General features: G+C 33.1%; 3 protein-coding genes across 3 annotated transcripts; 1 reads left to right on the top strand and 2 right to left on the bottom strand.

Moving 5' to 3' along the window:
* Positions 1 to 60,277: 60,277 nt before the first annotated feature.
* LOC117343624 (probable proline iminopeptidase) lies at positions 60,278 to 68,915 on the bottom strand. Its single transcript, XM_033906063.1, has 7 exons — positions 68,744 to 68,915; positions 67,598 to 67,721; positions 66,458 to 66,633; positions 65,804 to 65,888; positions 65,195 to 65,382; positions 62,403 to 62,547; positions 60,278 to 61,408 (listed from the first exon to the last, which is right to left on the bottom strand). Exons 1-7 carry the CDS (start codon positions 68,869 to 68,871, stop codon positions 61,298 to 61,300), a joined length of 957 nt encoding a protein of 318 aa, XP_033761954.1. The 5' UTR covers positions 68,872 to 68,915; the 3' UTR covers positions 60,278 to 61,297.
* Positions 68,916 to 75,041: 6,126 nt separating this feature from the next.
* Positions 75,042 to 78,819, bottom strand: LOC117343627 (D-galactoside-specific lectin-like). The gene is made up of 3 exons (XM_033906067.1): positions 78,675 to 78,819; positions 75,668 to 75,964; positions 75,042 to 75,205 (listed from the first exon to the last, which is right to left on the bottom strand). Exons 1-3 carry the CDS (start codon positions 78,727 to 78,729, stop codon positions 75,075 to 75,077), a joined length of 483 nt encoding a protein of 160 aa, XP_033761958.1. The 5' UTR covers positions 78,730 to 78,819; the 3' UTR covers positions 75,042 to 75,074.
* A 49-nt stretch (positions 78,820 to 78,868) lies between these two features.
* On the top strand, positions 78,869 to 124,268 carry LOC117343626 (probable proline iminopeptidase). Its single transcript, XM_033906066.1, has 8 exons — positions 78,869 to 81,540; positions 112,251 to 112,455; positions 116,967 to 117,090; positions 118,669 to 118,844; positions 119,698 to 119,782; positions 121,022 to 121,209; positions 121,798 to 121,942; positions 123,799 to 124,268. The coding sequence occupies exons 2-7, from the start codon at positions 112,328 to 112,330 to the stop codon at positions 121,928 to 121,930; spliced, it is 834 nt and encodes a 277-aa protein (XP_033761957.1). The 5' UTR covers positions 78,869 to 81,540; positions 112,251 to 112,327; the 3' UTR covers positions 121,931 to 121,942; positions 123,799 to 124,268.
* Positions 124,269 to 124,960: the final 692 nt, after the last annotated feature.

Here is a 124,960-nt window from a genome sequence, read left to right as displayed (position 1 = left end):
AAACTTTGTCCCGGAGGACAAGTTGTATATCACACCTACGAACTATGGCAGCATTATGATTTAATTGTGTACAAATCAAAACGGTCAAGATGGAACCAAACAGCCATGCTTCATCGAAGAAAATAAGAAGTGCTAGAAAGGCGGAGGTTTGCATCAAATTTGCATAAGGCCCCGTAAGGGTTATTTTTGCAGTGCATAAATTCGCATTCGTTAATTTAGACTAGACTTCATTTAAAAATGCAATATCGATGTCGATAAGGTTAATGTTTAAAATTAGTTGTGTTGCTTTTTATTTGTAAGACTTAAAATAGTTCTAGTTTGCAATGAAATGAGTATCCCCTTAATGGGACCCATAACCACAGAGGTACAATGTACAGCGACAGGCCGGGTGCAGGTCCGTGCTGATAACAGCATTGTGAAAGTATATGGCATTTGTTTGAAACCAGTTCTAAACCTATTTAATGAGTTTGTTTTATTCTGTATTCTTTGTATTCTCCCATTAATATTACCAATGCTTCAAAGATTATCGTATCAGTGATATTCCTGGATCCTGACCAGTCAAAACGGATCACTTCTCCAAACCGAACTCTCTCTAAACCGGCCAAATAGCCATGCACCTGCACCATGCATCATCGGTTAAGAGAAGTTCAAATGTAATTATATAATATTGGATTTCAAATTTCAGTGAAGAGAAGATTCGTTTAAATTAAATATGATACAGAAAAGTAGAATTTGGTTATTTGGAATATACTTTGTTCAATTTATATGGAAGTATTTTGCGATACTGAATATAATAATTTTAATTCAACAATTAAATGCCTATCTTCAATGTTCAATTTATTGCATAATTGATATGTTATAGCAAGAACATGTTGTACTATTCATAATTGAAGATGAATATCATGTGACGATATTTCTGCAAAATTTGAAATGAAAATTATCTCACTGTTCAAAAATGGTCACTTTTATTATGTTAGATTGTCCTCCGGGGTTCAGGTACATCAGACGTATTGCTGATGAAAATCAATTAGTGAGGACAGATATGACATATGATGGAGAAAGTCATTAGACGAATAATGTGTTCCTAAACTTAGACAGTTACTAGGTAACTATGTTAGGGCCCTTACTTAGAAAGTTACTAGGTAACTATGTCAGGGCCCTTACTTAGAAAGTTACTAGGTAACTATGTTAGGGCCCTTACTTAGAAAGTTACTAGGTAACTATGTTAGGGCCCTTACTTAGAAAGTTACAAGGTAACTATGTTAGGGCCCTTACTTAGAAAGTTACTAGGTAACTATGATAGGGCCCTTACTTAGAAAGTTACTAGGTGACTATGTCAGGGCCCTTACTTAGAAAGTTACAAGGTAACTATGTCAGGGCCCTTACTTAGAAAGTTACAAGGTAACTATGTTAGGGCCCTTACTTAGAAAGTTACAAGGTAACTATGTTAGGGCCCTAACTTAGAAAGTTACAAGGTAACTATGTCAGGGCCCTTACTTAGAAAGTAACTAGGTAACTATGTCAGGGCTCTTACTTAGAAAGTTACAAGGTAACTATGTTAGGGCCCTTACTTAGAAAGTTACTAGGTAACTATGTCAGGGCCCTTACTAAGAAAGTTTCAAGGTAACTATGTCAGGGCCCTTACTTAGAAAGTTACTGGGTAACTATGTTAGGGCCCTTACTTAGAAAGTTACTAGGTAACTATGTCAGGGCCCTTACTTAGAAAGTTACAAGGTAACTATGTCAGGGCCCTAACTTAGAAAGTTACTAGGTAACTATGTTAGGGCCCTTACTTAGAAAGTTACTGGTAAACAATGTCAGGGCCCTAACTTAGAAAGTTACAAGGTAACTATGTCAGGGCCCTTACTTAGAAAGTTACCAGGTAACTATGTCAGGGCCCTTACTTAGAAAGTTACTATATGTAACTATGTTCGGGCCCTTACTTAGAAAGTTACAAGGTAACTATGTTAGGGCCCTTACTTAGAAAGTTACTAGGTAACTATGTCAGGGCCCTTACTTAGAAAGTTACAAGGTAACTATGTTAGGGCCCTTACTTAGAACGTTAGGTAACTATGTTAGGGCCCTTACTTAGAAAGTTACTAGGTAACTATATCAGGGCCCTTACTAAGAAAGTTACTAGGTAACTATGTCAGGGCCCTTACTTAGAAAGTTACTAGGTACAGTACGAGGAGGGTGATTTGGTACTCAAACGCTCACAGCGCGTTTGCGCCCGTCGAGCGATGGGGATTAAAACCCCGCTGCAATCCCGCCGTAATCCCGCGCAAGCGATGTCGCTGCGATCCCGCTCACGCAGCGATTCCGCTCTGACAAGGCAGCAGCCCCGCTCAGCCAGCGATTCAGCTCCGGAAGGCCTACAAACCCGGCGGGCCAGCAAACCCGCTCAGCCAGCGATCCCGCTCCGGCGGGCCAGCAAACCCGCTCAGCCAGCGATCCCGCTCCCGTAACATGGACACAAGAAATCCTGCAATCTTTTTTTTTTTTTAAATATAACGATGAATAAGAAGGAACTCATATTTATTTCATCAGAAACGTTCGCAGAATGTAATGTAACGGTTACAAAATATGTTTCGTATTCACTTGCTTGAGTTGTTCTCTGCTTGTGTAAGTATCAAATCAAGAGTAATTTGGTAGCGTAAGTAATGAAGTTTAGTTTAACAAAAATACATTGTATGGATCTTAAAGTATAATCATAGAAAAGGGTTAAACACAAAGTTATTTTTTATACAACATCTTGTATCTAAAAATGTTCATACGGAGAGGGGGGCCGCGGTGGCCGAGTGGTTAAGGTGTCCCGACACTTTAACACTAGCCCTCCATCTCTGGGTTGCGAGTTCGAAACCTACGTGGGGCAGTTGCCAGGTACTGACCGTAGGCCGGTGGTTTTTCTCCGGGTACTCCGGCTTTCCTCCACCTCCAAAACCTGGCACGTCCTTAAATGACCCTGGCTGTTAATAGGACGTTAAACAAAAACAAACCAAATCATACGGAGAGTAGCGTAGTGCAAAATGCAAATGTACATATGATTTTAATTAGATTGAGTATTCTGATATATTTCTAAGTTGTTTTGTCTTTTTGGTGTACATACAGTACATGTACATGTTAGCTGGATCGTATGAAAGAGGAACATGACGCAATTTGGCCTGTTTCGACCTAAAGGTGACCATTTTCAAATAAAAAGTAGTTCTCAGATTTGATATTCGCTGGTGTCAATAACATGGGGGAAGACGTAGTTGATGAAATATTTAAGTTTGGATGTCAATTATACTAACTACATGAATAATAGAAAACAAAACCATCAGTTTATGCAGCATACGGAAGATTAAGAGATCAAACCACCAACATTTATCTATTTTGCATACATATGTACATATCTACAAGTTTCGAAGCTCACAGCGATGACAACTGAGCAAAATATGAGTGCAATATATATGTTTATATCTATTTTGGTATACGGTGATGTAGATTCGCAATAAGTCACGTGATATTTCACATGTACTCTAGTTAAGCTCTCGCTAGCGCTGTGCGCGAACAATCATTTATCTTATATATACATTTGTGCGTGGTATATCCACTTAAAGTATCGTAGTTATGTATGATATATCAAAATAAAGAAGGCAATTCGTTCTGTCAGTGGAACATTTTCTTTGATATAGGCGGGATTTGAAATGTGGTCTAATTGTACGATCGCCAGCCGTTATGTAGCCATGCCCGTCTGAGTTACCTACAAATGTATTCAATGCTCGGTAAACGTCGTAGTATGCACAATGCACGCGCAATGTACAGGGTACCGAGACAGTTTTTCGACGGCTGGCGATGGGGAGTGTAGGACAAAAGCCCCCCCGGACATTAGCCCCCCCGGACATTAGCCCCCCCCCCCCCCCGGACATTAGCCCCTAGGACAAAAGCCCCTCCGGACGAAAGCCCCCCCGGACAAAAGCCCCTTCATTATAAATTTAGCTGGTATACTTTATATAAATCTGTACTTTTGAAAAACAAAAACTGTATATACTGCTGTTTTTATCTCTGAAATTTGTAATATACTGCAAATATTGATAATCAAAGAAATGCCTACAAAACATGTTGCTCTGTGTTGTAATTTTTTAATTTTAGGAATGATTAAGATCAAAGAAACAATATAAAAACAATTTATACCTGTGCAAACATAGAAATTTCACTGTTGATACACATGAAGCCATTAATGATATATTTCCTTCGAGGAGAATACAACATCAATGAAAAACATACCAAACACCTGTGTAACAGCTTATTGTTTATGTAACAGTAAAATCAATGAAAAACCTACCAAACACCTGTGTAACAGCTTATTGTTTATGTAACAGTTCAAGTAGTTGTTTACATTGCAGAAGCCACTGGTGACTGAAGTCACTTACATATATATGTAGCACTTAATATAACCACTGCTAAAACATATATTGTAATTTAAAAAAAAATGAATAAATAAAAACATAAAAAATAAAAAAAATAAATATAATTTTTTTTATGAAGGGGCTTTTGTCCACTTTTTGATTAGTGTGAAGGGGCTAATGTCCGGGGGGGCTTTTGTCCTAGGGGCTAATGTCCGGGGGGGGGGGCTAATGTCCGGGGGGGGGGGGGGGCTTTTGTCCGTACCTCGGCGATGGGCAGTATACACTGATACATGTAGGCTTAGTTTGTTGTTCAATCCATTCATATATATATATATATATATAATATTTATGTAATTCTCTGAATGAAATATTTGAAATGAACTGTGGTCATCCTTATCATTTACATAAGCTGAGACGGTAAAATGTACTGTATTGTAAACTTATTAATCTGTATATCACCCGTTTGATAGGTAACCAGTCTTGACATTTTTCATAAAATGAAAACACATTTGTTTTGAACAACCGGACCCATAACGTATGTCTCATATATACATTATACATGTACATGTACATTTGTATGTGCTTGTTGAAACAAATACATGTACATGATTTATTACGGATAATGTTGTTATTATGATTAGTATTATGTGTATATATATGTAAATTGTATATGCATGTTTGGGTAAAATATCCAAGTTCGTCCTTATTAAAGTAATATGAAGATCAATAAATAAGTGTATCACGATATCGATCTATATAGGCTATGTCTGATGTCCAATCCTATTGACTTAACATCTCGTCAATAAGATGTGTTGAAATTAAAAATATGGATACTGAGTGTTCTATTTTCTTACGAAACCTGACATAAATAGTTACCCTGATTTTTATTTAAACATATTTTTATTGTAACTTATATGTATATAAGAGATTGGGCAAAAACCACCTTTCCCGACACAAGTATACATGAAAAAAATACAGCAAGATGGCATAATATAATATTTTTTAATATAATATTATTTTTTAACATGTTTACAAATTGGTTGAGCGGGAGAGAGAGAGGAGGGGGGGGGGGGGGTATATATAAAGATATAGTGAAAGTAATTGCTCTTATTTCAATGCACGTGTATATCTTGATATGTTGCAACCATTAAACCAATACGTACAATGTACATATCATAAATGTATAACTTTCAACAATACAAATTACGTACCTAATTTAAATCTAAAATATATAAATGATTTAAGAATGATTAATACAATTATCATCGCATACGGATTTAACGGGTTTTACTTCCGCTATTACGGCCTCAAAAGGAAAACGGCAGGTGCCTTATTCTAAAAGACCTAAATGTAAGAGGTGAGATACAGGTAGACTAGTAAACATGGAGCATAGGCTAAATCCTTATGTAACAACATTCCGCCCGCAGGTAAAAAAAAGCTGTAGGGGTCCGATGGGGTCACTGCGATACAGGTATACTCGCTATTGTAATCAAAATCTGTGATTGGCAGATGTTAACAGCAGGTGAAAACATTTCTATAACGGTAACTACACTGTACACGACCGGTATTTGTCCTGTGTATAGAGGATTTATCTATATCACATTGATTAACTCCAATCATGATTTGTAAATGACGCGATTTTAACCACGTGGTCTCCATACACACAGTTTTATTTGGATACTATAACACATGGAAATGTGTTACACGAGGAACATTAACATTGTATCACACGTACATGTACATATATATGAATAAATAATCCAGGTACAAAAACATAATATTCATAGGATTATATTACATACACGTAATCAAAGAAGAGATTTTTTTAGAAAAAAAGACAAACCATTTAGAACTTCCGTTTATAATTATGACCTTAAACAGACCTTTAGTTTAGTTTTATTTGGATTTGAGCGGTAATAATTTAGAATATGTAATTTCTTTGCCAATTTTCAATGATTGCGTTTTTACAGGAAAACATATAATGATACTCATCTCCTACATTCTCTGAAGACAAGGTTCATATCTTCTCCTGAAACTCTTTGTTACCTACCAGTTTCAATGGAAAATTTCAATTACATGTACGTACACTATCTAATACAATTAGAGTTAATCTAATCTCAGGCTTCATCGGACATAAAATGGACTGGTCAATAGCTCGGTGAAGGAGGAAATACTTCACATTGTTTGGGTGTTAGGTCTTGATAATAATGGTGACTTTCGCATAGTCAGTACGTATTTTTTTTTTTTTTTTTTTACTTCCGAAATTAAAAGGACAGGAAATATTCCCATGTTGTCGTTATAATTTATTAAAATTTGTTTAAAATGTGTTTTTGTTGACGTTTTTATCACATACACATGACAGATGACACAAATGTATTGTTTTTCTCACAAAAAAGAAAGAATATTGGACTACACACACAATCAGTTTGTGGTCTATATAGTTTAAACTGTATTTTATTTGACAATTTCCATTTAATAGCATATATACAACATAAGATATACATACATACGTATATACTATTATGCTCGGTCTTGTAATCAAAGACCGTACTACATGTATTTCTTTGCTGGCAAAAAGAGATCGGGAAGGCAATCGATTATCCTTTACAAAAGTGTTCGATATCTCACAAAATAATTTTGTACCAGGCTGCTAAAATGGTAACAATTTTTTTAATTCTTTATTAGTTTTGCGAGTATACATCTCATCAACATCATACGATTACAAAAAATATAATTCAAGTCAGCTCGAGTAGAGCAATGCACTTGTGACGATTTTTTTTTCTGATAAGAAAGTAATTAAATGATTAGCTACTATAGTTGGGAAACTATTAGCACTGATTTCGATATCTACCGGTAATAAACATGTAAGTGTATGTCCGTGATATTAGCCATGCAAGAGATGACCCCGATGGACACATAAATAATGATAGTAATAAAAACACAATATCTTTAGGCCGTGGATTTAAAACTACGAAATGTTCAAATAATTGTGAAGTTTATGAAACTTACTACAGAAATTCAAAGATAATTTTCTCAAACGGACATGTTGCTAGCTAAATACTTCAAATGTCTACGTAAAAATAAGTCGAGATCAAAATAACGAGCCCCTTATGTGGCCTCTCCGAGGTCATGCACAAAACGACATCTATACAAAGGTCAGCTAAATCAGAATTGTAATAATGCTGCCGTGGACACGTGGCTCATTGTCCACTATTAAAATGGTTACCGGATTGAGCACATTTCCGTGTTCCCCATATCCCACTCGAGGTGCACAAAAATTCTGACCAAGATCCGACCGTCCTAAGTACTCTAGAAATGATGACAAAACCGTCTTTTGACCCGTCCCCATTCCGTAAGAATGAAATAATGCTACTGCGGACACTTGGTTCATTGTCCACCATTAACCGGAATAATTACCTTTTGTTTTCCCAAAGAAGGCGGTCACCAGTTAGCAGTCACAGGATACATTTACAATGTATTGACTCAGCTCCTAACACTAAATGACGACTATATCCAATATTACTGGATTTATGACTCGTGAGTGATCTTGCACATGCATGAAAATAGTCTATTTAAACTTTAATAACTACAATATTTCCTTACAAATAGTTTTTATCAAAATGGTCGACATCAAGTACACTGTCATATTGTACAACATTGCAGATATTATTCAACTTATAACATAGATTTCATGAGCAATACATTACACGTATGAATTTGTATCTCATAGTTGAGGTACATCATCCAATAAATACTTACGATGGACGATACAACTGAAAACATATACATGGTCATTAAAGTATAATTAATCGACACCAGGCTGTTGAAAGTCTACCGTCATTACTGATTGAGCGGGTCCTATTCAATTCCGCTCGAGCGGGTCCGCTACAAGTCCGCTCGAGCGGGCCCGCTAAAAACCCGCCCGGCGAGCGGATCCGATACAAGTCCGCTCGAGCGGGCCCGCTACAAGCCCGCCCGGCGAGCGGGTCCGATACAAGTCCGCTCAAGCCCGCTACAAAACCGCTCAAGCCCGCTGCGAACCCGCTCAAGCACGCTCGAAGCCCGCTCAAATCCCGCGGCAATCCCGCTGCAAACCCGCGCAAATTCTGAGCGGAGGGCTGCGCGGGTCAACGCTCTGTGAGCGTTTGAGTACCAAATCACCCTCCTCGTACTGTAACTATGTCAGGGCCCTTACTTAGAAAGTTACTAGGTAACTATGTCAGGGCCCTTACTTAGACAGTTACTATAGGTAACTATGTTAGGGCCCTTACTTAGAAAGTTACTAGGTAACTATGTCAGGGCCCTTACTTAGAAAGTTACTATGTAACTATGTCAGGGCCCTCACTTAGAAAGTTACAAGGTAACTATGTCAGGGCCCTTACTTAGAAAGTTACTAGGTAACTATGTCAGGGCCCTTACTTAGAGAGTTACTAGGTAACTATGTTAGGGCCCTTACTTAGAAAGTTACAAGGTAACTATGTTAGGGCCTTTACTTAGAAAGTTACAAGGTAACTATGTCAGGGCCCTTACTTAGAAAGTTACTAGGTAACTATGTCAGGGCCCTTAATTAGACAGTTACAAGGTAACTATGTCAGGGCCCTTACTTAGAAAGTTACCAGGTAACTATGTCAGGGCCCTAACTTAGAAAGTTACTAGGTAACTATGTCAGGGCCCTTACTTAGACAGTTACAAGGTAACTATGTCAGGGCCCTTACTTAGAAAGTTACTAGGTAACTATGTTAGGGCCCTAACTTAGAAAGTTACAAGGTAACTATGTTAGGGCCCTTACTTAGAAAGTTACAAGGTAACTATGTCAGGGCCCTTACTTAGACAGTTACTAGGTAACTATGTCAGGGCCCTTACTTAGAAAGTTACTAGGTAACTATGTGAGGGCCCTAACTTAGAAAGTTACTAGGTAACTATGTCAGGGCCCTTACTTAGAAAGTTAGGTAACTATGTTAGGGCCCTTACTTAGAAAGTTACAAGGTAACTATGTCAGGGCCCTTACTTAGAAAGTTACTAGGTAACTATGTCAGGGCCCTTACTTAGAAAGTTACAAGGTAACTATGTTAGGGCCCTTACTTAGAAAGTTACAAGGTAACTATGTCAGGGCCCTTACTTAGAGAGTTACAAGGTAACTATGTCAGGGCCCTAACTTAGAAAGTTATAAGGTAACAATGTTAGGGCCCTTACTTAGAAAGTTACAAGGTAACTATGTCAGGGCCCTTACTTAGAAAGTTACTAGGTAACTATGTTAGGGCCCTTACTTAGAAAGTTACAAGGTAATTATGTTAGGGTCCTTACTTAGAAAGTTAGGTAACTATGTTAGGGCCCTTACTTTGAAAGTTATAAGGTAACAATGTTAGGGCCCTTACTTAGAAAGTTACTGGGTAACAATGTTAGGGCCCTTACTTAGAAAGTTACAAGGTAACTATGTTAGGGCCCTTACTTAGAAAGTTAGGTAACTATGTTAGGGCCCTTACTTAGAAAGTTACTAGGTAACTATGTCAGGGCCCTTACTTAGAAAGTTACTAGGTAACTATGTCAGGGCCCTTACTTAGAAAGTTACAAGTTAACTATGTTAGGGCCCTTACTTAGAAAGTTACTAGGTAACTATGTCAGGGCCCTTACTTAGAAAGTTACTAGGTAACTATGTCAGGGCCCTTACTTAGAAAGTTACTAGGTAACTATGTCAGGGCCCTTACTTAGAAAGTTACTAGGTAACTATGTCAGGGCCCTTACTTAGAAAGTTACCAGGTAACTATGTCAGGGCCCTTACTTAGAAAGTTACAAGGTAACTATGTTAGGGCCCTTACTTAGAAAGTTACAAGGTAACTATGTTAGGGCCCTTACTTAGAAAGTTACCAGGTAACTATGTTAGGGCCCTTACTTAGAAAGTTACTAGGTAACTATGTCAGGGCCCTTACTTAGAAAGTTACCAGGTAACTATGTCAGGGCCCTTACTTAGAAAGTTAGGTAACTATGTTAGGGCCTTTACTTAGAAAGTTACTAGGTAACTATGTCAGGGCCCTTACTTAGAAAGTTACAAGGTAACTATGTCAGGGCCCTTACTTATAAAGTTACTAGGTAACTATGTCAGGGCCCTTACTTAGAAAGTTACAAGGTAACTATGTCAGGGCCCTTACTTAGAAAGTTACAAGGTAACTATGTCAGGGCCCTTACTTATAAAGTTACAAGGTAACTATGTCAGGGCCCTTACTTAGAAAGTTACAAGGTAACTATGTCAGGGCCCTTACTTAGAAAGTTAGAAGGTAACTATGTCAGGGCCCTTACTTAGAAAGTTACTAGGTAACTATGTCAGGGCCCTAACTTAGAAAGTTACAAGGTAACTATGTTAGGGCCCTTACTTAGAAAGTTACCAGGTAACTATGTTAGGGCCCTTACTTAGAAAGTTACTAGGTAACTATGTTAGGGCCCTTACTTAGAAAGTTAGGTAACTATGTTAGGGCCCTTACTTAGAAAGTTAGGTAACTATGTCAGGGCCCTTACTTAGAAAGTTAGGTAACTATGTCAGGGCCCTTACTTAGAAAGTTACAAGGTAACTATGTCAGGTCCCTTACTTAGAAAGTTACAAGGTAACTATGTTAGGTCCCTTACTTAGACAGTTACAAGGTAACTATGTCAGGGCCCTTACTTAGAAAGTTACCAGGTAACTATGTCAGGGCCCTAACTTAGAAAGTTAGGTAACTATGTTAGGGCCCTTACTTAGAAAGTTAGGTAACTATGTCAGGGCCCTAACTTAGAAAGTTACTAGGTAACTATGTCAGGGCCCTTACTTAGAAAGTTTTTATGCAAATACTTAGCACTTTATGCCTTTGCGGCTTTCGGTATTTGCTATGTTACATTTTTGACCTCAAAATAATAACACCAATAATAATATGGTTACATACGTTCAACAGTGCCTTGATAATAGGTATTGCGTCTATGACTATATTATCGTTTCCTCTCTATTGTAACGCATCATTTTGATGACAGCGGTCTGTAAACACGTAATAGATGCTGTCATATTTCATCATTTTGATGACAGCGGTCTGTAAACACGTAATAGATGCTGTCATATTTCATCATTTTGATGACAGCGATCTGTAAACACGTAATAGATGCTGTCATATTTCATCATTTTGATGACAGCGATCTGTAAACACGTAATAGATGATGTCATATTTTATCATTTTGATGACAGCGATCTGTAATCACGTAATAGATGCTGTCATATTTCATCATTTTGATGACAGCGGTCTGTAAACACGTAATAGATGCTGTCATATTTCATCATTTTGATGACAGCGATCTGTAATCACGTAATAGATGCTGTCATATTTCATCATTTTGATGACAGCGATCTGTAAACACGTAATAGATGCTGTCATATTTCATCATTTTGATGACAGCGATCTGTAAACACGTAATAGATGCTGTCATATTTCATCATTTTGATGACAGCGATCTGTAAACACGTAATAGATGCTGTCATATTTCATCATTTTGATGACAGCGATCTGTAAACACGTAATAGATGCTGTCATATTTCATGTTAATATCTAAAAAAAATTGAATTTCGATTAATCGAGGACACATTTTGTACGCCTTTGAACGCCCTGTCAGCATACTACGGTCATCAAAGGTCGGCGCCTATCTGAATGCGGCCAAACTTAAGAGATATGTTGACAGTGGCGACATATCGGAATGGTATTTTTGAAAATCAATGATGCACTTAAAAGGGTCCCTCACAAGCTTAATATATCAATTGAATGTGTAATCCAGAGATTTAACAACAACCAAATCTTACTACTTAGATCGATGAGGTACATACAAGTGCCTGTTATAAGTATATTATATATAGAGACTATGTAATTCAACAACCAAATCTTACTACTTAGATCGATGAGGTACATAAAAGTGCCTGTTATAAGTATATTATATATAGAGACTATGTAATTCAACAACCGAATAATACTACTTAGATCGATGAGGTACATACAAGTGCCTGTTATAAGTATATTATATATAGAGACTATGTAATTCAACAACCGAATAATACTACTTAGATCGATGAGGTACATAAAAGTGCCTGCTATAAGTATATTATATATAGAGACTATGTAATTCAACAACCGAATAATACTACTTAGATCGATGAGGTACATACAAGTGCCTGTTATAAGTATATTATATATAGAGACTATGTAATTCAACAACCGAATAATACTACTTAGATCGATGAGGTACATAAAAGTGCCTGTTATAAGTATATTATATATAGAGACTATGTAATTCAACAACCAAATCTTACTACTTAGATCGATGAGGTACATAAAAGTGCCTGTTATAAGTATATTATATATAGAGACTATGTAATTCAACAACCGAATAATACTACTTAGATCGATGAGGTACATAAAAGTGCCTGTTATAAGTATATTATATATAGAGACTATGTAATTCAACAACCAAATCTTACTACTTAGATCGATGAGGTACATAAAAGTGCCTGTTATAAGTATATTATATATAGAGACTATGTAATTCAACAACCGAATAATACTACTTAGATCGATGAGGTATATAAAAGTGCCTGTTATAAGTATATTATATATAGAGACTATGTAATTCAACAACCGAATAATACTACTTAGATCGATGAGGTACATAAAAGTGCCTGTTATAAGTATATTATATATAGAGACTATGTAATTCAACAACCAAATCTTACTACTTAGATCGATGAGGTACATAAAAGTGCCTGTTATAAGTATATTATATATAGAGACTATGTAATTCAACAACCGAATAATACTACTTAGATCGATGAGGTATATAAAAGTGCCTGTTATAAGTATATTATATATAGAGACTATGTAATTCAACAACCGAATAATACTACATAGATCAATGATGCACCAAAAGGGCCAGTGACAAGTTAAATAGTATTATAGATATAACTCAAAGCGTTTACCACTACATAGAGGTATCTGCACGTTAAAACATGACCACATTGTTATACAGCCTGCCAACCTGTTCACCGCTTATTTATCTTACCAAAGTGTCATCGATTTCTGGGATTTATGGGATTTCATATTTCATTCAAATTGACGTTTGTTTAGGTACTATTTACAGGCCATCCTCCCATGAATTTTATTTCGGAAAATGATATCGTCATATCCTTGCACAGTGAATGGAGCTTTATGGAATATTTTATGATTTGAATGAAGTGTTCCACACATGGTCTGACAATGTGTGACTACGCAGCCTCTAGATAGTCTATCAGGGATTAACTTTATATATATATAGAACATATAATGGTCCCTTTATATCATCGATTTAGCCACTTATCGCTTTTTTGTTATAAAATAAACTCCGATATATATTCGTCACGCTTTCTGACACTAACGCGTTTTATGATCTAGCGGCATTTGGGTTGATGTATAAGATGATAAATGATTTAACCATATGGTTAGTTTAATCGACTTTTTTATAAACCTTTTCATGGCGCGAGATGGTGCGAGGGATTTTCGATTTAAAAGATCAATGGCAAAGTCAGCCTAGAGCTGTAGAGCAGAAATTTGATACTGACCAGTGACGGCGATAAACAAACTAAAAGGTTGTTTCTCTAAAGTCCTCCATGTCAGAGGTTAGATGTGTCTGTGTTAAACACAACGACAGGCAAACGACGCCTTCGATTGTCTTTTTTCACAAGGTGATGGTTACATGTATGTGACGTCATTATTAACACCATACCGATATTGGTACGATGTTGTTGAAATTCGATACCCAGTTTAATTCCGAATATTAATTGTAAGTTAAAGTGAACATCGAATTTTGATTAGTCTTGATAACGAGATGCATGTGTGTGTGTGTGTGTGTGTGTGTGTGTGTGTGTGTGTGTGTGTGTGAGACGACTTAATCAGGATATTTATATTTTTTTAATCTTTCTCAACCCTTTCCATCCTAAAGTCTCCTTTGGCCTTTAGTTGAACGTTCGCCCTTGTGTTAGGAGGGATAATGGTTCTGTCCCTGCCATACGAGATATCCATACAGAAACTGTTGTTACTGTTCTCGGATAATCTGTATAGCAATACTAGTGGACTGACGTCACGCTGCCGTGTCCCGAGGTGACATTTCAGTATGATATCACTTTATCTAATGTCTCTCAGCAGTCCTTTCATTCGTGTACAGTCATTTAGTGTCCCGTTTTTATAGGGTGTGATCCTATTCAAAACCAAAAGTTTCCATTACAGAATATTTGGAGATTAAATAATAACTTAATCTGCTATTCAATCCATGGCGCTCTCATAGATGTACATTCTTGCTGATGATATAAATAAAGTTCGGCATGGACAAATGGAGGAAATAAAGATTGTCTGTTATGACAAATCACAGCTTTAACGGAAATTGGATTCTATCCGTTTTGTACAATTATGTGTAATTCTATTAACAAAAATAATCTGTCTTGTTATTTCACCTATACTCATCTACAGAATATCAAATCTCACAAAAATGGGAGAACTTATATTCGCAACCCCACCTCACCACCGTTTACAGGGTTAGTAAAGATTATTTTATCTACTTTTTATGGTAATTTTTCATCGTTTATGTATGGTATATATTTACAGTTAGAGACAAAATACACACGTGTTGTATGTATTGTATGACGTATTATTGATGCAATTATCAAGGAATATATGTATCAAGCATATGATTGATGTAGTGTCATTTTTATGCAAATTATGTGTAAGTATGTACGATACAGCATTCAACAATTAACAAATATTATACACCAGTAGATAATAAAGTAGAAAGTATCGCCACACTAGTCACTTGACTCACCTTTTAGAGGTATTTTAAAGCCTCTCATCATGTCGTTACTTCCCTTGGACAGACCGATAAAGGGGGTGAGGGCCTTAAAAACAAGGCGTGATACACTTTTCTACACGCTGCACAAGCTGAACCTTCTGATGGGGCCACACCTCCAATACCGATGTGACAGGTGTGTGAACATCTAATCTCTCCTTATCGACGTATTTGCATCAGACCTTTGTAAAATTCTGACTACTTAAACAGTTAACAGGCAAAAACGTGTCCAAGTGGTTTTTCCTAGTATGTTAATCTTAAATAATATTCCTCTTCACTGCAGCTCATAACTCGATCACGTCAATTAGTCCGATCCAGACTGCTTCTCTTAGGTCTGTTATACGTGTACATATTGTTAATAATTTTACTGCTTTACAGTATATATAATGTATCGCTGTTATTTATTATTAGCATCTACAGGTACCTGTCCGTGGTCAATGATAAATGTACCTCGACAGTATTGTTAGTGAGCCCACTATTGACTTAGGAGACGGGTCGTGTGGGCCTTATCTCTACAACGCCTTCCATAAACCTATAAAAGCCATATTTGTGGGAAATCGAACTGGTGATATATGTATATATATTGAAAAGAGACAACCTGTTTATAAGCAGTATATAATATATCTCTTTACAATACCTCTTTACATTGTTGTACACAAACAGGGGTTCTAAACTATTTTACGACTAACAGACGTTCTTTTTAAATGTTGATGCACTGTATTACATGTATGATGATGTGTGTAACCAGATTATTTTACTTTAATAGATACTGTACCTCACGGCGTTACGTTGAGTATATATATATACATATATATATATATATATATATTTTTTAAATACATTTTTTTATTATCATTAAATCTTTAAATCTCCACTTCATTGTTATGTCCCTTAGAATGTATAGTGACGTCATACATTTATGACGTCACGTCGACAATTTAAAAAAAAAAAATAAAACATTCTGAAGAGTCACCTAGACGTGACGAAAGCGCTAGCTGCTGTGTCGTGTTTTTTATTCTTTTTAAATACATGTATATATATAGGGGGAACCTTTTACAACATTACGATATTTTTTGTTGTTTATACCTACTATATTTGTGTAACTGTTCCATGTTCTATGTCTATATATGTGATCGTATGTAATTTACCTGTGTCTTGATAAAGAGGCAGATTGCCTCGAAAATTCGACAATTTACTTGTCTGTACTGTCGTTATTACTACTTGACATATATATATATATATACTAATATACCCTTGACCCAATTATCACGAATCAAGTAAAATGTAACATAATGTAGTCTATCTGATCTTGGTTTTTTTTTGTTTTTATGTTTTGATATACCCTAGACCCAATTATAACACTAAGTAAAATGTAACATAATTTAGTTTATCACATACCTATGTAATCTTACAATAGTGATACATAAGCAAAACCACCCATATGTGTTGATCTGTCGAGTCGGATCGCCCTCGTTTCTTGCGCGTAGGAAAAATATCACTCGTGTGCGGAGCACACGAGTGATATTTTTCCTCCGCGCAAGAAACGAGGGCGATCCGACTCGACAGATCAACACATATGGGTGGTTTAGCTTTTATCACATACCTTTATTAATTACAACTTTCCTTAATTATGGAATACATTTGCGGTTTCAAGTGGCGTCACATCACTATGTATTATTTTCGTTTTCAATGAAGAAAAAAAACGTCATCTCGTCATCATGAGTTCGTCAACTGATTAAAAGTGTAGGCCTAGTTGACAGATCTAGGCAGTTTACACTTGATCAATATTTTTGTACTGATTAACTCCCTTCTGTTTTCAAACTGAAAATGTAAAGGAAAATCACAGCACTAATTGATGCGAAATCTTTTATTTTCAATCAGATATATGTTAATAAATTCTCCCAACTGTCAGTGAAAGTGTTTGGCATTTAATTATGATTTAAAATACAACATCATTTACTTCAAGCAGCAAACTTTACAAATACTGTTTAATTTAATTTGATTTAGCATTAGTTAAGCATTGATATAGTAAAAAAAATCAAATTAAACCTATATATCGATGGCATCAAACACATTCTCCATACCTAGACATATAGCTGATGGGCTGTCGTTGAGCGACTACGTCACAGCGCGTGCAATTCATTCACAAAAACAAGTGGCATGTCACACCGAGTCATCGTCATCGTCAGTGATTCGTAGGATTCTACGATATTTCCTAGGAGGAGATATAACTTGAGAGGAAGATTGGGAAGATATTTGAAAGGAAATGTTAAATGTGCCGCCAGTAATATTTGCCCCAGAAAACATTCCCGTGGCAAGATTTTGACAATCTTCAGATGACCTTGGCATTGGATTTTTAACTGGTTCGACCGCGTTTTCATTTCTGGATATTTCTCTTTGCCACTTCACTACGAGAAATTGTCGATCGGACAGACTTTGTTGACAAAGGTGTTTCGGGGACATTTTGTAGAAGTTCGCACATTTCTCGTTGCTGCTGCATGGATGCCACTGCATAATATTATTCACACTGTTGACATTTTTATGACCACTCAACTGCATGATTGTTGTCGGTGCTACGCCAGAATGTAAAAGTTTTGTGCACAGAGTTTTACGGAGGGATTGGTTGGTCTTTTTTCCAACAAGGCCGGCATTGTTTGCCATGGTTTTCATCATATCAGAAAGCTTATTTTTCCCCACTGGCTGATTTTTAAACCAACGTTTACCGTTCTCGTTGTGATTGACAGCAAGATAAAAGGGAGATTCTGCAGTGTTCATTTCGTGTGGCCTGTGTTTCGCTTAAAGTTTAAATGATTTGATTGGACATCTGGATGAATTCTCGGGATTTACAAAAAGTTTTGGATTAAATGACCTCTGGTGAGTTGAATTGCCTCCACGAGTTTTTGTTGATCTTTCATTCAATTCCAAATATTCTTGGCCGTTTTCGTCAGTTTTCAGTTCAAGATCCCCCCATTTTGATTGCCTGTTTTCGTCGCACCCCCTGAACCCCAACAATTTTGTATTATGATACCACACAGTGTTGAGTAGAGACTGCGGATTTTCTTTTACTCATTACAAATGTATGTAATCACGCAAGTCTGTTATCCCTGATGTGAATGATCAGACGGTGTTGTCATTGTTTGGGGGACGGGCGTTGGTGGTAGGGGGGGGGGGGGGGGGGGGGGGGGGGGCAGGCATAACTTGGAGAGGAGACGCAGGTAATGAGGGGTTAGATGTTTGTACGGGCTGCTGTGAAGGAACAATGTGATTTTCTTCGTCATTTACAAACCCTTCCTCGTTATCCCCTCATCAAATATAATATCATGAAGAATTTCAATGTTAACGTCCGAAAGTTCCATGTTATGATGATAGACTATGAGCTCTCAAACAGACTCTAGATCTAGTACCTAGCAGACGACAGAAATGTCGGGAGGACAATATTTATTTAAGAGAAATAAACGTACATTTAAAATATTCAAGTAATTGATTTTGATTTGTAATTAAATGCATTTATTTAAAAAAAAATGTTTTTATAATTTTTAATCAATGTTGTAAGATCTATACAGCTTCACTTTATTTCTTCCAATGAACTTTCTATTTTTAGTTTCATGGAAAAGGGAATTCCCCTTAAAAGTAGTTCCGGCTAGTATGGTGATACAACATCTTGTATCACACATGTGTGATACAAACCGACAGAAAACATCCACCGAAATTTGTTGTATCACATACCTATGTAATCTTACAATAGTGATACAACAAATTTCGGTGGATGTTTTCTGTCGGTTTGTATCACACATGTGTGATACAAGATGTTGTATCACCATACTAGCCGGAACTACTTTTAAGGGGAGTTCAGGGGGTGCGACGAAAACAGGCAATCAAAATGGGGGGATCTTGAACTGAAAACTGACGAAAACGGCCAAGAATATTTGGAATTGAATGAAAGATCAACAAAAACTCGTGGAGGCAATTCAACTCACCAGAGGTCATTTAATCCAAAACTTTTTGTAAATCCCGAGAATTCATCCAGATGTCCAATCAAATCATTTAAACTTTACGCGAAACACAGGCCACACGAAATGAACACTGCAGAATCTCCCTTTTATCTTGCTGTCAATCACAACGAGAACGGTAAACGTTGGTTTAAAAATCAGCCAGTGGGGAAAAATAAGCTTTCTGATATGATGAAAACCATGGCAAACAATGCCGGCCTTGTTGGAAAAAAGACCAACCAATCCCTCCGTAAAACTCTGTGCACAAAACTTTTACATTCTGGCGTAGCACCGACAACAATCATGCAGTTGAGTGGTCATAAAAATGTCAACAGTGTGAATAATATTATGCAGTGGCATCCATGCAGCAGCAACGAGAAATGTGCGAACTTCTACAAAATGTCCCCGAAACACCTTTGTCAACAAAGTCTGTCCGATCGACAATTTCTCGTAGTGGAGTGGCAAAGAGAAATATCCAGAAATGAAAACGCGGTCGAACCAGTTAAAAATCCAATGCCAAGGTCATCTGAAGATTGTCAAAATCTTGCCACGGGAATGTTTTCTGGGGCAAATATTACTGGCGGCACATTTAACATTTCATTTCAAATATCTTCCCAATCTTCCTCTCAAGTTATATCTCCTCCTAGGAAATATCGTAGAATCCTACGAATCACTGACGATGACGATGACTCGGTGTGACATGTCACTTGTTTTTGTGAATGAATTGCACGCGCTGTGACGTAGTCGCTCAACGACAGCCCATCAGCTATATGTCTAGGTATGGAGAATGTGTTTGATGCCATCGATATATAGGTTTAATTTGATTTTTTTACTATATCAATGCTTAACTAATGCTAAATCAAATTAAATTAAACAGTATTTGTAAAGTTTGCTGCTTGAAGTAAATGATGTTGTATTTTAAATCATAATTAAATGCCAAACACTTTCACTGACAGTTGGGAGAATTTATTAACATATATCTGATTGAAAATAAAAGATTTCGCATCAATTAGTGCTGTGATTTTCCTTTACATTTTCAGTTTGAAAACAGAAGGGAGTTAATCAGTACAAAAATATTGATCAAGTGTAAACTGCCTAGATCTGTCAACTAGGCCTACACTTTTAATCAGTTGACGAACTCATGATGACGAGATGACGATTTTTTTTCTTCATTGAAAACGAAAATAATACATAGTGATGTGACGCCACTTGAAACCGCAAATGTATTCCATAATTAAGGAAAGTTGTAATTAATAAAGGTATGTGATAAAAGCAAAACCACCCATATGTGTTGATCTGTCGAGTCGGATCGCCCTCGTTTCTTGCGCGGAGGAAAAATATCACTCGTGTGCTCCGCGCAAGAAACTCGGGCGATCCGACTCGACAGATCAACACATATGGGTGGTTTTGCTTATCTATCTGATCTTGGTTGGGTTTTGTTTTGGGTTTTTTTTTTGTATTGATATATTTTGATATACCCTTGACCCAATTATCACACTAAGTAAAATGTAACATAATTTAGCCTATCTTATCTGTTGTTTTTGTTTGGATTATTTTGTTTCATTGTCCCTGTATCCGTATTGCTCCAACATGACTTTGGTACATACGTGATCGTTTAGAATTTACTTGTGTCTTCATTAATCGGTGAATTACCTAAAAACATCGACAATGTATTCGCCTGATTTGTCGCTATCACTATACTGTGGGTTATTTGTCGCTATCACTACACTGTGGGTTATTTGTCGCTATCACTATACTGTGAGTTATTTGTCGCTATCACTATACTGTGGGTTATTTGTCGCTATCACTACACTGTGGGTTATTTGTCGCTATCACTATACTGTGGGTTATTTGTCGCTATCACTATACTGTGAGTTATTTGTCGCTATCACTATACTGTGAGTTATTTGTCGCTATCACTATACTGTGGGTTATTTGTCGCTATCACTACACTGTGGGTTATTTGTCGCTATCACTATACTGTGAGTTATTTGTCGCTATCACTATACTGTAGGTTATTTGTCGCTATCACCATACTGTGGGTTATTTGTCTCTATCACTATACTGTGGGTTATTTGTCGCTATCACCATACTGTAGGTTATTTGTCGCTATCACCATACTGTGGGTTATTTGTCTCTATCACTATACTGTGGGTTATTTGTCGCTATCACCATACTGTGGGTTATTTGTCGCTATCACCACACTGTGGGTTATTTGTCTCTATCACTATACTGTGGGTTATTTGTCGCTATCACTATACTGTGGGTTATTTGTCTCTATCACTATACTATGGGTTATTTGTCGCTATCACTATACTGTGGGTTATTTGTCGCTATCACTATACTGTGGGTTATTTGTCTCTATCACTATACTATGGGTTATTTGTCGCTATCACTATACTGTGGGTTATTTGTCGCTATCACTATACTGTGGGTTATTTGTCACTATCACTATACCGTGGGTTATTTGTCGCTATCACTATACTGTGGGTTATTTGTCGCTATCACTATACTGTGGGTTATTTGTCGCTATCACTATACTGTTGGTTATTTGTCGCTATCACTATACTGTGGGTTATTTGTCGCTATCACTATACTGTGGGTGATTTGTCGCTATCACTATACTGTGGGTTATTTGTCGCTATCACTATACTGTGGGTTATTTGTCGCTATCACTATACTGTGGGTTATTTGTCGCTATCACTATACTGTGAGTTATTTGTCGATATCATTATACTCTGGGTTATTTGTCGCTATCACTATACTGTAGGTTATGTGTCGCTATTACTACACTGTGGGTTATTTGTCGCTATCACTATACTGTGGGTTATTAGTCGCTATCACTATACTGTGGGTTGTTTGTCGCTATCACTATACTGTTGGTGATTTGTCGATATCACTATACTGTGGGTTATTTGTCGCTATCACTATACTGTGGGTTATTTGTCGCTATCACTATATTGTGGGTTATTAGTCGCTATCACTATACTGTGGGTTATTAGTCGCTATCACTATACTGTGGGTTGTTTGTCGCTATCACTATACTGTGGGTTATTTGTGGCTATCACTATACTGTGGGTTATGTGTCGCTATCACTATACTGTGGGTTATTTGTCGCTATCACTATACTGTGGGTTATTAGTCGCTATCACTATACTGTGGGTTGTTTGTCGCTATCACTATACTGTGGGTTATTTGTCGCTATCACTATACGGTGGGTTATTTGTCGCTATCACTACACTGTGGGTTATTTGTCGCTATCACTATACTGTGGGTTATTTGTCGCTATCACTATACTGTGAGTTATTTGTCGCTATCACTATACTGTTGGTGATTTGTTGCTATCACTATACTGTGGGTTTTTAGTCGTTATCACTATATTGTGGGTTATTTGTCGCTATCACTATACTGTGGGTTATTTGTCGCTATCACTATACTGTGGGTTATTTGTCGCTATCACTACACTGTGGGTTATTAGTCGCTATCACTATACTGTGGGTTATTTGTCGCTATCACTATACTGTGGGTTATGTGGGTTATTTGTCGCTATCACCATACTGTGGGTTATTAGTCGCTATCACCATACTGTGGGTTATTTGTCGCTATCACCATACTGTAGGTTATTTGTCGCTATCACCATACTGTGGGTTATTTGTCTCTATCACTATACTGTGGGTTATTTGTCGCTATCACCATACTGTGGGTTATTTGTCGCTATCACCATACTGTGGGTTATTTGTCTCTATCACTATACTGTGGGTTATTTGTCGCTATCACTATACTGTGGGTTATTTGTCTCTATCACTATACTATGGGTTATTTGTCGCTATCACTATACTGTGGGTTATTTGTCGCTATCACTATACTGTGGGTTATTTGTCGCTATCACTATACTGTGGGTTATTTGTCACTATCACTATACCGTGGGTTATTTGTCGCTATCACTATACTGTGGGTTATTTGTCGCTATCACTATACTGTGGGTTATTTGTCGCTATCACTATACTGTGGGTTATTTGTCGCTATCACTATACTGTTGGTTATTTGTCGCTATCACTATACTGTGGGTTATTTGTCGCTATCACTATACTGTGGGTTATTTGTCGCTATCACTATACTGTGGGTTATTTGTCGCTATCACTATACTGTGGGTTATTTGTCGCTATCACTATACTGTGAGTTATTTGTCGATATCATTATACTCTGGGTTATTTGTCGCTATCACTATACTGTAGGTTATGTGTCGCTATTACTACACTGTGGGTTATTTGTCGCTATCACTATACTGTGGGTTATTAGTCGCTATCACTATACTGTGGGTTGTTTGTCGCTATCACTATACTGTTGGTGATTTGTCGATATCACTATACTGTGGGTTATTTGTCGCTATCACTATACTGTGGGTTATTTGTCGCTATCACTATACTGTGGGTTATTAGTCGCTATCACTATACTGTGGGTTATTAGTCGCTATCACTATACTGTGGGTTGTTTGTCGCTATCACTATACTGTGGGTTATTTGTGGCTATCACTATACTGTGGGTTATGTGTCGCTATCACTATACTGTGGGTTATTTGTCGCTATCACTATACTGTGGGTTATTAGTCGCTATCACTATACTGTGGGTTGTTTGTCGCTATCACTATACTGTGGGTTATTTGTCGCTATCACTATACGGTGGGTTATTTGTCGCTATCACTACACTGTGGGTTATTTGTCGCTATCACTATACTGTGGGTTATTTGTCGCTATCACCATACTGTGGGTTATTTGTCGCTATCACTATACTGTTGGTGATTTGTTGCTATCACTATACTGTGGGTTTTTAGTCGTTATCACTATATTGTGGGTTATTTGTCGCTATCACTATACTGTGGGTTATTTGTCGCTATCACTATACTGTGGGTTATTTGTCGCTATCACTACACTGTGGGTTATTAGTCGCTATCACTATACTGTGGGTTATTTGTCGCTATCACTATACTGTGGGTTATGTGGGTTATTTGTCGCTATCACCATACTGTGGGTTATTAGTCGCTATCACCATACTGTGGGTTATTTGTCGCTATCACCATACTGTGGGTTATTTGTCGCTATCACCATACTGTGGGTTATTTGTCGCTATCACTATACTGTGGGTGATTTGTCGCTATCACTATACTGTGGGTGATTTGTCGCTATCACTATACTGTGGGTTATTTGTCGATATCACTATACTGTTGGTTATTTGTCGCTATCACTATACTGTGGGTTGTTTGTCGCTATCACTATACTGTAGGTTATGTGTCGCTATCACTATACTGTGGGTGATTTGTCGCTATCACTATACTGTGGGTGATTTGTCGCTATCACTATACTGTGGGTGATTTGTCGCTATCACTATACTGTGGGTTATTTGTCGCTATCACTATACTGTGGGTTATTTGTCGCTATCACTATACTGTGGGTTATTTGTCACTCTCACTATACTGTGGGTTATTTGTCGCTATCACTACATTGTGGGTTATGTGTATGTACGTGTTAAGTGTCCTGCCACAGTCTTATCGCAGTGTTCAGAAATCAGACATATTTATGGAGTGTAGACAATTCCTTTAACCGTATTATCTTAAGTGAGATTTAGACAGATATAAATCAAAACAGTACGTAAAGTAATACTCTTTCTCTTAAGTATGAGCAGTCACTATAAACTTTGCTTTGTGAATATCATTTAAAACAGTTTACAAATTGTTTATTAAAGTATTCTGAAACCTAGATAAACTTTAAAAAATCGTCTACAGCGTAGTTTATCCCTTCAAATAAAGAATGTTTCCACACCAAAACAAATCTCTGTATTAAAGGGAAATTATATCATCGTAGTTAATAAAATGCTTATAAAATATTAAACAATACAAATAGCTGCTCTGTCTGTCCATGTTTTTCTGTCGCTGTTTCGTCTTTTTTTTATGGTTGTATTTGCTTGTTTGTTTTGTTGTTGTTTTTTTGTTTTTTGTTTTTGTTGTTTTTTGCTTTTTATGCTTGTATTTTTTTAAATTGTGTTTTTTTTATGGTTGTATTGTTTTTTTAGGTTGTTCTGCTTTTTTATGGTTGTATTGTTTTTATATTGTAAAATTTGGACTAAGGATACGTAATGACTACAAACGAGAATATCACGCAGAATTATATTATTTTAATTACACCCTTTAACCGTAACATCGGCCCTTATCATTATAAATAATGCCATGGTTGTGTTTCTACGAGATCTAACGCCCTCGCTGAGGTCATATGATGAATGGTAGAAAGTAATACTGAACACGTGTAATGACCATACAATGTAAGTAGATATTCCCTTATAAAGGTAAATTGCCCCCCCCCCCCCCCCCCCCCCCCCCCCCCCCCGGTAAAACATCACGATATTACTATTTTTATAGAAAGATAAAGATTAACTGAATATTTACATAACAGCTTCAAGTTGTACCGAAAACCTGGGGGTCTGGGGTCGGGGGTGGGGGGTGGGGGGTGGGGGCAGGTTAGCCTTTTATACAAAATTGGTTCCCTTCACAAAGGTACTTTTTACATAAGAATAAGGATTTCAAAAACTTGGCTGTCTTCCCCTATCAATTGCGCCCTACTGTTCAGGCTCTTGAGTGGCAAGGCACACATTTTTAAAAGGTTTTCCTTTATTCAAGGTTGCTTCAGATCAAACATCGATCAAATCCTTTCATTCTGACAGAGGAAACAGTATATAAAATTATTTGCTATATTTCCCCTCTTGGGTCCACCCTTTCTGCCCCAGATGGTCGCCATTTAAACATAGCTGGTTCCTCGTTTCACAAAGGATGCTTATATACTTTCAGGACGAATAATAATAACTGTATTTCCCCCATAGGGCCCCACCCGTTGAGAGGCTAGATAAACATTTCAACATTTATGCAAAATTTGTTCCCGTTTCCTTAAGACTACTGCAGCCTAAATTCGATCCAAAAAAAATTATTCACACGTTTATGTCTTACATCGATTTAAGGAACTTATCTCGATTACCCCTATTTGGCCCTGTTGCTTCGGGCCCAAGGGGCCAGAATCGCCATTTATGCAAACTTTGTTCCCCCTTTCCCCAGGGTAGAACCGCCATATATGCCAAATCTCCCAGGATTTAAAGGAATAGTTGATGGACGACGGACGCCGTGACATGACATGAGCTTACCAGTCCTCTGGAATGTACATATTTTCAGTGTGACATTTATCTATTAATTGACAACAATTATTATTATAACCAGTTTCTAATCGTACAAACAAATGTCACCAACTAATAATAAATACGACAAAAATACCAAAAATAGATATTGGAATTTCCTTTGTGCTTATCAACAGAATTAGCAATAAAAACTTGGGTAGTAGACAACCGGAAGTTACACCACCACACCTACACCTACCAGTAGCTATATGTACACATATTTAACACCTTACAGTCGGGGTGAGCCTTAGTGTGGTGGTAACTTTCACATGAGACTGAAGCATCTGATCACTTCCCGTACAACAGATCATTTGATTGTGGTTCGGGGTGCTGCCATGCCAATTCGATACTCACTCTTTTTCTTTCTTTTTTTAAATTTTTTTTATTGATTTATTTCATCATTCATCTATTGATTTATTTATTAATATATCTGCTCTTGTATTTTTTTGCGTATTTATTAATATACTTATTATCTTTCTTTCTCTCATATCTCGCCATGTTGGATAGAGTTTGCCCATGTAAGATAGCTATGTAAGATAAATCTATCTTACATAGCATTTCACGCGCGCGGATTAATCTGCGTTCAAGGGGGACAACTCTCACAACGTCGTCTGCTTGTGTTCACATCCGACAGTCCTTATCGTCGGTGTCCGTTTTGAAACGTTGGACTTAACTTTAAAAATACATACATTCTTAGATAAATATATATCATATCAGCAGTAAATCAATAGGGCTACACGGTTAAACGATTAGACATTTCATCTGAGCGAACATATAACTCCGTTACTGTAACAAACAGACTACGCCTACAGGCCTGTTGTAACAGTTACAGTACAATACAGACTTGCCTACCCGACAGATTTGTCATTTGTCGTTAAAAACATGTAAACACACACAATCACCTGGCAATGACAGGAAGTAAAATAAAAGCCATACATAAAAAAATATAAAAAAGAAAATGTCAAACGTAACAACCTATGAAATGGTTCCGTTTGCGTCAGCAGGGGGTTTACTCTACTGTACTGTAGTAACTGTTAGGCCTACTCAGTAACCTGTGTATTTGGAAGTTGGGAATTGGCTCTTAAATGAACGAACATTCGGTAAAAATGACACCCCTCGATGTTCACATAAACATATTTATTTCAATTGTAACTCAGAGTCTATATTTGTGTAGAGTAACCATGAAAACTAACTGCCATCCTAGCCTTTCAATATGATCATCGTTAGCCTATCGACTGACCTACCTTCGTCATTCCATCAAGACAACCGATTAAACACATATAATCCTATGTCACAGAAAAGATCGAATACTCGTATAGAGTCACTGTTCGCTGGTTCACACACGAAGTTGCCAAAATCACAGTGAATTTAAAATTACCAGCCACGAAACATCGCCGCGTCATGGCGATCGAGATCGACATCACTCTCATTGAACTATGAATGGAATTCCAATGACAGTCGTGACGTCATGCAGTGACGTAGTATTTCATAAAAAAAAAAAAAAAATTGACTTGACATTTAAAAGTACAGTGTGTTCTGTGAAATGATTAAATATCTCGAGGTGCAAATCAAATTATATGTGAAGTTGGAAAACTCATTTCAGCGTTGGCTTTCAGTATTGTTGATAGAACTTCTTTTTCTCGGATGTTGACAATTTGATCACGGCCACGTAAAAGTCGGTCAAGTTACGGTAATTTTTATCGGCGAATTGTTCATTCGTTCATCACTTAACCACAAAATGAATGAAATTTGTGTGCAAACATTGTTTGCCAAAAATAGGGTATGATCTTTCAGAATATCACAAGTATATTTAGTAAAAACGTCAAATAAAGAAATTAAAAAATTGAAGAAAATGGATGGCTGAGGGACACTTTCGCCAGAAATTCGGTAATGATATGAGAGAAAAAGACTCTTTCATTATGTGTGTATGTAGGATAGGGATATTCCACCCTCGGGATCACAAAATGTGGTAAAACCCTCGGCAAGCCTCGGGTTTCACCACATTTTGTGACCCCTCGGGTGGAATATCCCTATCCTACATATACACATATGAAAGAGTCTTATATTCTTACTTATTGTTTTATTTATTTAAACGTTGTATTTATCATTTATGTACTAATGTATTTATATTTTAATGCACATATACTTGGTAATGTATTGATTCATATACTTATTTATGTGTATATTTATATCTTCTGACTGTCGTATTTATTTATTTATTCATTCATATATGTGTTTATGTATTGATTTAGGTATTGATCAATACACTTGTTTTCTTTGTTTCTTTCTTTTCTTTCTTTTTTCTGCTCATTCTTTTCAATAAATACAGGTTCTAATCGTTCAAACATATATCGCCAAATAGTTATAAATGCTACAAAAAAACAATAACAAATATTTGAATTTTCTTTGTGCTTACCAACAGAATTATCAATAAAACCGGTATAGTAATTAGGACTAAGACCACAATTAGCTTAGCTATCCGTTTCATTGTAACATTAAAAGTCACAATAAATTCCCAAAATATCATATTCAACTTTCCATCTCATTTTGCCAAGACCAACATCTGAGAAGCAAAATATAAAAGTTTCAACACAGCATGTTGGGCATTTTCTGGAGATAGCTGTCAAAATGTGTCACCAACGTGGATTATGTACATCCGGGTCAGGGGTAGAGGTCAAATCAGGACTCCTCACACAGGGTCCTGGAGCACAAAATACATGATCAATATTATTGTTTTACATCACAAAATCTAGATTGACATCTCTACTATAAATCCACATTAAATTCATCAACAAAAATCAAGTTCAAAGAGGCATTTGATGTTTTCATGTAATACATCCATTTTTGAGGGGACTTCATTCAATTAATTGTGGTCTCAGTCCTAGTAGACAACCGGAAGTTACACAACAACACCTACACCTACCAGTAGGGATATATACACATATTTAACACCTTACAGTCGGGGTGAGCCGTAGTGTGGTGGTAACTTTCACATGAGACTGAAGCATCTGATCACTTCCCGTACAACAGATCATTTGATTGTGGTTCGGGGTGCTGCCATGCCAATTCGATACTCACTCTTTTTCTTCATTTTTTGTTTTTTTATTGATTTATATCATTATTCATGTATTGATTAATATATTCAAATATTTGATCTTGTCTTTGTTTTTGCGTATTTATTAATCAACTTATTATCTTTCTTTTTTACTTATTTTTTTATTTATCTAAGCGTTTTATTTATGATTTATGTACTCATGTATTTTTACATACGTTCTTGGTTTTGTATCTATTGATTAATTTATCTATGTACTGACTGATGTATCTATTTATTTATTCATATATGTGTTTATGTATTGATTTACGTATTGATCGATATTCTCGTTTTTTTGTTTCGTTCTTTTCTTTCTTTTTCCTGTTCATTCTTATCAATAAATACAAGTTCTAATCGTTCAAACATATATCGCCTGATAATTATCAATGCGACAAAAAAACAACAAATATTTGAATTTCCTTTGTGCTTATCAACAGAATTATCAATAAAACCTGTATTGTAGACAACCGGAAGTTACACCACCAAACCTACACCTACCAGTAGGTATATATACACATATTAAACACCTTACAGTCGGGGTGAGCCTTAGTGTGGTGGTAACTTTCACATGAGACTGAAGCATCTGATCACTTCCCGTACAACAGATCATTTGATTGTGGTTCGGGGTGCTGCCATGCCAATTCGATACTCACTCTTTTTCTTCTTTTATTTTTGTTATTGCTTTATATCATTATTCAGCTATTGATTAATTGATTCAACTATTTGTTCTTGTATTTTTTTGCGTATTTATTAATAAACTTATCATCTTTCTTTCTTACTTATTGTTTTATTTATTAAACGTTTTATTCATGATTGATGTACTCATGTATTTTCACATGCGTACTTGGTTATGTATTTATTGATTCATATATACTTATTTACGTGTACATTGATTAATCTATATACTGACTGATGTATTTATTTATTTATTTTATATGTGTTTATGTATTGATTTACGTATTGATCGATATTATCGATTTCTTTGTTTCTTTCTTTTCTTTCTTTTTTCTGCTCATTCTTATCAATAAATACAGATTCTAATCGTTTAAACATGGATCGCAAAATAATAACAAATACGACAAAAAATAACAATATTGGAATTTCCTTTGTGCTTATCAACAGAATTATCAATAAAACCTGTATTGTAGACAACCGGAAGTTACACCACCACACCTACACCTACCAGTAGGTGTATATACACATAGCAAACACCTTACAGTCGGGGTGAGCCGTAGTGTGGTGGTAATTTTCACATGAGACTGAAGCATCTGATCACTTCCCGTACAGCAGATCATTTGATTGTCGTTCGGGGTGCTGCCATGCCAATTCGATACTCACTCTTTTTCTTTCTTTTTATTTTTTTTTATTGATTTATATCATTATTCATCTATTGACTAATTGATTCAACTATTTGTTCTTGTATTTTTTTGCGTATTTATTAATAAACTTATTATCTTTCTTTCTTACTTATTGTTTTATTTATTAAACGTTTTATGTATGATTGATGTACTCCTGTATTTTCACATGCGTACATGGTTATGTATTTATTGATTCATATACTTATTTACGTGTACATTGATTAATCTATATACTGACTGATGTATTTATTTATTTATTTTACATGTGTTTATGTATTGATTTACGTATTAATCGATATTCTCGATTTCTTTGTTTCTTTCTTTTCTTTCTTTTTTCTGCTCATTCTTATCAATAAATACAAGTTCTAATCGTTCAAACATGGATCACAAAATTATAATAAATACGTCAAAAATACCAAAAACAAATATTGGAATTTCCTTTCTGTTTATCAATAGAATTATCAATAAAGCCGGTATTGTAGACAACCGAAAATTACACCACCACACCTACATCTACCAGTAGGTATATATACACATATTAAACACCTTACAGTCGGGGTGAGCCGTAGTGTGGTGGTAACTTTCACATGAGACTGAAGCATCTGATCACTTCCCGTACAACAGATCATTTGATTGTAGTTCGGGGTGCTGCCGTGCCAATTCGATACTCACTCTTTTTCTTTCTTTTGGTTTTTTATTGATTGATATTATTATTCATGTATGGATTTATTTATTCATATATTTGTTTATGTATTTATTTGCGTATTTATTAATTTACTTATTATCTGTCTTTCTTACTTATTGTTTTATGTATTTAGGCGTTTTATTATCATTTATGTACTCCTGGTTTTTTTTATCGATACATATGTACTTGGTTATATATTTATTGATTCATATCATTATTTATAGATATATATATATTTCTTTATCTATTTACTGACTGATGTATTTATCTATTTATTCATATATTTGCTTACGTATTGTTTTAGGTATTGATCAATACACTTGTTTTCTTTGTTGTTTTTTTTTGTTTTTTTTTTCATTGTTATCAATATATACAGGTTCTAATCGTACACACATGGATCGCCAAATAATTATAAATACGACAAAAATACCAAAAACAAATATTGGAATTTCATGTGTGCTTATCAACAGAATTATCAATAAAACCTGTATTGTAGACAACCGGAAGTTACACCAGCACTCCTACACCTACCAGTAGGTATATATACACATAGCAAACACCTTACAGTCGGGGTGAGCCGTAGTGTGGTGGTAATTTTCACATGAGACTGAAGCATCTGATCACTTCCCGTACAGCAGATCATTTGATTGTGGTTCGGGGTGCTGCCATGCCAATTCGATACTCACTCTTTTTCCTTCTTTTTATTTTTTATTGATTTAAATCATAATTCATCTATTGACTAATTGATTCAACTATCTGTTCTTGTATTTTTGTGTATTTATTAACAAACTTATTATCTTCCTTTCTTACTATTTGTTTTATTTATCTAAGCGTTTTATCTATTATTTATATACTTATTTATGTGTATATTATTTTATCTTTGTACTGACTGATGTACTTATTTATTTAATCATATATGTATTTATGTATTGATTTACGAATTTATCGTTATTCTCGTTTTCTTTGTTTCTTTCTTTTTTTTCTTTTTTTTCTGCTCATTCTTATCAATAAATACAAGTTGTAATCGTTCAAACGTGGATCGCAAAATAATAATAAATACGACAAAAAATAACAATATTGGAATTTCCTTTGTGCTTATCAACAGAATTATCGATAAAGCCGGTATAGTAGACAACCGGAAGTTACACAACCACACCTACACCTACCAGTAGGTATATATACACATATTAAACACCTTACAGTCGGGGTGAGCCGTAGTGTGGTGGTAATTTTCACATGAGACTGAAGCATCTGATCACTTCCCGTACAGCAGATCATTTGATTGTGGTTCGGGGTGCTGCCATGCCAATTCGATACTCACTCTTTTTCTTTCTTTCTGTATTATTGATTTATTTTTTTATATGTTGTATTGATTTATATACTCATGTATTTATTTATTGATACCTATATACTTGGTTATGTATTTATTTATTCATATACTTATTTATGTCGATATATATTTATCTATATACTGACTGGCGTATTTATTAGTTTATTCATTGTATTGCATGATCTCGTACATTGTATAACACTTTGTAAGTCAGTACAAGAACAAAATAAACAACGTAACCTTGTGATTTATTGGTGCTTTACTAACCCACTTTCACCTTGTTTAACAATGCATACTTATATGATATTTACACACTACATTAAGTTAAAGCATACTGAAGTGCTGAGAAATTTCCTTCTTAATACAGGAAATTAATTAATCTTAAGTAGCTATCCTCGCTAACGTCTTCCAAAGCGTAATTGTTAAAGAAGAGGACGAGGAGACCCCCTACCCTGCCACCTAAAGAAATCCGAAACATCACGTCAGAACTCACGATCACTAGCGAAACGGTTATGAAGATACATATAATCTGAAACAAATATCCTAGACTAGACATTTGTTTATATGTTTAGGTTTTACGGTCAATCGACAGCCATGGTCGTTTAGGGCCAAACAAAACACTATTAAATGTTTTTAGTTGAGTTTAAAAACAGATAAAAAGATATTTTTAAAAAGACTCGTATTGTATATTTAGATCAATATGATAAAAAGTGGGTTAAAATAATAAACGATGTATAACGAATAGATTATATGAACTATGTGTATGTATAACGTCAGAGAGAGCACGGTAAAAGGACATCAAAGTCTATCAAATAGAACGCTTTCTTTCAAATAGGTAAATAGTGCTTTGAAATCCATGGAATTGAAAAGAGTTTCCACATCCGTGACTCGAAAGTATTTATCACGAATATGCTTGAAATCGGACCATTCTATTAGAAAGTGCACCAGTGTAAATTGAGTGTCACATGCATTGCATATTGGTGGATCGACTAGACAACATGCATCCGCTCTTGCCCTCCCTGTTGCTATATTATAAAACCAAACACTAAAACAAAATTGAAGTATAGACCTGTCAGTTTGACATCTGTCGTCTGTGAGGTGATGGAAACTATAGATAATATGAATAAATTAATATGTTTTCTTTGAGGCAATACGGCTTTATATCTGAAAATCTATATCACTGTAACTACTAACAGAACTAGATAATTGACCTGAGGCGATTGACAAAAGCTATTGTATAGACTGTATAAACATTGATTATCAAAATGTTTTCGACAACGTTCCCCATAGGCGCCTAGTAAATAGATTACGTGCATACGGAATTTCGGATGACATTTGTACAGTGGATCTAAGTTTTTTAGAGTGGAAAGAAGCAACCCGTGTCAATACAATATGTGCATTCCGAATGGACATGAGGATAACCTGGAGCAACACCTGGTTTTAAAAGGTGCACCCGAAAAAGTGTAAGCATATGCATATCGGACGCACACAACAAACATGAAACGAACAACTGAACCAAACAAATTGTTAGTAAACAACATGAAGAAAAAATAGACTAGGAAAAGGATTGGCATAACGGTAGATGCACAACTTACTTTCGAAAACCACATTAGTGGGAAAGATGATAAGGCTAACCGATTTTTGGACTTTTAAGAAGAACACTTAGTTCCATGGATAATGAAACTTTTGATCACAGCTGGATTACGCTAGTTCGGTTTGGGTTCCGTGGAAGGTAAAATATATTGAGAGATTAGAGGCAATACAACGAAGCGCAACCAAATGTTTACCAGGAATGAGCGACCTGTCATGTAGAGAAAGTCTTAGGAAATTCAAACTTCCAATAATATGGTAGAGACGGGCTAGAGGAGTTATGATCGAACTCTTCAAAATGTTTACCTGCATTTATGACAAAGAAGCCTGCAGTTTAAAAAAAAACTATAGAAAGACGTCGGGAAACGGTACAGAGGCCGTAAATACTCGGCTAAATGAAATCAAATATAATAATTCGCAAAGCTACACTGCGGGATATGACACTAACAATATATGGAAAGAAATCAAATACATGTTGTAAACCCACATAAAGGCGTGTAATCGACACATTATCAACACATTATACCACGAAATATTAACATTGTATACACAAAGCCATTTTTAATTTTAATTTATGCAGACATGTCTGATTGTAAGGGTTTTCCGTCCGCCCGTCCGTCTGTCTTTCATCAATGTTACAATATACCGATCCTTTTTCACTGTATGTAGTGTATACACATACCTACCCCCTCTGAAGTGGTCTGTTGTTACATAGTGTAGGTGAGTTTGCAACACTGAAAGTTAAAATTTAAAAATATATTTTAGAATTCAAGCATAGGAGTACCTTTGTAAATGTTAAATGGTTACTCATAGAAAAGTATCATTCCTGTTACCTGTTGTGATTAAGATTTTTTTAAAGTTTCTTCTTATTCTCGCTTTAAACGAACCAACCAGTTAGGTTTATTAGGAAGAGTTGGTAGGCCTTTGTGAATACAAGAGTGCTCCATTTTCAAAAGAAACACAGGTAAAACCATAGCAAATCTTGCAAACACCCTGGTGTGTGTACAAACCATTTCAATATCAAGTAATATTTACTGAAAGTCTGGTCTAGAACCTTAACACGTTTATATATAGTACGGCCACGTATTCGGTCGAGTTTAGAAATAAAAGCACTAAGTAAAAACGTTCTAGGTGTAATCAGAAATAAGTCAGTACTTTGACCGTTAAAAATGTCTGCCATTTGCCCGAAATTGTTGGCTATCTTCAGTATCCAAACCTCACTGAGACATATAAATGTCTTGATATTTGTTCATATACCAAAATATTCAGAAATTTTATTTATTAAGATATTTCATGTACATATTTTGAGACGAATGACAAATGTCTAATGATTTTTACTGTAAGGTTGTTGTTTTTTTTCTATTTATTCAAATTCTATTAATTAAATGTCGAGTGCCGGTATTGTTCTTATTTTATAAACAAGGAGAAAACAAGATGTGCAAGCATATAATATTGCTAGAAATGTTCGTTGTTTATCTTCTAAACTAATGTAACTGTTCAATGTTTTATGTCCATATGTGGTCTTTTGTAATTTACCCGTGTCTTAGTAAAAGGGCGGATTGCCTCGAGAATTCGATATACTGCATGACCAATTATATATTTCTAATAAGGCGCATCCAGCGAAAAACCGTTTGTTAGGGTCCATTTAAATAACCATTAGAATCAGTTGAAGGGTGGTCTTATAGTCTTAATTTTAGAATTTCTATAACGTACGACATTCATCAAACTTCTTGATAATATTTCTATAACGTATGACATCTATTTCACTTTTTCGTAATATTTCTATAATTTTGGACAATCAGTAACCTTTTGATAATATTTCTATAACGTAGGGCATCCATCAGACTTTTTGGTAATATTTCTATAACGTCTGATATTCAACAAACGTCTTGGCAATATTTCTATTACTTGAAAGAAAGACATTCATAAGAGTTGATATGTATTAGCATACAACTTCTGTGATAATTTAGCTGTTTCCTTTTTATGATTGATGTTTTTTCTTATTAAATATATGTTAAACATCAAATGATATTGAACAAATTGTGATATATAAGGTTATTTTCTATCATGGTAAATGTATAAAATAATAGCCCTATAACCGATTGTTTTAATTATGTTTGACTGAAAATAACTTGTGATTTGAACTACATATTTCTACATGCATTTTGTTTATAAATTGATAATATTGATAAGTAAGTATTTCAGATATAATGTAGCGTCGGTAATTTCGATAATTTTTATCTATATTTAAAATCTGTCTTAATAACTGTGATAACTAAATTATTGATAAAAATATGTGTAACTGTTCACTGTGTTTATCTGAGATTTCAGTGCTTTCCTCTACCTACAGTGTAATTCTCACCTAAAATCTCAAATGTATTGAAATCAGGTATAGGGGAGATAACTCGTTTATGTTTATGCGAAGCGGAAATTGCACAATCATCTACCTGAAGATTTATAAATTAAAATTGACCTTGCTTTTGTCGGAATGAGCCGAGCGTTGTGGGTTTGATGCATAACCTGGCATACGAACGAGCTATATTTGTAATACACCTTGATCTGACGGTCGAAACGTCGATTGGCAGGTCGAGGCGCCTACACGCATAATTCGATACTCATTCTTTTTACATTTTCTTTTCAAGTATGATTTGTTTTAAAGATAGGTATTCATTTTAGTTACTTATGATATAGGGTTTAAATATTTATTATCTATAATTTAGCTATTCAAAATATATTTACAAAACGATAACATGAAATAAAAATATAAATGAAAACTACACACACCACAGTCATGATCCAGAGCATATACTTTTTTTTTAAATGATTGGAAAATCAGAGGACATCCATACCTTCGTCACTAATTCATGTACATATTCTAATATTTTCTCCATAATGACGAACTCTTATAACGACAACTTACTGGTGTAATTGAAAACCTAAAGCTTGTTATTTTGAGCTTAAAATAATTACGGCACGGATTGAAATAAAGTCTACACAGACATAAATGCGATCCCGGTAACATACCAGCAAACACGTGGAATGCAGTTCGGGATTTTAAAAATGTATGATAGATATTAACGGTTACATAGACAAGGAGACTTAACATCCATGAAAAAATCACTTTTGAAACGACATTCAAAATCTGATGTTGATTCCATACAATGATTGATATAAATATCGATAACGTAATTTTGTATCAATGAAAAACAATACATTGATAATACATTAAGACTGAGTGTTGTGATTTTTAACGTTTTTCGGATATTATATGTACTGCATTACATGAACTCGTACTGCGTAATGACTTCCAGTAATACCAGTCTGATGTACGTATATGAACAGTTAGTAGACAGTGGTTAATACCGATTATGGTTAACTTTAATGAAGGCTTACCATGCTCCTGTTAACACGTTTATATATAGTCACTAATTCTGTCGAGTCTAGAAATGAAAGGCACTAAGCTAAAAAGATTATAAGTGTAATCAGAAAATAGTCCGTACTTTAACCGTTAAAAATGTCTACCATTTATCTGAAAACATTGGTTTATCTTATGTTATGAAGATATTCCATGTTCATATTGCTGTCAATTGACAAAATGTCTAATGATTTTTTTTCTGTAAGTTTTTCTACTTATTCAAATTTCATGGAAGTTCGTGATTTAAATGACGAGTGACGGTATTGTTCTTATTTTATAAACAAGGAGAAAACAAGATGTGTGAGTATGTAATATTGCTAAATATGTTCGTTGTTTATCTTCTAAACTTATGTAAGTGTTCAATGTTTAATTTCCGTATGTGGTCATTTCTAATTTACATTTGTCTTAATTAACGGGCGGATTTCCTCGATAAAATTCGATAATCTACTTGTTTGAACTGATGTTATTAATGCATGATCACTTATCTAATTCTAATAATACGAATCCAGCGAACATCTGTTTGTTAGGTTCCATTAAAACCAACATTAAAATCAGGTAAAGGGTAGTCTTCAAGCCTTAATTTTAGGATACGATATCTAGACTAAATATAACATATATTTCACTCGTATGACAGAATATTTCGATATTTTTCACTCGTGCTTCGCACTCGTGAAAATATCGATATTCTGTCATACTCGTGAAATATATGTTATATTAAACGGGAAACCATTCAATATCCTCTATATATGTTAAATATGTCTTAATAACTCTGATAACTAAATCATAGATAGAAATATTTGTTACTGTTCACTGTGTTTATCTGAGATGTCAGTGTTTTGATAGTAAGCACCTGTGTTATTTTGATAAAATACTATTATTCCATACTTGGCAACATTGTCCTCAACCTAATTCTCACCTAAAATCTCAAATGTGTTGAAATCAGGTATATGGGAGTTAACTCGTTTATGTTTATGCGAACCGGAAATTGCACAATCATCTACCTGAAGATTTATAAATTAAAATTGACCCTGCTTTTGTCGGAATGAGCCGAGCGTTGTGGGTTTGGTGCGCAGTTTCGCATTCGAACGAGCCATATTTGTAATACGCCTTGATCTGTCAGGTCGAAGCAGCGACCTACAGTTCAAGGCGCCTCCATGCAATACGATACTCATTCTTTTCACAATTTTTTTCAAGTGACTTGTTTAAAAAAAGTATTTATTTAAGTTACCAATAATATAGGGTTTAAAAATTTATTATCTAAAATTTAGCTTTTTCAAAATATATTTTCAACGCGATTAGATAGATAAAAACTATACACACCACAATCATGCTAAGAAGCAGCTAGATACCTATTTTAAAAATGATTGGAAAATTAGAGGACATCCATACCTTCGTCAACATATTTATTTATTTACATATTTCAATATTTTCTCCATAATGACTAACTCTTATAACGACAACCTACAGGTTTAATTGAAAACCTAAAATTTATTATTTTGAGCTTAAAATAATTATGGCACGGACTGCAATAAAGCCTACACAGGCATAAATATGATCCCGGTAACATACCAGCAAACACATGGTAGGCAGTTCGGGATTTTAAAAATGTATGATAGTTATTAACGGTAATATCGACAAGAAGACTTAACTTCCCTGAAAATCACTTTTGAAACGACATTCAATATCTGATGTTGATTCAATACAAGGATTGATATAAGAATCGATAATGTAATTTTGTATCAATAAAAAAATCAATACATTGACAATACATTAAGATTATCATCAAAATTATAGATATTGGAAGTTGCACAACCACAAATGACAATACATTTAAGAACGTTCCAAACATCGATCAGAACGCATCGTACATTCGGAATCCTCTGACGGAGGAGTAAGATTCGATAAAAAAAATACATTTGTGACCATGATTTCACAAAAAGATCTTGATCGCTGAAAGTTTGATGCTTAACAATCTTTGAATTGTGTTTACAAGCGGGTCGTGTAGTAACTTCATGCAGATTTTTTTATTTTGTGTGTGGAAAAGCCATTGTATGTATAATACAACACTTTCTGAGCGTCAGTTTGGACTGGGCAATCTGAAAAGCGCACGGAGGGAGATTGGTAAGTACTGAGTGTTTATATTGTAACTTTTAACGTTTTTATTAGATCTTTCGGATATCATATGTACTGCGTTACATGAACTCGTACTGCGTAATGACTTCCAGTAATACCAGTCTGATGTACGTATATAAACAGTTAGTAGACAGTGGTTAATACCGATTATGGTTAACTTTAATGAAGGCTTACCATGCTCCTGTTAACACGTTTATATATAGTCACTAATTCTGTCGAGTCTAGAAATGAAAGACACTAAGCTAAAAAGGTTCTGAGTGTAATTAGAAAATAGTCCGTACTTTAACCGTTAAAAGTGTCTACGATTTGTCTGAAAACATTGGTTTATCTTATGTTATGAAAATATTCCATGTTCATATTGTTGTCAATTGAAAAAAATGTCTAATGATTTTTAGTGTAAGTTTTATTTTTCTACTTATTCAAATTTCATGGAAGCTCGTGATTTAAATGACGAGTGACGGTGTTGGTCTTATTTTATAAACAAGGAGAAAACAAGATGTGTGAGTATGTAATATTGCTAAAGATGTTCGTTGTTGATCTTCTAAACTTATTGAGTGTTCAATGTTTAATGTCCGTATGTGGTCATTTCCAATTTACATTTGTCTTAATTAACGGGCGGATTTCCTCGATAAAATGCGATAATCTACTTGTCTGAACTGATGTTATTAATGCATGATCACTTATCTAATTCTAATAATACGAATCCAGCGAACACCTGTTTGTTAGGTTCATTAAAATCAACATTAAAATCAGTTGAAAGGGTAGTCTTAAAGCCTTATTTTTAGAATACGACATCTAGACGATTCGTCCAATACCTCGTCCAATTATGATTATTTGCATCCTTCAATAAGAAATAAAGTATAAACGAAAAGGGCGGTATATTTGAAAGAGATTTATTGTTTAATACTTTACAGGACTATAAATAAATAAGTCGAAATTGTTTTCTATATTGATACATTTTAAATACGTTGATATTTACTCAATTGATGTTAAATTATTAAAATCACATTAATGGCACCCGACCTGATATTATGTTCTACGAAAAACAAAAGCAATTCTCCATTGCACACGCTGTCAACACATCGTTTTAACTTGCGCAGCTTCTAATCAAACTTAATTCAATCTAGGGTATTTATTTGCGTCCAACTGTCTAACAAATAAGATATGCTCTTGATTAAAAACGCATTTATAACCATGATTTCACGAAAAAAAATCCTTCATTGAATTAATAATCGACGGAGGGGTCATTAACAAAAACATATACAGATATTGTTCGTTTTTATCTTATTTGGACAAGACTTTGTTGTCCCCACAAGTATATTATAATCACATACAGCCATATAGCATGAACTGGTTACGTAGGAAAAGATAAACAACGAACGGGTTTGTTGTGTTTGTGGTTATTATCCCCTTGGTTGATCATTAAATTGCTGAAGTCCCATTATCAAAATATGAAAACATTCATGAAAGTATTCAGAGAGATATAAATAAATAGACAAAAGGTGTAATCAGCAGCAGCGCGAGTAAAAACGATGTGTATAGTGTAAATGTATATCTGAACTTTTTGGGCCAGCTCTCAATATCTGGTGTGAATATCTGATGATACCAATCAATAAGAAAATAACCTGTTTGTTGTTTTATTCGTTTTATTGATGTCATGTCATATGCTACGAAAATTCCTAGCTTGGTTACTTATGGAATGTTGCCTCAATCTCCTTGGCATGGCAAGTAAATGAAATGAGTACCGTATTTACCATAAAAACAAACTTTAGACAGTTTGTTTTTAGTAGATGACTCATATTGAGCTATCTCAAACTTCTTTTGTATGAATGATGTTTTTGTACACGACATTTAAAAAAAAAAGGTCTGTTAGAAATAAAATCGACTGAAATTCAAATCGAACTGAATGTATATGTTTCCAGCTTACAACAACACCTGGTAGTAAAAAATGTTTTAAGCTCTTTTAAGGCTGGAAATGCGAGCATACATATGAACCAGGTGAAAATATATTGACAAGGAAATTCCGGTATAATGTTATTGATTATTGATCTTATCGTCAAGTGAATTAGTATTCTAGACATGGCCTCTGTGCAGTCTAGGTGTTATTAGTGCTAGTAAACAAATTATACGAAATTACAACAGGAAGCGAAGAGGCTGACAAATGCGAAGAGATCTCTGAATTCCACTCAAAGATGAAGAGACCTTCCGTTGGACAGAAAGATCACCGTATGGATACAAAAATAATTAATAAAGACGTCATCTTTTCTGTAAAATGTAACCATATTAATATCGAAAAAAAACATACCTGCACAATTCAAACTAATATATACAAACGAATATATCAAATATAATCTAACAGAGGGTATATTGAAATAAATGGCCACGTTTATAAATTATATATGAAATTTATAAATACTGTCAATATTCAGTATTGATTGAATATACTCGAAGAACAAATAATGCATGACGTCAACTACGGTTTGTATATACAATCTTAATACAATTGTAAGTAGCCGGAAGTTGCACAACCACGTATACACCTACCAGTAGGTATATTATACACACATTGAACACCCTGTAGTCAGGGTAAGCCATAGCGTGGTGGAGATTTCACATGAGACTGAAGCATCTGATCCGAAATTCGATCACCGATCATGAGATCTGTGTATCAAAGCGCTGCCATGCCAATTCGATACTCACTCTTTTTTTTCAGGTTTTAGTTTTTTATTTAAAATCACTAAGGTTGTAACATCGCTATATACATTGAATGAATGCTTGTTAATGTCCATGTAGATACATGTGATTGATGAATTCCAGTACTATTGTTGAATTATATCTATCTATAGTACATTTTGAGAACAAATTTTGTAAATTGTGAACAAATTATTCAACGCATTTAATACCAAAATCATATATACTCTAACACTACCCTGCCAATCGAGATACCATTTGCATAAATTTATTCTGAACTTACTTAATTACAAAATAGCATTAAGGTAACGACGGAAAAGTACTTCGTTTCCAAAGAAGTTTGAATTTGTCAGTACCTGTGTGATAAATGATATTACTATACACGAAAGAATGAAAGCTGTCTAGTAGGAATGAATCGGAATGATTTAGATTCAAATCGAACTGAATGTACATTTCTCCAATTTTAAACAAAACTAGTTGTGTATATCTGCTTTTATCACCATTTTTGGACTCGTTATTGAGAGAATAGATATAAACTTTATGTATTTACCGGGTCTAGCTATGTAAGAAATTCCAGGGTAATAATATTGGTCATTAATTTTGTTGTCAAATACATCAGGCAGTTTTGTTGTTCTATTTACAGTCTATATGTTATCAGTGTTAAAAGCAGAGACGTTCCTCTTGGTCATATAAAACAATATACAATCAATCCATGAACATAAATAATCCTGACAAAATTAAAAGACAGAATTGACAGAAATAACAGAAGATCTTAAAAGAGAAAGTATATAAGAAAAGGGATACACAACAACAGTAACAGGCAGATCGCAAACAGGAAGATAACACTTTATGTTACAACTAATGACTCAATCCCCTCAGTCGCTCGTTTGAATGATGTAAAATGTATATCAAATTAAAGTTTGATGATTTTACTACCTGATAAATGATGTTATTGTACAGGTTTAATGGTATATAAGAGCACACATGTAATCGAGAGAACGTCACCCTGATATTTAAGCGGACAGTAGGATCACACATGGGATATTGCTTTTTTTCCATTTTTTTTTTTTTTTTTTTACTAATCACAAACTACTATCAATACATAAGAGTTGCTTCTCTTTAATCTGATGGTAATTTTCAGGTACACATAGTTTTACATGTTTTATCTGACCATTGGTTTGGAGAATACTAATACAAGCTTCAAGCATAATGTTTAATCTAATTAAAATGTCTATATCAATAAAAGCCGTTGAAATAAAATGAAACATATTATCATTAAAACTGACGTTTGTAGACCACCGGAAGTTGCACAAATACAATGTAGGTATATATACACATATTGGACACCTTGTAGTCGGGTGAGCCGTAGTGTGGTGGTACATTCATATGAGCCGTAAGCATCTGATCCCTACCCGTATAGCAAGGCACATTGTGACCTGCAGTTCGGGGTGCTGCCATATATATTCGATACTCACTTTTTTATTTATAAGCGTGCATAATAGCTATAATTTTATTTTCCTTAACTTATTCATTGAATTCTTTAGTTAGTTTTAACTTGTCTATATAGTTTTTTATTCGTATACAAATGTATGTATTTATCTATTATTTATTTACTGAGATAACTATTCATCAAAAGATTTTTTTTAATGAAAAGAAATGCATACATATATATACAGTGTATATATATATGTGTGTGTTTTAAAGTAAATATGACGTGATTATGAGGCATAGTTGGATATTTTCTTGATAAGAACTTATATTTGTCATTGAAAATTTTGTCAAATTACAAAAGGAAGCGAAGAGGCTGCGGAGCGATCTCAGAACTTCACTCAAAGATTAGGGGACATTCCGTGGGACAGAAAGATCACCGTATGGAAACAAAAATAATTAATGATGACGTCATTTGTTCTGTAAAAATTAACCATGTGTATTGCAAAACATATACCTGCACAATTCAAACTTATATATATAAACGGATATATCAAATATAATCTAACAGAGTTATATTGAAGTAAATGGCCACGTTTATAAATTATATATGAAATTTACAAATACTGTCAATATTCAGTATTGATGCATATACTCGAAGAATAAATAATGCATGACGTCAACAACGGTTTGTATATACAATCTTAATACAATTGTAAGTAGCCGGAAGTTGCACAACCACGTATACACCTACCAGTAGGTATATTATACACACATTGAACACCCTGTTGTCGGGGTGAGCCATAGCGTGGTGGAGATTTCACATGAGACTGAAGCATCTGATCCGAAATTCGATCACAGATCATGAGATCTGTGTATCAAAGCGCTGCCATGCCAATTCGATACTCACTCTTTTTTTCAGGTTGTAGTTTTTTTATTTAAAATCACTAAGGTTGTAACATCGATATATACATTGAATGAATGCTTGTTAATATCCATGTAGATACATGTGATTGTTGAATTCAAGTACTATTGTTGAATTATATCTATCTATAGTACATTTTGAGAACAAATATTGTAAATTGTGAACAAATTGCTCAACGCATTTAATACCAAAATCATATATACTCTAACACTTATGTTTTTACCCTGCCAATCGAGAAACCATTTGCATAAATTTATTCTGAACTTACTTAATTACAAAACATCACTTAGTTAACGACGGAAAAGTACTTCGTTTCCAAAGTAGGTTTGAATTTGTCAGTACCTGTGTGATAAATGATATTACTCTACACGAAAGAATGAAAGCTGTCTAGTAGGAATGAATCGGAATGATTTAGATTCAAATCGAACTGAATGTACATTTCTCCAATTTTAAACAAAACTAGTTGTGTATATCTGCTTTTATCACCATTTTTGGACTCGTTATTGAGAGAATAGATATAAACTTTATGTATTTACCGGGTCTAGCTATGTAAGAAATTCCAGGATTATAATATTGGTCATTAATTTTGTTGTCAAATGCATCAGGCAATTTTGTTTACAGTCTATATGTTATCAATGGTAAAAACAGAGACGTTCTTCTTGATCATATAAAACAATATACAATCAATCCATGAACATAAATAATCCTGACAAAATTAAAAGACAGAATTGACAGAAATTACGGAAGATCTTAAAAGAGAAAGTATATAAGAAAAGGGATACACAGCAACAGTAACAGGCAGATCACAAACAGGAAGATAACACTTTATGTTACAACTAATGACTCAATCCCCTCAGTCGCTCGTTTGAATGATGTAAAATGTATATCAAATTAAAGTTTGATGATTTTACTACCTGATAAATGATGTTATTGTACAGGTTTAATGGTATATAAGAGCACACGTGTAATCGAGAGAACGTCACCCTGATATTTAAGCGGACAGTAGGATCACACATCGGATATTGCTTTTTTTTCCATTTTTTTTTTTTTTTTTTACTAATCACAAACTACTATCAATACATAAGAGTTACTTTTCTTTAATCTGATGGTAATTTTCAGGTACACATAGTACTGTACATTTACATGTTTTATCTGACCATTGGTTTGGAGAATACTAATACAAGCTTCAAGCATAATGTTTAATCTAATTAAAATGTCTATATCAATAAAAGCTGTTGAAATAAAATGAAACACATTATCATTAAAACTGACGTTTGTAGACCACCGGAAGTTGCACAACTACAATGTAGGTATATATACACATATTGGACACCTTGTAGTCGGGTGAGCCGTAGTGTGGTGGTACATTCATATGAGCCGTAAGCATCTGATCCCTACCCGTATAGTAAGGCACATTGTGACCTGCAGTTCGGGGTGCTGCCATATATATTCGATACTCACTTTTTTTTTATTTATAAGCATGCATAATAGCTATAATTTTATTTTCCTTAACTTATTCATTGAATTCTTTAGTTAGTTTTAACTTGTCTATATAGTTATTTATTCGTATACACATGTATGTATTTATCTATTATTTATTTAACGAGATAAGTATTCATCAAAAGATTTTTTTTTAATGAAAAAGAAATGCATACATATATATACAGTGTATATATGTGTGTGTTTTAAAGTAAATATGACGTGATTATGAGGCATAGTAGGATTTTTTTCTTGATAAGAACCTATTTTTGTCATTGAAAATTTTGTCAAATTACAATAGGAAGCGAAGAGGCTGCGGCGAGATCTCAGAATTCCACTTAAAGATGAAGAGACCTTCCGTTGGACAGAAAGATCACCGTATGGAAACAAAAATAATTATTGAAGACGTCATCTTTTCTGTAAAATGCAACCATGTTAATATCAAAAGAAAAAGATACCTGCACAATTCATACTAATATATATAAACAAATATAGAAAATATAATCTAACAGAGGTTATATTGAAATAAATGGCCACGTTTATCAATTATATATGAAATTTATACATACTGTCAATATTCAGTATTGATGGAATATACTCGAAGAACAAATAATGCATGACGTCAACAATGGTTTGTACAATCTTAATACAATTGTAAGTAGCCGGAAGTTGCACAACCACGTATACACCTACCAGTAGGTATATTATACACACATTGACACCCTGTAGTCGGGGTGAGCCATAGCATGGTGGAGATTTCACATGAGACTGAAGCATCTGATCCGAAATTCGATCACAGATCATGAGATCTGTGTATCAAAGCGCTGCCATGCCAATTCGATACTCACTCTTTTTTCAGGTTTTAGTTTTTTATTTAAAATCACTAAGGTTGTAACATCGCTATATACATTGAATGAATGCTTGTTAATGTCCATGTAGATACATGTGATTGATGAATTCCAGTACTATTGTTGAATTATATCTATCTATAGTACATTTTGAGAACAAATTTTGTAACTTGTGAACAAATTATTCAACGCATTTAATACCAAAATCATATATACTCTAACACTTATGTTTCTACCCTGCCAATCGAGATACCATTTGCATAAATTTATTCTGAACTTACTTAATTACAAAATAGCATTAAGGTAACGACAGAAAAGTACTTCGTTTCCAAAGTAGGTTTGAATTTGTCAGTACCTGTGTGATAAATGATATTACTCTACACGAAAGAATGAAAGTTGTCTAGTAGGAATAAATCGGAATGATTTAGATTCAAATCGAACTGAATGTACATTTCTCCAATTTTAAACAAAACTGGTTGTGTATATTTGCCCTTATCACCATTTTTGACTCGTTATTGAGAGAATAGATATAAACTTTATATATTTACCGGGTCTAGCTATGTAAGAAATTCCAGGATTATAATATTGGTCATTAATTTTGTTGTCAAATGCATCAGGCAATTTTGTTTACAGTCTATATGTTATCAATGCTAAAAGCAGAGACGTTCTTCTTGGTCATATAAATTAATGTACAATCAATCCATGAACATAAATAATCCTGACAAAATTAAAAGACAGAATTGACAGAAATTACAGAAGATCTTAAATCTTAAAAGAGAAAGTATATAAGAAAAGGGATACACAGCAACGGTAACAGGCAGATCACAAACAGGAAGATAACACTTTATGTTACAACTAATGACTCAATCCCCTCAGTCGCTCGTTTGAATGATGTAAAATGTATATCAAATTAAAGTTTGATGATTTTACTACCTGATAAATGATGTTATTGTACAGGTTTAATGGTATATAAGAGCACACATGTAATCGAGAGAACGTCACCCTGATATTTAAGCGGACAGTAGGATCACACATCGGATATTGCTTTTTTTTCCATTTTTTTTTTTTTTTTAACTAATCACAAACTACTATCAATACATAAGAGTTACTTCTCTTTAATCTGATGGTAATTTTCAGGTACACATAGTACTGTACATTTACATGTTTTATCTGACCATTGGTTTGGAGAATACTAATACAAGCTTCAAGCATAATGTTTAATCTAATAAAATGTCTATATCAATAAAAGCTGTTGAAATAAAATGAAACACATTATCATTAAAACTGACGTTTGTAGACCACCGGAAGTTGCACAACTACAATGTAGGTATATATGCACATATTGGACACCTTGTAGTCGGGTGAGCCGTAGTGTGGTGGTACGTTCATATGAGCCGTAAGCATCTGATCCCTACCCGTATAGCAAGGCACATTGTGACCTGCAGTTCGGGGTGCTGCCATATATACTCGATACTCACTTTTTTTTTTATTTATAAGCATGCATAATAGCTATAATTTTATTTTCCTTAACTTATTTATTGAATTCTTTAGTTAGTTTTAACTTGTCTATATAGTTATTTATTCGTATACACATGTATGTATTTATCTATTATTTATTTACCGAGATAAGTATTCATCAAAAGATTTTTTTTAATGAAAAAGAAATGCATACATATATATACAGTGTATATATATGTGTGTTTTAAAGTAAATATGACGTGATTATGAGGCATAGTAGGATTTTTTTCTTGATAAGAACCTATATTTGTCATTGAAAATTTTGTCAAATTACAATAGGAAGCGAAGAGGCTGCGGCGAGATCTCAGAATTCCACTTAAAGATGTCCGTTGGACAGAAAGATCACCGTATGGAAACAAAAATAATTATTGAAGACGTCATCTTTTCTGTAAAATGCAACCATGTTAATATCAAAAGAAAAAGATACCTGCACAATTCATACTAATATATATAAACAAATATAGAAAATATAATCTAACAGAGGTTATATTGAAATAAATGGCCACGTTTATCAATTATATATGAAATTTATACATACTGTCAATATTCAGTATTGATGGAATATACTCGCAGAACAAATAATGCATGACGTCAACAATGGTTTGTACAATCTTAATACAATTGTAAGTAGCCGGAAGTTGCACAACCACGTATACACCTACCAGTAGGTATATTATACACACATTGACACCCTGTAGTCGGGGTGAGCCATAGCATGGTGGAGATTTCACATGAGACTGAAGCATCTGATCCGAAATTCGATCACAGATCATGAGATCTGTGTATCAAAGCGCTGCCATGCCAATTCGATACTCACTCTTTTTTTTCAGGTTGTAGTTTTTTATTTAAAATCACTAAGGTTGTAACATCGATATATACATTGAATGAATGTTTGTTAATGTCCATGTAGATACATGTGATTGATGAGTTCCAGTACTATTGTTGAATTATATCTATCTATAGTACATTTTGAGAACAAATATTGTAAATTGTGAACAAATTGCTCAACGCATTTAATACCAAAATCATATATACTCTAACACTTATGTTTCTACCCTGCCAATCGAGAAACCATTTGCATAAATTTATTCTGAACTTACTTAATTGCAAAATATCACTTAGTTAACGACGGAAAAGTACTTCGTTTCCAAAGTAGGTTTGGAATTTGTCAATACCTGTGTGATGAATGATATTACTCTACACGAAAGAATGAAAGCTATCTAGTAGGAATAAATCGGAACGATTTAGATTCAAATCGAACTGAATGTACCTTTCTCCAATTTTAAACAAAACAAGTTGTGTATATTTGACCTTATCACCATTTTTGACTCGTTATTGAGAGAATAGATATAAACTTTATGTATTTACCGGGTCTAGCTATGTAAGAAATTCCAGGATAATAATATTGGTCATTAATTTTGTTGTCAAATGCATCAGGCAATTTTGTTGTCCTGTTTACAGTCTATATGTTATCAATGCTAAAAGCAGAGACGTTCTTCTTGATCATATAAAATAATGTACAATCAATCCATGAACATAAATAATCCTGACAAAATCAAAAGACAGAATTGACAGAAATAACGGAAGATCTTAAAAGAGAAAGTATATAAGAAAAGGGATACACAACAACGGTAACAGGCAGATCACAAACAGGAAGATAACACTTTATGTTACAACTAATGACTCAATCCCCTCAGTCGCTCATTTGAATGATGTAAAATTTATATCAAATTAAAGTTTGATGATTTTACTACCTGATAAATGATGTTATTGTACAGGTTTAATGGTTTATAAGAGCACACATGTAATCGAGAGAACGTCACCCTGATATTTAAGCGGACAGTAGGATCACACATCGGATATTGCTTTTTTTTCCATTTTTTTTTTTTTTTTAACTAATCACAAACTACTATCAATACATAAGAGTTACTTCTCTTTAATCTGATGGTAATTTTCAGGTACACATAGTACTGTACATTTACATGTTTTATCTGACCATTGGTTTGGAGAATACTAATACAAGCTTCAAGCATAATGTTTAATCTAATAAAATGTCTATATCAATAAAAGCTGTTGAAATAAAATGAAACACATTATCATTAAAACTGACGTTTGTAGACCACCGGAAGTTGCACAACTACAATGTAGGTATATATGCACATATTGGACACCTTGTAGTCGGGTGAGCCGTAGTGTGGTGGTACATTCATATGAGCCGTAAGCATCTGATCCCTACCCGTATAGCAAGGCACATTGTGACCTGCAGTTCGGGGTGCTGCCATATATATTCGATACTCACTTTTTTTTTATTTATAAGCATGCATAATAGCTATAATTTTATTTTCCTTAACTTATTCATTGAATTCTTTAGTTAGTTTTAACTTGTCTATATAGTTATTTATTCGTATACACATGTATGTGTTTATCTATTATTTATTTACCGAGATAAGTATTCATCAAAAGAATTTTTTTTAATGAAAAAGAAATGCATACATAAATATACAGTGTATATATATGTGTGTTTTAAAGTAAATATGACGTGATTATGAGGCATAGTAGGATTTTTTTCTTGATAAGAACCTATTTTTGTCATTGAAAATTTTGTCAAATTACAATAGGAAGCGAAGAGGCTGCGGCGAGATCTCAGAATTCCACTTAAAGATGAAGAGACCTTCCGTTGGACAGAAAGATCACCGTATGGAAACAAAAATAATTATTGAAGACGTCATCTTTTCTGTAAAATGCAACCATGTTAATATCAAAAGAAAAAGATACCTGCACAATTCATACTAATATATATAAACAAATATAGAAAATATAATCTAACAGAGGTTATATTGAAATAAATGGCCACGTTTATCAATTATATATGAAATTTATACATACTGTCAATATTCAGTATTGATGGAATATACTCGAAGAACAAATAATGCATGACGTCAACAATGGTTTGTACAATCTTAATACAATTGTAAGTAGCCGGAAGTTGCACAACCATGTAAACACCTACCAGTAGGTATATTATACACACATTGACACCCTGTAGTCGGGGTGAGCCATAGCATGGTGGAGATTTCACATGAGACTGAAGCATCTGATCCGAAATTCGATCACAGATCATGAGATCTGTGTATCAAAGCGCTGCCATGCCAATTCGATACTCACTCTTTTTTTCAGGTTGTAGTTTTTTATTTAAAATCACTAAGGTTGTAACATCGATATATACATTGAATGAATGCTTGTTAATGTCCATGTAGATACATGTGATTGATGAATTCCAGTACTATTGTTGAATTATATCTATCTATAGTACATTTTGAGAACAAATATTGTAAATTGTGAACAAATTGCTCAACGCATTTAATACCAAAATCATATATACTCTAACACTTATGTTTCTACCCTGCCAATCGAGATACCATTTGCATAAATTTATTCTGAACTTACTTAATTACAAAAAAGCATTAAGGTAACGACGGAAAAGTACTTCGTTTCCAAAGTAGGTTTGAATTTGTCAGTACCTGTGTGATAAATGATATTACTCTACACGAAAGAATGAAAGCTGTCTAGTAGGAATAAATCGGAATGATTTAGATTCAAATCGAACTGAATGTACATTTCTCCAATTTTAAACAAAACTAGTTGTGTATATTTGCCCTGATCACCATTTTTGACTCGTTATTGAGAGAATAGATATAAACTTTATGTATTTACCGGGTCTAGCTATGTAAGAAATTCCAGGATAATAATATTGGTCATCAATTTTGTTGTCAAATACATCAGGCAATTTTGTTTACAGTCCATATGTAATCAATGCTAAAAGCAGAGACGTTCTTCTTGATCATATAAAACAATGTATAATCAATTCTTGAACATAAATAATCCTGACAAAATTAAAAGACAGAATTGACAGAAATTACAGAAGATCTTAAATCTTAAAAGAGAAAGTATATAAGAAAAGGGATACACAACAACGGTAACAGGCAGATCACTAACAGGAAGAAACTTTATGTTACAACTTATGACTCAATCCCCTCAGTGGCTCATTTGAATGATGTAAAATTTATATCAAATTAAAGTTTGATGATTTTACTACCTGATAAATGATGTTATTGTACAGGTTTAATGGTATATAAGAGCACACATGTAATCGAGAGAATGTCACCCTGATATTTAAGCGGACAGTAGGATCACACATGGGATATTTTCTTCTTTTTTTTTCCATTTTTTTTTTTTTTTTTACTAATCACAAACTACTATCAATACATAAGAGTGGCTTCTCTTTAATCTGATGGTAATTTTCAGGTACACATAGTACTGTACATTAACATGTTTTATCTGACCAACATTGGTTTGGAGAATACTAATACAAGCTTCAAGCATAATGTTTAATCTAATTAAAATGTCTATATCAATAAAAGCTGTTGAAATAAAATGAAACACATTATCATTAAAACTGACGTTTGTAGACCACCGGAAGTTGCACAACTACAATGTAGGTATATATACACATATTGGACACCTTGTAGTCGGGTGAGCCGTAGTGGGGTGGTACATTCATATGAGCCGTAAGCATCTGATCCCTACCCGTATAGCAAGGCACATTGTGACCTGCAGTTCGGGGTGCTGCCATATATATTCGATACTCACTTTTTTATCTATAAGCATGCATAATAGCTATGATTTTATTTTCGTAAACTTATTTATTGAATTCTTTAGTTAGTTTTAACTTGCCTATATAGTTTTTTATTCGTATACACATGTATGTATTTATCTATTATTTATTTACCGAGATAAGTATTCATCAAAACATTTTTTTTAATGAAAAAGAAATGCATACATATATATACAGTGTGTATATATATGTGTGTGTGTTTTAAAGTAAATATGACGTGATTATGAGGCATAGTTGGATTTTTTTCTTGATAAGAACTGATATTTATCATTGAAAATTTTGGTCAAATTACAAAAGGAAGCGAAGAGGCTGCGGCGAGATCTCGGAGTTCCACTCAAAGATTAGGAGACATTCCGTGGGACAGACAGATCACCATATGGAAACAAAAAATAATTAATGATGACGTCATTTGTTCTGTAAAATTTAACCATTTGCGTTTCCGAAAAAAGATACCTACACAATTCATACTAATATACATAAACGGATATATCAAATATAATCTAACAGAGGTTATATTGAAATAAATGGCTACGTTTATCAATTATATATGCAATTTATAAATTCTGTTGATATTCAGTATTGAGGGACTATACTCAAAGAACAAATAATGCATACCGTCAACAACGGTTTTTATATACAATCTTAATATAATAGTAAGTAGCCGGAAGTTGCACAACCACGTATACACCTACATGTACCAGTGTGTAATCTAACCTAGGAAATCACCGAAGCTAAAACGGTGAGATGACAAGAGTTGTTTCCCTTTAACCCTGATTTTGTTCAGTTCAACAATATCGTGATACTACTTTTTTAGAGAATACTAATACATGCTTCAAATGTGTTGTCTAATCTAATTGATATGCTTATATCAATAAAAAAAATCATTGAAAAGAAATGAAAAAGAGCTGATCATTAAAACCGAGAATTGTAGACAACCGGAAGTTGCACAACCACATAGTAGGTATATATACACATATTGATTACCTGATAGTCGGGGTGAGCCGTAGCGTGGTGGTAGCATTCACATGAGCCACAAGCATTTGAAATCTACCCGTATATCTAGGTCACATTAATGTGTGACCAGTAGTGCGGGGTGCCGCCATGCATATTCGATACTCATTCTTTTTTTTTTTTTTTCTTTCTTCTTTTTTTTCCATAAATACATCTTTGTTGAAATTTTCGTAAACTGATGTATTTTTATTTATTCTATACCGATATATATAGTTATTTATTTAAAATACGTGATGATGTTCTTATCTATTAAATTACTTATATTTGTATTTATTCATTCATATTCTTTTTTATGCTGATCTTTATCTATCTTTATTCACATTTCCGTTCACTGTTGTAATATGACGTTTCATAAAAAAAGCTAAACAACAGTATAAGTACCAGAAAGGCAATAAACAAAGTAACCTGATAGTTTATAATAAACAAAGTAACCTTATGATTTATAATAAACAAAGCAATCTTATAATTTAAAATCAACAACGTAACCCTAGTATTTATTGTAAACAAGGTAATCTTATAATTTATAAAAAAAAAAACGTAATCTTATAATTCATAATTAACAACGTAACCCTATTATTTATTGTAAACAAAGTAACCTTATAGTTTATAAAAAAAACCAAAGTAACCTTATAATTTATAATTAACAACGTAACCCTATTATTTATTGTAAACAAAGTAACCTTATAATTTAAAGTAAACAAATTTAAGCATTATCATAATTTATAGTAAACAAAGTTACCTTATAATTTATAGTAAACAAAGTTACCTTATAATTTATAGTAAACAAAGTTACCTTATTCTTTATAGTAAACAAAGTTACCTTACAATTTATAGTAAACAAAGTTACCTTATAATTTATTGTAAACAAAGATACCTAATAATTCATAGTAAACAGAGTTACCTTATAATTTATAGTAAACAAAGTTACCTTATAATTTACTGTAAACAAAGTAACCTTATAATTTATAATAAACAAAGCAATCTTATAATTAATAGTAAACAAAGTAACCTTATAATTCATAGTTAACAAAGTAAACTTATAATTTATAGTAAACAAAGTTATCTTAAAATTAGAGTAAACAAAGATACCTTATAATTTATAGTAAACAAAGTTACCTTATAATTTATTGTAAACAAAGTAACCTTATAATTTATAATAAACAAAGCAATCTTATAATTAATAGTAAGCAAAGTAACCTTATAATTTATAGTAAATAAATTTAAGCATTCTCATAAATTATAGTAAACAAAGTAACCTCATACTTTATAGTAAACAAAGTAACCTCATACTTTATAGTAAACAAAGTAACCTTATACTTTATAGTAAACCAATTTAAGCAATATTACAATTTATAGTAAACACAGTAATCTTATGATTTATAATCAACAAAGCAATCTTATAATTTACATTTTTACCTTGAAACATTTATCGTTATATGATACTGAAGTTTGGAAAGTAAACATTAGGTAAAAACATGCAAGTATACTGAGAAAATTTCTACTCTAAAAATTGAAATGTAATTTACATAAAAAATATTTTGAATCTTCCAAATAATTTAGTAGACCAATGACATATTTTTAATTAATTATTTAAAAATGCTTATAGACCGGCTGATGAATTTTTAAAATAGTACATTGTATAAAAGCATTTTTTTATGTTGTTGTTGTTGTTGTTGTTGTTTTTTGTTTTGTTTTTTTTTTGTTTTTTTTTTTTCATAAGCATTTATTTTTACAGGAGAAATTTTCTTATCGTTTCTTAAAAACGAAAAAAAGTTTCTGACTCTGAAAGAAGGAAATAGCGAACGGTATTAATTTGCTAAACGTTATACTAAAATATCAATTTATTATTACTTGGCATAATATTGGTTAATAATCAAGATATATGAAGACTGAATAAAATCCTACAGATTTTCGACAGTTACTGAAACAAGATTCAACAATATCTCTTTTAACCCCGAAAGGTAGCATGTCGAGATTTTATTTTGTTTATGATGACGGTATATGCAACTTCATGTGGGTCATTGTGTGAAGTATGACGAAAAAATGAGAGATGATTGATTTTGTTATGTAATCTTTAAGCTAGTATTCACGTTCCTTATAATAACCATTATGAAACATAATTATGTATCAATCATCAGTGGGTTTAAACTTCATGTGTGATAAATGGTGTTAATGTGTACGTTATAAGTTTAAAGCTTTCCCGTAGAAATGAATTTGAGACATTCAAATCCAAATCAAAATGAATGTATATTTCACCTGCTACCCACAAAACAAGGCATAACAATCCCTGGTGAGCTCTTTTAAGGCTGTTAATGCGAGCATACATACTGATTCCGTGTCTAATGATGATTTTCTATTGTACGTTATGAGACAAATAGAATTGTAAATGGCGGGGAAATAAACACATTTATTTAACAGTTGAGCTGTTGTTAAGCTAAATTTAATATTATGACATAAAGCTGTGTGACATTTATCTGACACCTAGATTGTAATGTTGCACTTTACAAATTAATTCACACTAATGCATGAAATGATTCGAGCTATCGACATTGGCTTAACATACTTCCAGATCGAAGACCAAATCCAGTCACGTTTTTAAGAATGTGGTATTTTTGTAACTGTTGAGATCATGTTCTTTGATTGTTGATTTTATTTTACAGTTAGGATCTATTCATTCCATTCTGTCCTCGATCATAGTGTATCTACCATTGTGATGGTGAACAGACGTTGCTGGTTGTGACCTCCTAAATCATTGGAATCACGACAGTTCCTCGCTATAGAACTAAAAGGAAGTATTAACTATCATGGCATGGAATTACCCACTTTTACTGCCCTGTAGGGCGTAGGAATTGTTCACCCCTGTGAAGATGGTGTTGGGTTCTGTCCCCTGGCCGAGTTGTATTTAATACAAATGTATTTTACAAATTTATATATAACATATTCACTGATGAATATATAGTAGTGTATCTTAATACTACAATAGTTATGTGTTCTAATATTAATTAATGCATTTCAATATTTTTCGTTGTAATAGCGTTATCAATCTTTCAAATTTTATGTATTTTATTTAAAATATGTATTTATCAAAAACAAATCAAAGTGTTACATCATGATATTTTGTGAGAAATACAGTCGGGGAAATGTTGCATCATGTTTATAAGGAGACAAATGGTCATTAAAGCTATTGTTCCTTGGTGAAAGCAAATGTGGGGAAGTCGTAGTTTCTAAAAATTAAAACAAAGGCAGGCATTATATCATGTTCATGGATCAAGTATACAACGTGATATTATTACAATTAACAGAAATGAAAGCGCTCTGTGCAGTTCATGTTTGCACATCTCAACAAATTCAAATTACTTTTAGGTATGAAATGTAGAGTTGATATTTCTTATCATCAAACTGGAGAGGCTAGAGAACTAGAAAGCTAGAAAATTGTAACAGCAAGCTAAATTGTCACGATTTTTTTAACAGAATGTGATTCCAAATCAAAAGTATTGAGAATAATATAAACAAACCACAAAAAACTGCTTCCGGAGTTCTAACCGTTTATAGGAAGTACGTATACGACACATATCGAACAATATTGATATTTTGGTTTTTATCACATTCATTTTCATTTTTTTTTTTTTTTTTTTTAAGAATTGACAATCAAAATTATTGTATTGATAGCAACTAAAGTCATTTATTATCTTGTTAATATTGAATTTTAAGTTAAGTAATTACCTTTTTCTCCATCACATACGAATCTCGCCCTGAAATATTTGTATGTACCAGGGCACGGATCACCATATATTTCACTGACAGCGTTTATCATACAAAACGACCTCCTGTAACAGATATCATTCACCTTCTAGGTCACGTGGGAAGCCAAACATTTGTTAACTACTTATTATAAAAAAAATCCGTTTCGTCTTTGTTGGACACTTGCCACATATTTCAATACATTTTGGTTTTGATTTTCTTTATAGAGAATATCTTAAAAACATCAGTATATCTTCAATATTCATACTCTTAAACCTCTATTAAAATAGCGTTGTCCTAATTTTACGTTCAAGAAGTTTGTATCAAGCATCGCCAATCACTTTAAATTTGTCGTCATAAAATGTGTTTACATGACTAGCCTATTCTGACTTCCTAAACACCAATTTAAAAATGCATCTTTATCTTAAATAATCAGAATCTGAAACGATTAGTTTCTGACATCTCGAATGAAATATTTCTGAAGCTTTTTGTTTACTTCTACAATTCAAACCAAACTATGGCAATATGTCTAGAAACCTTTTTTGTAACATTTCAGGACTAGCTGCTGGTGCTGTAGATTTTAGCGCGTCCATAAACAGAAACTGATGCTCAACGGCACGAGGTGTTGGTATTCGGTGACGAGTTGTTGGATGAGGGTCATTGGTACAATAATTTGGATGGTATATATATATAATATAATCCCACAGAATTGTGTGTATGTCTCGACCTGGTCTATTACATCGGCTATACACACTACGGATAACCATACAGACGTACATGGTCAATGGCTCGCCAGTCAGTATATAGATTCAGATTAGGGAGTTCAACTAGTTTAGTTGTCCTTTTGCTTTTGTTCTAAACACATGTTACTATGGCAATATCCGGGTGTAACACTAAGGGGAACTCGAACTATGCAGTGTGTTTGATATCTAAATGCAAGACGTGTACATTTCTACAACCAAATTCAAAATCCATTACTAAATTTGGATCATAGTTTTACACAAAAAAGTTTGTAACAAAATAAGTCAAAATATGAATTTTCAAAATAAATTTCTTGTATTTAAAACAGTTTACAAGATCACATCATTAATAAGTAAAGTTCTTTTTGTAATAAGCGCATTCTGGTAAATTGATAAAAATGTTTGCTTATAAGATGTTATCTCGATTTGTACATAGAAAATAAATTTAAAGTGGTCAAAAGACAAAGACCTTTTTGAATTTCATTTATAACAGAACGAGATAATAATCAATTCAAATATGCGTTTTGCAGAGAACAAGAGATTCGTTCAGTCTTTATTTCCCAACTGCTTTCATTCCTGCTCGGAAAGAGAAAAGTACACACTAAAAACCAGATCGGGTAATTCTTTTAGCCGAATATCATCAGATTGTGAGGTGTCCAAATCATCCTGTGTCCGTAGCCCATCCTTATGTCTTGTTATCTGCCTTTCTGGAGAAGTACTGGATTGATTTTCCTCAAATTTTGTTAGGTTCCCCTTCGTCACTAGTTGTGCTCTTTTAATGTTTGGACTAGTGTGAAAAACAGGCAGCCATCTTTGATTTTGACAATGAAAATTTGTTATTACTGTTCTTGTGAAGTACTAACTGGATCTTTCTGGAACTTGATTTGTAGGTTTCCATCCATCTTTGATCTGACAAGAGAAGTACCAAAAAGATTTTTCTCAGACTTGTTGGGGAGATCGTCTTGGGATTTTGACAACTGTATCCGAAAAGTACACTGAAAGGCCATTTCTCAATCTTTCTGTGAATTAGAAATAGCAACACTAATATTCAACAGCCAGTCATTTTTCTGGCTCAGAATCAAAATCAAATGGACACAACAACTTGGGACCAGAATTATACTCACAGGAAGCCCATGTCAGAAGACAACGTAACAAAAATCAAAAGAATTAACTAATATTTGTATTAATAAAACATAAGAAAACTGTCAAAATCGACCGTCTCTTGTACATCAACATCTACCATTGCTGTAGATGACAGGAATGGTGACAAAACTATACTGTCACCAGTCATCGGCTACCATCATATGACAGTTACTTATGTGTATATGTAACCTTATAAGGCATTGCTCTCAAAGGGAAAACAAAAGGGAAAACAATAACAAATGAAAATCATGTCAAACATTTCAAATCTGTACTTCTTCATCTGATTCTTTGTTTTTCATATATTTCAAAATCATTACTTTTCCTTTACAATCTTTGCCTTGCTTTCAGAACATCAAGTGAAATAACACAATCAACGAACAACAGACTTATATCAAATAATAAATTCCATGATTGATCCCCTTTGAAGCTCATTCTTCTTCACGTCTCCAAGTTCTGTTGTTTGTACAATTCATCATTCGTCCTTAAAAATCGGAAGGATTACAAAATATCAACAACAAAACCTTTAAACCAACGAGTCTTTGTGATTGGACAGATATATCAATATGGCGACCATACAGTCGTTTAACGACCGTTCAATAGCATAAATACAGACCAAGATTTTTGGCTATTTTTTTTAAACACAACCAAATATAAGTGATATATTATGATATAAAATTTCGATATTTTTCAATTGTGATTTGCACTCGTGAAAAATGTCGATATTCTGTGATAATCGTGAAATAAATTTTATATTAAACGGGAAACCATTCAGTATCCTCTACATATCAATTGTAGTACAGCTCTTCGCTGTCCTCCGAATAAAAAAGTTATATTCATCGCAGAGCTGAGGTTTTACCTGTCCACAGTAGAAATAGCTCTATATGTAGTACTGAGGTCTTCGTTGTCCACAGTATAAAAAGCTATATTTGAAGACTTGTTGAGGTCCATCACTTAGATCACAGTTTTTTTGTAACTGTCCTTATCCTCAGTAAAGATCTGATATACCACATGACTTATTTCAATTTTTCAGTTTGATCATAGGTTTTTGTATTTGTCCGTGGCCTCAATTAGTTGGTGAAGTATTCCGGCTTCCTTTGTAGAATGGCCAGCATTAGGTATTACGTGAAAATCGGCCTCCGGCCATTTCTGTTCAACAATGAGAAAAAATAAATAAAGAAAACAAAGACAAGAGACCCATAGGTTTTAACAGCCACCTGACATTACTCTACATCTACATATACCTCGTTTTCAATACAATATTTGTGATATGTGATAGGAGACTATTGTAACTACACTACGACCGGGTCTATTCTCAATCCCTTGGGTCAATGTGTTAACACTTTTAAGGCCGCTTCACGAGATCACAGAAATGATAACGATAATGAACTTGTTTGCAGTTGTTTTTATCATATTTTTTTTAAATATATGTAGATTTTTTATCAATTTATTGCTTTAAAAATAATAAACTTGCTTACAATTTGTAATAAATTGAAATTGTAGGTATTGCATATTAATTAGCGGCATTTCACTTTAGGTCATATTACACCTTAACTGATATTGTGTAAAGAAAACATTTTAACACAAAACGGGTTGATTTATCCTCAGAATAGCTTTTCTATTGTGGTAGAAACAGGTCACACAAACTCTGTGTTGTTGTATATGGTACTTTCTTTCACTCACGTTAGCTATTTTTTTCCAAAGTAGCAAAAAATACTTGCTTAGGCTCGTTGTTTGTTTGTTTGTTTTTTTTTTTGGGGGGGGGGGGTTTTCTTTGTAATTTTGGAAAAAATAAGTGAAGAGAGTGAAAGAAAAACCATGTAAAACGACCACTGACTTGTGTTGTATAACCTCTATAAATATAATGCCTTTAACAGAGAATAATAGTTTTGAAAATAAATATAGTTATAGTAATGGATAACTTTATTACTCACACAAGGGAAATCAAAGACTCATATCTGAGAGAGTTTCATATTAACAAATAAATGCTAGACTGATCTTATAGGGTCGAACGATTTACCCAAATCACCCACAAGCTTTTAGGTGTTTTTGAGTTAATCGTTCTGCCGATCATATATTCCCATTGCAAATGAAACTCTGGCCATAACTGCAACCTCTCATTCGAACATTAGAAAAGTCATACCTTATGAAGTAACCAAGCTGTTTCCATCGGACAAATAACATCATAACGTCCTTGTATAATGGTTGCTGGAATGTGTCTTATCTTTCCCACATCTTGTAAGATTTGATCATCTTGTTTCAACCATCCTCCATGCACGAAATAGTGACTGATAAACAAAATTATATTTTAAACCAGCAGTGACTAACAAATAGAATGATATTTAAACTAAGGATTTATCCCAAGGGAAAACTAATATCCACCGTGGGCGTAAAAAAAGTCAGGATGCACAACTACATGTTGTACAGATTATACATACCAAGTTTTGTTTAAATTTGAACAGTACTTTAGTAGGAGTTGTCCGGACAAGATTTTGGGACGAAGGATGGACAGATAGACAGAAAGACAGATTCCAGTATACCGCCCCTAACTTCGCTACGGGTGATGTAAAAAGAAGTGACTAACAGCAAAATTGGATTTAAAACAGTAATGACTTATAAACAAAATAATATTTAAAACAGAAGTGACTAACAAAAATAATATTTAAAACAGAAGTGACTAACAAACACAATAAGATTTAAAACAGAAGTGACTAACAAACAAAATAAGATTTAAAACAGTAGTGACTTACAAACACAATAAGATCTAAAACAGTAGTGACTTACAAACACAATAAGATTTAAAACAGTAGTGACTTACAAACACAATAAGATTTAAAACAATAATGACTTACAAACACAATAAGATTTAAAACAGTAGTGACTTACAAACACAATAAGATTTAAAACAGTAGTGACTTACAAACACAATAAGATTTAAAACAATAATGACTTACAAACAAAATAAGATTTAAAACAGTAGTGACTTACAAACACAATAAGATTTAAAACAGTAGTGACTTACAAACACAATAAGATTTAAAACAGTAGTGACTAACAAACAGAAGAGGCCCATGGGCCTTAACAGTCATCTGACTCTAGAAGACCCTTGTACTATTGTAGTATACATACTCATAAGCAACTTAAGTGGTAGTGTTGGCCATGGTGGCCATCTTGGATTTCAGACACTTTGTCAGGACATCTCAAGATCATTGTAGCCAGGTTTCAGTGGAATGTCACATGATGGAACTTGAGAAGAAGTTTAAAATAGATGTTGTTCATGTTCGTTCAGATGTTTACCAGGCCAAAGAATAACAACACTTTGTTGGCTCCCCTTCCTTAACATCCTCACCAATTTCCAGGTAAATAATACCAGGGAACTGGAGAAGATGTTTAAAATAATTTTTTTCAAGATGGATGCCCGAAAAATAAAAACACTTCTTATTCAGGACTATCTCAGGATCATTTCTGATACGTTAGATCTAAATTCCATATGTGGAACTTGAGAAGAAGTTTGAAATGCTTACGCACAGTGCATGACGAGGGACCACGGAAGATAACTATAGGTCACCTTGAATATTCAGGTCAGGTGACCTGAAAATTCAAATGTGCCATAAAAATGAAAGAAGATCATCACGACACATGGCCTTAAGACTGGGCATACTATTTACCATGCCCAAGGGGCCCGGACCGCTCACATGATCCAGTTTTCCTTTTTATACATAACATAATTAAGAACAAGCATATCAGAGACCAGATGTAAGATTTAAGGCAATTGCATTTTTTGAAAATGTGTCTTTTAAATATTTTGGCCAATTTAACTTTTTAAACTTAGATTATGGTCAAGGTCTTTCATTCGAACAAACTTCTTTGCCTTCACCTTAGCATGATACAAACCATAATTAAGTCACCTGGGTCTCATATGCATGGTTATTGAGAAGATCAAGCTGTTAAAATATTTCAGCCTATTTGACCCCTGTGACATTGAATGTGGGTCAAGATTATTCATTTGAACAAACTCAGTAGTTCCCTGGCCTCTTTGTTACAGAGAAAAGGTCCTATAAAGGTTTCAGCCAATTTGACCCCTGTGACCTTAAATGTAGGCCAAGGTCATTCATTTGAAAAGAACTTAGTAGCCCTTTAACCCATCATCCTACGGACCCAATATCTAATCCCTGCGCCTCTTTGTTATTGATAAGAGTTTCAATAAAGATTTCAACTTATTTGACCCCTGTGACCTTGAATTTAGACTAAGCTCATCCTTATGAACAAATTAGTAGCCCTTTACATAAGCATGCTACAGACCCAATATCAACTCCCTGGGACTCTTGATTATTGAGAAGAAGTTGTTTAAACATTCCAGATGATCTAAATAATGAAATATGATAACATTTGAATAACAATATCAAAATTGAACAATGTGTACAATCAGGAACTTAACACTATTATATTTGATTTTAACTTAAGAAATATTAAACGTACTTTTAATCATAATCAGTTATGTAAGTCTGATCTTTTAGCTATTTTTCTTTTCTTTCAATAACAAACTTCCACTGTCAGAATCCAAGACTGACATATGTTGACCTTTTGATTTCCTAAACCAGACTCATAAATTAACAGGTACAACTAGGGACCAAGAGGAAACAACAGATCATTATTTCAGAAATATCCTTCCAGGATTTCTGAAGAGAATGCAATAACAAACTTCAATAGACAAATTCCCAGATGGCTACCTGTCAGACTTTTTTTTCTTCTTTCTGATCAGTCTCAAAATTTTGTTGGCACAACTCTGGACCAGGCCAGTCTAGATATGAAGTTTGAGATAGATCCTTCCACATGAACCACTAATAATTCGCAATTTGAATAGCTCAACATGATGAGTTAAAAATAGGGTTTCATTCACATGCCTGATTTTCTTCCTTTTTCAAAACCTCTTACCTCTCGATCCTGGCAAATTGCTGTGCCCAGATATCTCCGTCCGCCCTCTTTAACAAGTCCTCGTCAACCTGTAAGCGGGATGTCGCCATTTCCCATTTGCTCCATGCCTTTGCTGCCTTTACTCGCTTTTCCTCATCATCACTGGTCAAGTGTCTGTAGTACGCACTCATCAAGTCCCCCCTTTCTCCCTGTATCAATAGATAACAAATCATACATCATCAAGTCCCCCCTTTCTCCCTGTATCAATAAGAAACGTATATATACATGTATTAATAATTTGCATCATCAGGCTTTACAAACTGTTAAAGAATTTCAGGTCTGGCATTTTTCGTTCCTAATAACATCAACATTAAAGCTACATACAAGGTTACTTAAATGAGAGTGTACATGGTTGTCATAATTACTGAAACATCCGGTTGAGTGATACAGGCCCACTGTGCCTCTTGCTTGCAGAAACATAAATATAAGATAACAAAGGGGAGCTAACTTTGGTGTTAGACTATATATATAATAAATGAGTAACAAAATATTAAGCAACACATATTTACTTCATGTACAAGTAGATATATACAAAATCAAATATGCAAGCAGAAGAAAACAATTTCTCACCACGGGTATCGGGGCTAAATAGTCCTCCCACAGATCTGGAAACAAATGATTGGCCCCATCCTGATAAGACCACAGTAGTTCTCGTCTAAAATGTAGGATATGTAATAACTACCATATGTAATAAAGTGCTTGGACAAGTCTCAATGAGTCTTTAAATATCAATCATTAAAAAATTACAGTGTTAGAAAGTGGAACAACCAGATTTACGACACACATTCTTAGGATGGATATTTGTATTGAGTTTCTAACTTTAAGATGTTAACTTTATATTTGGAAAAAAAGTTATATAAACTTGTTGGCCCGGATGGAAGGACCAAATGGGTCTTACTGTGGGAGGAAACACAGAATACCTGGAGAAAACCCATGTGTTCGGGCTGGTGACCTGTTACCTTTTTCCAGGTCGCCGAGGTGAAAGGCACCTGTAATAATACCACTTTGCCATCCAACCACCCTTTAAGCTTGATAGCACAATATCCAATTAATTCTCTTCAGTAACTAATCACAAGCCTATAACCAATACCTGCTATAAGCCTCACCGAAAGTAATAGAAGACTGTTATAGGCATTGCGCCTGTTGTCTTATTCTTTAAACAATACTTTGTATTTACATGTATTATATTTGTATTGTTAATAAAATATTTCTGAAATGAAATACCTGCTAAAAATAAAGATTCCTCTAAGTACAAGGGCCTTCACACGATCTGGATGCGTCTCAGCATACACAAGACTCAGTGTAGACCCCCAGCTCCCTCCAAACACCACCCACTTGTCGATCCCCAGGTGTTTTCTAAGACGTTCTATATCCTCCACTAGGTCCCAAGTTGTGTTTTCCTGCCAAAATATAACACCATCATGAAAATCAATATCATCCTACATGATTGCTTGGAATAACAATTACTTTAAATTTTCTGATTTGAAAACATTTGAAGCACATTTATGGCCGTTAAGATATACATGTATTGCAGCTTATCTGAATAAACTCCACTTACCTTAAAATGGAAATTTTGTATTTTTTTTATATTCTTATGTGAAATTGAACATCTATTGCTAGAAGGATTTAATTGTTTTTATCTGACAGTATATACATCTTCATATCAACAAATCAAACTAATTTTATTGCTAGAAAGACAGGACAGATTTCCTTAAAAAAGTAGCAAAATAAAATCAAGTTTTATTTTACATGGGTACTTGCCATATAAGGTAAAAACAACAGATACTATGCCCTACAAAGCCATTAAAACCAACATATTAAGGACAATGCACCGATTTGATATGATTATATAGAATCACCAGATTTTGTCGACATTTGCCGCATTGCCCTGAAGTACTATCCTCCTTGAGAGAAGAAAAATTTTCATATAAATATCAAGCCTCATGCTGTGGTTTACTGGTATATAGACGCTCTGCTGTAGGGGGCAGAGGGGGAGGGTTTAATAGGGAAAGTAAAGAAAATAAAGAAAGTGTGTTGTTTAAATAATTTTTAATTCCCTATGAGTCATCTTTGAAATCAGGCAATTTAATTCTATATCGGTAATATTACTATAAATGAAAATTTATTTCATTTTCTGAAACATCCAGGTGATTGAGGCCCTCTGTGCGTATTGCTAATGATACACGGTGTAATTTTATACATTGCTAGTTTTATACATTAAGTATAAATAAAACCAGTTTAAAAACATTGGTCAGGAGACACAGACTTATATATATTATATATATTAATATATTATTATATATATGTCAATAGTCATGATGAGAAAAACAAACTTAATTTTTATAAATACTGTCCCTGACTTACCCGTAGATCTCCTTGAGGTGTAGACTTCCCAGTTCCTCTCTGGTCAAACAAGATAATTTTGTAAGCCTCAGCGTCAAAGAATCGCCGGTCTCTAGCTGAGGTACCGCTTCCTGGCCCACCATGACTGTAAATTAAACAAGGGAAAATCTGTCTGCACACTTTTAAGCCTGCCATGTCAAAAATAAACACAAATATAAGTCAATTAAAAAAACAGACACAAATGTAAGTCAGTTATCATTATACGATTCATTCTTATTCCCAGTGTAGCGGAACAGGACCAGGCAATCATCAGGGACTATGCAGATAGCTCAATGGGTACAGCATCCGGCTAATGTTCGGAGGTCCCGGGTTCGAACCCCCATCTGGCCGAGCATTTTTCCACTCCTACTACATTTGGTGCCTGTGACCAAACCTTGTTTCCTTGAATACTTTAAGTGGCCATGGTAAAATAACGCGCCCCGCCAAACCCTGAATTTCCTGACCCCCAAACATTGTACATATGTATGTCTGTTAATATGTTTAGAGGAATTATAAAATGAAATTTAAAAAAGATTTGGTGAAAAAAAGTGAATTTAGTAAGAAAAGAGTGAAATGCTTCGCTTACTGCGCCTGTCAAAAGTATCTCGCCGTGTAAAACCTCTAACATTGTTGGAGTAACCAATACAGTAGAACAACAACCAGCAGTTAAGCTAGAATGACCCAATAAGCCTTAATTGGCTTCTTTCAAATGGGATCTTTGTGCATTTATAATTTAGTCTACACTTGTCAGAATGTTGTAGCGAACAAAATATAATATTTGAAACCTTTAATTGGACTATCATTTCCCATAAGGTTATGATGTACATGTAGCCTCTACCGAGAGACGTTATGTATTGTCGGTCGTAAAAAGGAGATAAGGAACATTAACAATTTTAAGTACAATTCATGTATCTGTACTACAGTGGGTACTGCCTGTACTACAGTGGGTACTGCCATTCTGTATATTGCTGTGTTAACGGCTGCATAAAAATATCGATAAAAGACTATAATTTTTATGCACAATGATGAATGATATATTATTGCAGACATTTGAATGAAAGCCTAGGACAAAGTGAAAGTACAAAAAAATATCGAGTTACGTCCCTTCGCATGCAATCGAGCACTTACATAAATATTACTGGATTTCCTTCGCTGGTTCCGCTTTGTTCGTAGTAAATATCGTGGATTTCTGAAACTTTGAGTTTTCCAGAATCAAATGGTTCTATCTCTGGAAACAAATCCCTTTTGGCCGACATCTTGACATCATTTTCCGGTCTGACTAATTACCGATAGGAGCCGACAAGAACTAGATTTACCGACAAGAAGCCAACAAGAAGGGGCGAGGACAAAACCTGGAATGCAAGGAGTGAAGAGATTTTTGTTGATTTATTGTGTTTATTAGCTCATATCTTCGTTATTACTGAATGGATTTTTGTTCGGACACCAGCAGTAAAAGAGTTGATTTATAATAATATAAGTAATATAAATTTAACAGTATCAAAAATTAGAAGTGAAAGTGGTGGCCGGAATGAACCCATATGAATAAAAATGTCGATATTTACAACTGTTTTCGTTGTAATAAATACCCATATCTCAAATATTACTGAACAGATTTTTGTTCGGAAACCACCAGCAAACGGAGAATGTAGTACTCTTTCACGTGATATAAACTGTCTGAATACATGTTCGATATTAATCGCAAGAGTGATGGCCGGAATGAATTGATGTGGTGTGAAAAAATAGCAAAATAATCAAAGTTACATGTAAATTTCCATCTTTATTGGCCAATAACTCTTTTATTACTGAACCAATTTTTGTTCGGGAAACACTCTAGACAAGATAATTGTATAGGCTTTAAGCTGATATATCTTTTATTAATACCCATCACAAATTCGGTGCAAAGGTGGTGGCCGGAATGTACCTATGTGAAATTCACGGACGCCATTTTACGAGTATGTCCAAGCCGATACCACACTATACATGTACGTCTATACTAAAACAACATATAGGCTAGGCCTAAACGGTACACCGGTCACCATGACCAGGTAACGAGCGGCTCGTTTACACCTTGATGAATATAATTAATTTTTAAATTAGCTTGTTCGTCACTTGGATGGTTTTGTACTGAAACTAAAGTGTATCCTGACTAAGTAACTAATCTTGGTTTACTAGAAATTTTTGAGGATTTCAACCAATTGTTAGATTTAGTCGGTAGCTCGCGATCGGTAACAATGTGTTTAGGGTATGACACCACTTTTAATCTAGGTGATTTTTATGTGACACCAGTCATTTTCCAACATATCCTTTTAGTTTTTTGAAAACAAACCTAACATTCCATTAGCATTTTTGGTACATGAAAGGAAATGTTTGATTATCTTTGTGAAAAAAGTACCAAAACTTTTGAAAAAGAATCTTCCAATTATAACAGATAGAGAATAGGGTGTTTCTAATGCAATTAAAAAGGTGTTACCAAATTGTACTAATCTGTACTGCTGGAATCAAATTAAAAGAGACTTTAAATACTGGGTACAGAATCAGTAACTTTGCTACAGTAAAATGTGTTCTGATAATATAAACGCAGTACAATCAATAATGTCTAAACAATTTCCTGGTTTGAATGGTTTTCAGTTGACAGCATATGATTCAAATCAATGTAAATGGAAAAACCAAATAGCTTTTCAATCTGTAGTTTCACCTTCTGTCCAAATTCACCATAATGGTAGAGACCACAAGGTATTGAATGTAAGTTGTAGGATGGAAAGAAAGTGGGCAAATACCTCGATGGGAAGACATTTCTGATCAGTCTTCAGGCGTGAAACATTACTGGTCTCGATGGGACGGTTTGTATCTCGGACCTGATGATCTCTACAGACGATTAGAGAATGATGATGGTCTATCCACTGAATGGCAGATAGTGCTGCCAGTGGTCCTACATAAAGTTGTTCTTAGAGAACTCCACAACTCAAAGACTGCATGTCATCTAGACATTGCTAAGACGTTAGAAAATGTGATGGCTAGATATTACTGGTGTGGGCTAAGGAAAGACGTTGAACATTGTTGGAGGGCTTGCGATGTTTCTGCCCGTAAGAAGCGCCCTCCCCAATCTCCGAAAGCTCCCTTGCAGCAGCATGTAGTCGATGTCCCACAATGTATTAATGTTATGGTCCCGCCACCAGTAACTGATCCTGGTAATCGTTACTTGTTGGTGATGGGTGATTACTTCACTAAGTGGTGTGACGCCTACCCAATTCCTCACCGAGATCGAGGCTGTAACTGTGGCGGAGGTGCTGGTGAATCGATTCAATTCGCAGTTCGGTATTCTCAGGCATGTCCATTCTGACCTGGGTCGGAATTTTGAAAGTGCCGTGTTTAAGGAAATATGAGTTCTCATGGGAATCGATAAGACAAGAACAAACCCTTTGTATCCTCAAAGCGATGGCATGGTGGAGCACATGGACCAAACCTTAGAGAGCATGATTTCAATGTTCGTTGAGGATAACCAGCGTGAACGGGATGTGGTTGTTCCTCTGCCCATGATGGCTTACAGGTCACCAGTCCATGACTCCACAGGGGTATCTCCGTGTAACATAATGTTTGGAAGTCCCGAGTCCGATAGTCTTATTCTCAAGAGCTCATACGTACATGACCTGGCAAAGAAGTCAGAACTCATACATGATTTTGCTCGTGATAAGTTGCCATTCGCGCACGCACGGTGCAATGAAGAGAAAGTACAATGTATGACCATAATGCTAAGTCAGTCCAGTTTGAGGTTGGGGAAGTAGTTTGGCTTCATAATCTTGTCAGGAAGAAAGGAGTGTCCCCAAAACTGCAGTTGTCCTGGACTGGACCTTTCATTGTAACAAAAAAGATGACCGATGTTACATATCGCATTCAGCAGAGTCATCGGTCGAAGCCAAAATCGTTAATTCTAATCGTCTGAAACCATGAAGAGGTTATCAGAAACCCGCCATGTTCGAAGTGACGCGGAATCCGAGGATTCTAATCTTTGGAGTTTCGGGAATACTGGTTTTGATGCATCAAGAACAACTACCTCTTCTGTCTCTAACAGTTATAACACAGTCAGTAGACAAGGAAGACGCATCGTTAAACCTGCCTGGCTTCGAGACTATGCAATGAGTTGATGTTCCCACGTGACCTCGTGGTTGATGGTTTCACTTCCACGTGACCTCGTGGAAGAAGGCTTCACAACCGTGAGCCACATTGGTGATGTGCCCGATTTACCAAGGATGATGGCACCACTACCTTGGGCCATAGTTCATTAATCGTGGTATCATGTAAGGATTACCGTCACTTTGGATTGGTATCGTCATCGATTGTCAACTGGACGCGGATGGAAAGGAAACAACGGATGTGTGGTGGACATCTACTTTGTGACTAAGTTTGTTCTGGAAGGACCCTGAAACGGACAACGGACTAGAACTGGAAGTGTATGGTTTCATTATTTTCTTTTCAGGATTTCGTGTTGATGTGATTTGTGACTCATTCAGTTGATAATCCTTATATACCAGGGCTGATTGATAAGTTGTGGGCCTCGTATTGAAGGATTTTAATTTTTGCGGACAAATTGTATTATGTTTCAACATAATCCTCTTCAGTATCTATACACTTTTGCCAACGGTGTTTGACTCATTAGAAAGTCATCACTGCATGTTAGGTCTAGGGTTAGTTTGTCTGAAATAGCTGTTTTCAGTTTTGGAAATAGATGAACGTCTGATGGAGCGACATCAGGTTAATAAGGCGGATGCTCAATCAATTTAAAGCCACAATCGTGAATGGCAGCTATGGCAATGACAGACTCACCCTAACCCTAACCGAGTTTGTACATTTTGCAAAAGCCGCTTGTCTCGTTTACTTTAAAGTGCTACCTCGTCGATATAAACTAACCAAATGAGACCAGTCCTTGGGTAAACGGCTCTATATATAGTCAGGGAATAACAGGACAAAAAAAGAACATACATGAGTACCTCCTTCAATTAGAGGCTCACAACTTATCTATCAATCATCCCTCGTAATTTACATGTAAGGTCACTAATTTTTCATATTTTATTTTGATAATTTTTGAAACAAAAAAAAAATCTTCCAGAGGTATTTGCTTTATGTCAATTAGATGATTTTAATATCTTTTTGGCTATTTCCATTTGATCTTTTTGAAATGCCGACAATTCACATTGTACGAGTCATCTCACATCTATCAACTCCTTGGTTGAAACGTAATACGTGTATTTTCGATGCCGGATTTATTTAAAGCCAGAATTTGGATGAATGCCTATCAAATGTTCATTGAAGAGTTTCTTTTCAAGAGCGCTGTTGTGGCGCAGCGGTATAAGCTGCAGGTTTTTCTGGCTAGGCGATTGGGTGCCGTATATCGTGAATTCGAGGCCCAGTCAGGGCACGAGTCATAAATAAATTTGTCTTCTTTTGTCAATTGTGTTACTTTGATTTATATCAATTAAATATCATAATGTATCATATGTATCATATATCATAGCTTGGTGATATTTATCTGACACCTTAGTTAAAAGACAGAGAACACGGTAATATTTATCAGACACCTAGGTTATATGACAGAGGGTTGGGTGATATTTATCCGAAACCTATGTTATATGACAATAAGCGGGGTGATAATTATCTGACACCTTGGTTATATGATAGAGGGCTTGGTGATATTTATCTGACACCTTGGTTATATGACAGAGAGTTGGGTGATATGTATCTGACCTATGTTATATAACAGAGAGTTGGGTGATATTTATCCGACACCTATGTTATATGACAGAGAGCTTGGCGATATTTATCTGACACCTAAGTTATATGACAGAGAGCTGGATGATATTTATCCGACACCTAGGTTATATGACAGAGAGTTGGGTGATATGTATCTGACCTATGTTATATGACAGAGAGTTGGGTGATATTTATCTGACACCTTGGTTATATAACAGAGAGTTGGGTGATATGTATCTGACCTATGTTATATGACAGAGAGTTGGGTGATATTTATCCGACACCTAGGTTATATGACAGAGAGCTGGGTGATATTTATCCGACACCTAGGTTATATGACAATAAGCTGGGTGATATTTATCTGACACCTAGGTTATATCACAGAGAGTTTGGTGATATTTATCTGACACCTATGTTATATGACAGAGAGCTTGGTGATATTTATCCGACACCTAAGTTATATGACAGAGAGCTGGGTGATATTTATCTGACACCTAGGTTATATGACAGAGAGCTTGGTGATATTTATCCGACACCTAGGTTATATGACAGAGAGCTTGGTGATATTTATCTGACACCTAGGTTATATGACTGAGAGCTTGGTGATATTTATCCGACACCTAGGTTATATGACAGAGAGCTTGGTGATATTTATCTGACACCTATAGGTTATATGACAGAGAGTTTGGTGATATTTATCAGACACCTAGGTTACATGACAGAGGGATGGGTGATATGTATCTGACACCTAGGTTATATGACAGAGAGTTGGGTGATATGTATCCGACACCTAGGTTATATGACAGAGAGCTGGTTGATATGTATCTGACACCTAGGTTATATGACAGAGAACTGGTTGATATTTATATGACACCTAGGTTATATGACAGAGAGCTGGCTGATATTTATCAGACACCTAGGTTGTATTGTTACACTTTTCAAATTAATTCGCACTCATGCGTTAAGTTATGTTAGCTATCGACATTGGCTTATAGATCCAAGACCAAATGCAGTAACTTTTTTTTCAATAATGCGGTGTTTTTGTAAGGGTTGAGAAAATGATGTTATTGTTTTATTAGTGATTAGTAATTTACAGTTATGATCTATTTATTATAATCTGTCCTTGGTCATAGTGTATCTACCATTGTAATGGTGAACAGACGTTGCTGGTTGAGACCTCCTAAATCATTATGGTATGGAATTGCCCACTTTTACTGCCCTGTAGGGCGTAAGAATTGTACCTGCTCTCCTCTTTGCATGATCGTAAGAGGCGACTAAATTTGGGATCTTATCTTTCCTCTTCTTTCTTAACAACTTTAATCTTCCTATATTGTAATATCTCCCTTGACAATGCCTCACTTTTGGACTTTAGTTGATCGTTCACCCCTGTGAATATGGCTTTGGGTTCTGTCCCCTGGCCGGGATGTTTTTAATACATATGTATTTTAAAACATTATACATAACATAGGCCATTGAATATATTGTAGTGTATCTAAATACTACAATAATGTAATCGCTATGTATGCCGTATGTGAAGTCTTGAAGTAGATACCTGATGTTCATCTAAAGTCTTCTACTATTAATATACTAATATTACTACATGTATATGCATTTCAATATTTTTCGTTGTAATAGCGTTATCAATCTTTCGTATTTTGAAAATAAGTTAAAAGACAACACATTTATTTAAAATATGTATTTATTCAAAACAAAATCAAAATGTAACATCATGATATTTTTGTGAGAAATACAGTCGGGGAAATGTTGCATCATGTTTATAAGAAGACAAATGGTCATTAAAGCTATTGTTCCTTGGTGAAAGTAATTGTGGGGAAGTCGTAGTTCCTAAAAATAAAACAAAGGCAGGTATTATATCATGTTCATGGATGTAGTATACAACATAATTGTGTTATTACAGTTAACAAACAGTTAACAAAAACAAAATCATTCTATGCAGTTTATGTTTGCACATTTCAACAAATTCAAATTATTTTCAGGGATTAAATGGAAAGAAAGCTAAACAATTATATCGGCAGGCTAAGCTATCAAGCATTTTACACAGAATATGATTCCAAATTGAAAGTATTGAGAGTAATATAGACAAACCACAAAACTACTTCCGGATTTCTAACAGTTTATAGGAGGTACATATGCCACACATATCGAACAATATTGTTATTTTGGTTTTTCATTCATTTTCATTTTTTTTCCATAAGAATTGACTATCAAAATTATTCTATTTATAAAGCATAGGAACTGAAGTTACTTATTCTCTTGTTCATATTGAATTTTAAGTTAAGTAACTACCTTTTTCTCCATCACATACGAATCTCACTCTGAAATATTTGTATGTTCCAGGGCACGGATCCCCATATATTTCACTGACAGCATTTATCCTACAAAACGACCTTCTGTCACAGATATCCTTCACTTTCTGGGTCACGTGCGAAGCGAGACATTTGTCCGTGTATATTTCACCATTGTCACAGATATTCTTGTTGATACGTCCGTAAAACGCACTGTAGATGAAGATGACTTCGTTAGGTCCACACTCTATCCGGCCCTGGTCCCCCTCACACAGGAGCATCTCCCCACGGGGTATACCTACAACACAGACCACATTTGATAGTCATACAACCCAATTATATCATCACCACTTACATGTACACCAGTCCGTGATAATCGTAAGCATCAGTTTTAAAACGAAATATTCCAAAAGTACAAGTTTAGGAACTTTTAAGCAAGATATCTTAATTCCCTTTTAGTAAATCATATGATTTTATAGTTAAAATCAAAAATAATTTTCTAATTGCCCTGATTTCATCACGTTTGCTACTAAAGGTGTTAACGTTATTTATTTTACAGCAATTGTAACAAGTTATGCGATCAGTTACACTTGTTGGCCAGGATGGAATCTCACGAGAAGTCTGGCTCTGGGAGGATATCGAAGTGCCAGGAGAAATCCCTTGTGACATGGCACGTGCTCTCAAACCTTTTCAACTTCGATAGGGGAATCGAACCTCAGCCGCCAAGGTCAAAGGCAATGGGTCTATCATTGTACCACCCGACCACGCATATTTCAGCTTTTGGCGTCAGTTACGAGTACTAGATGGATGAAACTAAATTCCTATTTATGTACGTACTTCCTTTTTACAGTTTTAAATATGGTGTTGCATGAAATGTTATGTCGATTGTTTTAATAAATAAGCACTGTCGAAAACAAAACACCATTAATATTACCCATATTATAATGCTGTAAAAATACATATGTGTGTGGTCACTGAAGTCGTATCTATTTTAAAAGTCTATCAACAGATATGATATAAACCCATCACGTTTGTTATTTATCAATTCATGTCCATGTATACGTGCACATCTGGGTAGATTATACAGAATATATGTATACAGGGCCGAATATCAAATGGAGACGTAAATTACCTTCCGATGACATTTACGTCGGGTGCTCAAGGTGACCTTAATGTCGTCACAAAGCGATAAACAAGACAGTAGAATACTAAACTAGAGATCTGAAATATCTGTGTAGATGTATAAATAAGGTAAAACGTTACCTTCCTTTTTCCCTACAGGATGAAGCGTATAACTATATTCATAAATATTGACATGTCAAATTGCTTAGCAGATTTCAATTTTATAAAGTATGTTCTTTAGTTATAGGGTATGAATCAGAAATATAATACATTATATCACGCTTGCATCATTCGTGCCTCATCTATATTATTTTATTTCAAATCGACCATCTATTCTACCACGTATGCACAGGTAACATAGGTTGACTTTCCTAAATCGTCTTATGTTAGGCCCTCATACCTGTCGTGTTCCTGAAGTTTGGGTAATCCTAAATCATCTTATGTTAGGCCTTCATCCCTGTCATGTTCCTCAAGTTTGGGTATGTAAAGACTGACTAATGCTCACAAAGTCACATGAATTATCTTGAGTAAACATTAATCTAGAACTGGTGCGATTTGACGATGTTAAAGAACAATTGATGCAGTCTGTTTATCAAATTCTAATCATTTATGTATAAAACTTTAAAAACATTCTTAAAAGGGAAATTACAAATTTTCTTGCAAGGATGGAAGTCAAGTATGCGTTGCGACTTTCTGAAGATTTAGAAGGTTATTTTTCTCGCGTTTTATATTTAAACTCTTTTGATACTGCCAAGCAGAGCGTACATAATGTGTTTTCAAATTTTTCTGTGTAGACATGATAAATCCTAATCTATCTATAAACGTTTTTTATGTATGCTTTAGTATCTGTCATTATGTCATTTGCTGAAACGAACACAGTTCTATATTTGGCAAGTATGAATATATTTCAATGAAAATCACATTTCATTGCAATAATGAACTGTACGTGTCAAATATGATGTTTACCTTCGTAATAGTAAACGATATACTATTCAAATAAATTGTGTTAAATTGGGCAATTCTACGAAATAGATAAACTAAACAAACGGATGGCATTAATAGATATCAGCATAGTATTGCGTAAACGCTTGATATTCGGGTTAGATTCCTTTTTTTATTTGGAAATTGATAAAAGAATGATTCGTTTCGGCTGCCTTTTTTTTTTTTTTTTTAAATATTGATGAATTGTAATCTATCTTATCCCAAAAATTATTTTTAAAGTTCTGTCCCAGAATAAGCCCATCGTGCTATATCTGTATATCTATATGCAAGCAATCAAGTAAACAAAAAGAGTTTTTTTATATTTTACTAAAGTGTTTTAAACAATATACATAATTTTTACGAAAATGTAGGAAACCGGATGCTGTCGTTAAAACATTAAAAGCGCAGTAATTTATTACGAAATGAAGCAGATGTAATACTTATTTAAAGGTGTAAATAAAACATGAGTTAGAATGCATTTAAAGGTGTAAATAAACCACGAGTTATAATGCATTTAAAGCCTATAGACAGTCCACAGTTGTAGTGTACCTCGCCGCCTTACTAAAGTTACACATTAATGTTGTCCCTGCTTTCAATCAATGCGCCTAATGAATAACGCAACAAAACGTTTAAAATTCTGAGTAAAACCCAATATAACACAGCATAATCCATGGGGTGGAAAGACTTGTGTTAACTTTTGTATACGATTATATAATAAAAATTTGAATTTTGGCAGCAACCGACAACTGTACTTTTTAAACGCGAACTAGATTTAAAATTCAGAATAACTTTTTTACGTTAACGCTTCAATGTGTGATCCATAATATATAGTTACTTTAGACATGTAACAATGGGAGGACAGTCGTGTATCAGACTAATCCATACATACTTTCCTTTATACATACCTTGTCCTGCTACCTCCGAGAGGAATGATATGGTCAGTGCTATGATTAACATCATTGTTTACACCGCTGCTACCAGCCCACCCGACGGGTACTCGTAAGGACAGATGTATACAACAACATTCACACCATGGGAGCGATAGACGGGTACTCGTAAGGATAGATGTATACAACAACATTCACACCATGGGAGTGATAGACGGGTACTCGTAAGGACAGATGTATACAACAACATTCACACCATGGGAGCGATAGACGGGTACTCGTAAGGATAGATGTATACAACAACATTCACACCATGGGAGTGATAGACGGGTACTCGTAAGGACAGATGTATACAACAACATTCACACCATGGTACTCGTAAGGACAGATGTATACAACAACATTCACACCATGGGAGTGATAGACGGGTACTCGTAAGGACAGAATGTATACAACAACATTCACACCATGGGAGTGATAGACGGGTACTCGTAAGGATAGATGTATACAACAACATTCACACCATGGTACTCGTAAGGACAGATGTATACAACAACATTCACACCATGGGAGTGATAGACGGGTACTCGTAAGGACAGAATGTATACAACAACATTCACACCATGGGAGTGATAGACGGGTACTCGTAGGGACAGATGTATACAACAACATTCACACCATGGGAGTGATAGACGGGTACTCGTAAGGACAGATGTATACAACAACATTCACACCATGGGAGCGATAGACTACAACATTCACACCATGGGAGCGATAGACTACAACATTCACACCATGGGAGCGATAGACTACAACATTCACACCATGGGAGCGATAGACGGGTACTCGTAAGGGCAGATGTATACAACAACATTCACACCATGGGAGCGATAGACTACAACATTCACACCATGGGAGCGATAGACGGGTACTCGTAAGGGCAGATGTACAGATGTATACAACAACATTCACACCATGGGAGCGATAGACGGGTACTCGTAAGGACAGATGTATACAACAACATTCACACCATGGGAGCGATAGACGGGTACTCGTAAGGACAGATGTATACAACAACATTCACACCATGGGAGCGATAGACGGGTACTCGTAAGGACAGATGTATACTACAACATTCACACCATGGGAGCGATAGACGGGTACTCGTAAGGACAGATGTATACAACAACATTCACACCATGGGAGCGATAGACGGGTACTCGTAAGGAAAGATGTATACAACAACATTCACACCATGGGAGCGATAGACGGGTACTCGTAAGGACAGATGTATACTACAACATTCACACCATGGGAGCGATAGACGGGTACTTGTAAGGACAGATGTATACAACAACATTCACACCATGGGAGCGATAGACGGGTACTCGTAAGGACAGATGTATACAACAACATTCACACCATGGGAGCGATAAATGTAACATACAGTTCTTGTGTTTTATGAGATGTTAATACATTTCTTTTCCCACCTTCTATAAATATGTTGCTAGCATCTTGGTTTGCGTTTTTTGAGAACGGACTTGACCCAGCTGATACATTTATACAAATGACCAGTGTCTTCAATGAAGTAGAAGACGTTTGACACTTCCGAAACACCTGGTCTTATTGTTTATGTTTATGTTTGGATGATCTACATACATATCTTGATCTTGTCCTCGTTCTATTGATTTGAAACTAGCAAAAGAATTATGATTCCGTGTGCATGTTTTTATTGTTCCATATGACTTTAGTGACATGATCAGTTTATACTGAATGTGTAGTAAACGAACATTTAAAAACATGGGTGAATGCACCCTATAACTTTAGCGATTTTTGTTTGGGTATATGCTGAAAAACGACGTTTCTTCCTTCTTGGACTTTTCAGTGCCGTTCGGGACAACAAAAGTAAAAGGAAATGTAGGGGGAAGGGGGAGGACAGCGTGTTAATGTAACCCAAATAATTTATTTGTAATGCTATCTTTATTTTTTATCCAGCCAGGAGCGAATTTTTGTATTCGTCTTTTTTTCCCCAACACAACATGCGTTTTGAGAGTATTTAATGTTAAATGTGCCTTTTGGGTTAAACGTTCGATTAACAGTTGATTTAGCTTAATTTAGGCATGATGAATGTGTCAGTTTTACTCAGGGGAAATATGGTTATGGAGATCACATATGTAAAAATGTAATTTTTCATAAAATAATCATTATGGTTGTTATATTCAGCGTAACAGAAAATATAACAAAACGTTTAGTTTTAATTACAACTTAACAAACAAAAGCTTCTATTCTTACATAGTATGTCTTCTGAAATCCCTCATTGAATGGAGCACAACAGTTATGATACTATCATAATCTGATGTGAAGATGGATATGAAAAGAAGCAAGAAAGCCCAAATTAATGGGCAACGTCGGGGACTCCACAATAAAAAGATCCATATAATTGTAAAGAAAGGACATTCTGACAGTATACTCATTGGGAGGTAAAATCTAAGTATAGGTTCTTGTGGGGTGGAAATGTTCTCTTTCAAAGTATCTCGTAAGATTCTCGTTATTGTTGGATGATAAACCAAGCATAACATACTAGATGTATACACGAAGAAGAATTTAAAGGAATGTGCATGTATAGTTAGTTTAACTCCGACGAGAGAACATATGATGGATAGACCGCATGCTTTATAAAATGTTGTTTAACGCGATTTAAACTGTATAGCCTGTTATAAAAAGCAGCAGTGTAAGGCCTGGATTTAGTTATCTAGATATCATCGTCTGAAATGAAAGCGACTGCGTTATGAGTGGATTGATGGCGTAGACTAAGTGGGACAACTCCCAACGTGATCTCCCGGATATCTTACTTAACAGTGAAAAGACATGTATATTGGTGACTGTAAGGCAAACAGGATTGCTACAAAATACGTTTTATTATTCAAGTTCGATTTATTCGATAATTGGTAATAATGTAGTAAAAACTGTTATTAAATAGAATTTGTTTAGACAACAAATCAGTGATCAATATAAAGCCTCATGTATTAATAAACGGTTTGATAGTGAGACAACCAACTGATGTAACAACATGATATAGTGATGAACGGTTTGATAAAGAGACAACCAACTGATGTAACAACATGATATAGTGATAAACGGTTTGATACACAGACAACCAACCGATGTAACAACATGCTATAGTGATACACGGTTTGATGAAGAGACAACCAACTGATGTAACAACATGATATAGTGATAAACAGTTTGATAGTCAGACAACCAACTGATGTAACAACATGATATAGTAATAAACGGTTTGATAGACAGACAACCAACTGATGTAACAACATGATATAGTGATAAACGGTTTGATAGTCAGACAACCAACTGATGTAACAACATTATATAGTGATAAACGGTTTGATAGTCAGACAACCAACTGATGTAACAACATGATATAGTGATAAACAGTTTGAAAGTCAGACAACCAACTGATGTAACAACATGATATAGTGATACACGGTTTGATAGGCAGACAACCAACTGATGTAACAACATGATATAGTGATAAAAGGTTTGATAGTCAGACAACCAACTGATGTAACAACATGATATAGTGATAAACGGTTTGATAGTCAGACAACCAACTGATGTAACAACATGATATAGTGATAAACGGTTTGATAGTCAGACAACCAACTGATGTAACAACATGATATAGTGATACACGGTTTGATAGTCAGACAACCAACTGATGTAACAACATGATATAGTGATAAACGGTTTGATAGTCAGACAACCAACTGATGTAACAACATGATATAGTGATAAACGGTTTGATAGTCAGACGACCAACTGATGTAACAACATGATATAGTGATAAACGGTTTGATAGTCAGACGACCAACTGATGTAACAACATGATATAGTGATAAACAGTTTGATAGTCAGACAACCAACTGATGTAACAACATGATATAGTGATAAACGGTTTGATAGTCAGACAACCAACTGATGTAACAACATGATATAGTGATAAACGGTTTGATAGTCAGACGACCAACTGATGTAACAACATGATATAGTGATAAACGGTTTGATAGTCAGACGACCAACTGATGTAACAACATGATATAGTGATAAACGGTTTGATAGTCAGACAACCAACTGATGTAACAACATGATATAGTGATAAACGGTTTGATAGTCAGACAACCAACTGATGTAACAACATGATATAGTGATAAACAGTTTGAAAGTCAGACAACCAATTGATGTAACAACATGATATAGTGATACACGGTTTGATAAGAGACAACCAACTGATGTAACAACATGATATAGTGATAAACGGTTTGATAGTCAGACAACCAACTGATGTAACAACATGATATAGTGATAAACAGTTTGATAGTCAGACAACCAACTGATGTAACAACATGATATAGTGATAAACGGTTTGATAGTCAGACAACCAACTGATGTAACAACATGATATAGTGATAAACAGTTTGATAGTCAGACAACCAACTGATGTAACAACATGATATAGTGATACACGGTTTGATAGTCAGACAACCAACTGATGTAACAACATGATATAGTGATAAACAGTATGAAAGTCAGACAACCAATTGATGTAACAACATGATATAGTGATACACGGTTTGATAAAGAGACAACCAACTGATGTAACAACATGATATAGTGATAAACGGTTTGATAAAGAGACAACCAACTGATGTAACAACATCATATAGTAATAAACAGTTTGATAGACAACCAACTGATGTAACAACATGATATAGTGATAAACAGTTTGATAGTCAGACAACCAACTGATGTAACAACATGATATAGTAATAAACGGTTTGATAGACAGACAACCAACTGATGTAACAACATGATATAGTGATAAACGGTTTGATAGTCAGACAACCAACTGATGTAACAACATTATATAGTGATAAACGGTTTGATAGTCAGACAACCAACTGATGTAACAACATGATATAGTGATAAACAGTTTGATAGTCAGACAACCAACTGATGTAACAACATGATATAGTGATACACGGTTTGATAGGCAGACAACCAACTGATGTAATAACATGATATAGTGATAAAAGGTTTGATAGTCAGACAACCAACTGATGTAACAACATGATATAGTGATAAACGGTTTGATAGTCAGACAACCAACTGATGTAACAACATGATATAGTGATACACGGTTTGATAGTCAGACAACCAACTGATGTAACAACATGATATAGTGATACACGGTTTGATACACAGACAACCAATTGATGTAACAACATGATATAGTGATAAACGGTTTGATAGTCAGACAACCAACTGATGTAACAACATGATATAGTGATAAACGGTTTGATAGTCAGACGACCAACTGATGTAACAACATGATATAGTGATAAACGGTTTGATAGTCAGACGACCAACTGATGTAACAACATGATATAGTGATAAACAGTTTGATAGTCAGACAACCAACTGATGTAACAACATGATATAGTGATAAACGGTTTGATAGTCAGACAACCAACTGATGTAACAACATGATATAGTGATAAACGGTTTGATAGTCAGACGACCAACTGATGTAACAACATGATATAGTGATAAACGGTTTGATAGTCAGACGACCAACTGATGTAACAACATGATATAGTGATAAACGGTTTGATAGTCAGACAACCAACTGATGTAACAACATGATATAGTGATAAACGGTTTGATAGTCAGACAACCAACTGATGTAACAACATGATATAGTGATAAACAGTTTGAAAGTCAGACAACCAATTGATGTAACAACATGATATAGTGATACACGGTTTGATAAAGAGACAACCAACTGATGTAACAACATGATATAGTGATAAACGGTTTGATAGTCAGACAACCAACTGATGTAACAACATGATATAGTGATAAACAGTTTGATAGTCAGACAACCAACTGATGTAACAACATGATATAGTGATAAACGGTTTGATAGTCAGACAACCAACTGATGTAACAACATGATATAGTGATAAACAGTTTGATAGTCAGACAACCAACTGATGTAACAACATGATATAGTGATACACGGTTTGATAGTCAGACAACCAACTGATGTAACAACATGATATAGTGATAAACAGTTTGAAAGTCAGACAACCAATTGATGTAACAACATGATATAGTGATACACGGTTTGATAAAGAGACAACCAACTGATGTAACAACATGATATAGTGATAAACGGTTTGATAAAGAGACAACCAACTGATGTAACAACATCATATAGTAATAAACAGTTTGATAGACAACCAACTGATGTAACAACATGATATAGTGATAAACGGTTTGATAAAGAGACAACCAACTGATGTAACAACCTCATATAGTAATAAACAGTTTGATAGACAACCAACTGATGTAACAACATGATATAGTGATAAACGGTTTGATAGTCAGACAACCAACTGATGTAACAACATGATATAGTGATAAACAGTTTGATAGTCAGACAACCAACTGATGTAACAACATGATATAGTGATAAACGGTTTGATAGTCAGACAACCAACTGATGTAACAACATGATATAGTGATAAACAGTTTGATAGTCAGACAACCAACTGATGTAACAACATGATATAGTGATACACGGTTTGATAGTCAGACAACCAACTGATGTAACAACATGATATAGTGATAAACAGTTTGATACACAGACAACCAACTGATGTAACAACATGATATAGTGATAAACAGTTTGATAGTCAGACAACCAACTGATGTAACAACATCATATAGTGATACACGGTTTGATAGTCAGACAACCAACTGATGTAACAACATGATATAGTGATACACGGTTTGCTAGTCAGACAACCAACTGATGTAACAACATGATATAGTGATAAACGGTTTGATAGTCAGACAACCAACTGATGTAACAACATGATAAAGTGATAAACGGTTTGATAGTCAGACAACCAACTGATGTAACAACACTATATAGTAATAAACAGTTTGATAGACAACCAACTGATGTAACAACATGATATAGTGATAAACGGTTTGATAGACAGACAACCAACTGATGTAACAACATAATAAAGTGATACACGGTTTGATAGTCAGACAACCAACTGATGTAACAACATGATATAGTGATAAACGGTTTGATAGACAGACAACCAACTGATGTAACATCATGATATAGTGTTACACGTTTTGATAGACAGACAACCAACTGATGTAACAACATGATATAGTGATAAACGGTTTGATAGTCAGACAACCAACTCATGTAACAACATGATATAGTGATAAACGGTTTGATAGACAGACAACCAACTGATGTCACAAAATGATATAGTGATACACGGTTTGATAGTCAGACAACCAACTGATGTAACAACATGATATAGTGATAAACGGTTTGATAATGAGACAACCAACTGATGTAACAACATGATAAAGTGATAAACGGTTTGATAGTCAGACAACCAACTGATGTAACAACATGATAAAGTGATACACGGTTTGATAGTGAGACAACCAACTGATGTAACAACATGATATAGTGATAAACAGTTTGATAGTGAGACAACCAACTGATGTAACAACATGATATAGTGATAAACGGTTTGATACACAGACAACCAACTGATGTAACAACATGATATAGTGATAAACGGTTTGATACACAGATAACCAACTGGTGTTACAACATGCTATAGTGATAAACAGTTTGATAGTCAGACGACCAACTGATGTAACAACATGATATAGTGATAAACGGTTTGATAGTCAGACGACCAACTGATGTAACAACATGATATAGTGATAAACAGTTTGATAGTCAGACAACCAACTGATGTAACAACATGATATAGTGATAAACGGTTTGATAGTCAGACAACCAACTGATGTAACAACATGATATAGTGATAAACGGTTTGATAGTCAGACGACCAACTGATGTAACAACATGATATAGTGATAAACGGTTTGATAGTCAGACGACCAACTGATGTAACAACATGGTATAGTGATAAACGGTTTGATAGTCAGACAACCAACTGATGTAAGAACATGATATAGTGATAAACGGTTTGATAGTCAGACAACCAACTGATGTAACAACATGATATAGTGATAAACAGTTTGAAAGTCAGACAACCAATTGATGTAACAACATGATATAGTGATACACGGTTTGATAAAGAGACAACCAACTGATGTAACAACATGATATAGTGATAAACGGTTTGATAGTCAGACAACCAACTGATGTAACAACATGATATAGTGATAAACAGTTTGATAGTCAGACAACCAACTGATGTAACAACATGATATAGTGATAAACGGTTTGATAGTCAGACAACCAACTGATGTAACAACATAATATAGTGATAAACAGTTTGAAAGTCAGACAACCAACTGATGTAACAACATGATATAGTGATACACGGTTTGATAGTCAGACAACCAACTGATGTAACAACATGATATAGTGATAAACAGTTTGAAAGTCAGACAACCAATTGATGTAACAACATGATATAGTGATACACGGTTTGATAAAGAGACAACCAACTGATGTAACAACATGAAATAGTGATAAACGGTTTGATAAAGAGACAACCAACTGATGTAACAACATCATATAGTAATAAACAGTTTGATAGACAACCAACTGATGTAACAACATGATATAGTGATAAACGGTTTGATAAAGAGACAACCAACTGATGTAACAACCTCATATAGTAATAAACAGTTTGATAGACAACCAACTGATGTAACAACATGATATAGTGATAAACGGTTTGATAGTCAGACAACCAACTGATGTAACAACATGATATAGTGATAAACAGTTTGATAGTCAGACAACCAACTGATGTAACAACATGATATAGTGATAAACGGTTTGATAGTCAGACAACCAACTGATGTAACAACATGATATAGTGATAAACAGTTTGATAGTCAGACAACCAACTGATGTAACAACATGATATAGTGATACACGGTTTGATAGTCAGACAACCAACTGATGTAACAACATGATATAGTGATAAACAGTTTGATAGCACAGACAACCAACTGATGTAACAACATGATATAGTGATAAACGGTTTGATAGTCAGACAACCAACTGATGTAACAACATCATATAGTGATACACGGTTTGATAGTCAGACAACCAACTGATGTAACAACATGATATAGTGATACACGGTTTGATAGTCAGACAACCAACTGATGTAACAACATGATATAGTGATAAACGGTTTGATAGTCAGACAACCAACTGATGTAACAACATGATATAGTGATAAACGGTTTGATAGTCAGACAACCAACTGATGTAACAACACTATATAGTAATAAACAGTTTGATAGACAACCAACTGATGTAACAACATGATATAGTGATAAACGGTTTGATAGACAGACAACCAACTGATGTAACAACATGATATAGTGATAAACGGTTTGATAGTCAGACAACCAACTGATGTAACAACATGATAAAGTGATACACGGTTTGATAGTCAGACAACCAACTGATGTAACAACATGATATAGTGATAAACGGTTTGATAGACAGACAACCAACTGATGTAACATCATGATATAGTGTTACACGTTTTGATAGACAGACAACCAACTGATGTAACAACATGATATAGTGATAAACGGTTTGATAGTCAGACAACCAACTCATGTAACAACATGATATAGTGATAAACGGTTTGATAGACAGACAACCAACTGATGTAACAACATGATATAGTGATACACGGTTTGATAGTCAGACAACCAACTGATGTAACAACATGATATAGTGATAAACGGTTTGATAATGAGACAACCAACTGATGTAACAACATGATATAGTGATAAACAGTTTGATAGTGAGACAACCAACTGATGTAACAACATGATATAGTGATAAACGGTTTGATACACAGACAACCAACTGATGTAACAACATGATATAGTGATAAACGGTTTGATACACAGATAACCAACTGGTGTTACAACATGCTATAGTGATAAACAGTTTGATAGTCAGACAACCAACTGATGTAACAACATGATATAGTGATAAACAGTTTGATAGACAGACAACCAACTGATGTAACAACATGATATAGTGATAAACAGTTTGATAGTCAGACAACCAACTGATGTAACAACATGATATAGTGATAAACGGTTTGATAGTCAGACAACCAACTGATGTAACAACATGATATAGTGATAAACGGTTTGATAGACAACCAACTGATGTAACAACATGCTATAGTGATAAACAGTTTGATAATGAGACAACCAACTGATGTAACAACATGATATAGTGATAAACAGTTTGATAGTGAGACAACCAACTGATGTAACAACATGATATAGTGATAAACGGTTTGATACACAGACAACCAACTGATGTAACAACATGATATAGTGATACACGGTTTGCTAGTCAGACAACCAACTGATGTAACAACATGATATAGTGATAAACAGTTTGATAGTCAGACAACCAACTGATGTAACAACATGATATAGTGATAAACGGTTTGATAGTCAGACAACCAACTGATGTAACAACATGATATAGTGATAAACAGTTTGAAAGTCAGACAACCAACTGATGTAACAACATGATATAGTGATACACGGTTTGATAGTCAGACAACCAACTGATGTAACAACATGATATAGTGATACACGGTTTGATAGTCAGACAACCAACTGATGTAACAACATGATATAGTGATAAACGGTTTGATAGTGAGACATCCAACTGATGTAACAACATGATATAGTGATAAACGGTTTGATAGTGAGACATCCAACTGATGTAACAACATGATATAGTGATAAACGGTTTGATAGTGAGACATCCAACTGATGTAACAACATGATATAGTGATAAACGGTTTGATAGTCAGACAACCAACTGATGTAACAACATGATATAGTGATAAACGGTTTGATAGTGAGACATCCAACTGATGTAACAACATGATATAGTGATAAACGGTTTGATAGTGAGACAACCAACTGATGTAACAACATGATATAGTGATACACGGTTTGATAGTGAGACAACCAACTGATGTAACAACATGATATAGTGATAAACGGTTTGATACACAGACAACCAACTGATGTAACAACATGATATAGTGATAAACGGTTTGATAGTCAGACAACCAACTGATGTACAAATGTAACAACATGATATAGTGATAAACAGTTTGATACAACCAACATTTGTTTAAACTTGGTAACATTAAGTCAAGGACTCGTCTAACATATGAATAAGTAATGTAATATAAACATTACATACAACATAACAAATACATACTTACTCATATATGTATGGTATACGCATTGCTATACAACATTTTATTAAGATTCCGATAGACCGATAGCACAGTTCTAGCAATGAGGTAACACGACATTGGTTACGACTAAGTATCCAATCTTACATAATTATCGACCGACTTGTGATAAAGAGCGATATTATGTAGATTTATTCCTTGATTTGTAAGTTATAAAACACTTTTAATAAAGAATGACTTCTATGCTAGTTATTCGCACTTAGAGCCTGATTTAACTCGGATTTGACCTAGACTTTTATTGTGGGTGTCACCGTAACCTAGATTTATATGTCGGGTGTCGTCGTGACCTAGATTTGTATGGTGGGTGTCGCCGTAACCTAGATTTGTATAGTGGGTGTCGCCGTGACCTAGGTTTGTATGGTGGGTGTCGCCTTAACCTAGATTTATATGTCGGGTGTCGTCGTGACCTAGATTTGTTTGGTGGGTGTCGTCGTGACCTTGATTTGTAAGGTTCGTGTCGTCGTGACCTAGATTTGAATGAGAGGTTTCGTCGATTTGACCTAGATTTGTAAGAAAGGTGTCGCTGTGACCTAGTTTTATATGGTGGGTGTCGCCGTGACCTAGTTTTGTATGGTTCGTGTCGCCGTGACCTAGGTGTGTATGGTGGGTGTCGCCGTGACCTAGGTATGTACGGTGGGTGTTGTCGATAAAGCCGAAGACGCTTACCTTTCCGGAACACTTGATCTTATTTTCTTCGCATGTTTTCCAATGGTCGATATCTACATGGAAATCTTTAAAGTTAAGCGGCCTAGACTAACATTGTTTTTAGGACTAGAAATGTATTTTACCTTTAGATATATCAAAATTTATTTGTGTTAGGACTATGTATAATCTCTAGATATTGATAGTAATCTTAGTTAGTACTTATATTGTATTTAGATATTAAATTATTAATGTGTAAGAACTATATATTGTATTTAGATATAAACAGTTAACTGTGTTAGGACTATATATTGTATTCGGATATTAACAGTTTACTGTGTTAGGACTATATATTGTATTTAGATATTAACAGTTAACTGTGTTAGGACTATATATTGTATTTATATATTAACAGTTAACTGTGTTAGGACTATATATTGTATTTAGATATTAACAGTTTACTGTGTAAGGACTAGATATTGTATTTAGATATTAACAGTTTACTGTGTTAGGACTATATATTGTATTTAGATATTAACAGTTTACTGTGTTAGGACTATATATTGTATTTAGATATTAACAGTTTACTGTGTAAGGACTAGATATTGTATTTAGATATTAACAGTTTACTGTGTTAGGACTATATATTGTATTTAGATATTAACAGTTTACTGTGTTAGGACTATATATTGTATTTAGATATTAACAGTTTACTGTGTAAGGACTAGATATTGTATTTAGATATTAACAGTTAACTGTGTTAGGACTATATATTGTATTTATATATTAACAGTTAACTGTGTTAGGACTATATATTGTATTTAGATATTAACAGTTTACTGTGTAAGGACTAGATATTGTATTTAGATATTAACAGTTTACTGTGTTAGGACTATATATTGTATTTAGATATTAACAGTTTACTGTGTTAGGACTATATATTGTATTTAGATATTAACAGTTTACTGTGTTAGGACTAGATATTGTTTTTAGATATTAACAGTTAACTGTGTTAGGACGATATATTGTATTTATATATTAACAGTTTACTGTGTTAGGACTATATATTGTATTTATATATTAACAGTTAACTGTGTTAGGACTATATATTGTATTTAGATATTAACAGTTTACTGTGTTAGTACTATATATTGTATTTAGATATTAACAGTTTACTGTGTTAGGACTATATACAAAATGTATTGTATTTAGATATTAACAGTTAACTGTGTTAGGACGATATATTGTATTTATATATTAACAGTTTACTGTGTTAGGACTATATATTGTATTTAGATATTAAACGTTAACTGTGTTAGGACTATATATTGTACTTATATATTAACAGTTTACTGTGTTAGGACTATATACAAAATGTATTGTATTTAGATATTAACAGTTAACCGTGTTAGGACTATATATTGTATTTAGATATTAACAGTTAACTGTGTTAGGACTATATATTGTATTTATATATTAACAGTTTACTGCGTTAGGACTATATATTGTATTTAGATATTAAACGTTAACTGTGTTAGGACTATATATTGTATTTATATATTAACAGTTTACTGCGTTAGGACTATATATTGTATTTATATATTAACAGTTTACTGCGTTAGGACTATATATTGTATTTAGATATTAACAGTTAACTGTGTTAGGACTATATATTGTATTTAGATATTAATAGTTAACTGTGTTAGGACTATATATTGTATTTAGATATTAACAGTTGACTGTGTTAGGACTATATATTGTATTTAGATAATAACATTTAACTGTGTTAGGACTATATATTGTATTTAGATATTAACAGTTAATTGTGTTAGGACTATATATTGTATTTAGATAATAACATTTAACTGTGTTAGGACTATATATTGTATTTAGATATTAACATTTAACTGTGTTAGGACTATATATTGTATTTAGATATTAACAGTTTACTGCGTTAGGACTATATATTGTATTTAGATATTAACAGTTAACTGTGTTAGGACTATATATTGTATTTAGATATTAACAGTTTACTGTGTAAGGACTAGATATTGTATTTAGATATTAACAGTTAACTGTGTTAGGACTATATATTGTATTTATATATTAACAGTTAACTGTGTTAGGACTATATATTGTATTTAGATATTAACAGTTTACTGTGTAAGGACTAGATATTGTATTTAGATATTAACAGTTTACTGTGTTAGGACTATATATTGTATTTAGATATTAACAGTTTACTGTGTTAGGACTATATATTGTATTTAGATATTAACAGTTTACTGTGTTAGGACTAGATATTGTTTTTAGATATTAACAGTTAACTGTGTTAGGACGATATATTGTATTTATATATTAACAGTTTACTGTGTTAGGACTATATATTGTATTTATATATTAACAGTTAACTGTGTTAGGACTATATATTGTATTTAGATATTAACAGTTTACTGTGTTAGTACTATATATTGTATTTAGATATTAACAGTTTACTGTGTTAGGACTATATACAAAATGTATTGTATTTAGATATTAACAGTTAACTGTGTTAGGACGATATATTGTATTTATATATTAACAGTTTACTGTGTTAGGACTATATATTGTATTTAGATATTAAACGTTAACTGTGTTAGGACTATATATTGTACTTATATATTAACAGTTTACTGTGTTAGGACTATATACAAAATGTATTGTATTTAGATATTAACAGTTAACCGTGTTAGGACTATATATTGTATTTAGATATTAACAGTTAACTGTGTTAGGACTATATATTGTATTTATATATTAACAGTTTACTGCGTTAGGACTATATATTGTATTTAGATATTAAACGTTAACTGTGTTAGGACTATATATTGTATTTATATATTAACAGTTTACTGCGTTAGGACTATATATTGTATTTATATATTAACAGTTTACTGCGTTAGGACTATATATTGTATTTAGATATTAACAGTTAACTGTGTTAGGACTATATATTGTATTTAGATATTAATAGTTAACTGTGTTAGGACTATATATTGTATTTAGATATTAACAGTTGACTGTGTTAGGACTATATATTGTATTTAGATAATAACATTTAACTGTGTTAGGACTATATATTGTATTTAGATATTAACAGTTAATTGTGTTAGGACTATATATTGTATTTAGATAATAACATTTAACTGTGTTAGGACTATATATTGTATTTAGATATTAACATTTAACTGTGTTAGGACTATATATTGTATTTAGATATTAACAGTTTACTGCGTTAGGACTATATATTGTATTTAGATATTAACAGTTCACTGTGCTAGGACTATATATTGTATTTAGATATTAAACGTTAACTGTGTTAGGACTATATATTGTATTTATATATTAACAGTTTACTGCGTTAGGACTATATATTGTATTTAGATATTAATAGTTAACTGTGTTAGGACTATATATTGTATTTAGATATTAACAGTTAACTGTGTTAGGACTATATATTGTATTTAGATATTAACATTTAACTGTGTTAGGACTATATATTGTATTTAGATATTAACAAGTAACTGTGTTAGGACTATATATTGTATTTAGATATTAACAGTTAACTGTGTTAGGACTATATAGTGTATTTAGATATCAAAAGTTTACTGTGTTAGGACTATATATTGTATTTAGATATTAACAGTTAACTGTGTTAGGACTATATATTGTATTTAGATATTAACAAGGAACTGTGTTAGGACTATATATTGTATTTAGATATTAACAGTTAACTGTGTTAGGACTATATATTGTATTTATATATTAACAGTTAACTGTGTTAGGACTATATATTGTATTTAGATATTAACAGTTAACTGTGTTAGGACTATATATTGTATTTAGATATTAACAGTTAACTGTGTTAGGACTATATATTGTATTTAGATATTAACAGTTTACTGTGTTAGGACTATATATTGTATTTAGATATTAACAGTTTACTGTGTTAGGACTATATATTGTATTTAGATATTAACAGTTTACTGTGTTAGGACTATATATTGTATTGAGATATTAACAGTTAACTGTGTTAGGACTATATATTGTATTTAGATATTAACAGTTACTGTGTTAGGACTATATATTGTATTTAGATATTAACAGTTAACTGTGTTAGGACTATATATTGTATTTAGATATTAACAGTTAACTGTGTTAGGACTATATATTGTATTTAGATATTAACAGTTAACTGTGTTAGGACTATATATTGTATTTAGATATTAACGTTAACTGTGTTAGGACTATATATTGTATTTATATATTAACAGTTTACTGTGTTAGGACTATATATTGTATTTATATATTAACAGTTAACTGTGTTAGGACTATATATTGTATTTAGATATTAACAGTTAACTGTGTTAGGACTATATATTGTATTTAGATATTAAACGTTAACTGTGTTAGGACTATATATTGTATTTAGATATTAACAGTTTACTGTGTTAGGACTATATATTGTATTTAGATATTAACAGTTAACTGTGTTAGGACTATATATTGTATTTAGATATTAACAGTTAACTGTGTTAGGACTATATATTGTATTTAGATATTAACAGTTTACTGTGTTAGGACTATATATTGTATTTATATATTAACAGTTAACTGTAGTAGGACTATATATTGTATTTAGATATTAACAGTTAACTGTGTTAGGACTATATATTGTATTGATATATTAACAGTTTACTGTGTTAGGACTATATATTGTATTTAGATATTAACAGTTAACTGTGTTAGGACTATATATTGTATTTAGATATTAACAGTTAACTGTGTTAGGACTATATATTATATTTAGATATTAACAGTTTACTGTGTTAGGACTATATATTGTATTTATATATTAACAGTTAACTGTGTTAGGACTATATATTGTATTTAGATATTAACAGTTTACTGTGTTAGGACTATATATTGTATTTAGATATTAACAGTTAACTGTGTTAGGACTATATATTGTATTTAGATATTAACAGTTAACTGTTAGGACTATATACTGTATTTAGATATTAACTGTTAACTGTGTTAGGACTATATATTGTATTTAGATATTAAACGTTAACTGTGTTAGGACTATATATTGTATTTAGATATTAACAGTTAACTGTGTTAGGACTATATATTGTATTTAGATATTAACAGTTAACTGTGTTAGGACTATATATTGTATTTATATATTAACAGTTAACTGTGTTAGGACTATATATTGTATTTATATATTAACAGTTAACTGTGTTAGGACTATATATTGTATTTAGATATTAACAGTTTACTGTGTTAGGACTATATATTGTATTTAGATATTAACAGTTAACTGTGTTAGGACTATATATTGTATTAGATATTAACAGTTAACTGTGTTAGGACTATATATTGTATTTAGATATTAACAGTTAACTGTGTTAGGACTATATATTGTATTTAGATATTAACAGTTAACTGTGTTAGGACTATATATTGTATTTAGATATTAACAGTTAACTGTGTTAGGACTATATATTGTATTTAGATATTAACAGTTAACTGTGTTAGGACTATATATTGTATTTAGATATTAAACAGTTAACTGTGTTAGGACTATATATTGTATTTAGATATTAACAGTTAACTGTGTTAGGACTATATATTGTATTTATATATTAAACAGTTAACTGTGTTAGGACTATATATTGTATTTAGATATTAACAGTTAACTGTGTTAGGACTATATATTGTATTTAGATATTAACAGTTAACTGTGTTAGGACTATATATTGTATTTATATATTAACAGTTAACTGTGTTAGGACTATATATTGTATTTAGATATTAACAGTTAACTGTGTTAGGACTATATATTGTATTTAGATATTAACAGTTAACTGTGTTAGGACTATATATTGTATTTAGATATTAACAGTTAACTGTGTTAGGACTATATATTGTATTATATATTAACAGTTAACTGTGTTAGGACTATATATTGTATTTAGATATTAACAGTTTACTGTGTTAGGACTATATATTGTATTGATATATTAACAGTTTACTGTGTTAGGACTATATATTGTATTTAGATATTAACAGTTTACTGTGTTAGGACTATATATTGTATTTAGATATTTAACATTGACTGTGTTAGGACTATATATTGTATTTAGATATTAACAGTTAACTGTGTTAGGACTATATATTGTATTTATATATTAACAGTTAACTGTGTTAGGACTATATATTGTATTTAGATATTAACAGTTTACTGTGTTAGGACTATACATTGTATTTATATATTAACAGTTTACTGTGTTAGGACTATATATTGTATTTAGATATTAACAGTTAACTGTGTTAGGACTATAGATTGTATTTAGATATTAACAGTTTACTGTGTTAGGACTATATATTGTATTTAGATATTAACAGTTAACTGTGTTAGGACTATATATTGTATTTAGATATTAACAGTTAACTGTGTTAGGACTATATATTGTGTTTAGATATTTAACGTTAACTGTGTTAGGACTATATATTGTATTTAGATATTAACAGTTAACTGTGTTAGGACTATATATTGTATTTAGATATTAACAGTTTACTGTGTTAGGACTATATATTGTATTTATATATTAACAGTTTACTGTGTTAGGACTATATATTGTATTTATATATTAACAGTTTACTGTGTTAGGACTATATATTGTATTTAGATATTAACAGTTAACTGTGTTAGGACTATATATTGTATTTATATATTAACAGTTAACTGTGTTAGGACTATATATTGTATTTAGATATTAACAGTTAACTGTGTTAGGACTATATATTGTATTTAGATATTAACAGTTAACTGTGTTAGGACTATATATTGTATTTAGATATTTACAGTTAACTGTGTTAGGACTATATATTGTATTTATATATTAACAGTTAACTGTGTTAGGACTATATATTGTATTTAGATATTAACAGTTTACTGTGTTAGGACTATATATTGTATTAGATATTAACAGTTTACTGTGTTAGGACTATATATTGTATTTAGATATTAACAGTTTACTGTGTTAGGACTATATATTGTATTTAGATATTAACAGTTTACTGTGTTAGGACTATATATTGTATTTAGATATTAACAGTTAACTGTGTTAGGACTATATATTGTATTTATATATTAACAGTTAACTGTGTTAGGACTATATATTGTATTTAGATATTAACAGTTTACTGTGTTAGGACTATATATTGTATTTAGATATTAACAGTTTACTGTGTTAGGACTATATATTGTATTTAGATATTAACAGTTAACTGTGTTAGGACTATATATTGTATTTAGATATTAACAGTTACTGTGTTAGGACTATATATTGTATTTAGATATTAACAGTTAACTGTGTTAGGACTATATATTGTATTTAGATATTAACAGTTAACTGTGTTAGGACTATATATTGTATTTAGATATTAACAGTTAACTGTGTTAGGACTATATATTGTATTTAGATATTAACAGTTAACTGTGTTAGGACTATATATTGTATTTAGATATTAACAGTTTACTGTGTTAGGACTATATATTGTATTTAGATATTAACAGTTAACTGTGTTAGGACTATATATTGTATTTAGATATTAACAGTTAACTGTGTTAGGACTATATATTGTATTTAGATATTAACAGTTAACTGTGTTAGGACTATATATTGTATTTAGATATTAACAGTTAACTGTGTTAGGACTATATATTGTATTTAGATATTAACAGTTAACTGTGTTAGGACTATATATTGTATTTAGATATTAACAGTTAACTGTGTTAGGACTATATATTGTATTTATATATTAACAGTTAACTGTGTTAGGACTATATATTGTATTTAGATATTAACAGTTAACTGTGTTAGGACTATATATTGTATTTAGATATTAACAGTTAACTGTGTTAGGACTATATATTGTATTTAGATATTAACAGTTAACTGTGTTAGGACTATATATTGTATTTAGATATTAACAGTTAACTGTGTTAGGACTATATATTGTATTTAGATATTAACAGTTAACTGTGTTAGGACTATATATTGTATTTAGATATTAACAGTTTACTGTGTTAGGACTATATATTGTATTTAGATATTAACAGTTAACTGTGTTAGGACTATATATTGTATTTAGATATTAACAGTTACTGTGTTAGGACTATATATTGTATTTATATATTAACAGTTAACTGTGTTAGGACTATATATTGTATTTAGATATTAACAGTTACTGTGTTAGGACTATATATTGTATTTAGATATTAACAGTTAACTGTGTTAGGACTATATATTGTATTTAGATATTAACAGTTAACTGTGTTAGGACTATATATTGTATTTAGATATTAACAGTTAACTGTGTTAGGACTATATATTGTATTTAGATATTAACAGTTAACTGTGTTAGGACTATATATTGTATTTAGATATTAACAGTTAACTGTGTTAGGACTATATATTGTATTTAGATATTAACAGTTAACTGTGTTAGGACTATATATTGTATTTAGATATTAACAGTTAACTGTGTTAGGACTATATATTGTATTTATATATTAACAGTTAACTGTGTTAGGACTATATATTGTATTTAGATATTAACAGTTTACTGTGTTAGGACTATATATTGTATTTAGATATTAACAGTTAACTGTGTTAGGACTATATATTGTATTTAGATATTAACAGTTAACTGTGTTAGGACTATATATTGTATTTATATAATAACAGTGTACTGTGTTAGGACTATATATTGTATTTAGATATTAACAGTTAACTGTGTTAGGACTATATATTGTATTTAGATATTAACAGTTAACTGTGTTAGGACTATATATTGTATTTAGATATTAACAGTTAACTGTGTTAGGACTATATATTGTATTTAGATATTAACAGTTAACTGTGTTAGGACTATATATTGTATTTAGATATTAACAGTTAACTGTGTTAGGGCTATATATTGTATTTAGATAATAACAGTTTACTGTGTTAGGACTATATATTGTATTTAGATATTAACAGTTAACGGTGTTAGGACTATATATTGTATTTAGATATTAACAGTTAACTGTGTTAGGACTATATATTGTATTTAATATATAAACAGTTAACTGTGTTAGGACTATATATTGTATTTAGATATTAACAGTTAACTGTGTTAGGACTATATATTGTATTTATATATTAACAGTTAACTGTGTTAGGACTATATATTGTATTTAGATATTAACAGTTAACTGTGTTAGGACTATATATTGTATTTAGATATTAACAGTTAACTGTGTAAGGACTATATATTGTATTTAGATATTAACAGTTAACTGTGTTAGGACTATATATTGTATTTATATATTAACAGTTAACTGTGTTAGGACTATATATTGTATTTAGATATTAACAGTTTACTGTGTTAGGACCATATATTGTATTTAGATATTAACAGTTAACTGTGTTAGGACTATATATTGTATTTATATATTAACAGTTAACTGTGTTAGGACTATATATTGTATTTAGATATTAACAGTTTACTGTGTTAGGACTATATATTGTATTTAGATATTAACAGTTTACCGTGTTAGGACTATATATTGTATTTAGATATTAACAGTTTACTTTGTTAGGACTATGTATTGTATTTAGATATTAACAGTTAACTGTGTTAGGACTATATATTGTATTTATATATTAACAGTTTACTTTGTTAGGACTATATATTGTATTTATATATTAACATTTAACTGTGTTAGGACTATATATTGTATTTATATATTAACCGTTTACTGTGTTAGGACTATATATTGTATTTAGATATTAACATTTAACTGTGTTAGGACTATATATTGTATTTATATATTAACCGTTTACTGTGTTAGGACTATATATTGTATTTATATATTAACAGTTTACTGTGTTAGGACTATATATTGTATTTAGATATTAACAGTTTACTTTGTTAGGACTATGTATTGTATTTAGATATTAACAGTTAACTGTGTTAGGACTATATATTGTATTTCGATATAAACAGTTAACTGTGTTAGGACTATATATTGTATTTAGATATTTAACGTTAACTGTGTTAGGACTATATATTATATTTATATATTAACAGTTTACTGTGTTAGGTCTATATATTGTATTTAGATATTAACAGTTAACTGTGTTAGGACTATATATTGTATTTAGATATTAACAGTGAACTGTGTTAGGACTATATATTGTATTTAGATATTAACAGTTAACTGTGTTAGGACTATATATTGTATTTATATATTAAACGTTAACTGTGTTAGGACTATATATTGTATTTAGATATGAACAGTTTACTGTGTTACGACTATATATTGTATTTATATATTAACAGTTAACTCTGTTAGGACTATATATTGTTTTTATATATTAACAGTTAACTGTGTTAGGACTATATATTGTATTTAGATATTAACAGTTTACTGTGTTAGGACTATATATTGTATTTAGATATTAACAGTTAACTGTGTTAGGACTATATATTGTATTTATATATTAACAGTTTACTGTGTTAGGACTATATATTGTATTTAGATATTAACAGTTTACTGTGTTAGGACTATATATTGTATTTAGATATTAACAGTTAACTGTGTTAGGACTATATATTGTATTTAGATATTAACAGTTTACTGTGTTAGGACTATATATTGTATTTAGATATTAACAGTTTACCGTGTTAGGACTATATATTGTATTTAGATATTAACAGTTTACTTTGTTAGGACTATGTATTGTATTTAGATATTAACAGTTAACTGTGTTAGGACTATATATTGTATTTATATATTAACAGTTTACTTTGTTAGGACTATATATTGTATTTATATATTAACACTTAACTGTGTTAGGACTATATATTGTATTTATATATTAACCGTTTACTGTGTTAGGACTATATATTGTATTTAGATATTAACATTTAACTGTGTTAGGACTATATATTGTATTTATATATTAACATTTAACTGTGTTAGGACTATATATTGTATTAATATATTAACCGTTTAATGTGTTAGGACTATATATTGTATTTAGATATTAACAGTTAACTGTGTTAGGACTATATATTGTATTTATATATTAACAGTTTACTGTGTTAGGACTATATATTGTATTTAGATATTAACAGTTAACTGTGTTAGGACTATATATTGTATTTATATATTAACAGTTAACTGTGTTAGGACTATATATTGTATTTAGATATTAACAGTTTACTGTGTTAGGACTATATATTGTATTTAGATATTAACAGTTTACTTTGTTAGGACTATGTATTGTATTTAGATATTAACAGTTAACTGTGTTAGGACTATATATTGTATTTAGATATTAACAGTTTACTGTGTTAGGACTATATATTGTATTTAGATATTAACAGTTAACTGTGTTAGGACTATATATTGTATTTCGATATAAACAGTTAACTGTGTTAGGACTATATATTGTATTTATATATTAACAGTTTACTGTATTAGGACTATATATTGTATTGATATATTAACAGTTAACTGTGTTAGGACTATATATTGTATTTATATATTAACAGTTAACTGTGTTAGGACTATATATTGTATTTAGATATTAAACGTTAACTGTGTTAGGACTATATATTGTATTTAGATATTAAACGTTAACTGTGTTAGGACTATATATTGTATTTAGATATTAACAGTTTACTGTGTTAGGACTATATATTGTATTTATATATTAACAGTTTACTGTGTTAGGACTATATATTGTATTTATATATTAACCGTTTACTGTGTTAGGACTATATATTGTATTTAGATATTAACAGTTAACTGTGTTAGGACTATATATTGTATTTAGATATTAACAGTTAACAGTGTTAGGACTATATATTGTATTTAGATATTAAACGTTAACTGTGTTAGGACTATATATTGTATTTATATATTAACAGTTTACTGTATTAGGACTATATATTGTATTTATATATTAACAGTTAACTGTGTTAGGACTATATATTGTATTTAGATATTAACAGTTAACTGTGTTAGGACTATATATTGTATTTATATATTAACAGTTAACTGTGTTAGGACTATATATTGTATTTAGATATTAAACGTTAACTTTGTAAGGACTATATATTGTATTTAGATATTAACAGTTAACTGTGTTAGGACTATATATTGTATTTATACATTAACAGTTAACTGTGTTAGGACTATATATTGTATTTAGATATTAACAGTTGACTGTGTTAGGACTATATATTGTATTTAGATATTAACAGTTTACTTTGTTATGACTATGTATTGTATTTAGATATTAACAGTTAATTGTGTTAGGACTATATATTGTATTTCGATATAAACAGTTAACTGTGTTAGGACTATATATTGTATTTAGATATTTAACGTTAACTGTGTTAGAACTATATATTATATTTATATATTAACAGTTTACTGTGTTAGGACTATATATTGTATTTAGATATTAACAGTTAACTGTGTTAGGACTATATATTGTATTTAGATATTAACAGTGAACTGTGTTAGGACTATATATTGTATTTAGATATTAACAGTTAACTGTGTTAGGACTATATATTGTATTTATATATTAAACGTTAACTGTGTTAGGACTATATATTGTATTTAGATATGAACAGTTTACTGTGTTAGGACTATATATTGTATTTATATATTAACAGTTAACTGTGTTAGGACTATATATTGTTTTTATATATTAACAGTTAACTGTGTTAGGACTATATATTGTATTTAGATATTAACAGTTTACTGTGTTAGGACTATATATTGTATTTAGATATTAACAGTTTACCGTGTTAGGACTATATATTGTTTTTAGATATTAACAGTTTACTTTGTTAGGACTATGTATTGTATTTAGATATTAACAGTTAACTGTGTTAGGACTATATATTGTATTTATATATTAACAGTTTACTTTGTTAGGACTATATATTGTATTTATATATTAACATTTAACTGTGTTAGGACTATATATTGTATTTATATATTAACCGTTTACTGTGTTAGGACTATATATTGTATTTAGATATTAACATTTAACTGTGTTAGGACTATATATTGTATTTAAATATTAACATTTAACTGTGTTAGGACTATATATTGTATTTATATATTAACCGTTTAATGTGTTAGGACTATATATTGTATTTAGATATTAACAGTTAACTGTGTTAGGACTATATATTGTATTTATATATTAACAGTTTACTGTGTTAGGACTATATATTGTATTTAGATATTAACAGTTAACTGTGTTAGGACTATATATTGTATTTATATATTAACAGTTAACTGTGTTAGGACTATATACTGTATTTAGATATTAACAGTTTACTGTGTTAGGACTATATATTGTATTTAGATATTAACAGTTTACTTTGTTAGGACTATGTATTGTATTTAGATATTAACAGTTAACTGTGTTAGGACTATATATTGTATTTAGATATTAACAGTTTACTTTGTTAGGACTATATATTGTATTTATATATTAACAGTTAACTGTGTTAGGACTATATATTGTATTTATATATTAACAGTTTACTGTGTTAGGACTATATATTGTATTTATATATTAACATTTAACTGTGTTAGGACTATATATTGTATTTATATATTAACCGTTTACTGTGTTAGGACTATATATTGTATTTAGATATTAAACGTTAACTGTGTTAGGACTATATATTGTATTTATATATTAACAGTTCACTGTGTTAGGACTATATATTGTATTTAGATATTAAACGCTTACTGTGTCAGGACTATATATTGTATTTAGATATTAACAGTTAACTGTGTTAGGACTATATATATTGTTTTAGATATTAACAGTTAACTGTGTTAGGACTATATATTGTATTTAGATATTAACAGTTAACTGTGTTAGGACTATATATTGTATTTAGATATTAACAGTTAACTGTGTTAGGACTATATATTGTATTTATATATTAAACGTTAACTGTGTTAGGACTATATATTGTATTTATATATTAACAGTTTACTGTGTTAGGACTATATATGTTGCTTAGATATTAACAGTTTACTGTATTAGGACTATATATTGTATTTAGATATTAACAGTTTACTGTGTTAGAACTATATATTGTATTTAGATATTAAACGTTAACTGTGTTAGGACTATATATTGTATTTAGATATTAACAGTTAACTGTGTTAGGACTATATATTGTATTTAGATATTAACAGTTAACTGTGTTAGGACTATATATTGTATTTAGATATTTAACGTTAACTGTGTTAGGACTATATATATATTGTATTTAGATATTAACAGTTAACTGTGTTAGGACTATATATTGTATTTAGATATTAAACGTTAACTGTGTTAGGACTATATATATTGTTTAGATATTAACAGTTAACTGTGTTAGGACTACATATTGTATTTAGATATTAACAGTTAACTGTGTTAGGACTATATATTGTATTTAGATATTAACAGTTAACTGTGTTAGGACTATATATATTTTTTAGATATTAACAGTTAACTGTGTTAGGACTATATATTGTATTTAGATATTAACAGTTAACTGTGTTAGGACTATATATATTTTTTAGATATTAACAGTTAACTGTGTTAGGACTATATATTGTATTTAGATATTAACAGTTAACTGTGTTAGGACTATATATTGTATTTATATATTAACAGTTAACTGTGTTAGGACTATATATTGCATTTAGATATTAACAGTTAACTGTGTTAGGACTATATATTATATTTAGATATTAACAGTTAACTGTGTTAGGACTATATATTGTATTTAGATATTAAACGTTAACTGTGTTAGGACTATATATTGTATTTAGATATTTAACGTTAACTGTGTTAGGACTATATATTGTATTTAGATATTAACAGTTTACTGTGTTAGGACTATATATTGTATTTAGATATTAACAATTTACTGTGTTAGGACTATATATTGTATTTAGATATTTAACGTTAACTGTGTTAGGACTATATATTGTATTTATATATTAACAGTTAACTGTGTTAGGACTATATATTGTATTTAGATATTAACAGTTAACTGTGTTAGGACTATATATTGTATTTAGATATTAAACGCTAACTGTGTTATGACTATATATTCTATTTAGATATTAACAGTTAACTGTGTTAGGACTATATATTGTATTTAGATATTAAACGCTAACTGTGTTATGACTATATATTGTATTTAGATATTAACAGTTTACTGTGTTAGGACTATATATTGTATTTAGGTATTTAACGCTAACTGTGTTAGGACTATATATTGTATTTAGATATTAACAGTTAACTGTGTTAGGACGATATATTGTATTTATATATTAACAGTTAACTGTGTTAGGACTATATATTGTATTTAGATATTAACAGTTAACTGTGTTAGGACGATATATTGTATTTATATATTAACAGTTAACTGTGTTAGGACTATATATTGTATTTATATATTAACAGTTTACTGTGTTAGGACTATATATTGTATTTAGATATTAACAGTTAACTGTGTTAGGACTATATATTGTATTTAGATATTAACAGTTAACTGTGTTAGGACTATATATTGTATTTAGATATTAACAGTTTACTGTGTTAGGACTATATATTGTATTTAGATATTAACAGTTAACTGTGTTAGGACTATATATTGTATTTATATATTAACAGTTTACTGTGTTAGGACTATATATTGTATTTAGATATTAACAGTTAACTGTGTTAGGACTATATATTGTATTTAGATATTAACGTTAACTGTGTTAGGACTATATATTGTATTTAGATATTAACAGTTAACTGTGTTAGGACTATATATTGTATTTAGATATTAACAGTTTACTGCGTTAGGACTATATATTGTATTTAGATATTAACAGTTTACTGTGTTGGGACTATATATTGTATTTAGATATTAACAGTTTACTGTGTTAGGACTATATATTGTATTTAGATATTAACAGTTTACTGTGTTAGGACTATATATTGTATTTAGATATTAACAGTTTACTTTGTTAGGACTATGTATTGTATTTAGATATTAACAGTTAACTGTGTTAGGACTATATATTGTATTTAGATATTAACAGTTAACTGTGTTAGGACTATATATTGTATTTAGATATTAACAATTAACTGTGTAAGGACTATATATTGTATTTAGATATTAACAGTTAACTGTGTTAGGACTATATATTGTATTTATATATTAACAGTTAACTGTGTTAGGACTATATATTGTATTTAGATATTAACAGTTAACTGTGTTAGGACTATATATTGTATTTAGATATTAACAGTTAACTGTGTTAGGACTATATATTGTATTTAGATATTAACAGTTTACTGTGTTAGGACTATATATTGTATTTAGATATTAACAGTTTACTTTGTTAGGACTATGTATTGTATTTAGATATTAACAGTTTACTGTGTTAGGACTATATATTGTATTTAGATATTAACAGTTTACTTTGTTAGGACTATGTATTGTATTTAGATATTAACAGTTAACTGTGTTAGGACTATATATTGTATTTAGATATTAACAGTTTACTGTGTTAGGACTATATAGTGTATTTAGATATCAAAAGTTTACTGTGTTAGGACTATATATTGTATTTAGATATTAACAGTTAACTGTGTTAGGACTATATATTGTATTTAGATATTAACAGTTAACTGTGTTATGACTATATATTGTATTTAGATATTAACAGTTAACTGTGTTAGGACTATATATTGTATTTAGATATTAACAGTTTACTGTGTTATGACTATATATTGTATTTAGATATTAACAGTTAACTGTGTTAGGACTATATATTGTATTTATATATTAACAGTTAACTGTGTTAGGACTATATATTGTATTTATATATTAAACGTTAACTGTGTTAGGACTATATATTGTATTTATATATTAAACGTTAACTGTGTTAGGACTATATATTGTATTTAGATATTAACAGTTAACTGTGTTAGGACTATATATTGTATTTATATATTAACAGTTAACTGTGTTAGGACTATATATTGTATTTAGATATTAACAGTTAACTGTGTTAGGACTATATATTGTATTTAGATATTAACAGTTAACTGTGTTAGGACTATATATTGTATTTAGATATTAACAGTTAACTGTGTTAGGACTATATATTGTATTGAGATATTAACAGTTAACTGTGTTAGGACTATATATTGTATTTAGATATTAACAGTTAACTGTGTTAGGACTATATATTGTATTTAGATATTAACAGTTAACTGTGTTAGGACTATATATTGTATTTATATATTAACAGTTAACTGTGTTAGGACTATATATTGTATTTAGATATTAACAGTTAACTGTGTTAGGACTATATATTGTATTTATATATTAACAGTTTACTGTGTTAGGACTATATATTGTATTTATATATTAACAGTTTACTGTGTTAGGACTATATATTGTATTTAGATATTAACAGTTTACTGTGTTAGGACTATATATTGTATTTAGATATTAACAGTTACTGTGTTAGGACTATATATTGTATTTATATATTAACAGTTTACTGTGTTAGGACTATATATTGTATTTAGATATTAACAGTTAACTGTGTTAGGACTATATATTGTATTTAGATATTAACAGTTTACTGTGTTAGGACTATATATTGTATTTAGATATTAACAGTTAACTGTGTTAGGACTATATATTGTATTTAGATATTAACAGTTAACTGTGTTAGGACTATATATTGTATTTAGATATTAACAGTTAACTGTATTAGGACTATATATTGTATTTAGATATTAACAGTTTACTGTGTTAGGACTATATATTGTGTTTAGATATTAACAGTTAACTGTGTTAGGACTATATATTGTATTTATATATTAACAGTTAACTGTGTTAGGACTATATATTGTATTTATATATTAACAGTTAACTGTGTTCGGACTCTATATTGTATTCAGATATTAACAGTTAACTGTGTTAGGACTATATATTGTATTTATATATTAACAGTTAACTGTGTTAGGACTATATATTGTATTTAGATATTGACACTTAACTGTGTTAGGACTATATATTGTATTTAGATATTAACAGTTTACTGTGTTATGACTATATATTGTATTTAGATATTAACAGTTAACTGTGTTATGACTATATATTGTATTTAGATATTAACATTTAAGTGTGTTAGGACTATATATTGTATTTAGATATTAACAGTTTACTGTGTTAGGACTATATATTGTATTTAGATATTAACATTTAACTGTGTTAGGACTATATATTGTATTTATATATTAACATTTAACTGTGTTAGGACTATATATTGTATTTAGATATTAACAGTTTACTGTGTTAGGACGATATATTGTATTTATATATTAACAGTTTACTGTGTTAGGACTATATATTGTATTTATATATTAACAGTTTACTGTGTTAGGACTATATATTGTATTTAGATATTAACAGTTAACTGTGTTAGGACTATATATTGTATTTAGATATTAACAGTTTACTGTGTTAGGACTATATATTGTATTTAGATATTAACAGTTAACTGTGTTAGGACTATATATTGTATTTAGATATTAACAGTTAACTGTGTTAGGACTATATATTGTATTTAGATATTAACAGTTAACTGTATTAGGACTATATATTGTATTTAGATATTAACAGTTTACTGTGTTAGGACTATATATTGTGTTTAGATATTAACAGTTAACTGTGTTAGGACTATATATTGTATTTATATATTAACAGTTAACTGTGTTAGGACTATATATTGTATTTATATATTAACAGTTAACTGTGTTAGGACTATATATTGTATTTATATATTAAACGTTAACTGTGTTAGGACTATATATTGTATTTATATATTAAACGTTAACTGTGTTAGGACTATATATTGTATTTAGATATTAACAGTTTACTGTGTTAGGACTATATATTGTATTTATATATTAACATTTAACTGTGTTAGGACTATATATTGTATTTAGATATTAACAGTTAACTGTGTTAGGACTATATATTGTATTTATATATTAACAGTTAACTGTGTTAGGACTATATATTGTATTTATATATTAACAGTTAACTGTGTTAGGACTATATATTGTATTGATATATTAAACGTTAACTGTGTTAGGACTATATATTGTATTTATATATTAAACGTTAACTGTGTTAGGACTATATATTGTATTTAGATATTAACAGTTTACTGTGTTAGGACTATATATTGTATTTATATATTAACATTTAACTGTGTTAGGACTATATATTGTATTTAGATATTAACAGTTTACTGTGTTAGGACTATATATTGTATTTAGATATTAACAGTTAACTGTGTTAGGACTATATATTGTATTTAGATATTAACAGTTAACTGTGTTAGGACTATATATTGTATTTAGATATTTACAGTTAACTGTGTTAGGACTATATATCGTATTTAGATATTAACAGTTAACTGTGTTAGGACTATATATTGTATTTAGATATTAACAGTTAACTGTATTAGGACTATATATTGTATTTAGATATTAACAGTTTACTGTGTTAGGACTATATATTGTGTTTAGATATTAACAGTTAACTGTGTTAGGACTATATATTGTATTTATATATTAACAGTTAACTGTGTTAGGACTATATATTGTATTTATATATTAACAGTTAACTGTGTTAGGACTATATATTGTATTTATATATTAACGTTAACTGTGTTAGGACTATATATTGTATTTATATATTAAACGTTAACTGTGTTAGGACTATATATTGTATTTATATATTAACAGTTAACTGTGTTAGGACTATATATTGTATTTAGATATTAACAGTTTACTGTGTTAGGACTATATATTATATTTAGATATGAACAGTTAACTGTGTTGGGACTATATATTGTATTTAGATATTAACAGTTTACTGTGTTAGGACTATATATTGTATTTATATATTAACAGTTTACTGTGTTAGGACTATATATTGTATTTAGATATTAACAGTTAACTGTGTTAGGACTATATATTGTATTTATATATTAACAGTTAACTGCGTTAGGACTATATATTGTATTTAGATATTAACAGTTAACTGTGTTAGGACTATATATTGTATTTAGATATTAACAGTTAACTGTGTTAGGACTATATATTGTATTTATATATTAACAGTTAACTGTGTTAGGACTATATATTGTATTTAGATATTAAACGTTAACTGTGTTAGGACTATATATTGTATTTAGATATTTAACGTTAACTGTGTTATGACTATATATTGTATTTATATATTATACGTTAACTGTGTTAGGACTATATATTGTATTTAGATATTAACAGTTAACTGTATTTGGACTATATATTGTATTTATATATTAACAGTTAACTGTGTTAGGACTATATATTGTATTTAGATATTAACATTTTACTGTGTTAGGACTATATATTGTATTTAGATATTAACAGTTTACTATACATTGCCTTATGATGTACTGTCTCCATTGTTTATAACAGTTGAGTGTCAATCACATGTCTTCAACATACGGGTCAAAGTCACCGTATATTTACTTGACACATAAAAAGGTCAATGATAATAAAGGTAATAGTCGTTTGATATTTCAAACTTTCGTGGCGTTACTGTAAGGGTGTAACCAAAATAATTATTGTCGCAAAAACGGGCTATAATTGTTTTCTAAAATGTATAGGATCTGACTATATTTCCTCACAAAAATATCGCCCGTTTCAATTGATAACTATATAATATGTAATGGAATGACCTGAAATATTATACGAGAAATGCGATTGATGTTCGAAATAAAAATGTAGGTAAATAAGTATTATCAGTACGATAATAAAGAGTTGGCGAATTTTGAGAGTTGTTGGAGAGTTTGAAAATTACGATCGTATATTTGAATTGATTAATTCAACTTGTAAGATGTTTCCCTGAAAGCTGGACATAATTGTTCAGGTGATGAATATCGAAGATCCTATGACTTGATCAAAAAACTAAGAGGTATATATTTTTGTAATTGTATTCATTGTCATTACTAGCAAAAACTGAACGACTTGAATATATCAAGCTAAACGCTGTTATATGGATACAAAATAATCAACAAAATGTATTTCGAAATGGCAGTAATGTTAAATAAACCGAAAAGGAGTTTGTTGTATTGTGTATATTTCAATGGAGGGAGGAAAGTCACTCTTATATATCAGAATTAGGGAGGGGGACGGGTGTCAAACGGACACAATCCTAGTGATTTGAGACGCGGGCTGTATGTTATATTAGGCAAGCAGTGTTTTTGTTGTGGTTTTTCCTTTTTTTTTTTTAATCGGACCAGGTAGATAAAAGAGCCCTATCACAACCCATGGAATTAACAGACTTACAATCAGGACGCGAGTATCAGTTCTGTGGAGGATGTCAGCAAGGAGAGGTTTATTTCCTGAGATAGAACCGTTCAACTCCGGGAGACTGAAGGCTTCTGAAATCCATGAAATCTATTACGAACAATATAGGAATAAGAAAGGAAATCCTGTTCTATCCCTGTACGTTACAATGTAACCGTTCAACAAATCTATCTACAATACCTTATGTTTTTTTGTTTGAAGAAAATAAAGAAATTTGATCAGCAAAAAAAATCCGATTGGAGATATAAATAACTATTAATTGGGTAACATAAACACAGATTTGAATAAAATTATTTTTCATATCTTATAATCACTTTTTCAGTAATGCACCGTTTTATGCACACTATTAGTATGTAACATTGTACGTGAATTTTATGTGAAATGTTCATTGATTTCTTTTTTTATGATCATTTATCAAACAAATCCAAACTGTATTTGATAGTCAGCTCAACAACAATCGAGGTTTGTCATTCTAACATATGGTCAGTTTTTTTCCATATTGCATTTCTAGTGCACATTAGGTCTGTGACGATAAGGAGGTTCAAAGGTTATATAGGTCGTCAAGGTCATCATCGGTTGTTAGCTTATACAACAGTCGTATAGCTCTAAACGCTCAATCGATTGGGTAGTTATTGTTCTACACATAAGATACATTACAGTTAGATCCTTATATTTGATTTTACTCATTTTATTATCTATTTTCAATATGCTTACAATCTAGCAACACAGATACATGCTATGGCCATTAATTGTTGCTTTCCTTAAATCTGTCAATATTCCTTGACATCCTTACAACACAGCGTTATGTCCCCAAAGGTCATATGTCAAATAAGTTTGAATATCATAACACTGCAGTTTTAGTGTCAATATGAGTATATAAGTCGTTGGAGATCACAAGCCAAATTGGTTGATAATTTACGTCAATGAGGTAATTATTTTCATTTTTATATCTTAGTGTAAAGTTGTTTTCAAGGTCAGCACAAAGGCATCCAATGTCACAGGTTGAATGGGTCATCTACTCATAATTAATGAGTTATATTTTGCTATAACATACCTAATTTCACTGTATAGGTGTGCCAAAGTCATTTGTATATTTTCTAGCATTGTATAGCTGTGCCAAATGTCTTATGTATCGATCATCAAAAGTCAAATTAGTCAATCAATGAGGTACAATTCCCGTTTGTATATTTTATAACAATTTAAAGATATGCCAAATGTCACAAAATGTCATAGGTTAGTGTTACGCAATCGGTCACCAATTTTCATAGGTTAAAGATATGCCAAAGGAAACAAATTGTCATAGGTTAAAAACGTGCCAAGATATGCAAAAGGACACCAACTATCATAGGTTAAAGATATACCAAACGTCACCAATTGTCATAGGTTAAAGATATGCCAAAGGTCACCAAATGTCTTGGTTAAAGATATGCCAAAGGTCACCAAATGTCATAGGTTAAAGATATGCCATCGGTCACCAGTTGTCATAGGTTAAAGATATGCCAAAGGTCACCAAATGTCTTGGTTAAAGATATGCCCAAGGTCACCAAATGTCATAGGTTAAAGCATCAAAGTAAATATGAGAACGAATTATAAACAAAAACATATTTTTTCATTGCAGTAACATTTGCTATACTTCTTGTCAAAGGCTAAAAGTCCATTTGGTCAAATAATATCGGCGTGCTTATCAAGCTGGCAAATATGATTACTGCGAAGGTTTATAAAGTGTATATATAGTTATACAGCTAGTATTGATAGTCCTTGTCTAAAGCTCCTAGCTGATGTTTTAAATTAAACGCTGCAGGAAACTTTAAGTTACATTGTCAGCGCTGAGGGTCCCTGTCTGAGGAACCTAGCTGCAATCTGAACATAGGTACACAGATACAATTAAGCTAAACTCGTTATAACTAACCCAAATGTTATCCATTTCTTCAACACCATTAGGGGAACCTTTTCACATAACTAAATAATGTTCGAATCCAGAGTTATCTTTCCTACAAACAAATATGTTACATTGCTTATCAAGTGATAGCATGCAACAACTCTTTTTTTCAGAAATGTCGCTTGAACATTCATATTTAGTCATTACTATAAAGATAATAATATTCGAATTATAAGGAAAATGCATATTTTAAGTATGGCAGCCATGGCGGCCATCTTGACTTTTCAGTTAACTTGAAATAAACACATATTTGGTCAGTACCTGTTACTGGTGTTTCCAAGAAAGTTCCATCAATATCTGACAAGAAATAAATAAATATCCCGAAAATAAACCTTGAAATTAAAGTATTATATACATTTTTATAAGAAAAAAGCAAATAGATCCAGTCGGTAACTACATCTGTATTTAAATATAGTCCACTTGTCCTCTGACTATTCACCCTAACATCAGTACTCATATGACCCTGACTGGTCACCTTGACACGAGTCCCGTTATACAATCCTGCCCTGATTGTGTCTCCAGACACATCCGTCCTCATATGGCCCTGGCTGTAGGTGACCCTTGCTGTTGGTGTCCCCCTATACACCAGTGTTTATACGATCCTGACTGTTTGTGTCTATAGACGCCAGTACTCATATGATCCTGGCTGTTGGTGTCCCCTAGAGACCAGTAGTACTATGTTCCTGGCTGTTGGTGTCCCTTAGAGACCAGTACTCATATGATCCTGGCTGTTGGTGTCCCTTAGAGACCAGTACTCATATGGCCCTGGCTGTTGGTGTCCCCCTATACACCAGTGCTTATACGATCCTGACTGTTTGTGTCTATAGACGCCAGTACTCATATGATCCTGACTGTTGGTGTCCCTTAGAGACCAGCACTCATATGTTCCTGGCTTTGTTGTCCCCCTAGACACAAGTACTCATATGACCTGGCTGTTGGTGACCCCTAGAGACCAGTAGTAATATGTTCCTGGCTGTTGGTGACCCCTAGAGACCAGTACTCACATGATTCTGGCTTTGGTGTCCCCCTAGACACAAGTACTCATATGATCCTGGCTGTTGGTGACCCCTAGAGACCAGTACTCATATGATCCTGGCTGTTGGTGTCCCCTAGACACCAGTACTCATATGTTCCTGGCTTTGTTGTACCCCAAGACACCAGTACTCATATGATCCTGACTGTTTGTGTCTATAGACACCAGTACTCATATGATCCTGGCTGTTGGTGACCCCTAGACACAAGTACTCATACGATCCTGGCTGTTGGTGACTCCCTAGACACCAGTACTCATATGATCCTGGCTGTTGGTGTCCCTTAGAGACCAGTAGTACTATGTTCCTGGCTGTTGGTGTCCCTTAGAGACCAGTACTCATATGTTCCTGGCTTTGGTGTCCCTTAGAGACCAGTACTCATATGTTCCTGGCTTTGGTGTCCCCCTAGACACAAGTACTCATATGTTCCTGGCTGTTGGTGTCCCCTAGACACCAGTACTCATATGTTTCTGGCTTTGTTGTCCCCCTAGACACAAGTACTCATATGTTCCTGGCTTTGGTGTCCCCCTAGGCACCAGTACTCATATGATCCTGGCTGTTGGTGTCCCTTAGAGACCAGCACTCATATGTTCCTGGCTTTTTGTCCCCCTAGACACCAGTACTCATATGATCCTGGCTGTTGGTGTCCCTTAGAGACCAGTACTCATATGTTCCTGGCTTTTTGTCCCCCTAGACACCAGTACTCATATGATCCTTACTGTTGGAATGGCCCTAGACAAAAGTGCACATATGATCCTTACTGTTGGAATAGCCCTAGACAAAAGTGCACATATGATCCTTACTGTTGGAATGGCCCTAGACAAAAGTGCACATATGATCCTTACTGTTGGAATGGCCCTAGACAAAAGTGCACATATTATCCTGGCTGTTGCTGTCTACAGACACCAGTGCTCACAATTCATTATCCTGGCTGTTTGTGTCCCCCTAGACACCATTCCTTATATGATTCTGGCTGTTGATGTTCCTTAGACACCATTCTTCATATTCATGACACTTGCTGTTGATGTCTCTCTAAACACCATTCCTTATATGATTCTGGCTGTTGATGTCCCCTTGACACCATTCCTCATATGATTCTGGCTGTTGATGTCCCCTAGACACCAGTCTTCATATCCATGACCCGAGCTGTTGGTGTCTCTTTAGACATCTGTTCCTAGTTCTCAAATTCATCACCCAGACTGTTGGGATGACGTTAAACCCATTTTAAGCCAGTATAGACTCTCAAACTGTCTGCTTCACCAGATTTTACGTAAATAATAACTTTCATGTTTCATAGTGATACAAGGTCAACTGATGAAAACACGCTTGATAGGTAATCTTTTTACCCTTTCTTGCCTTACAATCTGAAAAAAAATCGACGTCGCTGCTTCTTTTAACATGTGCGCAGTAACCATGACCATAATTTGTTCATGCATTCATTCATGCATTCATTCCTGCATTCATTCATTTATATGTACATTCATTAATTCATGCATACATTTATCGATCTATTTATTTTCAAAACCGATTGTATATATACATATGTTGTAGTTAGATTGAACTGCTAGCAAATAGCCTAAATTATATACACTAAATAGACCTACACATCATTTATGTAGTTACACAATATTTATTTCTGGAGGTTTGTAATGATGTCAATATGTTCTTCAATCCTTAAGTCATGGAGGTCCTGGATCGGGCAGCGTTCCCCGGGAGAGGCGATTTTTCGATCCCGTGACTTACAGAATTATCTTGTTTGACCAGAGAGGCACCGGAAAGTCTACACCTGCTGCAGAACTACGAGTAAGCCTGCTAAAATCACGTAGAATGCGGCGCTCAGCCATCAAGGGAAGAGCTATTACAAGATCATTTTGGAATAGTGAATTGTGATCATGTCAGTCTGTAAAAATTACAAAATCAAGAAATGGTAATTTACAATTCTTCAATGTAACGTGGAGAGATAATACGGACGAACGAAATCAAATTTTAAATAAACCTCATCACTCTATATCTCTGACTTTCATTTAGGAATTCCACACATTTGGCCTTTTGCATCACTGACAAGACCTAAACGAACGGGGGCATGATGTTCCTAGACTGACGAGATCTGGAAGAACACAGTGGCAGTATAATGTCACCGTCATCACTGACAAGACCTAAACGAACGGGGGCATGATGTTCCTAGACTGACAAGACCTAAACGAACGGGGGCATGATGTCCCTAGACTGACGAGACCTAAACGAACGGGGGCATGATGTCCCTAGACTGACGAGACCTAAACGAACGGGGGCATGATGTCCCTAGACTGACGAGACCTAAACGAACGGGGGCATGATGTCCCTAGACTGACGAGACCTAAACGAACGGGGGCATGATGTCCCTAGACTGACGAGACCTAAACGAACGGGGGCATGATGTCCCTAGACTGACTAGACCTAAACGAACGGGGGCATGATGTTCCTAGACTGACGAGATCTGGAAGAACACAGTGGCAGTATAATGTCACCGTCATCACTGACAAGACCTAAACGAACGGGGGCATGATGTCCCTAGACTGACGAGACCTAAACGAACGGGGGCATGATGTCCCTAGACTGACGAGACCTAAACGAACGGGGGCATGATGTCCCTAGACTGACGAGACCTAAACGAACGGGGGCATGATGTCCCTAGACTGACGAGTTCTGGAAGAACACAGTGGCAGTATAATGTCACCGTCATCACTGACAAGACCTAAACGAACGGGGGCATGATGTCCCTAGACTGACGAGACCTAAACGAACGGGGGCATGATGTCCCTAGACTGACGAGACCTAAACGAACGGGGGCATGATGTCCCTAGACTGACGAGACCTAAACGAACGGGGGCATGATGTCCCTAGACTGACGAGACCTAAACGAACGGGGGCATGATGTCCCTAGACTGACGAGACCTAAACGAACGGGGGCATGATGTCCCTAGACTGACGAGACCTGGAAGAACAGTGGCAGTATAATGTCACTGTCATCGAGTTCTAGAAGGACAAAACGGTTGTTTGTTGTCAATAGCATCACTCACGATACCTAGAGTGACAAGATGGCTGTATGATGTCACATGCAACTCTGACGACGACTACAAGGACAAAACGGTTTTATGATAGTATTAGCATCATTGACGAGATCTAGAAGGACAAAACGGTTGTGTGATGCCACTAGAATATGTGACGAGATCTAGATGAACAAAATGGTTGTTTATCACTAGCATCACTGACGAGACCTAGCAGAACAAAACGGCTGTTAATATCACCAGTATTGTGAAGTTCTACAATATGTTTTAGCTCGATCTGTAACCCAATTTATATCCAAAGGTGCTACACATATCCGTACATTCCTTTTGACAGGAAAATACAACCTGGCACCTGGTAGAGGATATGGACCGTCTGAGAAAACACCTGGGGATCGACAAGTGGGTGTTGTTTGGGGGGAGTTGGGGGGCGACTCTCTCTCTCGCTTACGCCGAGACACATCCCAGTCGTGTAAAGGCTCTCATCCTGAGGGGTATCTTTGGCTTGACAAGGTAACCATACAGTATCAGCAATAAACCAGCAAGCTTTTAAATAAATTATCACACTGCATCACTACTACATTTATAGAAGCTATGAATGACTAAGCTTTACAGACAAGCATGACATAACACGCTGGTAAAGGCATCAAGTTCCATGCTTGTTTACATTTCCATCACCCAAACATTCATCACAGACGGAGTTATATTTGAGATACAAAACATGATTACATGAAGATCGGGATTTTTATGAAAACATTCAAATTACAGGGTGTTGCTGATTCTAAATGTTTGGCCAAAGAATGAAGCTATGAGTATTGTACAGCATGTTTGTGAATATCTTTTAAGTTTTGTAGTAGCATATGATTAACGTATGACTGATATATGATCTATATATTATTGACGTCACCTTAGGATGACAGTGTATGATTATATCCTGCCATTTGTTAAGATGTATCTTTTTACTTTTGATAATTCATAACTGAAAGAGGAAATATTGCATGAAATTAAACCGATTAATCATTGCAATATAGGTACTATAATAGCATAAGGGGATAGATACAAGGTCTATATTGTTCTCTTCATATCTCATATATCAAAACTGTGGGAAAAGGTTTTCAATTTATAACATTAAACTGTAATAATCATTATAATCATTCAAAAACACGTTGCTATTTCAATATAATGACTTGTTTAATTAGAAAGCACACTTAACAAGAACAGATTTGGTGAGAAGTCATTATGTTTGCATGCAAATTATCAAACATCATCACAATTTAAAAAAAAACTATTTCAATATCAATATAGAACTTAAAGATCTTAATTTAAGGGTGTACAATATCTTACCATAATACAACCTTTTCTGCAGAAGGGAAATGCTTTGGTCTAACCAGGACGGGGCCAATTATATATTTCCAGATGCTTGGGAGGAATTCCTGGCTCCAATACCGGAGGTAAGCAAGCGTACGTTTACCTTCTTTCAAAGTCCTCCGAACATTATATTGTGTGTTTAATTTCTGTTTGTATCGCAGTGCAACCTGAAGATAGATTTTGTAGTTTTCATACATTAAATGCGTCCATTCATCTTTTTATAGTATATCTTATAAATGCCGATGTCATTTGGTAGAACTGTATCATATGTGCCATCACATTAATTAAGAGGTTGTAAGTGGGATTTTTAATAAAATCCATCATCATGTTTGAAATGCAACAGTACTAATCTAATTGCATCTGATAATTTTTTTTCTGAACTATTATTACTTTCTTCAGCAAATCCAAATTGAGTCGATGCTATTGTATACACACGAGAGTTGGTCAAACAATATGCCATGCATGTGACACTTCTTTCATAGTGGAAAATAATAAAATGTTCCGATTTCAAGCACATTCGTGATAACTACTTATAACTACTACACTCATCACAAAGTTCACATAATATATTCGTTATATAAAATGATGCATATGTTTTATTTCTTTAACCCTCTTTTTTTTATCATATCATGATCTAAATAAACAATACGAACGTTTTTTTAATGCAAATAAAATAATAACATTTTGTTTGGCCCAGAGCTGTCGATGGGCAGTAAAACCTAAACAAACAAATATATACACATCAATAATGAAAGACTATAGACACACTCCCTATTCTGATAAAATAGGCATTCAAACCTCTTCACCATACGAACAGAGGAAAGAAATATTTGTATTCGTCGCTTTCACGGAGGAATAGATATTTGTTGTGTAACAAAGCACATGATAATTTTTTATTTAATTCACTGCCTCCGCTAGGGATCGAACCCGGGACCTCTGGCTTACTAGTCTTACGCTCAACCGATCGAGCTAAAGAGAAGATCTCTCTAGCCGAGCGGTATATTGCGGCTAGTATTTACCAGGGTTACATACTCCCCCTCCAGGAAAGAACTCGTCCTCGAGTTTCCAGGAGTAACAGCGATTCTTGTGGAGCAATCCTGAGTATTTTCCCCAGGGTCCCTACATGGGCGCCAATGTAACAGAGCACATGATAAATTTTAATTTAAATCACTTCCTCCACTAGGGATCGAACCCGGGACCTCTGGCTTACTAGTCTTACGCTCAACCGATTGAGCTAAAGAGAAGATCTCTCTAGCCGAGCGGTATATTGCGGCTAGTATTTACCAGGGTTACAGTTGTATATCATCATTTGCATTTATCAGGTCGAAAGGGTCGACTTGATGAGTGCATACTTCAGATGTCTGACGGGTGACGATGAGGAAAAGATGATCCAGGCAGGCAGGGCCTGGAATAAATGGAAGCTAGTCACGTGCAACATGAATATTACTGATGATATGATAAAGGAGGCTGAGGAAGAAAAGCAACCGTATCTCTATCCAAGGATTGAAACGTAAGATAAATTACATTACGCTATTGTGTAGCTATAACTTTCTTACATTTTACATCGATAATATATACGTCTGTTTCATAGTAAAAAAAACTAAAAAGTATGTATATTTACTAGAAAAAATATGTAAGACCTGAAAACCTCTAATTTTGAAAACAGTGTCAGTTACCTTGCGTTAGGTGACCAACAAATATACGAGATGGCTATGGAAAAGACTAGTTGGCTACTCTTGAAAGCGTGTATCAATAGCAAAATTTGGTTGTCAAATTGGTTCTCTTGCTCGACCATTTTGTTGGGTAGTATCATCTGTGATTAGTGATTAACAGATCTAGTGATACTGACTTTCTGATATGCCAAATGTCCCAACTTGTGTCGCAGTTTGCACAAAAAAAGGTTGTGACGCTTTCTTTGGACGGGTCATCATCCTTGTTAACCTGTCAATCTGTTTTTCGATATACAGATAAGAAATTAAAAGCACCACCACGATCTGCTCGATATGTTAATGTATGTTTGTGGATTAAAATTAGCTTGAGGAATTAACTCGATTGCGATAGCATAAACGTTTACACTCAAAGGTTTTGTTATTTCTAGTTATTACCTTGTACATGGAGGATGGCTGAAGACAGACGATCAACTTCTTAAAGATGTGGAGAAAGTTCGTCATATCCCAGGAACAATTATCCATGGCCGCTATGATGTCCTTTGTCCCATGGAAACAGCATGAGCAATTCATAAGGTATGCAGTTCCCTATATTGTTTTGCGCTTGAAAGGCTGTTAAAGAGTTACGACACGGTCAGGAAAAAATAAACTGATATTCATGAATATTGATATGAGTGATCTTTGTGCCACCATTTGCTTTATTGCAAATAAATACTACCTCTTTCCATGCTAATATCTCGATAACTAAACCTTTTTGTTAAGAAACCTTACTTTTTTGCAGACATAAATTACTATAAATTTGATTATAGAAGCGTACGAGTCAAACATGCCTCCTGATCTACATCTGTATCAGCGCTCACAGCGAGAATGACTCCTATAAACGGTACTAAAACGTACAAAGTATGTCTGATGTTCAATTGGAAATCTTTTTCTTTGAAGATAGCGATGTATGAGCGTTTCACAACCAATTAACTTCCATTCTATATACAGTCAAACCTGCTCTAACGGCCACCTTGAAAAAACGGCCACCTCCGTTAAGCGGCCAGTCTGTGGTCCGCCCGATGGAAAACACTATATAATGAACAATAAATAAGCGGTCACCTGTCTAACGCGGCCAAACGGCCACAAAAAAACTGCCCCGAGTTGTTGTATTGTCCTGTATAAAGCGGCCATTTTGTCCGGAAGTAGACATCCGCAATGATCACATGACTAGGTATTTTTATCAAATTCATCAAAACTTTTATCTTTGTTGGTTTTCATTTCAAAATACACTGTACATGGTATATTGTTATCAATATCAATAAGTGCAATATCATAATGTGATAAATTGAAACTGTTGAAAAAAGAATTTGGCAACAGGCCGTCCCTGGCCAACCTGGTTTAAGCAGCCACCTGTCTTTAGCAGCCACCTGTCTTAAGCAGCCAATATCTGGCGGTCCCTTGGGTGGCCGCTTAATACAGGTTTGACTGTAACTGTAATAGCTGTGATATAATTCCTCCCTAAACAAAGTTCAATATTTGAACAAGTTTTAACTCCGGGACTTAAAGAACTCCATACCATGTACAATCATTTTGCTAGTGTGAAGGAATGGACCTGCTGTAAATTCGTCATCGTGAAAGGCGCTTTCTGTTGGGCCAGGGTTATTCAACTAAGATACTCAAACTTCCATTCTCACCATTATCTTGAAATATATATCATGACAATCATTGAAGACAGATGATCAGTTATTTGATTGGCGTCTGGTCAATAACTGGTCAATAATTTTGTGGATGATTAAAGGGGTCAAAATGGTCTTCGTGTTTACCTTGTCATATTCCAGATTAGCTGTGAGTGAACGTCGATTCCTTCTATGTCTCCTGATACAATTTTTTTTTTTTTTTTTTTTTTTTTTTTAATAAGTTTTCGTCATTCAGTGTTTCCCTATAAACCCATCCTCACACAGGCCTATATTTTAAATGTAACTGTTCCCTTACTTTTAATTTTCCATATCCTGTGTGTATCATCCCTGCTTACCCATACTATGGCGTTTATATGTCCCGGTATAGTCGGAAAAAACCGTTTTCGTTTACAGTCCGGTTTGTTTACATTCGTTTTCTTTGCTTTTCACAAAGTATACCTACTAAGAGAAGAGAATGCTCTGTGGTGTTTGTTTATTTTGAATAAAACTTAGAATGAATGATCTGACTATATATAAATGCAGCACTTTGGAATCCCTAACGATCTTATTGAAAATACAGACCTTTCTTACGGTGGGCAGTAATACAAAAATGAGCTCCTTGCTTACATACATTGTATGGCACATGTTATTTTATTTTCCGTGTATTTTGATTATTTCGGTATATTAATAGAAAAAAAAAATTTCTCTATCGGGTCAAAAGGTTGACAAAGAAGCTGATATTTCCACGCCTTAAATTTGTTCTTTGTTTTACAGAAATGGCCTGAAGCCGATTTCCACGTGGTACCAGACGGTCACCATTCTTCGAGGCATCCGACCATGTTACACCAATTGATTGAGACCACGGAAAAGTACAAAACCCTTTGACCTCACTATGTCTTATCATTTACTATGTTTTCTCGTTTTTTAATCAATTTATCTCTCGATAAGATACCAAACAAACGCTTTGTAATAAATATAGTAATTTTAATAAAAATATTATGTTATGCCGACAGTACAAAATAAGATACTTGAGGTTGGATTATATTATAGCGCAAGTTTTAGAATTGTCGATTTCGCTACCTGAATAGCATATTTGCAATTTCATTTTGCAAACGGCATGCTCTTTGACAAGCCTGTAGGATTCAAAAGGTTTTATTCTGTCGCTCGAACTCAATACTGCAATACATCAGCAAATCGTTTTTCCGTGACAAACTTATTAGTGAGCAAATAAAGATCAACTTTTATCATTAGTTTTTGTGATTTGTCCATAACACTTTGGTGTTCGGCAAATGCACAATATAAGTGAAATTGAAGTCCAGTAGGAGCTGAACCCAGACTAGCGCTCCACTAAATAATTGATCCTACATACTTGTAGATAGGAAGGGTATTTTATCAGAGAGATACCTGATTTTCGACAGAATAATGTAACTGACATCCTGACTGTTTTCAAGAGTATTGTACAGTTCCTTGATATTACTGAGGATATTTGTTCGATAATAGCATGGATAACAATTACTTCTGCGCCCAACAACAGATTTATATCAAAATCACCTTGCACTGATAATCATGAAACGCATGGCTGGTTATGAGTGATTATTATTGCATGTCATACATACATGTACGATCATCATCTCAAGACATACATACGATATGTATGGATATTATCATCGCATGTCATTTATACGATACGCATAGGTGATTTATTATCGCGTCATACATACAAAACGGTGGCTGATTATCATCGCATGTCATATATATACGATACGCATGGGTAGTTATCATCGCAGAATAGCTGTGCTATAGTTGTATTACAAATACTTGTATTGCCACTCAGTACCATACGTTGCAGTTAACATTTTTCTTTTACAAACATTGAGCTAAGGAAAATTAAAAGCAAATTAAGATGAAAAGCAATGAACGTTAATAACCCCAGTTT

The sequence above is a fragment of the Pecten maximus genome, chromosome 15 (assembly GCF_902652985.1).
Source record: "Pecten maximus chromosome 15, xPecMax1.1, whole genome shotgun sequence".
NCBI lineage: Eukaryota > Metazoa > Mollusca > Bivalvia > Pectinida > Pectinidae > Pecten > Pecten maximus.
Note: the sequence above shows the minus strand (reverse complement) of the source record. Positions and strands in the feature narration are given on the sequence as shown.

What these genes read in the sequence shown, in the direction of transcription:
- LOC117343627 (XM_033906067.1), bottom strand. Translation starts at nt 78,729, where the DNA reads ATGATGTTAATCATAGCACTGACCATATCATTCCTCTCGGAGGTAGCA. An exon ending in CTCGGAGGTAGCAGGACAAG is followed by an intron (nt 75,965 to 78,674) that starts GTATGTATAAAG and finishes TCTGTGTTGTAG; the next exon opens with GTATACCCCGTGGGGAGATG. An exon ending in CGTATGTGATGGAGAAAAAG is followed by an intron (nt 75,206 to 75,667) that starts GTAGTTACTTAA and finishes TTTTATTTTTAG; the next exon opens with GAACTACGACTTCCCCACAA.
- LOC117343624 (XM_033906063.1), bottom strand. Translation starts at nt 68,871, where the DNA reads ATGTCGGCCAAAAGGGATTTGTTTCCAGAGATAGAACCATTTGATTCT. An exon ending in GGAAATCCAGTAATATTTAT is followed by an intron (nt 67,722 to 68,743) that starts GTAAGTGCTCGA and finishes TTTAATTTACAG; the next exon opens with TCATGGTGGGCCAGGAAGCG. An exon ending in CAGCTTGGTTACTTCATAAG is followed by an intron (nt 61,409 to 62,402) that starts GTATGACTTTTC and finishes ATTGTTGAACAG; the next exon opens with AAATGGCCGGAGGCCGATTT.
- LOC117343626 (XM_033906066.1), top strand. Translation starts at nt 112,328, where the DNA reads ATGTCAGCAAGGAGAGGTTTATTTCCTGAGATAGAACCGTTCAACTCC. An exon ending in CACCTGCTGCAGAACTACGA is followed by an intron (nt 117,091 to 118,668) that starts GTAAGCCTGCTA and finishes TCCTTTTGACAG; the next exon opens with GAAAATACAACCTGGCACCT. An exon ending in GGTATCTTTGGCTTGACAAG is followed by an intron (nt 118,845 to 119,697) that starts GTAACCATACAG and finishes CCTTTTCTGCAG; the next exon opens with AAGGGAAATGCTTTGGTCTA.